This window comes from Amblyraja radiata, chromosome 4 (genome assembly GCF_010909765.2).
Source record: "Amblyraja radiata isolate CabotCenter1 chromosome 4, sAmbRad1.1.pri, whole genome shotgun sequence".
Classification (NCBI taxonomy): Eukaryota; Metazoa; Chordata; class Chondrichthyes; order Rajiformes; family Rajidae; genus Amblyraja; species Amblyraja radiata.
The window spans coordinates 72,457,348-72,601,526 of NC_045959.1; the positions used below are offsets into that span (position 1 = coordinate 72,457,348).

General features: G+C 43.2%; 1 protein-coding gene across 1 annotated transcript; it reads right to left on the reverse strand.

Annotated features, from left to right (window-relative positions):
* Nucleotides 1-5,966: 5,966 nt before the first annotated feature.
* Nucleotides 5,967-100,640, reverse strand: atp6v1h (ATPase H+ transporting V1 subunit H). Its single transcript, XM_033019726.1, has 14 exons — nucleotides 100,494-100,640; nucleotides 92,071-92,197; nucleotides 87,800-87,899; nucleotides 79,876-79,965; nucleotides 63,162-63,275; nucleotides 48,839-48,943; nucleotides 39,886-39,933; nucleotides 33,093-33,190; nucleotides 30,884-31,076; nucleotides 26,853-27,031; nucleotides 24,849-24,974; nucleotides 24,342-24,443; nucleotides 17,005-17,118; nucleotides 5,967-6,429 (listed from the first exon to the last, which is right to left on the reverse strand). The coding sequence occupies exons 2-14, from the start codon at nucleotides 92,172-92,174 to the stop codon at nucleotides 6,369-6,371; spliced, it is 1,434 nt and encodes a 477-aa protein (XP_032875617.1). The 5' UTR covers nucleotides 92,175-92,197; nucleotides 100,494-100,640; the 3' UTR covers nucleotides 5,967-6,368.
* Between the last annotated feature and the right edge of the window lie 43,539 nt (nucleotides 100,641-144,179).

Below are 144,179 nucleotides of genomic sequence, written 5' to 3' on the forward strand. Positions count from 1 at the left end.
CTGCTGAAAGGATTCAATTGAAATTACTCTGCCAGATCTTGCATTTGAGACAAATAGCTATTTCAATGGAATGCCAAATGTAAAAAAAGCTTTGTTCAACCTAAATGTACATGGGCAGAAAAACTCTTAACAAACATGCAGAGAAAGCGTTTGGAAAATAAACCTGTGGAAATTTGTGCCACGGTGGAATGTACTTTATATGAGTTAAGAACAATTAATTGCATGATATAGTTTTATCAGGGGAAATATCTCTGATGGGCTTATTTCACTCATTGAATTTTAACAATGTCATGTGAGAATTACCTTCACACCATCTAATCATCTGGCATCAGGCTTGTCAAAGGCATGTTGAAATAGAAAATAATACAAGAATCTTGGGTGTGCAACATCAATTAGCAAATTTTTATTTAGGGTATTAAACTACTCCACATGACACCAAAGAGTGTATGCTACTAGAACTTCTCATGAAAAGATGCCTCTAAATGCAGTTAAATGTTTGTAGTGTTATAGTCAGTGCAGAATAGATACACTATTATTATAAATGTCATTTTAACAGAGTTTCTAAAGAGAGAACTTTTTACGTCCACAAATATGTTTGAGTTTTAATTCTTCCTAACAAAATGAATACAGAAAATGGAAATTGGATCTGTTATTGCTGCTTGTTGTCAGAAATGATGTCTCATCAAATGACAAACAAATCAGGAGTCTGTGCAGCCATTCTCTGGTTCTAATGAGCCACAAACATGACCAAGTATAGAGTTTCATTTCGATTTTGAATCAGATTGTACTCCACTATTTGCAGCAAAAATCTTCAACATCATAGAGTCATATAGCACAGAAATAGGCCCTTCGGCCCAACTTGTCAATGCCAACCAAGATGCTCCATCACCGTTAGTTGCTCCTGCCCACATTTGATCCGTAACCCTCTAAACCTTTCAAATGTCCAAATGTATTTTAAATGTTGTTCAATGTGAATTCTGTGACATGAGGAAGTATCAAAATGAAATTACTAAGCTTCTAACTCAACAAAATCTCTCTTCTACCTTACCTCCAAGGGGAATTCCTGTTTTTGACGGCGATCCTTTGCAGTATGAAGCTTTCATTGTAGCATTTGATGAAGGGGTGGAATGTAAAATTATTGATGAGAGAGATCTGAAAGAGTGGACAGAGTCTCCAGTTTCAATTTGCTGGGCACCCACATCTCAGCAGATCTCAGGTGGTCAACTAACACAAACTCTCTGGTAAAGAAGGCACAACAACGGATTTACTTCCAAAGATCACTCAGGAAAGTCAACTTGCCACAACAGCTGCTGGTGTCATTCTACCGGTGCTCCATAGAGAGTGTCCTGACACTTGACATCCTGGTGTGGTATGGCAACAGTTCTGCGGCTGACAAGAAGGCTCTGCAGAGAGTCATCAACACACCCAGAAGATCACCAATACACATCCGCCTGCCCTGGAAGAGATCTATAGCTCTCGTTGCCTGTGAAAGGCATCACGCATACTAAAGGACTCATCTCACCCCGCACATCACTTGTTTGCCCTTCTGCCCACAGGCCCATCAAATCACACACCACAAGATTAACAAACAGTTCCTACCCCAAGGCCGTCACCACTCTGAACTCTGCACTGAATACACACCCCCCATAGCTATAACACTATACTGTGGAATATTGCACATTCTGACGACGACGTTTTTCTTGCCGTTTTTCATTATCGTTATTTATTTATCTGATACGTTGGAGCTCTGCTCGGGCAGTGCGCCTTAAATTTCATTGTATGTATTTACAATGATAATTTTTAAGTGTATTATTATTATTATTATGAGATCGCTTACACTTTCTGGAGCAATACAAAAGCGGATATTCAAAGCAGCTTGTTCACAGTTGTAGACATTTGTCATCAGTCACAGGCTATCAAAGGGCAAGATATTTGCTTAAAGAACATTTTGGTAATGAACAGAAGATTGCAAATGCATACATGAAGAAGGCCTTTGCTTGGTCAGTTATCAAGGCAGAAGATGAGAAGGCATTGCATGAGTTTTCAATGTTTCTTGAAGGTAGTTGCAACTCGATGGAAAATCTCAACCTTATGGAAGAAATGAATGTTGTTACTAATATGATGACTATATCATTCTAAAACTGCCCCGTCATGTTTAGATTAAAGTGGAGGGATAGAGCAGGTCAGATAAGTGAAAGCCATAGTTGTGAAGCCAAGTTTCCTGAACCGGTGAATTTCATGGAGAGGGAATTATGCATGATGTCAGATCCACTTCATGGAAGCATTCAGGATCCTAAACTAATTGCAATTGTCAAAGGTTCTACTTTTACAAAAACAAGAGGAAGACTAGGACCAAAATAAAGCAGTTTTGTTACTGCTGTAATGCCTGTAGAAACAGCAGTGAAAGGAATTACAACAACAGGTGGAATGAAAAGAAATGCATCTGCCAAAATCATTCAAGGTTATTGTTTGTTCTGTGATAAAGTTGGGCACACAATAAGGTGGTGTCGAAAGATCAAGCCGTATGGATATAAAGAAAAGATGGACTTCTTAAAGGAGAAGGGAATCTGCTTTGGATGTTTGAAGAAAGGACACATGGTCAAATACTGCAAGAGTTGTATGACTTGTGCAAACAAGATCATCCAGAATAACTTCACATTGAACAGAAGAATACAGAGACAAGGCCAGAGCATACAGAACAGAAGGAGGCCAACTGCGAGTGATGCTGTTACCTCGCCTCAGATAAGTGCGCATATTGGGGCCCGTGTAGAAACCTGTATTTTCTCAATTTTACAGTACAGATAAGGAGATATGCAGTGTTACAAACATATGCATTTTTGGATCATGGAAGTTCGGCTACCTTTTGCACAGAAAGCTTGATGGGAAGGCTGGATTTTGCAGGACAAAAGACTAAGATTCTCTTGAGTACCATAAATGAAGAGGAATGCTGTGATAGTGATCATATCACAGGTTTGGAAATATCTATTCTGGATAAAGACGACTTTTATACAACTATCTGATGTGTTTACACATAAGACAATGCCTGTTTCTCATATAAACATATCCAAGCAGGAAGACCTGAGACAATGGCTTTACTTGAAGAATATCAAGATTCCTAAAATAGATTCTGGCATCAACATACTCATCGGAACAAATGCTTTGAAGGTATTGGAACCCAGAGAGTTTGTTAACAGTCAACGGGACAGACCATTGGCTGTGAGGACCGTACTCGGATGGGTTATCTATGGTCCCTAGAGAAGGAACAACAAAAGCACGGATAAGAATAACTAACCTGCTGCTGCTGTCAATCGAATATCTACTGTAAATTTAGAGGAGCTACTAATCAAGTAATACAATCACGACTTCAATGAACGAACCAGCAAGGACTCAGAAGAAATGTCCAGAGAAGAAGTAAAGTTCTTGGATATTATGAAGCACTCATTAAAGATGATAGACGAACACTATTGTCTAGACTTACCTTTCAAACAAGAAAGTGTTAGTCTGCCGAATAACCGTTGCATTGCCGATCAGCGCATCAGAACCTGAAACACAGGTTTCGCAAGAATACGAAATTTCATGAGGATAATACATCTTTTCTAAAATAAATTATTATCAATGATTAAGCTGAAATGGTACCAGTGGACCAGCTGAATCAAAGTGATGGAGAGCTTTGGTATATCCTACACCATGCAGTATATCACTCAAGGAAAGGAACCTTGAGGGTGGTCTTTGACTGTGGAGCAGTCTTCAAGGGAACATCACTTAACTGCCAACTGCTACAGGGTCCAGACCTTACCAACTCACTCATTGGAGTTCTCATCAGATTCAGATAAGAACCGATTGCTTTGATGGCTGATATTAAAGCAATGCTTCATCATCAAAGTATCAGAAAAACATGTTGACTATTTACGATTCCTATGGTGGCCTGATGGTGATGCACAACAAGATCTTGTTGAATACCGGATGAAGGTACATCTCTATGGAGCTGTGTCATCACCAAGTTGTGCAAACTTTGCATTAAGGAAGACCACCAAGGACAATGAAGATCACTTTCCAGTAGAAATGACAAATACAGTAAAGAACAACTTCTATGTGGATGATTGTTTGAAATCCATGTCTTCGGAACAGGTAGCTGATGTACATGGTGTTAAAAGAAGTAGTCATTTGTACATGCTAGATCCGGTACTGGAGGAAGGACTTCTGAATAGACTGGCGATGCCTGAAATGGCTAAGCATCCTATTATTCTTTTGAAGGACTTTTACATTTCTACACCACTGTAACGACATATCCATGAACAGAGTGCACATGGAGGAAGAAATTTTATTCTGTCGCAACTTCGAAAAATACATTGGATTATCAAGGCTAACTCCGCTGCAAGAAGAGTCATAACAGATTGTGTAGATGACAGCGTGGTAAAGTTGGAGAACAGAAAATGGCAGTTACCTCTGGAGAGGATTCTACCTGATATGCCTCCATTTACAGATGTAGGAATAGATTACTTTGGTCAAGAGAGGACAAAGTCTTGTAAAAAGGTATGGTGTAATCTTCACTTGCATGGAAAGCAGAGGAGTACATCTTGAAGTTGCATCTACACTTCACACTACTGCATTCAGGCATTACAAAGATTCATCTGTCGACGAGGTTAAGTTTCATCATTAAGATCAGATAATGGCACAAATTTTTTCGGAGCGGAGAGTTGAAAGAAGCATTTAGAGGCTTAAATCAGGATAAGATCTAAAATGCTATGCTTCAGCAAGAGATAAGATGGAATTTTAATCTCCCAGCAGAATCAACAATTAATCCACATGTTTCGTAATGTGCTGCGCTCTGTTCTTAAACAACAAGTTCTGGACAATGAAGAATTGCAAACTTTATTTTGTGAAGTTGAAACGATTTTAAATAATCGACCCATTACCAGGAGTTCTGACGATCCAAGGGACTTGGAAGCACTAACACCGAACCATCTTCTTCTGTTGAAGACCAATCCAATGGTGGTTGATTCAACTGCACCGAGGTTCCTGGCTAATAGGCAGAATACTGAAGATAATATCAGACGCTAAAGGCTTTGTGCGTATTGTACCACTTCAGACTAAAAACAACTAAGAACAGCAAGGCCGTTCGTAGGGGAGGGGGGGGGGGGGGGGGATGAGTGCGGTCGCACCCCCCTTTTTTTCCAGATCGGTTTCCTCCCACACTCCAAAGACGTACAGGTGTGTAGGTTAATTTGCTTGGTAAATGTAAAAATTGTCCCTAGTGGGTGGAGGATGCAGGGATCGCTGGTCAGCACGGAACTGGTGGGCCGAAGGGCGCAGAAGTCTGTGTGAAGTGTAGATGCAACTACAAGATGTACTGCTCTGCTTTCCTTGCAAGTGAAGACTACACCATACTTTTTCACGTTGTATCTCGAAACTAAACTAAACTGTCCCAGTAGACCCAACGTCTCTGCCTGCTCCTACCTCACTTATCTAATCTACCTTGATTTCATCAGCTTCACCGTGTTCAGTCCCTTCCCACATACATCCAAGACATCTCACACACCGTTCAACTCTTCAATAACTTTCAATTTCTAGGCCCCCGTTGTATCATCTTTGCCATGGATGTAGCCACTCTGAAGAACAGCCCAGATGCGAAACGCCGCCCATCCATGTTCTCCAGAGATGCTGCCTGAAGCGCAGAGTTACTCTAGCACTGTGTCTTTACAACAACTTTCTAATGGGGGCCCTTATGCGGAGAGAGAGTGGGGTGGAGAGGGAGGAGAGAGAGGGGGGGGGGGGGGAGAGATAATTCATCTTCCTGGTTGGTTATAAAATAAAATAATACATGATGCTTTCGATAGTAGTTATCCAGTTTATTTTTAATGCGCATGTGATTAACCAGCTTGAAATGGTTTATAGGGTTTTAAAGATTTACTCATAGAACCGCAAGATTATGTTGTCAAGCTAATGATATCAAGTCCACAGAGGAAAACGATGAATAATTTATTATATTGGAATTTATGATAATCATAAAGATACAGACAGCACTGACCTTTGATATACGGCTGATAATCTGCTTATATGGTGCAGTTACTTTTTACTGAAACGTTGCAAAATCATAACAATGAACTAACTCAAGCAACAAATCTTCAGGTTCCTCAAATCACTTACATTCCTGCCAAATACAGTAACATGTTTTATTTAATCAGGATCTACATACTTTTTTCTAAATAAATTACACTTCTAATAAATGTAGCATGTTGATGTATGAAAACAGCATTATCCATTAATATATTATATGCTTAGTTCAACATATCCAGAGAAACAATTTCTTATAGCCTAAACTACCAAAGAAAGCACACTTTCAGCACACTGCAAAGCCATGCTAACATTCAGCTTCTTGTGGTGACAGTTGGGGGTTGTTCTGACTGAAGTTGTTTTCCAAGATACTCCCTGAAAATAATGGAACAAGATTACTATGTTTTAAAAGAACAAACGGTGTTTGTTAAAATGCAAGCCCTTCTATTGCATACCAAAGTGCATTGCTCATTTCCTTCAAAGTACAAGCTAAAAGTAATGAATATTACAAAAATGTAAGTTTGAGAAAACCACCTGCGTCAACACAGATTTGTGGCATTACAACAGTCCCACATGGACTGTCACACTCCATAAGTCTTATTGTTATCTCTCAAAGATTACAAAAACAATTCAACACAATGTGGCAAGTCAGGAAAAAAAGTAATGATTTTCATTTTCTCACAAGTTCTGCAAATCTGGAACCAAAATTAAAACCCGATTTTTAGAGTATATAATAGCTGTAATAAAAAGGTGTGAGAATTGATTTAGGGACAACAATATAATTGTTATTAACAACTGTGCAGCACAGAGGAAGTGAATATATACCCTCCAGTGACTATATCCATTTTAATTGATCATGGAAAAATCTATAGACAATTTAAACACAGAAACTATAAAGTTAAAGGTTTTGCAAAAGTACAAGTGTAACTTCAATGATCTCTGCACAATCATATCATTATTGCTTTAGAAGCTGTGTAGATCAGGATTAAGTAGGTAGCCCTAATTAAATTTCATAAATTATATTTTAAGGCAAGAATTAAATGTTATACCCAAAATGCTAACTGATTTAATATTCTACAATAAAACATAATTCAAAAATTCACATAACGTAGAACAGTGTAGCACAGGAACAAACCCTTCAGCCCATGATGTTTGTGATTCAAGATTCAAGATTCAAGAGTTTATTGTCATGTGTCCCTGATAGGACAATGAAATTCTTGCTTTGCTTCAGCACAACAGAACATAGTAGGCATGACTACAAAACAGATCAGTGTGTCCATATACCATTATATAAATATATACACACATGAATAAATAAACTGATAAAGTGCAAAAAACAGATAATGGGCTATTCATGTCCAGAGTTATGTCCGAGCCAAGTTTAATAGCCTTATGGCTATGGGGAAGTAGCTATTCCTGAACCTGGTCGTTGCTTCAGGCTCCTGTACCTTCTACCTGAAGGTAGCAGGGAGATGAGTGTGTGGCCAGGATGGTGTGGGTCCTTGATGATACTGCCAGCCTTTTTGAGGCAGCGACTGCGATAGATCCCCTCGATGGAAGGGAGGTCAGAGCCGATGATGGCTGGGCAGTGTTTATTACCTTTTGTAGTCTTTTCCTCTCCAGGGCGCTCAAGTTGCCGAACCAAGCCACGATGCAACCGGTCAGCATGCTCTCTACTGTGCACCTGTAGAAGTTAGAGAGTCCTCCTTGACAAACCGACTCTCCGTAATCTTCTCAGGAAGTAGAGGCTTTCTTAATAATTGCATCAGTGTTCTCGGACCAGGAAAGATCTTCAGAGATGTGCACGCCCAGGAATTTGAAGCTCTTGACCCTTTCAACCATCAACCCGTTGATATAAACGGGACTGTGGGTCCCCATCCTACTCCTTCCAAAGTCCACAATCAGTTCCTTGGTTTTGCTGGTGTTGAGGGCCAGGTTATTGTGCTGGCACCATATGGACAGTCGCTCAATCTCTCTTCTATACTCTGACTCGTCCCCATCAGTGATACGTCCCAAAACAGTGGTGTCGTCAGCGAACTTGATGATGGAGTTCGCACTATGACCGTCTACGCAGTCATGAGTATAGAGTGAGTACAGCAGAGGGCTGAGCACGCAGCCTTGAGGTGCTCCCGTGCTGATTGTTATCGAGTCTGACACATTTCCACCAATACGAACAGACTGTGGTCTGTGAATGAGGAAGTCAAGGATCCAATTGCAGAGGGATGCGCAGAGACCCAGTTCTGCGAGTTTGGTAACCAGTTTGGAGGGGATGATTGTATTAACTGGCGAGCTGTAATCAATGAATAACGGCCTGACATATGAGTTTTTGAGCGGAGTGGAGGGCCAGCGAGATCGCATCCACCGTTGATCTGTTGTGGCAGTAAGTGAACTGCAGTGGGTCCAGGTTTTTGTCGAGGTAGGAGTTTATTTGCGCCATGATCAACCTCTCAAAGCACTTCTATTTCTGCCAACTATTTTTGTCAATTTGAACTCTGCACATGGTCCAAATCGCACAATTTCTGACCTGCTTATGTCCAAATGTTTCTTAATTGTTGCTATTATATCTGCATTTGCCACTTCTCCTGACAGCTTCCCCTCTCGTCCTAAAACTTTGCCCTCTAGTATTTGAGAAATTCCACTTGGGAAAAGACTGATCCTTCTACCCTTTCTTTGCTTCTATAGTTTCATATACTTCTGCCTTAACCTCAGCGGCTCAAAAGAAAACATTCCAAGTTTGCTCAACCTCTGCTTATAGCTAAATAGACACAAAATGCTGGAGTAACTCAGCGTGTTAGTCAGTATCTCTGGCCTGCAGAAGGGTTGCGACCCAAAGCTTGACCTACACTTAAAATAGTATTTAAATAATGAATTTTAAACAGTTTTTGCAGGACTGTCGTCAAACAGTTTGCATGTTACAGTTTTGGACAAATCTTGCTCATAACTGTTACTAATGGCAGAACATCAAGAATCTGCCACAAATAGAGATTAAAGTTTGAGAAATAAATGGAATTAGAATGACAACAAAATGAATGGGTGAACCTAATGCCAAATTAAACAGGTGAAGGGCGGTGGAATTCGGAATGGAAAATTAAACCAATTTTCTAATAAAATAATTAGTCCACCTTCAAGAGATCCAGCATTGTACCAGTGCCTAAGAATGCCTCTCCAGCCTGCTTGAATGACTACCGACCAGTGATCCACACCTCGGTAGTCATGAAATGCTTCAGAAGCTGATCAAGAACTACATCTGCGCCTTCCTCCCTCGCACCATGGACCCGCTTCAGTTCGCATACCATCCAAACAGATCCACGGATGATGCGGCCTCCCAGGTTCTGATGCGGCCTACCACTCTCTCTCACCTTTAGAGCCAGAAGGGGGGGCTTTGTGAGGATGCTGTTCATTGATTTCAGTTCACCTTTCAACACCATAGTCCCCACCAGACTGGCTGAGAAGCTGCTGGAACTGGGACTGAACACTCCCCTGTGTGCCTGGGTCCTTAACTTTCTCACTGCCAGGCCCCAGGTGGTCAAGATGGGGAGACATACCTCCAACCCCCTCACCCTGAACACAGGATCCCCCAGGGTTGCGTCCTCAGCCCCCTACTACTCCCTGTACACATGACTGTGTGGCCAGGTTCAGCTCCAAATCCATCATCAAGTTTGATGACACTGTGGTGGTGGGCCTGATCTCCGATAATGACGAGAAGGCCGACCTGGAGGAGGTGGCTGACCTGGCAAGGATTACTGGTCTTAATGACTACATGCAAGGATTACTGGTCTTAATGACTGCAGGCCTGTCGCACTGACCTCTGTAGTCATGAAGACCCTTGAAAGGCTTGTGCTGGCCAAGCTGAAAAATATCTGCAGTTTGCATATCGGGCCAATAGATCTGTGGATGACGCAGTCAACCTGGGCCTGCAATTCATCCTCCAGCACCTAGACCGCTAGGGGACCAATGCGAGGATTTTGTTTGTTGATTTTAGCTCTGCGTTCAACACCATTGTGTCAGAGCTACTACACTCCAAACTTTCCGAGTTGACTGTGCCTGAACCCCTCTGTTGGTGGATCACCAGCTTTCTGACAGACAGGAAGCAGCATGCGAGGCTGGGAAAGCACATCTTGGACCCACAAACCCTCCGCATAGGAGCACCGCAAGGCTGCATGCTCTCCCCTCTCCTCTACTCTCTCTATACCAATGACTGCACCTCCACTGACTCCTCTGTCAAGCTTCTCAAGTTGGCGGACGACACAACCCTGATTGGACTATTCCAGGATTGGGAGGAATCTGCCTACAGACAGGAAGTTACACAGCTGGTGTCCTGGTGCCATCGCAACAACCTGGAGCTCAGTGCTCTTAAGACAGTGGAATTGATTGTAGACTTTAGGAGAGCTCCCCCTCCCCTCACCGCACTCACCATCAACAACACCACAGTCACATCTGTGGAGTTTTTTAAGTTTCTGGGAACCATCATCTCAAAGGACCATAAGTGGGGGGCTACCATCGACTCCACAGTCAAAAAGTCCCAACAGAGGATGTACTTCCTGCGGCAGCTGAGGAAGCACAGTCTACCAGGCAATGATGGTCCAATTCTATGCGGCCATCGTAGTCTGTCCTCACCTTCTCCATCATGGTCTGGTTTGGCTCAGCCACCAAGCATGATACCCGGAGGCTACAGCGAATCGTCCGATCAGCTGAGAACGTTATTGGCTGCAACCTTCCCTCCATTGACAAACTGTACACTGCAAGGGCCAGGAAGCGTGCGGGTAAGATCATCTCTGACCCCTCACCCTGGCCACAAACTCTTTGAATCACTTCCCTCTGGAAGGCGGCTCCGGACTGTCAAATCTGCCACAGCCAGACATGAAAACACCTTTTTTCCACGAGTAGTAGTTCTACTCAATAACCAAAAATCTGTAGCCTCCGTTTGCTCTGGTATTTCATTGAATTCACATGCTTAATCAATAATGTTTTATTATTAATGTTTAATGATTTATGTATCATTCTTAACCGTTGTCGTTGGCGGCGCGACTCACCCGTTGCAGCGGCCCCTACAGCCTGTCTGTCTTTTTTTTTATTTTTTGTCTAGTTAAATGTAGTGTTGGTGTTTTTTAATACTAGTTTTAAATGTGTATATGTGGGGGGCGGGGGGGGGGGAGGGGGAAACCGTTTAAAATCTCTTCCCTGTCCGGGAGACCCGACCTTTTCCCTGTCGGGTCTCCGTTGTCATTGGGGCCTAGCACCGTGGAGCGGCCTCCAACCTGAACGACCCGGGGGCGCGGGAGACTGCGGAGCTGCGGACTACTCACCATCGTGGGGCTGGCCGGCCTCGGAGCGTGGGGAGCGGTGGTGACTCGCTGCTGCGACTCGACTCCTGGGGCTCGGAGGCTCCAGCACCACAGCCGCAGCCGCAGGTCCGGTGGACTGTCGGGACATCGGGAGCTCGCGGGTCCGGGGGGAGAGAGAGACCACTTCCCGGAGCTCCCGCAACGCGACTTCTCCAGCCCGTGTCGCGGGGTTGGAACGACCTGGAGCGGGGTCGTACATCGCCCAGCACGGCTTCATGGCCGTGGGACATTCCAGCGCCCGCCGGGGGCTCAAACTTTGTGACATTTAGACCGTGAGCGGGGCCGTAAATCGCCCCGCACGGCCTAAAATGGCCGTGGGACTTATCATCGCCCGCTTGGGGCTTGGACATCGGGAGAGACATGGAGAACAGGGGAGAGAAAAGACTTTGCCTTCCATCACAGTGGGTCCACTGTGATGGATGTTTGTGTGAATTAAATTGTGTGTATGTCTAGGAAATTGTCTTTGTTTGTATGGCTGTGGAAACAGAATTTCGTTTGAGCCTCACTGAGGCTCAAATGACAATAAATTGTATTGTATTGTTGTATTGTATTGTATTGTATTAACTGTCACTGTATGTCATGTTGTCACTTGAGGGCGGAGTAGCAAGGCAAATTCCTTGTATGTGAATACTTGGCCAATAAACTTATTCATTCATTCATTCTGGTGTCAGAACAACAGCCTTCTCTTGAATGTCACTAAAACTAAGGAGCTGATTGTGGACTTTAGAAGGGCACAACAACCAAGGGCGTACACGTCACTGGGGATAAATGGGACTACTGTGGATAGGATGAGAGCTTTAAATACCTGGGAGTCCACATTGCAGAGGATCTGACATGGACAACACACACTGCCGCACTGGTGAGAAAGGCAAGGCAGCGCCTTGACCACCTCAGGCAGCTGAGGAAATTCAGAGTCTCTCTGAGGATCCTGCAGTCCTTCTACGCTGGTGCTGTAGAAAGCATCCTGTCCGGTAACATCTCGATCTGGTTTGGGAACAGCTCTGCCCAGGACAGGAAGGCTCTGCAGAGAGTAGTGCGTTCGGCCGAACGCACCATGGGAACTACATTCACCCCCCTGCAGGACCTATACACCAGGAGGTGCAGATCCAGAGCCAGCAAGATAATGAAGGACCCCTACCACCCCAGCAACACACTGTTCCAGCTGCTATGGTCAGGCAAACGCCTCCGCTGTCACGCTGCAAAAACAGAGAGGATGAGACAGAGTTGTTTCCCACAGGCAATCAGGACTGTAAACTCTAATCTCACCAGGGACTAATTTACTGTTGTGTTTAAAAAAAATATGTAAATACTGGTTCTGTTCTGTTCTGTTGTTTTGCACAATCCCGCAGGTATTGCCACTTTCATTTCACTGTACATCTTGTAAGTACATGTGACAAATAAAGTTGACTTGACTTGACTTGGAAAATACTCCACAGTTATAATTGTTTACAGTCTGACGACAGCTAGACATGATGTTAAGATTAATGGCATTGTTAATTTCAAGATGCAAATTTCTGTGACAGATGTAATGGATAATTAATGTGCAAATACAATAACTTCATGAAAAGCACAGATGGTTAAGAATGTGATGCGATGTAGCGATCTGCAAATCATGGGGGGATTACTCAACAAAGTGGTGGCCTGTTTGCACGTTAATTATTGCTTGCCTAAAATCTGGTGGTTAATTCTGTTAAATTCTTAATTCACAACATTTGGCGAAACTCAAATCTATAACAACAATATTTGCCAGATCAACAATGATGAAATGAAGTACAGGCAAGTGATAGAGAACTTCGAGTCATGGTGTCAGTACAATAACCTAGCCCTTAAGGCAAAAAAAGAGTTGGTTGGTGACTTAAAGAAGCAAGGGAGAAAACCATGTCCACATCGATGGAAATGCTGTTGCGATTATCGACCCCCTACTCTTAACTCTAGCTTATTTGGTTATTCCATTCTGGTTCTTGAGTATTTTCTTGTACTATTTGGATTGCATTACATTCTTGCACCATTCTGCTATTCTGCATTTGCTGTATTTATTGTTCTATGTATTATTACAGTACGTATAATTCTACTCTGAATTTCATGTGAACAATAATTTGATTGCATTCTGGTGCATATGACAAACTAATCCGAATCATATATTGTTGGAAATATAACTCATTCAAGAGGAAAATCTCACATCAGAAATTAAAATGTAAAAATTAAGCAGTCAAGACTGAAGTAATTTTCCAAAGGCATCTAAGCATTTTCAATCTAGGCCTCAAATTCTGATAGTCTCCAATAAAATAACTACTTTTAAGATTGATATGGATTACGATGAATATGCCAAAATGGGGATATTCCAGCAGAGAATCAATGTTGGAATAACAGAGACTTAAAGCCCAAATTTTCTGAATTCACACACCTAAAGAGATTTTTTTTTTTTTTGTCAGGAAATCATTTGTAATATTACTTGGGTTTTGACCAGCTCTGAAGACAACATTGTACATAAAAAGAGTGAATTATTTCCAATGTGCCATTATTATCTGCAAAGTAAACTTTTCTTGTTTCAATACAAATCTGAATCAGAAAAAATAGTAAAAGATGTTGATTGATGGCAGTCTTAAATAATTAATTTTAATTGTTAAACTCAATTTAAAATCATGAACGTAATTTTTATACCACATATTACAGTACATAAATTAAACTATTTCTGTGTTATAAATATGATTTCCTGCACCACTGCCCTCATCTCTTCTAATGAATAGAATCAGAAAAGAGCTCCTCTAGTCCCCACCTCCCATCTCAACAATGTACACATTCAACAGATCTTTCTCCTACCCTCTCCTTTCAACATTTTTTTTTTTATTAACATTTTTATTAGAAGCAGTGTACAGTAGTATAAACCGCGGCATATGACAAAATACATTTATTGTACCTTCCATTTTTAATTTAACAAAGAAGAAATAGAAAAAAAGAGAAAGAGCAAGAAAGAGAGAAAGTGAAAGAAATAGTGAATGTGTAAACCCCTAAACTATCAAATAGTGTAGTCAAGGAGTGAATAAGTAAAAACCTAAAAAAGAATAAGAAGACAAAAACGAAAAATAATAGTAATAAAAGAAGAAAAAAAAAGGGACCATAACGTGTTGATATACCTGCTTCATTTCTCACCACACCCACCCTGTCCGTGAATCGGTTTAATTCCAAAATTGTGTTGCACGTGTTGCATCTATGGAGCGAAGGAAATAGGCAACGTTTTGGGTCGAATCCCTTCTTCTGAAGAAGGTCTGAAGAAGGGTTTGACCCGAAACGTTACCTATTTCCTTCGCTCCATAGATGCTGCCCCACCCGCTGAGTTTCTCCAGCATTTTTTTTATCTACCTTCGATTTTCCAGCATCTGCAGTTCCTTCTTAAACAGTTGTGTTAATTGGCCTGATTTAACAACAAATTCACTTTGTTTGGCCTATATTTGTAATTAAATATATTGCTGAACAGCCACCTTCTGACTTCATGTTATGAATAGTTCTCAGAAATGGAACCCTGCTTTAATTGGGAAGGACCTATATTTGGAGGCACAGAGGTAATCAAATTCAGAGAATATTAAAACACACTGGATGGAAAAAGGAATAATGCAATTGTTTTTGAATAATTCAGAAATGTTAGCTGGATGTTTAAGAATGGCACATTGCACATTTATAAAAACTTTATAAAAATGTACGACCCCTGGAGTGGGGTCGTACATCGCCCAGCACGGCATCATGGCCGTGGGACATTCCAGCGCCCGCCAGGGGCTCAAACTTTGTGACATTTAGACCGTGAGCGGGGCCGTAAATCGCCCCGCACGGCCTAAAATGGCCGTGGGACTTATCATCGCCTGCCTGGGGCTTGGACATCGGGAGAGACATGGAGAACAGGGGAGAGAAAAGACTTTGCCTTCCATCACAGTGGGTCCACTGTGATGGATGTTTGTGTGAATTAAATTGTGTGTATGTCTAGGAAATTGTCTTTGTTTGTATGGCTGTGGAAACAGAATTTCGTTTGAGCCTCACTGAGGCTCAAATGACAATAAATTGTATTGTATTGTTGTATTGTATTGTATTAACTGTCACTGTATGTCATGTTGTCACTTGAGGGCGGAGTAGCAAGGCAAATTCCTTGTATGTGAATACTTGGCCAATAAACTTATTCATTCATTCATTCTGGTGTCAGAACAACAGCCTTCTCTTGAATGTCACTAAAACTAAGGAGCTGATTGTGGACTTTAGAAGGGCACAACAACCAAGGGCGTACACGTCACTGGGGATAAATGGGACTACTGTGGATAGGATGAGCAGCTTTAAATACCTGGGAGTCCACATCGCAGAGGATCTGACATGGACAACACACACTGCCGCACTGGTGAGAAAGGCAAGGCAGCGCCTTGACCACCTCAGGCAGCTGAGGAAATTCAGAGTCTCTCTGAGGATCCTGCAGTCCTTCTACGCTGGTGCTGTAGAGACTAAAGGTCTCTACACCTTTCTTTATTGTATTTTATTTTGGGTCATGTTAAAAAATGTTAGTGGAGGTCTTCTGTGTGGGGGGTGGGGGTGGGGAAGGGGGAAACTTTATTCTTGGTCCCCTACCTGGTCGGAGAGGCAGCATCCCTCCGTGCTGTTTCTTCGCTCCGTCCTCGCGGCCTACCACCGAAAAAGGAGCGGCGTTTTTCTGTCGGGACCGGCTGGGACTACAGCTTCGGCGGCGGTGGCGCAGCGCTGGGATACCAACACGGAGCAGGCGATGCCTATCGGGTCGCCGTGCGGTAAGCTCCGGAGCGCTTTGGCCGCCGACTTCCAACATCGCGGAGCTGCGGCTGCGGGCGTCCGGCCGCGGGCGGCGCTGGATTTGGAGCGCCGCAGAGCCAGGGATCAAGTTCGCTGGGGTCGGAGCTCCAGCCGGCGCGGCCTGAGGACTACGAGTGCCGCGGTCTCCGGGAAGCGGACAGCCGCTCCAGACTTTTCCAAGCCGCTGAGGAATGTTTCACCCGACGCCGATGTTCCATCTTTACGGCAAGAGGGCCCTGAAAATCATCGGACTGGCTGCACGGCCACAGATGGGCCCTGACCTCGGGTGTTTCACAGAGGAAGAGGACTTAACTTTCTGGTGCCTTTCCCCCACAGTGGAAATGTTTTGATTCTGCTGTGGGGGGATGTTTGTGTTGAACTCTATAATATGTTGTGTCCATTTTTATTCTTTTTTTTTTAAAACCTTTTTCTATGGTTTGCAATGGAACTTATTATTTAAATTATGTGAAGCACTTTGGGGTCAATGCAAGTTGACTTAAAATGTGCTATATAAATAAAGTTTACTTACTTACTTACTTACTTACTTACTTACTTACTATAAAAAAAAACCTTCATCTAGCTTCTTAATCATTTAACAAAAATCCAAGATATGTTCCTCTGTATCATAAGAGAAGCATGCTGTTATACCGAAGATTAAATGTGCAAAGTGCATTTTTTCCATCATCATTGGAATCTCATCACAAAACTATCAAGATCTATTGCAAATTATGTATTTTTAGCATAGGTTTTTCAAATGGAGCACACAACATGTACCAACTGTAATAACACAGAGATAAATACATACCAGTTGTGGACCATCAGTTTCTGTACTGCCAAAAGTGCATTGTACCGAACTTGCTGATCTTCATGATGCATATGGTTCATTACAAGTTGTTTGCCTCCAAGCTGTTCAATTACACTGGGTGGGAAAATACACATTCACAATGAAAACAGAAGGTTTGCAGGTAGACAAAAATGCTGGAGAAACTCAGCGGGTGAGGCAGCATCTATGGAGCGAAGGAAATGGGTAACGTTTCAGGTCGAAACCTTTCTACAGACTGAAGAAGGGTTTCAACCCGAAACGTTGCCTATTTATTTCGCTCCATAAATGCTGCCTCACCCGCTAAGTTTCTCCAGCATTTTTGTCTACCTTCGATTTTCCAGCATCTGCAGTTCCTTCTTAAACAGAAGGTTTGCAATTTATTTTTGAAAACTTGACTTAATTACTTGTTGCAATTATACTCAAGATTGACAAGTAGAATAAAAACTGAAAGAACAGTACTATAATGCTGCTCAGGAAGCCAAGGAACATCTAATCAACAAGTTATTTTGCAGTATAATCGCTGGATTATAAACAAACACAACATCCAAATGTTACACAATGAACGATGTAAATGTTAAATTAATCTGCTTTGATCATGTTGGCTGTGAGCAAAGACTCCTGACCCGGGGAATTGTAGAGCTGTTGTTCTTTAAGAAAGTGCCAGGTGACACTATTTGGAGTAAGAGCTTTGGTTTAATATCTCATTCAAAGGACAACACTTCTAATAATCCAACACTAACACCATGAACTATAATTATCTCATTCTGAATTAAGCTTGAAGTTGCAAGTTACTGACCCACAAATCAGAGGTCTACAATTGAGGTAAAATGACACTGGAGAGCACAAGTGAATGGAAACAAAATACTATCCCTAAAGGTATGGATAAACAAATCAAATCTTGACAAGTTATCACAGAAACATACAAAATAGGTGCAGGAGTAGGCCATTCGGCCCTTCGAGCCTGCACCGCCATTCAATATGATCATGGCTGATCATCTAACTCAGTATCCTGTACCTGCTTTCTGTCCATAAACCCTGATCCCTTTAGCCACAAGGGCCACATCTAACTCCCTCTTAAATATAGCCAATGAACTGGCCTCAACTACCTTCTGTGGCAGAGAATTCCAGAGATTCACCACTCTGTGTAAAAAATGTTTTTCTCATCTCAGTCCTAAAAGATTTCCCCTTTATCCTTAAACTGTGACCCCTTGTTCTGGACTTCCCCAACATCGGGAACAATCTTCCTGCATCTAGCCTGTCCAACCCCTTAAGAATTTTGTAAGTTTCTATAAGATCTATAAGATCCCCCCCCAATCTTCTAAATTCTAGCGAGTACAAGCCGAGTCTATCCAGTCTTTCTTCATATGAAAGTCCTGACATCCCAGGAATCAGTCTGGTGAACCTTCTCTGTACTCCCTCTATGGCAAGAATGTCCTTCCTCAGATTAGGAGGCCAAAACTGTACGCCAGGTGTGGTCTCACCAAGACCCTGTACAACTGCAGTGGAACCTCCCTGCTCCTATACTCAAATCCTTTTGCTATGAATGCTAACATACCATTCGCTTTCTTCACTGCCTGCTGCACCTGCATGCCTACTTTCAATGACTGGTGTAGAATGACACCCAGGTCTCGTTGCATCTCCCCTTTACCTAATCGGCCACCATTCAGGTATTAGTCTACTTTCCTGTTTTTGCCACCAAAGTGGATAACCTCACATTTATCCACATTATCCACCTTGTCCCATTATTTTCTCTCTTATTTTATACACATATTTATAAACACCTGAAATCCACTATGTTATTCTGCTTGGGTACTTATGCTGCTTTCAGTTTTGTCCTGACATTACTTTTTCTTGTTATTATTAATTACTAGACCAAGTGCAGACCTGTTGGGACTGTTTCCCCAACGCGCGTCTGCGGGGGGGGGGGGGGGGGGGGGGGGGGGGAGAGCTGCGGCGTCACACTCAGATTCAGATTCAGATTCAATTTTAATTGTCATTGTCAGTGTACAGTACAGAGACAACGAAATGCATTTAGCATCTCCCTGGAAGAGCGACATAGCAAATGATTTAAATAAATAATAATAAGTGATAATAATGTCCGGGGGGTGGGGGGGTGATTGGCAGTCACCGAGGTACGTTGTTGAGTAGAGTGACAGCCGCCGGGAAGAAGCTGTTCCTGGACCTGCTGGTTCGGCAACGGAGAGACCTGTAGCGCCTCCCGGATGGTAGGAGGGTAAACAGTCCATGGTTGGGGTGAGAGCAGTCCTTGGCGATGCTGAGCGCCCTCCGCAGACAACGCTTGCTTTGGACAGACTCAATGGAGGGGAGCGAGGAACCGGTGATGCGTTGGGCAATTTTCACCACCCTCTGCAATGCCTTCCGGTCGGAGACAGAGCAGTTGCCATACCATACTGTGATGCAGTTGGTAAGGATGCTCTCGATGGTGCAGCGGTAGAAGTTCACCAGGATCTGAGGAGACAGATGGACCTTCTTCAGTCTCCTCAGGAAGAAGAGACGCTGGTGAGCCTTCTTGATCAGAGTTGAGGTATTGTGGGTCCAAGAGAGGTCATCGGAGATGTTGACTCCCAGGAACCTGAAGCTAGAAACACGTTCCACCTCCGTCCCGTTAATGTGGATGGGGGTGTGCGTGCCGCCCCTGGACTTCCTGAAGTCTACAATGAGCTCCTTGGTCTTCTTGGAGTTAAGGGCCAGGTTGTTGTCAGCGCACCATGCTGCTAAGTGCTGGACCTCCTCCCTGTAGGCCGACTCATCGTTGTTGCTGATGAGGCCAATCACCGTTGTATCATCTGCATACTTGATGATGGTGTTAGTACCATGTACAGGTGTGCAGTCATAGGTGAAGAGGGAGTATTGTGTGTCACACTAAGAGGGGTGAGGAGAGATGGAGAGGGGAGAGAGGGGGGAAAGGGAGGAGGAGAGAGGGGTGGGGGATGGGGGGGGGAGGGGGAAAAGAGGGTGGGGGGGACGGGGGGAGGGGGGAGAGAGGGTGGGGGAGGGGGAGAGAGGGGAGAGGGGGAGGGGAGGATGGAAGGGAGGGAGGAGGGAGAGGGGGAAGAGTGTGGAGGGAGGGGTAGGGGGGAAGAGTGTGGAGGGAGGGGGAGAGCGGAGAGATGGGGAAGAGTGGGGAGGGAGGGGGGAGAGAGAGGGATTGGAGACGGAGATGGGGAGTGTTGGGGGATGGGGGTAGAGGAGTGGAAGAGTGTGGAGCAGTGGGGGAGAGGGAAGTGGGATGGGGGTGGGAGGAGGAGGGGGAGGAGAGGGAGAGGGGTGAGGAGAGGGAGATGGACAGGGGGGAGGAGAGAGGGGTGGGGGAGGGGAAAAGAAAGGGGGAGAGAGGTGTGGGGGAGGGGGGCAGGAGGGAGATGGGGTAGGGGAGAGGGGGGGTAGAGTGTGGAAGGAGGGGAAAGAGTGGGGAGGGAGAGTGGGAGGGGGAGAGGTAGGGGCAGTCCATCTATTCCCCATTCCCTATCACCCCCAATCCTCTTTCTCTATTCCCACACACGTGATCACGCGCTTCGACACAGGCTGCGGGGGGGGGGGGGGGGGGGGGGGGGCTGGGGCTAGTGCAAAGGCATATGTAAATGAGATCCATTCCGATTGGACATCTGTGAGGGATGGCATTATGACATCACACAATGGAACGTGCTGCGACATCAGGCGGAGGGGGCGGGGCTGGGGCTGGAGCAAAGGCATATGTAAATGAATCCATTCCGATTGGACATCTGTGAGCATTGGGCATTGTGACATCACACGATGGAACGTTCACCAACATTCTATGGGTGAGAGCTGTTTTTTTTAACATTTTGAAAGAATTTTGGGGGGGCGGGGAAGGATTTTATTAAAAATGTGTACATAAACACGACAAAATTTAATGAGGAGTGGATTTGAGAAAGTAAAAGTGAAATCTCTACCGAAATGGAAAAAATCTGTGAGAATTCTGGAGTTGTTTTGGCGTAGCCAGGAATCAAAGGCCGAATCTGGCACCCACAAACACAGAAACACACACACACACACAGTTTTAATATATAGATAGATAGACATGTTTATGCCTGTCTTTAATACACAACTTTAGTTTCCTCATTACATATTTATAAAGTATTTTTCTTTTAATATTCTCTGCAAGCAGTTTTGATCTATTTGTACATTTTAATTATTTTGTTGCCTTTCATTGCTTTCCAATTATGCATCATCAATGGCAGTGGTGGAAGGTGTCGGGTGGCTGTGAAAGGTCTGTAAGATCACCTCCTATGCCCTCGGTAAGCACCCTACAGTTTTGTGGTCAGTTATAGAAGTGGGACATAGTGAACTTGGCGCATGGAATTGGAGGGGTGACTGCAGGAGGTTACAAAATGCACGGATGCACCTCGTGGTGTTAGTGGTGGCAGCCGCTGATGACTCGACAGCAGCCCGGTCTGTGAGCAGATGGTGCACAGAATGTAACATGAAAGGTCATGAAAGGATACAACAGCATTCCACTGGGCCAGACCAACCCCTACTTTATCAATCCAGTGCCACTAGGACACCGGGTATTAACAGTGAAAAATTAAGTAATTGCATATCTCCTTACATCAAGATCAGACTTTCACCCTTGAATATTGGAAGATGGCACCAGAACGTGGCAACATTTTACATGCTGTCCCAGAAGAGAGCTTATCACTGTATCAATATATATTAAACTAAAACTATGCTGGATGCATATTGTCCCTGCATAAATGCAAGCTCTTGAGTTTAGTTTAGTGTTACCACTTACATTTTTAAATCCCAGACATTTAATTGAACAAGCAAATCCATCAAATAACCTGCTGGTTTTACATCATTTCAAGTACTTTCTTAAATGTTTTCAAACTTTTATCTTTATGTTCATCTATTAACAATACTGCCAACTTTAATGTGATAATTTGACCTCATCCTAACAAAGTTTGCGTTAGATAAATTAAAGAGTCTAGAGTCCATGACTCCAATTTAAAATCTTTATTTGGTAATCTTCCCTAGCTCTTCCTAATCTTAAAAAAACTGATCACTATTAGCCTGGATATTACCTTATGATAAAAATATTAGCCAATTCCAGTTTGTAATTTACTATTACATCCAGAATTGCCTGTTTTCATCACTTCCCAAAGCCCATTTTAGAAATCTATATTCTGAATTGATCTAAACGATCCATCTGGAGACAAAAGGAACTGCAGATACTGTTTTACAAAAATATACACTGTGCTGCAGTAACTCAATGGAACAGGCAGCGACCCTAGAGAACACGGACAGGTGATGTTTTGGATCACCTTCCACGGACTTATAGATCCATTTGTTTTTACTATTTTAGACATTTTATTTCTCCCATTTTGTTATGCTATTCTCTGATCTCTAAGCATACATATCCCACTACTTCCAATACTATGAGTAGATATGTAAGCAACTCCTAACAGTCATTACCTAATTAAAAATTAAGATTGTTTAACTGTCATATGTACCAGGATCATATGATAAGGTTCCACATGGTAGGCTGCTCTGGAAGGTTAGATTTGGAGAGCTGAATAGAGAAATGGCTTTGTGGAAGTAAGCAGAGTGCTGGTGAAAGGTTGAGACTGGAGGACTGTGACTAGTGATGTGCTTCAGCAATTAGTTCTAGGCCCATTGCTGTCTTTGGTTTATATCAACAATTTGGATGAAAATGTACAAGGCATGATTCGTAAGTTTGCAGATTACACTTAAGTGGGTGGTATCGTAGATAGCAAAGATGGCTACCTAAAATTAGAGCAGGATTTTGATCAGCTGGGCAAGTGGGCTGAGGAACGTTCAATGGAAATTAATGCAGATAAGCGTGAATTGTGGCATTCTTGGGAAGTCAACCCAGAGCAGGACCTTCACAGTGAATGGCAGTACCTTGGGAAGTGTTATAGAGCAGAGGGATCTCAGAGCCCAGATACATAGCTCCTTGAAGGTTATGTCACAGGTAGATATGGTGGTCAAAAGGCTTTCAGTACATTGGCCTTAATCAGTCAAGATGTTGAATCTAGAAATTGGGACGTTGTTACAGTTGTACAAGATGATGGTGAGGCCACATATGTAGTATCATGTTTAGTTCTGGTCACTCTGCTATTGGAAGGATGTCATTAAACTAGAAAGGATGCAACAAGGTTTACATAGATTTTGCCAGGACTTGAGGGCCTGAGGTTTTTGGAGAGGTTGGGCAGGCTAAGACTTTATTCATTGGAGCGCAGGAGGCTCAGGAGTGATCTTATCGAAGTGCATAAGATCATGAGGGTAATAGATAGGGTGAATGAACAGACCATATTACCAAGAGTAGAGGCATCGAGAACCAGAGCACATAGGTTTAAGGTGCGATGGGAAAGATTTAAATGAAGCCAGAGAGGCAACCTTTTCCACACTGAGAGTGGTGAATATATGAAATGAGCTGCCAGAGGAGGTAGTTGAGGCAGGTACTAAAACAGAATTTTAAAAGACATTTGGACAAGTACATGGTTAGTGAAAGTTTAAGAGGGATATGGATGAAATGAGCGACCAGCATAGATGGGGCATCTTGGTTGAATTGAGCCAAAAGGCCAATTTCCATGCAGTATAGCTCCAAGACTCTTCAACAGAACAATGAAATTCTTGTTTGCTGCAACTGTACTAAATCAGCCACACCAAAACCCTTTTCTATAGTTGCCAAATAGAATTCGACTTTCGACATGGATGATTTACTTAACAAAACAAGCCCAACATAATATTGGGGAAGGATCTCATATTTCCACTGCCTTCTGCGTGAAAAAGTGACATCACTTCCAAACAGAATATGGAATGCATTTGGTGAATGCAGCGATCAGCTATCAAATTCATAAATTATTGATAAAATAAATTACTTTTCAAAATAAACTCATTTTTATCGTAAATATAGGGATAGACAGAGTTGACGTGGATAAGCTTTTTCCATTGAGAGTAGGGAAGATTCAAACAAGAGGACATGATTTGAGAATTAAGGGACAGAAGTTTAGGGGTAACATGAGGGGCAACTTCTTTACTCAGAGAGTGGTAGCTGTGTGGAATGAGCTTCCAGTGGAAGTGGTGGAGGCAGGTCCGATTTTATCATTTAAAAATAAATTGGATAGGTATATGGACGGGAAAGGAATGGAGGGTTATGGTCTGAGTGCAGGTAGATGGGACTAGGTGAGAGTAAGTGTTCGGCACGGACTAGAAGGGCCAAGATGGCCTGTTTCCGTGCTGTAATTGTTATATGATTATAAATATCTAAAAATTGATGATTATATTTTCTATAATTTTTTAATCATACGATTTCTTACCGTTTTCCTCGAGGATAATGACGCACATATTCACCCACATCATGTGCAGCGACAGCCAAGACTTGAGGGTCATCAGAGACTTCCAAAAGCCTTGTTAAAATCCTTCACAAGTGAAAATTACAACGCAATATCAGCATGTATTTTTTTCACATTATAATCAATAATTGAGTTACATAAATCCTTCGCAACTTACTCTCTAATGACCTACACAAATTCTAGATATTTGAAGCAACAGTTGAGGATCAATGCTAACTTAAAACAATCAAATGAGTTGACCATATTATCTGCTTTAGATATTGAGCACTTATGCACTGTGGTGTCAATGAATATCCAATTGCACAGAGCAGATAATTAACTTGCCATTTCATTGAATTGGCAATGACATTATGCAAAATGTCATCATTTTTTTTATTTTATGCAACGCATCTGGAATACCAACATGCAGAACTTAGGCTTGAATGCCAATGCATTGTGCCGTAACTACAAAAGTATTGAAATTAAATTTACTTCAGCAATTCATAATTTTTTTCATTCAATCTTGCAGCGTTTTCGCGCCAGAATTTTTCTGATTTGTGAACAGGGCTCCATTCCAGACGTCCTGACTTCAGTTCAGAGCTGTATTCATCAAAGGAACTGAAAGCACAGAATTCAGAGTTGGGGTTGGAAGAGAAGGAGAGGACAAGGGAAAATAAAATCAATGCTACATCGATACAAAACAACAAATGCTCTGAAAGTCAGTGAGCAAAAATTTACAGGCCATTGTAGTAGATCATTTGGCCACTTGCACCAAATGTTTGCATTTATGTTCCACATGTGTTTTCATCTGCACTTCCTAAACTAACTTTCATCAGAGTATCTCCTTCCCCTTTACATTTGTCTCAGCTTCCCTTAGTTGCATTCACTACAATAATTCTTTGAGCAACATGCGTCATATTCTCACTTGTCTAGATCACGTTGTATCGTTTATGGTCATTTTATATTTGCTACTTCTATCATGCGGGATGCTTGCTGCAAATTTGTAATTCCATCTTACTTTCACAAAACAAAAATGAAGCAGCCCTTGCCTTCATATAGCAAGACCTGTACACCATTTAAACATTACTCAATAAATGGAAATAAACCTTTATGCCATACCATACCAGGTAATGATCAGGCCTAACTACAAACACCATTCAATGGTATTATATTGACACATTTCTCATTACCACTAACCAGAAAGTTTACTAAATAATACAGAGAGATACTATAGCTACAAGAGCAAGCCAAAAGTTGGGTATCCTGCATTTCACTCCTTCATGTTGCAGCTGCTTCAAAATTTGGTCAGGCCATATTTGGATTAGTCTGTGCAGTTCTGATTGCTGCAATATAGGAAAGATGTGGAGCCTTTGAAGATGGCGTAGAAGAGAATTACCAGAATGCTGCCTGGAATCAAACATACATGACAGAATGAGAGGATGGACAAATTTGGAGTATTTTTCCTTGAGAGTCAGAGACTGAGAAGTGACCCGATGGAAATATATCAAATTACGAGACATAGATAGGAGGAATGAAGAAATGGATGCACATGACAATTACGTCTCCGATTTAAGCTATCTTTACCAAAAGCTGCTGCATTACACCACACCTTCAGTCAGTTAAATACAATACAATACAATTTATTTGTCACTTGAACCTCATTGAGGCTCAAATGAAATGTTGTTTCTGCAGTCATACACACAAGAAAAAAAGACCCAAGACACAACACAATTTACACAGACATCCATCACAGCGCATCTCCTCCTCGCTGTGATGGAAGGGAAAAAAACTTATCTCTCCTCTGCACTCCCCATTCCCCTCCCGATGTCAGAGTCAAAGCCCCCGGCGGGCGATGGCAATTGTCCCGCGGCCATTAACGCCGCGCCGGGCGATGCAAGGCCGCGCTCCGGGTCTTGTTGTTGGAGCCCCCGGCGGGCGCTAGCAAAGTCCCGCAGCCGTTGAAGCCGCGCCCAGCGATGTCAGGCCTCGCTCCAGGTACTCCTCGACCTCGCGACTCGGGCGGGACAAGTCGCCGTTGCGGAAGCCCCGAAAAGCGGTCTCCCAGCAGGGACCCGCGGGCTCCCGGTGTCACTGTCCACCGGACCTGCGGTTGGAGCCTCCGAATCTCCGAGGGTCGGGTCGCAGCAGCGCGCCACCACCGCTTCACCCGCTCCAGACTCGGCCAGCTCCGCGATGGTGGGTAAGTCCGCAGCTCCGCGACTGGAGCCCCAGGTCGTTCCTGCTGGAGCCCGCTCCACGTTGCAGCCCCAACGACAACGGAGATCCGACAGGGAAAAGGTCAGGTTCTCCGTGCAGGGGAAAGATTTTAAAAGTTTCCCCCCACCCCCCGCCCCCCACACACACATACCCCATTAAAAAAAAAAAAAAACTACATTAAAACGGGACAAAAAATAACAAAAAGACAGACGGACTGCAGAGGCCGCTGCGACGTGAGTCGCGCCGCCCACCGGAATACTAAATACTAACACAACTAACCTAAGATCTTGGACACTTTCTCCAAGCTTTTCCAAAAGAAATTTGATGTCATCAGCAATGTCTTCATCATCATATTTCTGCTGTTCAAGGTTTTCCAGCTGTTTAAGAACTTTGCACTGAATCATTGCAAGTGCATATTCCTGATGAGTTTCCCTTTCTGCAGATTTCTCCAGAAGATTCTGTTAAAATAACCAAAAGTTCTTTATATTTAAAAAGAATACTTATGAAAACTTAATAGCACACATTTTTTGTTATTGAAATTCCTGGCATTTATCAACGCTCAATTGAAAAACAAAGCATGTGCAGATATACATAAACAATTCCAAGAACAAAATGCTAATTTTCACCCTGTGGTTATAGGGAGAAATGATCATTACACACAGATAACACTGGAGGTCAAGATTGAACCAGGCTGCAGGAGCTGTGAGGTTCAATCCTTTCTCAAAATCTCAGGATGTCAACACCATTTGTGGGTCAGCTGTTAAATGAACAATTCTTTTGAGGCTTACAGTAATAAGTGCCCTTTCTACCACCTACCAAAATACAGCCAGCATTACATCCCCCAACACAGAGAGTTACTGCTGAGGCTTAACTGGAACAACGGTGCAACTAGAGATCAATCATAACTGCAGCCTGACCACTTTCGTCATCATTGACCTGGATAGTCTTGATCTCCAACAATCCACATAGGAACTTTCCAAGGAAGATAGAAGGTTCCTTAAATTAAATCACTGTTACACCTCTGAAAGGAGCACGTGAATTAGCAAAAAATGGTCATAAATAACCTCCAATAACAAGGGATATCCTTTCTTACTCAGATCTGAGGGGCAGTTTGCTCCTCTTCAATTTATACTGGGCTGTTTGCTTCCGTCGAATGAACTCAATTATCTCTTTGGCAAGCCACACGCTGCCACAAGCTGCTCCTATCCAAAAAGTCTCATAATTGCAGACATAGAAACATAGAAAATAGGTGCAGGAGTAGGCCATTCGGCCCTTTGAGCCTGCACCGCCATTCAATATGATCATGGCTGATCATCGAACTCAGTATCCTGTACCTGCCTTCTCTCCATACCCCCTGATCCCTTTAGCCACAAGGGCCACATCTAACTCCCTCTTAAATATAGCCAATGAACTGGCCTCAACTTCCTTCTGTGACAGAGAATTTCACAGATTCACCACTCTGTGTGAAAAATGATTTTCTCATCTCGGTCCTAAAAGACTTCCCCCTTATCCTTAAACTGGGACCCCTTGTTCTGGACCTCCCCAACATCGGGAACAATCTTCCTGCATCTAGCCTGACCAACCCCTTAAGAATTTCATACATCGGTGAGACCAAGCGGAGGCTTGGCGATCGGTTTGCCGAACACCTCTGCTCGGTCCGCAATAACCAACCTGACCTCCCGGTGGCTCAGCACTTCAACTCCCCCTCCCATTCCCCATCCGACCCCTCTGTCCTGGGTCTCCTCCATGCCCAGAGCGAGCAACACCGGAAATTGAAGGAACAGCACCTCATATTCCACTTGGGGAGTCTGCATCCTGCGGGCATGAACATTGAATTTTCCCAGTTAGCCCTTGCTGTCTCCTCCCCTTCCTCAGCCCTCGGGCTGTCTCCTCCCATCCCTCAGGCTCCTCCTCCTTTTTCCTTTCTTCTCCCCGCCCCCCCCCCCCCACCCCCCATCAGTCTGAAGAAGGGTTTTGGCCCGAAACGTTTCCTATTTCCTTCGCTTTATGCTGCTGCACCCGCTGAGTTTCTCCAGCATTTTTGTGTACCTTCGATTTTCCAGCATCTGCAGTTCCTTCTTTAACCCTTAAGAATTTTGTAAATTTCTATAAGATCCCCCCTCAATCTTCTAAATTCTAGCGAGTACAAGCCGAGAACATGAATATTCCCTTAATGGTACACTCACAGCCCCCTCCTCTCCCAAGGTAAGAATTCAAATTCCAACATTGGAATGGAATACTTTATTGCCCAATGTGACAAGGCACAGTGAAATTCTTTGCTTGCGTTACCAAGGTATGCAGATAGAAAACATTGTGGCAGTTTCCAAATAATTATCAGTGTGGGGAATATTCATATGATGGGGCAGTTTGAAATCAAGAAGGAGATGGTGTTGAGGCTCTTGGAGCATAAACGTGGATAAATCCCCAGGGACTGATGGGGTTCATCTAAGGTTATTGAGGAAAGCAAAAAAGGAGATTGCAAGAGCCTGACAAAGATCTTGGTATTTTCTCTAGCCACAGGAGAAGTCCCAGAGAACAGTAGCCAGGGTTGTCTTGTATGATCATATAAAGCATGAATATTGATTTCTCTATCTTCAAGTAGCCCTTGCATCCCCACTTTCTCCGTGCCTGCCCCACCCTCGTCGTCGTCCTGGTGAGTTTCATTGTCTGTGTAGTAGCCATTTAGCTTAACTCAGTATGTTATAATTATAATCAGTTACCTTTAATTTTATCTGCCTGTAATTACGTGGGCGGGATTTATACGTAGCCTGGGGCGTGGTTCGTGGCTAGGATTCTGGTGCAGACTCCCAAGTAATTAGTTTAGTTTGATGAAGATCAGGGGAGAGACATCGTTTTTGACCATGCATGAGCATGACCACTGGTATGATTGAAATGTACTTATACAAGAAGAAGTTTTGTACTTCAATAAAGAAACTATTAATCAAGAGACTGTTTCTGGAATATTCATCTTTCGACGGCATTAACTCGTTTTCACCAGCCCACAATGGACCGTTTCTTTGATCGTCACTTTATTGCATGTTGTTCAAATCTTTGTTCTGTATCTCTCTATACCACCGTCTAAATCTCTAATTTCCCTTTACCCTAACTCTCAGTCTGAAGAAGGGTCTCGACCCGAAACGTCACCTATTCTTTTCTCCAGAGATGCTGCCTGACCTAAAAACCTCTAGCCATTTATGAAATAGATATAAAAATAGGTGGAAGGGCAGGTAGTGTAGGGAAAGCAGGGACTCTACAGTAGGACTTGGACAGGTTGGGAAAGTGGGCAGAGAAGTGGCAGATGGAATATAATGTAGTAAAGTGTGGAGTCATGCATTTTGGTAGTTGGAATAAAAGCATAGACTATTTTCTAAATGGAGAGAGAATCCAGAAATCCAGAATTCAGAAAGGGACTTGGGAGTGCTAGTGCAGGATTCTCAAAAGGTTAATCTGCAAGTCGAATCGGAAGTAAAGAAAGCAATCTCAATGCTAGCATTTATTTCAAGAGGGCTTGTATAGAAAAACAGGAGTGTAATGCTGAGGCTCTATAAGGCATTGGTAATATTTGGAATATTGTGAACAATTTTGGGCACCATATCCAAGGAAGGATGTGCTGGCTTTGGAGAGGGTCCAGAGGAAGTTTACAAGAATGATCCCAGGAATGAGTAGGTTAACCTATGATGAGCGTTTGCCGGCATTGGGCCTGTACTCGCTGGAGTTTAGAAGAATGAGGGGGGACCTCACTGAAACATACAGAATAGTGAAAGGCTTGGATAGAATGGAGGTGGAGAGGATATTTCCACAAGTGGGAGAGTCTAGGACTAGAGGTCATAGCTTCAGAATTAAAGGACGTTCTTTTAGGAAGATGAGGGGAAATTTCTTTAGTCAGATGGTGGAATCTGTGGAATTCTTTGCCACAGAAGCCAAGTCCGTGGATATTTTTAAGCCAGAGATAGATACTTGATTAGTACAGGTGTCAGAAGTTATGGGGAGAAGGCAGGACAATGGGGTTTGGAAGGAGAGATAGATCAGCCATGATTGAATGGCAGAGTAGACTTGATGGGCCGAATGGCCTAATTCTTTCCTGTCACATGACCTTATGACCTATTTGTGTCCATCTTCCAGCAGAGTTCAAAACCTTACTGATCCTTAAATTCATAAATTTAGCCTCCATGCAGGTTACAATTATTTAAAGGGTCTTAATGAAGGCAGAATAATTTTGAAGCCAACATGATACCAAGTAGATATAGTGGTAATACTTGTTTTGAGCTTTTATTTTGCAAGCAGTCCAAGCAACACATGAACATACGTACCCTAAATGTTGCCAGGATGATCCTGGTTACTTTCTCTTTCACAGACTCTTGAAGAATATCGGACAAAGCTGGGACAATGTTCAGTCTGCGTAGATGTTCACATAATTGTGGACTAAAGGCCAATAACCAGAAGGAGAATATCATCTGATACTGTAACTGGAAGCCACATTTATTGTTTATAACAGCTATAATGCTGAAGGGAAAAACAGAATTTAAATAAAAATTAGCATTTTTGTTGCTTACAATTGTATGTTTAAACTAAAATTAATCAAAATAGCAACCAAAAATCTTTCCTTGAAATTAAAAAAAATTAAAAAATTACATCAACAAAGAAAAATCACGGTTGTGTGTTCCATTGAAAACATTATGATTCACAATGGTCAATGGTAAACCCATTTCATTTCTCCAGATATTTTGGCAACTAAACTTTGGTTGTGCAGAATTTTTGTATTGTTAGGCAAGAAGCAATGTTAGTCTGCCGATACCAAACAATTACCAACTTTATCAAGTTACCGTTGTGGAATTTTCTTCTAAAAGAGATATCTATTCTTTTGGGGATAGATTGCTAAAAAAGTTTAAAAGTATTACTTTTGCCAAATATACATTAACCTGCAAACATTGCATTTTCAACTATAAGAGCAAGATACTGTAATGATTAGAAATAATAAATAATAAATAAAACCAGAATCTTTGGAGAGAACTGGCCCAAATCCTGATTATTATACCTCCTGACCAAATACTTCAGTTTCATTTTCTCTTCCAGTCACTTTCACCCAGCCACCTTCTTTCTGAGTTCCTCATTTGAAAACATTCATCCATGCTCAGCCTTCCCAGTGCTTAATATTCCAAGGTCCTTCTTAAAACCAATAATCAGTACAAATAAAATAAGTTGATACCAACCAGTGCTAGTGTTTTCATTTTGCATTTTCGCACATACTTAATGATAAAAAGATCTGTATTTGGTTTGCCAAAGGGTTGGTAAATGTAGGCAATAAATGTAAAATAATGCAGGATATAAAAGGTTAAATTGTGAAAAGCTAGAACTAATGCCAATCAAATGTGTCCCAGAAGAACATGACCAGATTTTCCAAGTTTTTAAAAGAAAAATCACACAAAAATGTTTTAAAATGTTTGTTAACCAATGTACTAGATTAGGTGACAGAAGTATAACTACAACTGTACAAAGTCTGTCTAGATTAAATCTGAAGTACTGCAAACTGCTTTGTGCATCAAACCTCCAGGATATAAACACTTGTTGCTGTGGGAACATGTAACGGTTAGAATTAAATCGATCTCTTTGCAGGAGATATAATTGCTTTTTAATTTAAGTATGTCGGTTCATGTTGCACTTATTCTGCCGAGAGAACTGGTTTTGTTTTTCTTTTAGAAGATAAAAGTGAATGGTCTGCATCCTAAATTGACCAGAATGAACTCCAAGAATTAAATTACAAAAATAATACAATAAAAAGGTTCTCGAGAAATTTAAAAGGTTAGATTTAATTTTAAATCCAAGACTGTTAGACCATTATCTAAAGCATTAAGGGATTTGGAAAAAAAAAACCCCCCAGATCAGGTTATAGATCAAAAAAAGACAAAATGTTGAATTTAGCAAGCCTGCCAGTAATTTAGCAAGCCTGCAGAACTTTGATAAGTGACGTCTTGTGTCAGCACTGTTCTTCATTCTGATCGTGGGCGTGGGGAGGAAGGGGAAAATAAAGCTGGAAGAAGAGGGGCAGGACAAAACCTGCCAAATGATAGTTGTGAAGGGTTTTGACAGCCAGATGGTCGGACAATGCCAGAGATGAAAAGACAGAAGGTATAAGACAAAAAGGATTGAGGAGTTGCGAATTGTGAGTGAGAGGAAGGAATATAGGTGGAAGTGGTGATGGAGGGGAAAAATAGGGGATAGGTGCGAGTCCGGGTGGGGTTGGTGTGTTTGAAGTTACGTATAATTGGAAACCAGCTTGATATTTTTAAATCAGCACCTGCAGTTCCAAGTTCCTAGGTCATAGATCAAGTATGATTTCACAAAAAAGAACAAGACAGGCGTCAAGATTTATAGGTTTAATTCCTGTAGTTATGTAACCGTATGAACATCCAGAGTAATGTATTTTCTTGAAATATTGACTACCATGGAATTTAAAAGCCAGCATAAAAATGGAGGTTTGACCAATTGTATAGAACAAATGTATGCTCCTAAAATTCTTACCAGTTCACCCCATCAGCCTCTACCCAAGCAAAACGGTATTCGTTAACTCTTAGCATCAGCTGTAGACAACCTGCCACACACTGCACATATTGGGAACTCTGAAATGAAAAACAATTAAAATGAACATTCCAAATTATGGAATGAACAACATCTCCATTGCTATTTTTGGAAAAAAAACGATATCAACTGCCCAGCTTCTAAAGCAGCAAAAAAAAATCAACACAACAGCACAATTTTTTTTTAAACGTATGTTCAATTTTTAAAATAATTTTCAATATTCCAGCTGAAAAAAAAAATCTACAATGAATCAGAATGAATCATGAAATAGCTTGTCTTCATTCCAGGGCATCAGCTGTACAGGTTGTGGCATTTCTGTGACAAATATACAGTTTGTATAATTTATTATGTGGGTTCAGCACCACCAAGAATTCCCATAAAGGGCTCCATGTGCTTTACAGAGGAATATACTCTCAAGCAGAAAAGATAACCAACCGCATGATCCAGAACCAGCAGCAAGAGCTATTGATCTGCATATTGGATTCTCATCTTACAAATTTTTGAAAAATTAATGTTTGCAGCCAAGATCAACTGTAAATTAAAATTGCATCAATTTATTTAAAATGTATAAATAAGCTTGAAATGGAATCAGAGAGATTTTCCCATTTTGATCACCGCTTTCACTCTGCATGCATTCAGTATTCACTATCTTCTATTTCACTCAAATACATAATAGATACATTTTAGGGAAAAGGATAACCCATTACTCAACCAGGTCCAATGAGGGCTGATTCATAATTAAGTCAGTTAGGCTTCCTCTGCACAGTATGAGTAAAATCAATATTAATTACATACATGGTGTAAAATGCTAGAACATTTCAATCTCCAGCCATAAAGTTGTTTTGATGATGGTCTTCATCTAAACCCAGTAAAAAAAAAAAAAATGCCCATATAGCCGTTCAGTTTAACCAATATGGCCTGCAATTTATGAACACACGCCGCTATTTGACTCTTGCTACATTGGAAGCAAACCACACCAACCTCAATTTTCACATACACAATTAAATAGATTCATATATTTATGTGACACCGTGCTTTTCCATTGGATTTGCTTACTGTAGACTTCATCAAGACAATACAAATAAAATTAATGATTCAATAAGGATGTAAATTTATGAACTACTCACTGAAAAATATGAAATACTATGCCTTGTTAAATGAGAAGGGACAGAGTTTTAAATAGCACTGTAAAGCACAATTACTGTCCCTCGCTGCTGAACATACAGCTATAATTGTGACTTTTCATTCATAGAAACATAGAAAATAGGTGCAGGAGTAGGCCATTCGGCCCTTCGAGCCTGCACCGCCATTCAATATGATCATGGCTGATCATCCAACTCAGTATCCTGTACCTGCCTTCTCTCCATACTAGAATCAGGGGGATCCCTTTAGCCACAAGGGCCACATCTAACTCCCTCTTAAATATAGCCAATGAACTGGCCTCAACTACCTTCTGTGGCAGAGAATTCCAGAGATTCACCACTCTCTGTGTGAAAAATGTTTTTCTCATCTCGGTCCTAAAAGATTTCTCCCTTATCCCCTCAATTAGTTCAAATTTTCAGATTTTAAAACAATACTTTAAGAAGTTTATCACTTTATTTTCTCCTCCAATCTCTATTGCTTTGGTATTTTGTGCTCTGTAAATATAAAATATTAGAATTATTTACTTTCTGACCATATTTGCCAGTTGTCCGATGTAATGCTTGCCACCCAGCCATTGGAGGACACACATTTGTTGTTGAATATTATGGTTCCCTAATCACTGACACAAGATTGCAACTTTAGTAGTTAAGGAGAAAATTCATGACAATCAAAATTTCCTTTGCAACTTCAATTCCAGGAGCAAATACAATCACCTCCATTCTCAGTTGTGAATGATATTTTACATAGTCCTGTACCAAAAATGTATTGTACTGGAGGTACTAGAATATTGTTGTGCCTCAAATACCTGCTGGTTTGCTGTGTGGGCCTGGTGTTAACATTTCTATCCCATTAGTTTTATTGAAAATAAGTTGTTTTTAAGAAAAGTTGTCGTCAACTCACCATTCAGAACCACAAACTAGTTACATATGCTTGCTTTACACAAAACGGTTGTCATATTTATCAACTCAGCAGACATTTATTCAAATTCATTAATTGCATACATAGCATTTTGAGACAGCGTCAGATGTTAAATATGGGCAGCAATCCTTCACCGAGACCCTTGGAGTGAAATTTGCATAAATTTAAAATTAATCGGCACTGTATTACCTTCAGCAGCATTAATCACTTACTTCACCACAAGACTATACTGCTCCAGTCCATTCCAAAGTAAAAGTACAAAAATGAATGCAATCTGCATTGTGAATAGAAAGGCAAAAGTCGCCGCAATGCAGAGGCATGGCATAGAGCTCCAGGATGGATTTAATAGATGATATTTCTATTTCCCATTCACAATGGAATGCTTCAACCCATAAGATGCAACATCACACTCACCCAACCTTTCATTAATTCATCAGCTGCTGAAATCCTTATCTACATTACTGTTATTCCAGTTCTGACCATCTTTTTAAACCAACATTCCACAATTCATCTGCCAACAACTGCACTTCAAAACCTTTTCCCATCTCCAGCTCACAGAAACCCACTCACCCATGGTTTCTGACCTGCTTTTGCTCCATTTGGTCATCCTTCCATTTTAAAGCACTTGTTCATATTTAACTCCCACCCCCCTTCCCCAGTAACTTCAGTTCCTTTACTAAAGTCAAAGGCTAGCTTTGCCAATAGTGACCTCCGCTCAAGAACGAATACATTTCAAGACGAGCTCAAGAAGAGATGCATTTATGATGTTCTCTGGGAAATGTCTATACCATGAACAATTGGATACAAATTTGTTTTTGTCCAACTAGAAACAGAGGATGGTTATCAGAACACAGTGGCACAGCTCGTGGTGCTGCTGCCTCAGAAACCCAGGCGCAATCCTGGCCTCGAGTCCTGTGTATGTGGAGTTTGCACATTTCCCTGTGACCACGTGGGTTTCCACCTCATGCTCCAGTTTCCTCTTAAAATCTGTGGCAAACATCAAAAATGACAAAATAACCATTTTAGATTTACATTTCCATACTGTAGATGTTGAAGGTCATTAGGGATATGCTGCTGAACATCCTAAGCCTTCTAAGGAAGCAGAGGCATTGGTGTGCTTTCTTGGCCACAGTGCAGGGCTGTGAATGCAGCTCAATCCATTGCAACAATCAACCTCCCTGCCAATTATTCTATGAACACTTCGCATTGGCCTCGTAAAGCAGCCAACATAATCAACACCACTTACATCAGTCATTCACTCTTCTCCCTCTCCCTTCCAGCAGAAGATATAAAAGCATGAATAATAATAATAATAATAATACATTTTATTTATGGGCGCCTTTCAAGAGTCTCAAGGACACCTTACAAAAATTTAGCAAGTAGAGGAAAAACATGTATGCGGAATGAAATAAATAGTAGAGACATGACTAGTACACAAATTAAAGACAGAATTCAATTCAAAACACAATATGAGGCAATTCAAGCACAGATGAAAAGGGAGGGGGACGTGGGGCTAAGGATAGGCAGAGGTGAAGAGATGGGTCTTGAGGCGGGACTGGAAGATGGTGAGGGACACGGAATTGCGGATCCGTTGGGGGTGGGAGTTCCAGAGCCTGGGAGCTGCCCTGGAGAAGGCTCTGTCCCCAAAACTGCGGAGGTTGGATTTGTGGATGAAGAGGAGACCGGCTGATGTGGATCTGAGGGACCGTGAGGGTTGGTAGGGAGAGAGGAGGTCAGTGAGATATGGGGGGGGCCAGATGGTGGAGGGCTTTGTAGGCTGAGGACCAGGATTTTGTAGGTGATCCGGTGGGAGATGGGAAGCCAGTGAAGTTGTTTGAGGACTGGAGTGATGTGATGCCAGGATTTGGTGTGGGTGATGAGTCGGGCGGCTGCGTTCTGGACCAGTTGGAGTCGGTTGATGTAGGTGGAGCTGATGCCAAGGAGAAGTGAGTTGCAGTCGTCCAGTCGGGAGATGAAGGCATGGATGAGTCTTTCAGCAGCGGGAGGTGTGAGAGAGGGCCTGATTTTGGCGATGTTGCGGCGGTGAAAGGAGGTTTTAATGACATGGCGGCTGTGAGGCTCAAGGGAGAGGGTGGAATCAAAGATCACGCCAAGGATTAAATGAATGCATGTACCACCAGATTCTGAAGCAGTTTCTGCCCCACTCATATCAGACTACTGAATGGATCCCTCATAAACCAAGAATGTAGTCCCAATCCTCCCACTGCGGCCTTTCGTGAGAGGTCCGTTCAGTAGTAGGTGAGTGATAGAAGCTGTAGGGAGTTAATGAGAAAGTGGGGAGAACAAAATAATTAAATAAATGTAGCATGAGTATAATTGAGCGGCATGGTAACGCAGCGGTAGAGTTGCGCTCTTGAGCCCCGGGTTCGATCCCGACTACGGGTGCTGTCTGGATGGAGTTTGTGCTTTCTTCCCCGGACTGCGTGGGTTTTCTCCGAGATCTTTGGTTGCCTCCACACTTCAAAGACGTACAGGATTGTAGGTTAATTAACTTGGTATAAGTGTCAATTGTCCCTAGTCACTGGTCGGCGTGGACTCGGTGGGCCGAAGGGCCTGTTTCCGCACTGTATCTTTAAACTAAACTAAATCAATCAACATTTACACTAAACATAGAAACATAGAACATTAGTGCAGGAGGAGACCATTCAACCCTTCGAGCCAGCACTGCTACTCATTGTGATCATGGCTGATCATCCACAATAAGTAACCCGTGCCTGCCCCGAGAGCGCTATTTAACTCTCTTTTAAATTCATCCAGTGAATTGGCCTTCTGTGGGAGAGAATTCCACAAATTCACAACTCTCTAGGTAAAGATAGACACAAAATGGTGAAGTAACTCAGCGAGTCAGGCAGCCTCTAGAGAAAAGGAATAGGCGACGTTTCTGGTCAAGACCCTTCTTCAGACTGAGAGTCAATATATACGTTTATATAATTGGATCCTCGACTTCCTCACCCACAGACCACAGTCTGTTCGAATTGGCAGAAACACTTCATCCTCAGTGATAATTGGTAAGGGAGCACCTCAAAGCTGCATGCTCAGCCCCCTGCTCTACTCACTCTATACTCATGACTGTGTAGCCTGACATAGTGCGAACACCATCATCAAGTTCGCCGAAGACACCATGGTTGTCAGACGAATCACAGATGGGGATGGGGATGAGTCAGTGTATAGAAGTGAGATCGACTGCCTGACCAAATGGTGCCAGCACAACAACCTGGCTCTCAACATTAGTACGACCAAGGAACTGATTGTGGATTTTTGTAGGGGAAGGATGGGGACTCACAAACCTGTTCACATCAACGGGACGATGGTGGCGAGAGTCAATAACTTCAAATTCCTGGGTGTGCATATCTCCGAAGATCTTTCCTGGACCCAGCACACCGATGCAATTATGAAGAAGGCACATCAGCGATTCTACTTCCTGAGAAGATTACGGAGATTCAGCATGTCGAAGAGGATTCTCCTAAACTTCTACAGGTGCACGGTAGAGAGCATTCTGACTAGTTGCATCCTGGCCTGGTTCGGCAGCTTGAACGTCCAGGAGCGAAAAAGACGACAAAAAGTTGTGACCACTGCCCAGTCCATCACCGGCTTTGACCTCCCCACCGTCGAAGGGATCTATCATAGTCGCTGCTTCAAAAACGCAGCCAATATCATCAAAGACCCACACCATCCTGCCCACACACTCATTTCACCATTGCCACCAGGAATAAGGTACAGGAGCCTGAAAACTGTAATGTCCAGCTTCTTCCCTATAGCCATCAGGCCATTAAACACAACAACGAATAAGCACTGAGCTCTGAACTGCAAAATACTATATTATTATTGCACTATATTTGAAATTTATTGAACTTTTTCTTTTTATTCTCTTCCCCCGTTATGTACATATTCACATATTCTGTTGTGCTGCAGCAAGTAAGAATTTCATTGTCCCATCCGGGACATATGACAATAAAACACGCTTGACTCTTCTACATTTCTACTTTTCCAGTCTGAAAAGTCCTGACCTGAAATATCACCTGTCTATTCCCTCCACAAATGCTGGCCTGTCCTGCTGAGTTCCTCCAGCACTTTGTGCTTTGTGTATGAACAGCATAATTGGGATGCAAGTACTTGGTGGGCTGAAGGCCTGTTTCCAAACTATCACTTTATGACTGCTATGAAAATAACGAGTGATTTCAGGAGAGAATTCAAGGATTATAAAATAAATAACACATTTGATGGAATAAAGAACGTTTGATAGATGCAAACATTTAGAACTGAATGAACACAAAAATTCTAAGAGTTGTGGAACTGTGGGATGTGCATATTAGCAGGAATTAGAATTTAAGCACAATGATGAAACTTTCAAAGTCATGATATTCAAACACTGGGATCCAAGTGGACCAAAATGAATTGTTTCCGATTAAAATCTGCATTTCAGGCTTTTTTAAGGTTTACATAACTCAAAGAAAACATTATGTGAAACTCAAAAAGTACTTGATTTATTATTGAATTTATAAATCCTAAATGAGATTCCAATCCAATCCATTAACTAAAGGTATCCATATAAAAAAGGTGCCCAGGAATATATGCAATACTCAGCATGGTGCTAAAATACCAGCAAGCTATACATATGCAACTTTCCATTCCCAATTTTTGCACTTCTTCTTACCTCACTGGCAGAAACAGTTCCTGGTTCAGACCCTACAGCACGCAACTTCTAACAAGAAAATAAAAATGACATGTTTTGTATAAATTGGAATCCAACAGAAAATGCATTAAGACTTCAACTGAAAGATGATAAATCCCAATTTTAAAATAAATGAATATATACTGCATTATTGCAGAGATAATCATAGGCTATTTTAATTCATAAGAGTTATAAAATAAAACTTTTGCACCATGCAATAGTCAATGAAATAAATTAATTTAAAAAAGCCACACTGGAGCAAGGGAATTTATCAGTGAGTACAACAGATCCACTTGTGGACATTGTCTAAATAGGAAATAATGCATGGAAGTTACAAATGTAATTAGTTAAAGTGGAAATTCTATCCTGAAATGTCAGAACAAGCATTACATTCAAGTCATGAGGCAAAAAAAAAAAAAAATCACACAAAATCTTGTTGAAATAGGAAAAACTTTGAAACTCAGTAAAACATTGTTATAATTTTAGCACTGAGCGATTATACAATCATTATCTTACCACTATAATAGTTGCACACTGCTGTTTCAAACTGTTACGGTCAATAAACTGTGACTATACTTAATCTAATTGACTGTGAAAACCTCCTTGGAAATGCATGTCTGGGAAAATGGAACTATGCAGAACAATACAAAGCTATCCTAAAACTAAAGAGGGTTAGAAAAAAGATTTCAACAGGAAATAAATGTACACCAAGGATCTTTAAGGAACATTTTGAAACTTCAACTTCAACAAGGATGAATACTTGTAATTATGCGATTTTACAAAATAATGTGAGACCAAAAACTCCAAGGACAAGGCAACCTTCATGAAAATGAATCATTCACTCGGCAAACATGGTGCACAATGACAAAAAATGAAACTTGTACCTGTCGCAATGCTTTCATCATGGTAATCCTGTATACCACCTGTAAGTGACTTGCCACGTCAACTCAAAGGTTCGTTATGGTCAAAGTGCTATCTACTACCAACTTGGTTCTTTCTATAGCCTAGAATCCTTGCTTTCACAATGTCTCTCATTGCTGTAAGGAAGCAACTCTACCGCTGCCCCACTGTGCTGCCCTGTTTGAATTCTGTTTGGCCAGCATGGGTTAGCTATCACTTCAATAACCTCGCTTAGCTGGACAAATTCACGGTCAGCTCATGTTCAAGGCCTTTCCAACCTTATCTCAGCACATTTAATAAGTCTCAAGTCCCACTCTAGAAAGGATTTACATACACCTTACCCAGGGCCGGATTTACGTATAAGCTTGACAAGCTTAAGCTTAGGGCATCGAGATCCACGGTGGCCTCGCAGAGCCGGATTTACCACTAGGCTTCAGGGGCTGAAGCTTAGGGCCTCAAAATCTAGGGAGCCTCCGGCCAAGGCAGGACACCTGCCGTTCAACTCTGGGCGGGGCCCCCCTCTCTATCTCTCTCTCTGTCACTCTCTGTCTCCGCCCGCCATCCGTATCCATGTCCGGCTCTCCGCTCGCTCCTCATCCGCCAGCATGGCAGGCTGCCTTGCACATGTGCGCAACCACGGCCAGCACATCACCGGCCGCCCTGCGCATGCGCACTGCCACGGCAACTGGTCGGCACTGGGCACTTTCTCCCTCGCTTTGAATAGTGGGAGATCTGGCCGCCATTGCTGTCCGATCGCCGCCTCGCCGCAACCGCTGAAAACCAACGCAGAATTACTCCCTGACCCTGGATCTGGAGTAACTCCCTGGAGTAACTCTTGCTTCTGGTTTCCTGGTCCTCCATAAATATTCTAAATGGAATTTAAACTGGAGGTGGTGGAGGGCTGAACAATAACAGACTATTGCATTTTATCTGTTTATTTATTGTGTATAGATATGGTCTATGGTTTATAAACACACTGAACTTTTATCTCCTGTTCTGTATTATGTTTACATATTCTGTTGTGCTGCAGCAAGCAAGAATTTCATTGTCCTATCTGGGACACATGACAATAAAACTCTCTTGACTCTTGACTTGGACTTAAGCAAAAAAGCGTTCTTGGGGAAAAAAGAGCCACCTTAAATTTAGTTGCGTCTGGTTGGGTAACTATGGTAGGGTGATGACTATATCCCGAAAACTGACCAAATTGAGTTATTAGATTTAATAGGTTTGGAATACTAGTTTCTAATTTTGTAATATATATTAGTATATCATCTGCATATAAGGAGATTTTATTCCTTGTGTCTCTAGTATTGTATCCAAATATTCCTGGATGGTTTCTAACGCTTTCTGCTAGGGGTTCGATTGCAAGAGCAAATAATAGTGGGGAGGGTGATGACTATTCCATGCTTTAATTGTGCGGGGGAACTCCATGGAGCAGCCAGCAACTCTGGATAGAAGAAATTGGGTGACGTTTCGGTTAGAGACCCTTCTTTAGACTCCCTCTGGTTTTAGTGTTTTTAGTTTAATTTAAAGATACAGCGTGGAAACAGGCCCTTGGTTCTTGGTCCTCCAAAATATTCCAAATGGAATTTAAACTGGAGGTGGTGAAGGGAGGGCTTAAGCCAGAAAGGGTTATTGGGAAGAAAGAGCTACTTTAAATTTAGTTGCATCCAACTAACTATAGTTGGGTGGAGATTATTCCATGCTTTAATTGTGCGGGGGAAGAACGAATTGCTGTATACATCTGTCTTTCTAGCTGGGATCACAAATTGGATCGAATGCCCTCGTCTGCTCCTAATTGGTTTGGGTTTTGGTGTAGGTCTTGTAGTCTATGTCGAGCTGACCATTTAACATTTTGTAAAAACAGGTCAAACGGTGAGCTTCACGTCTGTCTTGGAGAGGGTTCCACCCCAGAGAATTCAGAAGTTTGGTAACACTCGCTTCTCTCTCATAGGTGTTAGTAACAAATCGAGCTGCCTGTCTTTGGACACGTTCGATGGAAGAAATGTTTTTCTTTGTGTATGGGTCCCACGCTGCAACTGCGTAGTCCAAATGAGGTCTAATGAGGGTGAAGTATAGCTTCTCCTTGACAGAAGTTGAACAATGATGAAAGTTGCGCCTCAGAAAGTTTAGGACACCTGTTGCTTTCACCGTTACATGATGAGTCTGACCATTCCAAAGCAGATCATTCTGCAATTTGATGCCAAGATACTTGGTTTGTTTGGATTCTTCAAGGGTAGCACCAAGTATATTGTAAGATGTTTCACCTGGATTCCTCTTTCTGGTGCCACGCATAGTTTCACATTTGGAAGGGTTGAACTGCATGCCCCATTGTTGTGACCACTCAACCATAGTATCGAGATCCTTTTGGAGATCATCTTCATCATCAGCTGACTTAATTGGACGGTACAGCAAACAACCATCAGCGAAAAGTCTGGTCCTACTTGCGGCTTTTTCATGGATGTCATTTATGTAAAGCAAAAATAGGTGTGGGCCAAGTACTGTGCCCTGAGGTGTACTGGACCTTCGGCCCACCGAGTCCACGCCGACCACCGATCACCTGTACACTAGTTCTATCCCACACATTAGCGGAGTAAGTCAAGAGTCAAGAGTGTTTTACTCTCTCACGTCCCACTTAGAACAATGAAATCCTTACTTCAGCACAACAGACTATGTAAACATAGTACTCTGTAAACAATGTTATAAACGAGAAAACAAAACGGTGTATATTTATATATGAATATATAACTATATATATATATATGTGTGTGTGTGTATAATATATATACCCACACACACACACACACAATTTCCCTCCTAGTATTAATAAAGTTCTATCGCGTGTGTAGGAAGGAACTGCAGATGCTGGTTTAAACTGAAGATAGACACAAAAAGCTAGAGTAACTCAACAGGTCAGACAGAATCATTGGACAAAAGGAAAATATTATGTTTTGGGTTGGGTCTGAAATAGGTTTTTGCACACCTTTCGAATGTGGAAGGAAACAAGAGCACCCGGAGAAAACCCACGCGATCAAAGGGAAAAGGAGCAAACTCCATACAGATAGCACCCATATTCAGGATCAATTCCGGGTCTCTGGCACTTTTAGGCAGCAACTTTATGGCCAATGTACTGCCCCATAGTCTTGAACTTAATTAAAACATACAGTAGCTGTAAAGGGGGACATAGCGTTACTTGGAGATTTAAAACTGAAAATGGATATTTTCATTTTTTTAGTAACCAAAGTTATCAACGTATAATTTTTTGTGTGTTGGAAAACAAAATATAGTGGCACAGCTGGTAGACTTGCTGCCTCACACGCCAGAGATCTGTGTTCGATCCTGTCCTCGGGCACTGTGTTGAATTTGCACATTCTCCCTGCAAGCGTGTGGGTTTCCTCCCACATCGCAAAGACGCATTGGCTTCATAGGTTAACTTGTCTCTGTAAAATTGCCCCTAATGTATAGGGAGTGGGTGAGGAAAGTGGGATAACAGAACTTGTGTGAATGGGTAGACAAAAATGCTGGAGAAACTCAGCGGGTGAGGCAGCATCTATGGAGCGAAGGAAATAGGCGACGTTTCGGGTCGAGACCCTTCTTCAGACTGATGTGAGGGTGGGGGGGACGGGAAGAAGAAAGGAAGAGGCGGAGACAGTGGGCTGAGGGAGAGTTGGCAAGGGGAGGAGAAAGCAGCGATTACCTGAAATTGAAGAAGTCAATGTTCATACCGCTGGGGTGTAAACTGCTCAAGCGAAATATGAGGTGCTGCTCCTCCAATTTACGGTGGGCCTCACTCTGGCCATGGAAGTGGATCAAGGACAGAAAGGTCGGATTCGGAATGGGAGGGGGAGTTGAAGTGCTGAGCCACTGGGAGATCAGGTTGGTTATTGCGGACCAAGCGGAAGTGTTGGGCGAAGCGATCGCCAAGCCTACACCTGGTCTCACCGATGTAGAGCAGCTGACACCTCGAGCAGTGGATGCAATAGATGAGGTTGGAGGAGGTGCAGGTGAACCTTTGCCGCACCTGGAAAGACTGCTTGAGTCCTTGAATGGAGTCAAGGGAGGAGGTAAAGCGACAAGTGTAGCATTTCCTGCAGTTGCAAGGGAAAGTGCCAGGAGAGGGGGTGGTTCGGGTGGGAAGGGACGAATTGACCAGGGAGTTACGGAAAGCCTGCGGAAAGCCAACAGGGGAGGAGATGGGAAGATGTGGCCAGTGGTTAGATCCCATTGGTAGACAAAAAAGCTGGAGAAAATCAGCGGGTAAGGCAGCATCTATGGAGCGAAGGAATAGACGACGTTTCGGGTCGAGACCCTTCTTCAGATTGATGTCGGGGAGAAGGGGGGGGGGGGGGGGTGGACACGAAAAAGAAAGGAAGAGGCGGAGAAAGTAGGCTGCGGGAGAGCTTGGAATGGGAGGGGAAGGAGGGAGAAAGGAGGGAGAAAACAAGGAATATCTGAAATTAGAGAAGCCAATGTTCATACCGCTGGGATGTAAACTACCCAAGCAAATATGAGGTGCTGCTCCTCCAATATGCGGTGGGCCTCACTCTGGCCATGGAGGAGGCCCAGGACAGAAAGGTCGGTTTCGGAATGGGAAGGGGAGTTGAAGTGTTGAGCCACCGGGAGATCAGGTTGGTTATTGCGAACTGAGTGGAGGTGTTGTGCGAAGCGATCGCCAAGCCTGCGTTTGGCCTCACCGAGGTTGATCATACACTGAATAATCCAACCACATTTTTGTTTGGAAGTGGAAAGAAATAATAGAAATTGCATTAATTGCAATGTGTAAAAAGAGTTGAGATACTGTATTATAATTTTGCTGCATGTCATTGTGGTATATATTATGTCTTGATTGGTGAATATGTTTAGTTTGTGACTTTATTTGAAGCAGAAATAATATGTGAATGCTTCATTGAGCATAATTCCGACTGGTAACTACGCATTTCGTCTGAGCACATTATCGCACGCGTCATGGAAGCCGTCTTAAATGGGCACCTAAACTGTCATTTGGCAACTTAAAAAGCTGCCAAGGTTGCCCGGCTGACAACAGAGAAAACACAACGCACTGTAGTCTCTAAAAAACTCTCCAGTAATTTTCCTTGCCCTCCATTTCAGAATAATAGTGTTTTAAGCCAATAACTCGACACTAGCCCTGGCAGTAAATAAATAAATAAATAAAAAGCGCGGCTTTCCAGCCCCTTATCTCATTGGCCACGCTTGGCTGCAAATCGGTGGTCAATCTGGTGGACCATCTTCCTCTAGTCGTGGGGGTGGGGGATTGGGAGGGGCCTCACAAGTGGAACAGCTTAGGGCCTCTCTTCATCTAAATCCGGCCCTGACCTTACCCATAGATTTAGCAGGTGACAACATTTTCAAAGTTATAATGTTTGTAAAAACATCTGACACTTAAATTTAAAAAAATATATTCACAAATCATACTATGGAAAGACTACAAAAAATTAATTAAAAATACTAAATATCATAAAGCACACAAATTAATTAACCAAAAAGCAAAAGACTGCAGATGCTGGAAATTTGAAATTAAAAAAAGGCCGACTGACATGCTATTATAGTTTCAGTGGGGAGAAGATGGTGAAGACATGTTAATCAGTGATGGCGTTAAAATAAATGAATTGGGAACAAAGGGGGGAGGAAAATGACTGGTTGAGAGAAAGAAACACTGTATTTGCTGACAAAAGATTGAAGAGGAAACTATTATTTTTCAAAAAGATCACTAGAAGCAGAAGACCTGAAAGCAGAAAACCATTCACCCTGTGTAGAAAAGATATGTCAAAAAAATTAGTAATGCAGGAAAGAGTAGATTATAGTAGGAGATAATTTATCTTCACGTGCTATTTAACAAAACATTTGCTGATAACCCCATTAGCATTTGCTGTCTGCCAGGTAGTTTCAAACTCCTATTTCCATATTTTACGAACGAACAGATCCCTGCTCCACTTCTGAAAAGCCTGGCTCTAATTTGTAATCTGCAACCAGTGGAAATAATTTCTCTCTCAGCTACCTTATCAGATCCTCTTAAAACCTGATCAGTAAACAAAATAATTTTCTAATCCTCCATTCGAGGAAGCAGAGCCCTAGGCAGCATCTCTAGACCCAAAATGTAAATCTTTCCTTCTCTCCAGAGATGCTGCCTAACCCACTGAGTTACTCCAGCATTTTGTGTCTAACCCCATTTTCATAATCTCTCCACACAAATAACCTTTGGTCTACTCTGGTCAATTATCTCCAAGATGAATGTATTTTTTCTTAAACAAAGGCAAACTTAACTACTCACAGTAGTAGACTATGATTAACCAAGGGTTGTGAAGTTGTGCATCACTTCTACTTCCTCGTTTTTCTATCTTTAGATACAAGGCTTGTATGCCATCCCCATTCAAATTTTTATATTTTACCTATATTTTAATTATAGTCACCCATAATTGTTTGGACCTCTGCTGTTATAGCCTTTGGCTGCAAATGAAGCACTTTGTTCCATGCTTTTAAGACGAAAGTAGCTATTACATCTTTATCAAAATTAATTCCCATCGATAGGTCAATCTACTCTGTGTGATGCTATTCAATTTAGATATTTAACTTTGATTATTGCCTTGTTTGGCTAGTAAAATGTTTCGACCTCACAAACTCTTGCACATTAATTACAATCTGCCAATTAAACTACTTGCTCATCATACCATTCTGTCTTCTCTGTGCAGCCACTTTCTGAACCAGTTTAATAATTGTGTTCAGCTTTAGCTATTAATCTAAAGCTTTAATGCTTTAGCTAATAATAATGCTTTCTACAAGTTCATACAAAGTTAATCCATAAACATCCCTTTTTTAAAAAAAAATGAAATTAGATTTGCAAGGCATGACTTAGCCTTTACATCTGCGCATTAAGTAAATCCTTGACAATGGATTAGACCAATTAATTTTCCAAATATAAGCTTTCATATTAGATACTGCAAATTTAACATTTATCCAACAATTGTCCTACGTTTTTGTCTTGCATTTTGAATAAATCAGTTTTCTAGAATCAACAATTTCAGAAAAATCTTAAATGAAGCACTTTTGTTGACTAGTTTTTTAAGATCTCAGAATGCAAGCCATTGGCTTAATCAGCCTTCAAACCTGAATAACAATTCACTAATGATCATATTTAATTCCTCTCCAATATTACTCAGTATTAATGGGATTGGTGACAGTATTTTCTACAATAAGACAAATCCTTTCTTCCCCTAACAATTTGCCCAGCCTCATTCTCTAAAGGGACAATGTTCATTTGGACTTCTCTTTTGTATACTTAAAGAAACTTTTCTTGTCCATTTTTATATTCCTTGCCAGTTTGTCTTCAATATATTTTCTTTCACAATGCCATTTATTCCATTTCTTTGCTCTATTCTGAATTTATCACAATCTTTAGATCTATTTCTAACTTTTGTCTCCTTTTCGTGATTTCTCCTTCAATTTCCTTAACTTTCTGCCATGATTGGTTGATCTCTCCCTTACAATCTATCTGCTTTACTGAGATTAATTTTTGGAAGGCTTGCTGAATTACCACTCCTTTCCTGCTAGTCTATTGGACCTGACCAGTTTAACCAACCATATCCCCAATCTACTGCAATTTCCTTTACTCAAGTTAAACATGGTCATTTCTGACCTCCAAATATAACATTTTACCATACTCCGGAATATTACGAATCTATTACTGTCAAAGACAGAACAAGATAAGCTTAATGAAATATGAAATTATCCTACAATGGTTAAGAATGTTATACTCTGCAGAATCTGTATAAGCCTTATGCTTAGGCAACAACATTTCGTTCAGACCGAAAGGTCTGAATGACAAAAATAAAATTCAATTCAATGCCATCTAATTCTCTGATTGTATCAGTAGTATCTTATAGCAGCGTTGTCACTCGGTCCACTTACTTAAGCATCTTTAAATTCTGAGTATAATTACACTGGCCTTTCTGCTGCTCACATCATAGATATTATTCCGAAAATGGTTTAATTGAAATGCAGATTTTTAAAAAAAGGTTACCTGGGAACTCAACTGAGTTTTAATCCAATTGAAATAATAGTTCAGATCACTTCCTTCCATCAATTCACGGCCCCAAGCAGCCAGCTTTGCTATAATTCTTGCTGCCTGTAGATATTAAAAAACAAAATTTCTCTAAAGATATTTGGAATCTCTGCAAATTGTATACTATTTAGTAATTGAAATAGATTAAAATAAATGAATACAAAAAATGTCAGTATCAACATTTGCACAGATAAAAGATAAATGGACGTCCATTCATACTAATAATTGTTTTTGTTCAAATAGGCTGATATAACCCCTATTGTAATTATATTGATACATTTCAATCAACACAGCACCACCAATAGCAGGAAGAAATCTGAAAGCACTTAAAAAATTAAAATATTCACACAGAATTTGCCTCAAAGCAACATTGCCTTAATTAATTTTTTTGAACTACATGAGGAATTTGATCAGAAATGACAAATGCAATATTTCAAGAAAATGTAAAATTACTTCTCTTCCAAAGTTCTTTCTAAGCAACATTCCAGCCTTATATTAAGCTTGCACCTTTTTGGATATTCAGAAATGAGTTAACTCCAACTTTCGACACTAACAAAAGGTCCATTGGATATATTCTGAGACTAACACAAGCAAATGATTTTAAATTTGATGTGAACAAATGTAATATTAAGATGTCCTACATTTCAAAGTTACAATCTTTCAAAAAAAATTTATCCGAGAAATAATAAATGAAAGAAGAAATTGCACACAAATTCACAATACAAAAATGTTTAAACAAAAGTAAATGAAGAAAAATAAAAGCTTTCTCGAATGAATGGAAAAAAACAGTCATTTGTCACAAAACAATTCAACTATTTAACAACGTGAATTATCTTCAAACTACATAGCAGTGCTTCAATGCTTTTGTTTGGAAAATAAATAAGTTAAGCTCTAACTTTTCTAACAGTGGTCACCATATTGAAAATATATTTGTTATTCAGGCAACACAGCAATGGTTTAAAAAAAAGCCACATTTTAGAAACACAATTGATGTATAAACTTGACATTGAAGCAGTGCCATCTTTCACATCAGGTTTCAAGTGAAAAGATTGGGAGGAAAAAAAAGACGGAAGTGCAGTTGACCAAGTGCAATCACTACCCTGGCAGCGGTGGCCCGACTCGCTGATGCGGCGTTCCAGCTTTCGGCAGCGGCCCGGAGCTGAGACTGCGGGACTCGGAGCTGTGGCAGCGGGACTCGGAGCTGATGCAGCGGCCCGGAGCTGGGGCTGCGGGACTCGGAGCTGATGCAGCGGCCCGGAGCTGGGGCTGCGGGGCTCGGAGCTGCGGGGCTCAGAGCTGGGGCAGCGGGACTCGGAGCTGTTGCAGCGGGACTCGGAGCTGATGCAGCGGCCCGGAGCTGAGGCTGCGGGACTCGGAGCTGGGGCAGCGGGACTCGGAGCTGTTGCAGCGGGGCTCGGAGCTGATGCAGAGGGGCTCGGAGCTGTGGCTGCGGGACTCGGAGCTGTTGCAGCGGGACTCGGAGCTGAGGCTGCGGGACTCGGAGCTGTGGCTGCGTGACTCGGAGCTGATGCAGCGGGACTCGGAACGGAGACGGCGTTCCGACTTTCGGCAGTGGCGACATCACCACGGAGGTCCGCTGGACTGGAGAGCGGCATCTTCGGCCTGGATCGATCGCCTCAGCGCAGAGGGAGAACAAGGAGGGAAGAGACAGAGACTAAGACTTTTGCCTCCATCACAGTGAGGAGGTGCTTGGTGAACTCACTGTGGTGGATGTTAATTTGTGTTTATTGTATGTTTTGTTATTTATTGTTACTGTGTATGACTGCAGGCAACGTAATTTCGTTCAGACCGAAAGGTCTGAATGACAATAAAGGAATCAAATTCAAATTCAATGCCTTCCAGGCACTAGTCATCCTGACTTTGCTCCTCTCATCTTAAAGCAATGCCCTCCCATCCTGGGATAAACAATTCTGACAAGTCTACCCTATCCATGCTTCTTATTATTTTATATACCTGTACTTCTATCAGGTCGCTCCATAATCTCTGGTATTCCAGAGAAAAGCAATAAGGGCTGCAGCTAGCGATGTGCCCAAAGGTCCCTGACAAGCAATATCATGGGACAGCTAATAATCCGGAGTGGGTTGTAACTTTTGTACTGCAATATTGTAAATACAATCCCAAAGCTTAACCCCCCCCCCCCCCCCCCCCCTTAGTCTAGTTCAGTAAAAAACACTGGTTCAAGCACTGGACCAACTAAACTTTATTTTTGTAACAAACAGCAAATTCCCCTATACGATACCTAAACCAACGCGGGTTCGATCATTGCCTCTGCTTGGCCAACAATTGCATACCCAGACAATCTCTCACCCCACTGGCCAATAAATGAGCTCCCATCCACATATTATGTCAGAGTCCTCTATGGGTGCATCCCTCAAGTCCTCTCTTACAGATGTTTCCTCCTCTATGACAAATAGACAGTCATGTCCTGCTTCAGATTGCTCTTCTGGGGGTGAAACAAGAAGCTGGGTTAATCAATGTACAATGACTGAATTTAAGTTTTGGGTTGTTCAAAAGATAGATCTCATACTGATTTTGGCGGGCCATTGTTAAGTGCTGGGTTTGAAGCTGCCCCAACAATGCCTATAATGAATGTGAGCTGTATAATGCAATCTCATGCTGGAGGGTCAAATTAGCAGTTGATTGTAAACATTGGCTATATTTAAGAGGGAGGTAGATGTGGCCCTTGTGGCTAGAGGGATCAGGGGGTATGGAGAGAAGGCAGGTAGGGGATACTGAGTTGGATGATCAGCCATGATCATATTGAATGGCGGTGCAGGCTCGAAGGGCCGAATGGCCTACTCCTGCACCTATTTTCTATGTTTCTATTATATATTGCAGTTAAAATTTGAGGGCAAAGTGGATGTCCCCTGGCTACCAGATCTAATTTAGAGGAGTAATAAGCGACTGGTCTATGTCTATCCCCATGTTTTTGAGTCAGAACCGAAGTTGCACATTCAGATAAAATGGTGCAATAGAGCTGGAAAGGTCGATCGTATAATGGTCTTCCCAACGCCGGGGTTTGCATCGGTGATCTTTTTAAGTTTTCAAAGGCCTCTTGTGCTTTCTTTGTTAATTTAAATTCACCCTCCTTGCTGGTATAGGCTGTTAGCTCCTTGGTTTCCAGAGCTGTGTTAGGGATCCAAGGTCTACAATAATTGACCATGCCAAGCCATTGCCTCATTTGTTTTGCTTCTTTTGGAATTGGGAATTCACAGATGGGTTCAAGTCTGCTTTTCTTGATACTGCTTTTGGTTGCCGAAATTATAATCCCTAAAAATTTTACTTTCTCCTGGGCCATCAGTACTTTTGACTGGGAGACTACATATCCTAAATCAGCTAGATGGTTTAGTAGTTGTGCAGTATCTTTTCGATTACTGGATTTGTTTTTGCTGGCCACTAATAAATCATCGACATACTGCATTAATGTTGAATTCATTTTGAATTTTAAAGTACTTAATTGGTCTTGTAGACACCTGGAAAATAAAGTAGGCAAATTGATAAACCCTTGAGGCAATCTGGTCCAGGTGTATTGTTGGCCCCTATATGTGAAAGCAAACCAATATTGGCTGTCTTCGTGAAGAGGCAGAGAAAAAAATGCATGTTGCAAGTCGACTATTGAAAAGATTTTTGCTTCAGCCGGTATTTGGGCTAGGATATGGGCAGGGTTTGGCACAAGGGCATGGAGCGGTTCCACAACACAAGTTGATTTCTCTCAGATCTTGCACAAGTCTATATTGGCCCTCCTTTCCTGGTTTTGGAATGGCAAGAATAGGGGTGTTACAAATCGATTGGCACTTCACCAGTATTCCGTTCCAGCAAACCCCAAATTAATTTGTCAATGCTGCCAATGGCCTATAATTTTAGTGGATATTGTTGTATTGAAGTAAGTGTTACCCCTTTCTGGAGTGCGACTTGGATGGGACTGATGTTCACGCATCCTACCTGAGCTATGTCCTCCGCCCACACTTGAGGGTCCACATACTCGCATACCTCACTCCCTAGATGATGATGTAAGCGGGTAACAACTGTCTTTGGGGCCTGATAAAATTCAACAACTTATTGATTAGACAAATTTTGCTTGTGGTAATTATTGGGGTCTGCCATGGTGATTGCCTTTCATACCATCGTTCCTAGGTATTTGGCTCTTGCTGGGTAGTTCACCTTTAGAGTAATGTGAGGAGCAACTCCTGCAGTTCTTTTCCATAATTGTGCTGGTACTTTGGTATATTTGGCAGCTCCCTCTTTTCCCTCAACTAGTGCCAACACTTCCACCTCCCAATCCTGTCCTTCATGTGGTTTAAAGAAGGCTCCCAGCTCTTCATTCCTCCCACTCCCTTTTTTGGTCATATCTAGGATTCTGGCTGTCAATCGGCTTTTGATTAGTGTTCGCAAGGGCCATTAAAACATCTTCTTCTCTTGCACTATTGTCCGCTTTATATTTGCTAGAACTTCGTGCGGCGGATGTCCTAGAATTGTTAGGAACCTGGTGTGTTCGCTTGGGGTAATTATCTGCTGGATCACAGCCCATAAATCTCGGGATTCTGTGTGATATACACGCATTGTAGTTCTTAGGTGATTTTCTACGATCGGGTATTTGACAAAATGGCCATCATCTCGTTGGGCTTCCATGGCGTATAGACTCTTATTGCATGGGGATTATTTGCACTCACTGCATTGGCCGGATCAAAAGAAGGATTAGGCATTTCCCTAACAGGGAACCGTCTACAGGTTGTTTGTTTAAATTTTGTACTTTCTGCCATATCAAGATCTATGTCAGTTTCTTTGTTGTCTCATCCCCAGATGTATCTTCCCCCTCACATGGGGGTTCACGGTACTTTCTAAATGACTTCTCTTCTCTCGCTACTCGTTCAACTCGTCTAGGTTTAAGCTCGCAAGAATACCCTGGTTTCTATATCCTTCCTCTACCTTCTTTGTCCGTAACTACTTGAGTTTTCTTTTTCATTTGGCTTCTGGTACTGTGAAATCTCGGACTATCTATTATTAATGGAGCGGTCGGGTTTAAAGAATCCTGTACTACAGAATTTGATTGTCTATTCCGTTCACAAGCTACACATCGTGCATCTGAAGCTCGGGGATCGCAAGAGGAGTAAGGTGGTGGCCGTAGATTTCTATTTCTAATGGCCCTGCCCCACGATGCGAGTTCATTCAAGAGCTCTCCCGAGTTTTTAAAAAAAATCAAACTCGTGGTAAGCACGGAGAATGAACGTAGCGGGTACGTCGGAGCTCGGGGACGTCTCTTAGCGGCTCGTAACGCTAACGGCAGGTACTCGGGAAGACTCGCTAATGGCAGGTAAGCTCGGGAAGACTCGTGAAGATTTTTCAACATGTGAAAAATGACCACGAGAGCCTCGAGTACCGACGAGCGGTCATTACCGTAAATCTCCTAGTTCGAATCAGGGCAAACTCGGGAGAACTCTTTGAATGAACTCGTACAGTGGGACAGGGCTTTAACACTTTCCCAAGCTACACATCGCGGGGATGGGGAGAGAGAGCAGTGTTGCGGGGTATGGATGAGACCCTGGTGCGAGCCTCATCTATGGTGGCGGAGGGGAATCCCCGTTCCCTGAAGAACAAGGACATTTCCGATGCCCTGGTGTGGAAAATGTCGGAAATGTCCTTGTTCTTCAGGGAACGGGCATTCCCCTCCGCCACCATAGATGAGGCTCGCACCAGGGTCTCATCCATACCCCGCAACACTGCTCTCTCTCCCCATCCCCGCACTCGCAACAAGGGCAGAGTCCCCCTAGTCCTCACCTTTCACCCCACCAGCCGGCAAATACAACAAATAATCCTCCGCCATTTCCGCCACCTCCAACGTGACCCCACCACTCGCCACACCTTCCCATCTCCCCCTATGTCTGCCTTCCGCAAAGACCGCTCCCTCCGCAACTCCCTTGTCAATTCTTCCCTTCCCTCCCGTACCACCCCCTCCCCGGGCACTTTCCGTTGCAACCGCAAGAAATGCAACACCAGTCCCTTCACCTACCCCCCTCGACTCCATTCAAGGATCCAAGCAGTCGTTCCAGGTGCGACAAAGGTTCACCTGTATCTCCTCCAACCTCATCTACTGCATCCGCTGCTCTAGATGTCAGCTGATTTACATCGGGGAGACTAAGCGGAGGTTGGGCGATCGTTTCGCCGAACACCTCCGCTCAGTCCGCAATAACCTACCTGAACTCCCGGTGGCTCAGCACTTCAACTCCCCCTCCCATTCCCAATCCGACCTCTCTGTCCTGGGTCTCCTCCATTGCCAGAGTGAGCAACACCGGAAATTGGAGGAACAGCACCTCATATTCCGCCTGGGTTGCTTGCGTCCGGATGGCATGAACGTTGAATTCTCCCAGTTTTGCTAGCCCTTGCTGTCTCCTCCCCTTCCTTAACCCTCGAGCTGTCTCCTCCCATCCCCCCGCCCTCGGGCTCCTCCTCCTCCCTTTTTCCTTCCTTCTCCCCCCCACCCCCCATCAGTCTGAAGAAGGGTTTCGGCCCGAAACGTCGCCTATTTCCTTCGCTCCATAGATGCTGCTGCACCCGCTGAGTTTCTCCAGCATTTTTGTGTACTTCCGTTCATCAAATTCATTTACCTTAGAACATGGCACTACATTGGCAAAGAGGCAGATAGAACAGGGGATTGGCCTACTTCCAGCTGAGGCTCAAACAACCTTCACCACGTTTGTATGGGACAACAATGATTTCGGGGAAGAAACAATCAGTGGAAAGGGAACCACACACAATACGAATGGCATTCTTCTTCAGTGGAGCCCATCTACCACCTGTGAATCAACCCAGTCATCGCAGCCTGTGCCCAGTGCAAGAGATAGACGACGATTTGTCCAGCCGCCATCTCCTAACATCAAGAAATATCTTGGGAGCAAAAAAATTGGACCAAAAGCTTACGGCAATAAGGTTGATCTTGTGGACAGACATTATCGATCAGTCCAAAGTTCTGCAAGAATACTTGACCTGGCTCTTCGTGTGATGAAATTGGTGGATTCATCTGAGAGGATCTTCCCTGGATGGACAGGCTGCAACACTCTTCTACAGAATGATATTCCAGGAATGTGTAACATCAGCTATCTACCAATTATAGATGCCAGTCCAACTGAGTATGACACTGTCTTCACCGTTCTTGAGAAGTCTCTTGAAATTGCCCATGCCTTGAAGCAAGAACAGGTGGTTGTAGTGATTGATCAAGCCGTATACTCTAAAGCACAGCAGATCAGATGGAGTAATGAGAGATTTTCTGATCGGATAGTTTTCCGTCTTGGTGCCTTTCACACTTCTTTAACCATGTTAGCTTGTATCGGTAAACGATTCAGAGATGCAGGTCTTGAGAACTTGATGATAGAAGCAGGGATCGTGGCACTGGGATCTTTGAATGGCGCAATGAACGGGCATCACTACAATCGAAGTGTCCGCATGCACAAGTGTGTGGTGGAAGCAATGGAACGCGTCCGCTGGCAGAGCTTCCTTGAATCCCTTACAGAAGAGGATAAACACCAAGCACAAACATTGATGAGCAAACTGAATGCATCCTTTCCAAAAGAGGCTTTCACAGAACTTGTATCGTCAGATGAATTTCAGAAGATGACTACAATGTATGATGAGTTTGTCAACAGTCGGGTGAATAATCCAACATTCAATGTATGGTCTTCTTACATTGAGATGGTAGAAGTGATGCTACTGTTCCTCAGAGCAACCAGAGAAGGGAAGTGGGACTTGCATCTCTCAGCGATGAGGTCATTTATTCCATGGTTGTTTGCCTACGATCACATGAACTATGCCCGTTACCTGCCAGCCTATTGGCTTGAGATGTGTGACCTCCCATCATCTCATCCTGCTGTCCACCAAGAGTTCATGAAAGGTCATTTTGCTGTACAGAGGCAGGCTGATCAAGTAGCATGTGATCAAGCCATAGAGCAGACCTGCAACCGAGAAACAAAAACAAAAGGAGGCATAGTGGGATTCTCAACTCGCAAAGGAGCTGTCTCAAGATGGATTTTGTCACAGCCCGAAAGAGCCGCTATTTCCAGGAGATGGCAGGAAAAGACCAGATGACAAGGGGTCGCAAGGACTTGCAGCAGTCATGAATAAAGAGGGATGAAGAGGATGTCTGCAAGGTTATATCTGTCCTTGAGTCTACCATTAATCCCTTTGAGGACATCCAAGACCAATTGGTCCACATAGCATCTGGATGTGTTGCTTCCAAGGATGTAACTGAGGCTTACATCATTGCGTGGGAGAAGGGAGATGCAGCTTTCATCACATACTGCAAACATCGTCTCCAGGGCAGTGAAGATATGTTCAAGCCGCTAAAGAAGGAGAAAACAAAGACTTTCCAGTCAATGAATAAGTCAACTCAGTCTAAAATCAAAGGAAAGGAAGTGGAAAGGCTGACAGAATGTTCCACAGACAAGTGATCATTGCTAATGTACGGAAGCTTGATGTCCGTAACATGCTGACATACAACTTGGGCCCTCTTCCTCTCTCACTTGCACATCCAGATGGATCACTTAACAATACAACAAAATCATCCTTGCTGCACTACATTGAATCGCAAGTACAACCATCTCCCCAAGTTGACATTCTGCCAGGGACCATCTGGATTGTAGACGGCATGGCTATGGTGCAAGAACTGTCCTTGAGAAGTATTCCTTCAACATTTGGCAAGCTAGCTGATCACCTTCTGAAACAACTGGTTGAGTTGGCCCTCGGTGTCCATAGTAATGTTATCCACTTTGTTGTTGATACTTACAGGAAAGATAGCATCAAGAATGCTGAGAGAGGGAGACGCTCCGTTGCTGGAAGCTTAATCACCAAAATATACAGTGGAGACCAGCAAGTACCTCACCAATGGAAAACATTTCTTGCATGTGGTGACAACAAATCAGAGCTTATCAGGTTCCTTTTTCAGACTTGGCAGAACAAACCATCTGCATGCCTGAAGAATGCGTGTTTGTTGCTCATGATGGGGAGTGTCACGAGTTGACAGATGACAATGGGCAAATGAGTGCTCGCTTGGTACCAGAGTGCAACCATGATGGAGTGCAACCATGAAGAAGCAGACGCTTGTCTTTTCCTTCATTGTCAGTATGCTGCTAGTCATCAACCATCAACTTCAACAGATCCAGCTAGATACCCAATCCTAATCAGGAGTCCTGACACAGATGTGTTTGTGATTGGAGTCGCTGTGTCACAACATATTGGAGCAGACTTATTATTGCACACTGGAAAAGGCAACAATAGAAGGAGTATGAGTCTATCAAAGATTAGCTCATATCTGGGACCAGTTGTCACCAAAGCTTTGATATCTTTGCACTGTTTCACAGGCTGCGATTCAGTTAGCTCATTTCATGGAAAATCCAAATCCAATGCCTTCAAGTTGCTTGCAAGTGACACAGCTACCCAGGCCACCTTTCATGAAATGGGAAGCTCATTCACAGTCAGTGATGAATTGGTGAAAGGTGTAGAGAAATTTGTTTGCAAGTTATATGGGCAGGGCTGTGTGAAAGTAGATGAAGCTAGATACAACCTGTTCCTTATGTTAACAAAATCAGAGGCTCGTCTTCCACCCACCGCAGACTCACTCAGAAAGCATGTCCTGAGAGCAAATTACCAGGCTGCTATACATTTAAAATGTCTGGAACAGTTTCCACAAATTCCCAGTCCAAAGGGACATGGGTGGAAAATTGTAGGTGGTGAATTGGACATTGACTGGGGTGATCTGCCTCCAGCCCGAAACACCTTGCTAGAATTAACATACTGTTCGTGCAAGAAAACAAACTGTGAGAAATCAAGTGCAGGGAAAGGAAGATGCTCATGTTAACGGCATGGTGTGCCATGTACAGATTTATGTAAGTGTGTTGACTGCAGAAACTCTATTACTGCAAAAGACTTTGAATCAGATGAAGAATATTCAGATGAAGATCAGATGTAATGTAGACAAAATAAATTGTGGAAAAAAATGATTATATAAAGTTTTATTTTAATGTGGATCGTTTCACTGTTTATTTGGTCAAATTATTTAAACAATGAGTGAATTACTTATGATAATGGCGTGCTGGTGAATGACTGCGACAATCCACCCACCGATCCACACATACGCACATCCTCACACACATCCATCCATACGCACACTTCCATGCATGCAAACACACACATACATACACACATAAATCCGTTCACACACATCCACACATCCATTCACACAGACATACATGTACACATCCAAACATACATGCACACATACATCCATCCACACGTACATACACACTTACATCCACAGATACACGTTTGAAAGGACACACAGACACACACACAAACTAGAGATAAACAATGCAACACTTTTAGGGCTCTTTTAGGTTAAAGGTAATAGCCCTCATTTGCAAAGGCACCATTGGGGGGGGTCTATAACATAAATATAAGCTCATTGTAGCTTAAAATGAATATTCATCGAGTAAACATCAGAGCATTCGATTCTTGGCCAGGATATGACATTTACATCAGAAATAAGACAGGTCACTTACAGGTCTGGCACTGCCCCAGTCCCACTATGGCCGTCACCCCCACGCTCCACACTTTGGCAGTCAGCGGGGTTCATTAAATGGGGAAACCTAGAGGATCTGTCCTAACCCATTAATTAGGCTGGTTCAGGAGCAGGACCTCTGCGACAGTGTCATTAAAAAAACACTCACAATTATATTCATCATATTATTTCTATATAATATAATTATACTTAATTATATATGATTACATTCATATTTACAGGTTACATATATATATATATATATATATATATATATATATATATTGGTATAATAATATATAGTTTAAATGGACTGCAACACGGAAATAGGCTGCCCATGGTGTGATATGGGCATTGGCCACTAGATGGCGCTTATTTTCCCGGTCTCATTTTCTAATTAGTTTAATTAATTAATGTGCAACTTTCGGCAATGACGAGTTATGACATCCTTCTCAATTATAATTCATCCAAATCTGTGGAAAATGTCATGTAGTTTGGTGACTTGGGTCACGAAATCCTATTTCTAGACACATTTTTGATGCTCGGCCCACAGCCTATGTGCACACTTTAAATTGTCCAGCACCTCAATGTGAGATTCTGAATATTAGTAAATTTGAATCGAAGATTTTCAACTCGCTCTGCTCTAATTATTTTTTGGTGTGTAGATTCGACGTACGAAAATTCGAATTCAAAATTTGCTCGGATATGAAATTCTCAAATTAATTAGAATATTTTCGTCCAATCTATACTCTAATCACTGAGTGCCCAATACGAGACTCCTTTCCCGTCCTTTCAGAGATCTAGATATCTCACAGAGGCGTGAACTTTAATCGACATAGGCTCACCCTATCAAAAAGGCTTCCTCCTTTCCACCTGCTTGGCACCGGGTGCGTAATCTCTTCATGCTGGCAGTCGATGCGCTTCCAATCTGCTCCCCCAGCAACGACGCAGTACTTTGCCTCTTAGCACTGTTACACCCAGTTCGTCTTTCAATATCCAGTCAATTGGATACCCGATCTGGACAGGGCCTTGAATCTCTAGTTTTTTTTTTAAATGAAATAGTTTTCTTAGCAGCAGCTGCAGCTACTGACTAAGGTTAAGTATTATGGGCCTTTAACCAAAAGGAGAGGACTTGAACCCAACCCTAGAAAGGGGCCTCTAACCCCAAAGGCACGAGTGCCCCCAGTGCTTGCTAGACTCTGTTCTATGGTCTCATTGGGACCCTTTCCCAAGCTCGCGGATGATCGATCTACTCAGACTAGCGAAGTGGGGAAAACCGATGCGAAAACCGCAACGTGGCGCCGATTTCTTCACTCGCGATCTGGAACAGCTCAACATACTTAAACGCAAATTTGTGTTTGGGGGGGGGTCTGTTGAGATTCTGGACGAGCCCCCGATGTAAATATGTTCCTAATGCTTACCCTTCCTTAGTGTAGTTCAGTAAAAAAACACTGACTCAAACACTGGACCAACTAAACTTTATTTTTAGAACGAACAACAAATTCCCCTATACGATACCTAAACCACCGCCGGTTCGATCCTTGTCTCTGCCTGGCCAAGCCCTTTAGCCTCATACAAGCAGACACTGCCCAAAAGGTCATGCAGTCCCAAGCTCCCTTCCAGAGGATCGACACCCAAAATGGGACTACCTTTTATAGATCCACGAACCTTGAGGGCCGAACTACATAGGGGTGGTCCCCTTACAATCCAATCAAACATATCAATTACATCAATACATTATTGACAGTTCCCTAATCCAATTACAGAGTCTAAAACAATGTTTCTTACAGAAGCTTCTGGAAGGAAGCTAGTTCACTGAATAATGCAACATTTACCCTGGAACTCAAAACAATTCTGCTAGGGCTTATCACTTTGGCCAATCAACAAACAGCAGGGTAACTGTCTTGCAACATTATTTACATTATTTACAATCCCTTTGCAGCAATCCAATCATATCAATGCATTTAAGTTTGTTTGCAGAGTTTTTATAGATGTTATCAATTAAGGGTAAACGAGGAGAACACCTGGATCTATCACCATCCTGCATATCAATCTGAGGCTCAGACTGATCAGCGCCATCCACAGCCTGTAATTTTCCACTGACAAAGGTTAAGCAATTCTGACAAATGCAGGGATTCTCCATTTTATTGTACCTTTAATTTGGTCTATATTAACAATATCAGTATTCAGTCCTCCCTAGCTTAGACACACCCTATTTACACACAGCTACGGACAAACCTGAGAGACTGTCAGTATTAGTTTAGTTTAGAGATACAGCATGGAAACAGGCCCTTCGGCCCACTGGGTCAGCGCCAACCAGCGATTCCCGCATACACTAGGAACAATTATTACATTTACCAAGCCAATTAACCTACATACCTGTACGTCTCTGGAGTGTGGGTGGAAACCGAAGATCTTGGAGAAAACCTACGCAGGTCATGGAGAGAACGTACACTCCGTACAGACAGCACCCGTAGTCTGGATCGGAACCGGGTATCCGTGCGCTGCGTTCGCTGTAAGGCAGAAACTCTACCGCTGTGGACATCTTCTGCCACTTGGAAACTCAGCTGTTGGGTGCATTTCCAAACCTGGGAATGAACTATAGACTTCTGGGCTCGATTGTCTTAAGTGGGACAAACCCCCCCCCCCCCCCACCCCTCCAACCCCTGAGGAACAAGTACAGAATTTCCTCAAACTGTTTAGAGTAGCAGGTCGTCTTTCCAAAATTATTCTCATAATACACAGCATTTATGGAAATAGTAGACTTAACAATCTGACATACGAGTCACAAACCCATTCTGTCTTGGTTGTTCTTTCCTGACCTACTAGATATTTCCAACATTCTGCTTTCACTTCCAAACTAGAGGTTGAATTTGTCTGTTGGCAAAGTACCGAACAATATTTGTTAATTTGCAATGTCTATTTTTAATCCACTATTGTGCAGTCAGTAAAATTGAAGGCATCTATGTATCATTTGATTTACAAATCTAATACTGGTGGAGCAGCTGGATTCCATCATTCCCCTGTGGATAGGACTTTATATTAATTGACTGGCTAATTCACTAATTCCGTTTCTATTCTCTTAGAGAAGATTTTTTTCTGACACCATTGGCTAAAATTAAAACTCAGATGCACCAGGATAATTTATCTGCAATGTTTATTGATTCAATTTTTATGTTGTCCATGGCAATAATAATATTTTTTTTCTAAAAAAGAGCCTGAGGGAAATATGAGCAATTTTCACATCTACCTGCAGAAGATATGAACAGGTAGAAGGTGGGTTTTCTATCACTGACTCAAATTAAAAGCTGCAAATGAACAACTCTTACGCTCAGCGCAAGTCTGCACTGCACATAAAAGCACCATACAGCACCAACAAACTTTTAAAAAGTCATGAACATGTTTAGTACATAATATAAATATCATTCAAGCACTACGAAGTTTCTCGTTTGTGTCGAATGTTCAAGTGAAAATTGAGATCTTGCAAAAAGTTCATCTGACACAACACAACGAGTTAAATAGCTCAATCTAAGCAAATACCTGTGGCAGAAGATCAACAAGCAATTTCCAAAACCTTTATGTGACAAATCTTTGCATACCTTGGGTATGCAAAACAAAGAATTTCACCGTGACTTGTCACATGTGACAATAAAGTAATAATTCATATCATTTTGGGAACAACTTTTTCTCAGCAGTTACAGTAGAATTCTTACTCACCATATGAACAGTAAATAGATCCTGTCGATTCAACATTGGTAAGAAGTATGACCAAGCAGTGTTCTTAGTTTTTTTGGCATAATCAAAAAAAATGTTGACTCGTTGGTGGTTTTCCTGTTTAAAGTGAACACCATACCATCAATGTCACGAACAGTTAGTTTTAAAGACAAAATGAATATATTTGATAGACAGATTTATTACATTTTGAATATATTCAATATTTTCTGTTGAATCCATTGAATTGATAGAAAGATAATCACATTCAACACAGCTGAAAAAGTTAGTTTGCTGTATATATACAGTGCCCATAATGTTTGGGAAAAAGACCCATCATTTATGTATTTGCCTCTGTACTCCACAATTTGAGATTTGTGATAGAAAAAAGTCACGTGGTTAAAAAGCACATTGTCAGATTTTATTAAAGGCCATTTTTATATATTTTGGTTTCACCATGTAGAAATTACAGCTGTGTTTATACATAGTTCTCCCCTTTCAGGGCACCATAATGTGTGTGAGACATGGTTTTACAGGCGTTTGTAATTGCTCAGGTATGTTTAATTGCCTCCTTAATGCAAGAGCTCTCAACACCTAGTCTTTCCTCCAGTCTTTCATTTGGCAACTTTTATTGCTGTTTATCAACACGAGGTCCAAAGTTGTGCCAATGAAAGTCAAAGAGTCATTATGAGACTGAGAAACAAGAATAAAACTGTTAAGAGACCTCAGCCAAACCTTAGGCTTACTAAAATCAAGTGTTTGGAACATCATTAAGAAGAAAGAGAGCACTGGTGAGCTTACTAATCGCAAAGGGACTGGCAGGCCAAGGAAGACCTCCACAGCTGATGACAGAAGAATTCTCTCTATAATAAATAAAAATCCCCAAACACCTGTCGAACAGATCAGAAACACTTCGGGAGTCAGGTGTGGATTTGTCAATGACCACTGTCCGCAGAAGACTTCACAAACAGAAATACAGGGGCTACACTGCACGATGCAAACCACTGGTTAGCTGCAAAAATAGATGGCCCGGTTACAGTTTGCCAAGTACTTAAAATAGCAACCACAGTTCTGGAAAAAGATCTTGTGGACAGATGAGACAAACATTAACTTATATCAGAGTGATGGCAAGAGCAAAGTATGGAGGACAGAAGGAACTGCCCAAGATCCAAAGCATACCACCTTATCTGTGAAACTTGGTGGTGGGAGTGTTATGTGGGCATGTATGGCTGTTGATCGTATTGGCTCACTTATCTTCAATGATGATACAACTGCTGATGGTAGTACAGGTGCACAACCTTTTATCCGAAATTCCGGAAACCGAAAAGCTCCGAAAATCGGACATTTTCGGTCCTGGAAAAAAGGGAGGGTATATTGCCCGGGAGAGTAGGAATCCCTAGACCTAGTACAGTGAGCGTCCACCGAGGGTCGCCCGGAGAGGTTCCGCGGTCACCTCTCCGGGTGACCCTCCGTGGACGCTCACTGAACTAGGTCTAGGGATTCACAAAAATGCTGGAGAAACTCCGCGGGTGCAGCAGCATCTATGGAGCGAAGGAAATAGGTAACGCTTCGGGCCGAAACCCTTCCTCAGACTGCCCTATCAGTCCCCCCTATCAGTCTGAGGAAAGGTTTCGGCAAAGGGTGGGGAGAGAAGGGAAAAGAGAGAGGAGGGATCTGCCGGACATGCTGTGTGTGTGTGTGTGTGTGTATGTGTGTGTGTGTGTGTGTGTGTGTGTGTGTGTGTGTTTGTTTGGCGGAGTCTGAGGGGAGAAGGAGAGAAGAAGGGAAGGGAGGGAAAGGTCCGGGCGTGAGCTGAGTCCGAGGTTTGTAAACGTTGTTGCAACCCCCGGCCCGGCCCTCCGAGTATTGTTCACCGTGTCTTCCTGGAGAGAGGGGGGAGGGCGGGAGCCGGGGCTGTGTGCGTGAAGCACAGCGACTAGAGGGACGGGAGAGCTGCTCCGGGAGCGTGAGGGCACCTCCCCCATTCCCCCTCACACCCCCCTCCCCATCTACCCCTTTCTTCTCCCTCTACGCTCTCTCTCGGCCCGCAGCGATCTGCCGGACATGCTGTGTGTGTGTGTGTGTGTGTGTGTTTGTTTGGCGGAGTCTGAGGGGAGAAACGGCGGCACTAAGAGCGAGCGAACGCACGGACAGAACGGACAAAAGCAACGATCATAGGTCGGAATAGGTGACCAAAGATCTTTGTAGGTGACATTTCGGGTCGAGACCCCTCTTCTGACTGACTCAGGGGAAAGAGGAGCAAGAGCTATGGACGGTACTAAGGACAAGTGAATGGAAGATATGCCGATATCTCCCGTTTCCCTTGACTATCAGTCTGAAGAAGGGTCTCGACCCGAAATGTCTACCAACGCCGCTCTTTGAACGTTGCTTTCGTCCGTCTGTCCACGCTTTCGCTCGCTCTTGGTGCCGGCGCTTCTCCCCTCATGGCAACTATTGAAAAAGTCGACCCGAAATATCACCTATTTCCTCCTATTATCACGTATTCCTCATCAGAGATGCAGCCTGATCCGCTGATTTACTCCAGCCCTTTGTGTCTGTCTTCGGTTTAATCAGCATCTGCAGTATGTGCCGTTTAAAAAGTACAAGGCATGTGCCGTTTAAAAAGGAAGTGATAAAAAACATTTAAAACATTTAACAACACCTAAACTGTTCCCCCGCAACGCTGCGAGAGGCATAACTGAAGTTGGGTTACTGAAATGACGGAGGTTACGCTCCGGTGCGGACTACGCGTCAGTTCATTGTATTTCGCAGGAGTGGACCATCTTGCGCGCTATAAGATCTTTGCTCCAATTGATTTGATTACTCTAGCGCGGGGCCCCCTTAGGCGCGGGGCCCAATTGGGAGAAATAGGTCCTATCGGCTAAAGGCCGGCCCTGACCAGGTAACTGCCGGGATCGAGGCGCAAACTCGCGACCTTGCGGCCACGAGCCGAGCACTCTACCACTGAGCCACATGTTAAAATCTACGCTAAAAACCTTCCGTTCGGAAAACCGAAAAATCCCGAAATCCGAGAAGTGTCTGGTCCCAAGGCTTTCGGATAAAAGGTTGTGCACCTGTAGCATAATGAATTTTAAAGTGTATAGACACATCCTATCTGCTCAAGTTCAAACAAATGCCTCAATACTCATTGGCCGGCAGTTCATTCTACAGCAAGACAATGATCCCAAACATACTGCTAAAGCAACAGAGGAGTTTTTGTCCCAAACATTATGGAGGGCATTGTATTTTCCAAATTCCTTGTGTAAGTTGCTATGAAGCTTCACCATGGCACCTGAACTCATTTTCTCTCCCATAGGTAAATATCAAACATCTAAACCAACAAGGCAATTCCAAAATCACCCCAGTAGGTCACGTTTTAAAGCATGGTTGAAACGAGTTCAGTTCAGTTTTGGTCATCCTGCTATAGAAAAGATGCCATTAAGCTGGGTAGAGAGCAGAGAAGATATACGAGGATATTGCCAGGACCCGGGGCCCGAGCTATAGGGAGAGGTTGGGCAGGCACTGAGTTTATTCTTTGGAACAAACAAGGCTGAGTGGTGATTTTATAGAGGTATACAAAACAATGAAGAGAATAAACAGGGTAAATGTGCAGAATTCTTTACACAGAGTAGGTAAATGAAACAAACATAGGACATGCGTTTAAGGTGAGAAGGTTAAGATTTAATAGAAACTTGCTGGGAAACTGGGTGATGGGTATATGGAATGAGCTGCCAAAGGAGGTAGTTGAACCAGCTTAGATGGGGTATCTGGGTTGACATAGACAAGTTGAACCAAAGGGCTCATTTCTCCACTGACAAATGGTAGTAATGTACTTTTCCCACAGAATGATGGACAAGATAATTAAATTCATTTGGCAAAACATCAGTTTAAAAAAAATTCAAAATGGCAGTGAGAGAGAAAAGTTATGTAGCAAATGGAGCAACCAAATCTAGTGGATATAACAGCTTGTGATGGGCAGGGATCTTAAGAGGGCTGTTAGGTTTAACAGCATTAACTTTAATGCATGGGTTCTTGCAGGCAAAACTAGAGCTGAGAGCATGGGATTATGACATTGTTGTAATCACGGAGAAATGTGGTTGAGGGCAGGCTCCTGGGTACACTGCTTTTAGGCACGAAATGGTACCAAAAGGGGAGGAGGAGAGGATTACAGCAGTACTCTGGCATGATATCCTCAGTTCAGTTTGACACATGTACCAAGGTACAGTGAAAAGCTTTTGTTGCGTGCTAACCCGTCAGCAGCAAAGCAATACATGATTACAATCGATCCATTTATAGTGTATAGATACATGATAAGGGAATAATGTTTAGTGCAAGCTAAAGCCAGCAAAATCCGATCATGGATAGTCCGAGGGTCATCAAAGTGGTAGATAATAGTTCAGCATTGCTCTCTGGTTGTGGTAGGATGAATCAATTGCCTGATAACAGCAGGGAAGATACTGTCCCCGAATCTGGCGGGTATGCGTTTTCACACTTCTATACATTTCTTGTCCTTGATTATGCTACTGGCCTTGCGGATGCAGGCCGAGGTATAAATGGAGTCAATAGAAAGGAGGTTGATTTTTGTGATAGTCTGAGTTGCTTCCACAATTTGCTGCAATTTGTTGCAGTCTTGGATGGAGCTGTTCCCAAACCAAGTTGTGATGCATCCTGATAAAATACATTCTATGGTGAACATGTAGAAGTTGGTGAGAGTTGTAGGGGACATGCCAAACTTCCCGGATGGATACGTCAGGCAGAAGAGCCTGTATCTTTGCTATCTGGCACCAAACTCTACATTTTAAAAAATGTGAAGCATTAAAGTTAAATTTAACTTTCTAATGTTATTCTTCAGACCAATTCATCATGTACAATACTAAGAAGTTGTGCAAAAAGATTATGCTGAATTTTCACAGGAGGTTAACTATAGGCAATACTAGACCAAGTGCAGACCTGTTGGGTCTGTTCCCCCAACGTGCGGTTGTGGGGGGGGGGGGGGGGGGGGGGGGAGGCGGCACGCAGCGTCACACACACTAAATATCCCCCCCCCCCGCACTCACGCTAATTACCCCCTTGATATTATATTAATATTATTAATTTGCTCCTTTTACCCCATAACCACCCTATCTACTGACGCATAGCCCCCAACTTGCAGTCACATCTAAAGATGGGGGGGGGGGGGGGGGTAGAGAGTGAGGGCAGAGAGAGAAGTGGCAGAGGCAGAGAGAGAGACAGAGACACAGAGAGAGGGGCAAGAGGGATAAGGGGGTGGAGAGGAGGATAAGAGGGAGGGTGGGTGAGGGGGGAAAGGTGGGGGAGGAGGGGAGGAGAGAGAGAGGGTGAGAGTGAGGGGGAGAGAGAGGGGGTGCTGAGAGGGGGTGCTGAGAGGGGGGTGTGGAGGGGAGGGGGTTTAGGGGAGGGAGGGAGGGAGGGTGGGGGAGGGGATGGAGGGGAGGAGCGGAGAGAGGGGGGAGGAGGGGAGAGAGGGGGGGGGGGGAGAGAGGGGGGAGAGGAGGAGGGGGGAGAGAGAGGGAAGAGAGGGGGAAAGAGGGGGAAAGAGAGAGGGTGCTGTGAGAGAGGAGGGGGAGAGGTGGGGAGAGGGAGGGGGGGGCCCCCATAGGGCGGGGTGGGGGAGGGGAGGGGCAGGGGAAATGGTGGGGGAAGCGATGGAGGGGGGGGAGGAAAAGAGGGAGGGGGAGGGGGGAGGAGGGGGAGGGAGGGAGGGGGGGAGGAAGGCGGGGGCGGGGAGAGGGAGGGGGGAGACGGAGAGGCGGGAGGAGGCGGGAGAGGAGAGGGGGGAGGAGAGGGTGGGAGAGGAGAGGGGGGAGAGGAGAGGGGGGCGAGAGGAGGAGAGGGGGGAGACGAGGAGGGGAGAGGAGAGCGGGAGAGAGGAGAGGGGGGGGAGAGAGGAGGGGGGGAGAGGAGAGGGGGGAGAGCGACGAGGGGGGGAGGAGAGGGGGAGAGGAGGGGGGGGAGAGGAGAGGGGGGAGAGGAGAGGGGGGAGGGAGAGGAGGAGAGGGGGGGGAGAGGAGAGGGGGGGAGAGGAGAGGGGGAGAGGGGAGAGGAGGAGGGGGGGAGAGGAGAGGGGGGGAGGAGGGAGGGAGGGGGAGGGGAGGGAGGGGAGGAGGGGAGAGGAGAGGGGGGGGGAGGGGGAGAGAGGGGAGGGGGGGGAGAGGGAGAGGGAGGGGGCGAGGGAGAGGGGGGAGAGAGGGGGGTAGGGGAGGGAGGGGGGGGGGGAGGGGGGGGGGGGGAGAGAGGGAGGGGGGAGGGGAGAGAGAGGGGGGAGGGAGGGGGAGAGGGGGGAGAGAGAGAGGGGGAGAGAGAGGGGGGAGGGAGGAGAGGAGGAGGGGGAGAGAGAGGGGGAGAGAGAGGGAGGGAGGAGAGGGGAGGGGGAGAGGGGGGGGAGGGGGAGGAGAGGGAGGGGGAGGGGAGAGGGGGGAGGGAGAAAGGGGGGAGGGTAGGGGTGTGTGGAGGGGAGGGGGTTAGGGGAGGAATGGTGGGGGAGGGGATGGAGGGGGGGAGAGAAAAAGAAGGGAGAGAGAGAGGGGAGAGGAGGGGGGGAGAGGAGAGGGGGGGAGAGGAGAGGAGAGGGGGGGGGAGAGGAGAGGGGGGGAGAGGAGAGGGGGGGGAAGAGGAGAGGGGGGGGAAGAGGAGAGGGGTGGAGAGAGGAGAGGGGTGGGAGAGGAGAGGGGGGGGAGAGGAGAGGGGGGGAGAGGAGAGGAGAGGGGGGGAGAGGCGAGTGGGGGAGAGGAGAGGGGGGGAGAGGAGAGGGGGGAGAGGAGAGGAGAAGAATGGTGGGGGAGGGGATGGAGGGCAGAGGGGGGGAGAAAAAGAGGGGAGAGAGAAGGGGGGGAGGAGAGGAGAGGGGGAGAGGAGAGGGGGAGAGGAGAGGGGGGGAGAGGAGAGGGGGGGGAGAGAGGGGGGGAGGAGAGGGGGAGAGGAGGGGGGAGAGAGGAGAGGGGGGGAGAGGAGAGGGGGGGAGAGGAGAGGGGGGGAGAGGAGAGGGGGGGAGAGGAGAGGGGGGGAGAGGAGAGGGGGAGGAGGAGAGGGGGAGGAGGAGAGGGGGAGGAGGAGAGGGGGAGGAGGAGAGGGGGAGGAGGAGAGGGGGAGGAGGAGAGGGGGTGGAGGAGAGGGGGGAGAGGAGAGGGGGGGGAAGAGGAGAGGGGGGGGGAAGAAGAAAGGGGGGGGAAGAAGAAAGGGGGGAGAGGAAAGGGGGAGGGAACCTAAAAAACATTTTAGAGCCAAAAAAGACACATTCTGCAAGCATTGTAGAACCGAAAGAGACACTTTTTGCAAACATTTTAGAACCAATAAACACTTTTTGCAAACATTTTAGAACCTATAGACACATTCTGCAAGCGTTTTAGAACCACTAAGGACATTTGAGTAGACATGTGTTCAGTGTTATTCACAGCTCAGAGAAACGTGACCCTCTGCCTTCCTCCAGCTTGCAGACACTGATTGAGGCACACCACTTCCTGGGTTTATAGTCCCTCCCTCCTGCCGCCAGCAGGGGCAGCAGAGAGAATGGGGAATTTTGTAAAATCATTAATATCTCTGTCATTTTTCATCAACGGGAAAAATCCTCGGCACACATACGGCGGAGGGGGGCTCTGAGCGAGGCGGCCAAAAATGACGGCCGTAGGTGGCGGCGTTCTCTCGGAAATCGCAGCACAGATGGCCAAAACCGGTCAAGAACAGACTTTTAGTAATATAGATAGATAGATTACCAATGCCAAATGGCACAACTGCTAAGTCCAGGCAAGATTGCAAGTGCCATTGTTGATGCATTTGATTTAAAAATCCAACGTAAACATTTTTAGCCATTCACTCCATTTTCATGTCAGAATATTCACAATATCTTCCAATGCCAGGTTTTACTCAAAGTATCTGTAACCACCTTCGTATAAGTTATTGAAAAACTATTTTCCCTAGGAGCCTTATGAAATCCTGCGAGTGTCTTTATCAAAATCAAAAACAGCAGGTGATAGACATAGGCCTAATGGAAATTCAGTTGAAGAAGTCAAAATCTATACCTGAAACACAGGAATAGGAATTGGAATAGAAAATAGAGGCCACAAAGATTCCAACCCGATTCCATAGATCCACAGGGCAACAACCATGTGTTCGGTCAAACCCCCTTATATGTCACACTAACTATCATTAACCGGAACAACCTTGACTGTGAAATAAATAAAAGTGGTAGAGAGGTAGTGCATCTCTGTCGAGCCTTGGGCCTGTACATAGTTAATGGTAGGCTCAGAGGGGACTCGCTGGGAAGGTTTACATATTCCTCAGCTCTTGGGTCTAGCGTGGTAGACTACGCAATTACTGGCATAGACCCCTGCACTATCAGTGCATTCACTGTTAGGCAGCAGTCCCCTCTTTCAGACCATAGTTAAAGCAACGTGTACCTAAAATTTCCTGTGCAAACTAAAGACGTAAAAAAGGAACCCAGTAAGCTCTATAAACTAAATCAGACTTACAGATGGGCTTCAGATAGTGGAGATAAATTCATCATGGCCCTGAACTCACCTGATCTCACAAATAAAATACTGAAATCCAAGCCAAACCTATATGAGACTACTAGAGATGGTGTAAACATGGCTATAAATGACATTAATATGATCTTTCACAAGGCAGCTATCAAGGCACCTTGTGAAACAGAAGAGAAAAATTATCAAAAAACACAACCATGAAAAATGGTTCGACCATGAGTGTAAAAGTGTCAGAAAAGATCTGAGGAAAATATCGAACCAAAAACACCGCTAACCAAACAATCCAGATTTATGTATTAGATATAATGAAACTCTTAAAAGGTATAAACACACTATTAGGAACAAAAGACAAAATTACACTCATAAAAGACTTGAAGAAATTGAAAATTCCATAAATCAAAACCAATTTTGGGATATGTGGAATAACCTGAGCACAACAAAACTACAAACATTACCAATTCAAGACGGTGATATCTGGAGAGCACATTTCAAAAATCTATATAAAGACATCCCAATAAATAAAATAAACGCAAATTATTCTCATATCAAAGAAAAACTCCAAACACTAGAAACAATAATTAAAGATTATTAAAGCCCTCTTGATTTCCCAATTACTTTGGAAGAATTGACCATAAAACTAAAATCTCTTCACTCAAAGAAAGCCTGTGGTCCAGACAGCATTAAAAATGAAATGCTCAAGTACAGCACTCCGGACATAGTGCTTAGGCTGTTCAACATCATACTCCGTTCAGGTTATTTCCCTGATATTTGGTGTCAAGGGCTTATTTCACCCATTTATAAGAGTGGAAACAAATTAGACCCAAATAATTATCGTGGCATCTGTGTCAGTAGCTGCCTAGGGAAGTTATTCTGCAGTATCATAAATAACAGAATGCAGGATTTCCTTAACAAATACAACATTCTCAGTAAAAAACAAATTGGCTTCCTCGCAAAACCACGTACCGCTGACCACATTTAACCCTCCAGACTCTCATTGAAAAACATGTACACCAAGCAAAAAATGGGAAAATATTTGCCTGTTTTATTGACTTTGAGAAAGCATTGACAGAATGGATGGGTTGAGGCAGGTGAATTAGTACGTGTTGGTTGGAGTAGGTAAAATTGTGAGGGGAGAGCACGGGGGATGTCAGTGATGTTGAATGGGGGGGTTCAGTACGGGATGGATGGGGTAGACAAAAATGCTGGAGAAACTAAGCAGGTGAGGCAGCATCTATGGAGCGAAGGAAATAGGCAACGTTTTGGGTCGAGACCCTTCTTCAGACTGTTCCCCCCATTCTTCTTGAATGGGAGGATCAGTACAGGATGGATGGGGGGGGGGGGGGGAGATCAGCGCAGGATGAATGGTGGGGGGGGGGTCAATACAGTGTGGATCGGAGGGTCTGTGCAGGATGAATGGGGGATCACTACAGAGATGAATGAGGGGAAGGTGCAGGGTAAATGGAGGGTGGGTCTGTACGGGATGAATGCGTGGATTAGTACAGGATGGATGAGGGATCAGTACAGGATGGATGGAGAAGTGCAGGATGGATGGGAAGGGGGTAAGTACAGAGTGAATTGGGGAACCAGTGCAGGATGGATTGGGGGGGTGGGGGGGGTGGCAGGAGAATCAATGCGAGGTGGATAGGGTGATCAGCACAGGATGAATAGATTGGGGGGGGAGATGGGGAGGGGAGCACAGGGGATGTCAGTGAGGACTGAATAGAGGCGGGAATGAGGATCAATGCTGGATGTAGAGGAGGGGTCCCAGGATAAAGGGGGGGGGGGGGGGTGGTGGCGTACAAGAGAGAGAGAGAAGGGGGACGAGGTGGGGAGGAAGGAAGGTCAGCGCTCCTCGGACAACATGGCCCGCTGCCTTGGCCGTTGGGAACTCCTCGCCACCGCCTCCCTCTTCCGCCAGCCAACAACAAGGTGCGGGGCCGAGCGGTGCAGCTCAAAGATCCAATAGCTATAGGATCGATGGTGCAGCTGCTTCAGAAGTGTCGGAGCGAATGACGGGTCCCGCACAGCGACAGCGGCTCCACTCCTCCTTCTCCTCCCTGATAGCGGCCGCTGCTTGCAAACCTGCTAACGGCGCACTTTCAAAACAAACCCTCCCGCACGCCGAGGCCTCCCCCTCCCTCCCTCCTCCCGGCCTCGGCGTGCGGGTTTTTTTTTTAAAAGAGCCGTTAGCGGATTTGCAAGCAGCGGCCGTTATCAGGGCGGGCGGGGTGCGGGAGGAGGAGATGGAGCCGCTGTCGCTGTTCGGGTCCCGTCATTCGCTGCGACCCTTCGTCACCCCGCATCTAGTATCTTTCCCACGCAATACAGCCGTCACTGCCGACACAAAATGTCACGTTCCTTTTCTCCAGAGATGCTGCCTGACCCGCGGAGTTACTCGTTTTTTGTGTCTATCTTCGGTACAAACCAGTATCTGGTTGCCAAGACGGGCAAAATTACTCGGTGTTTAGGTTGCCCGCCGGCGCTTTGAGTGGTAAATGTCACCCGGGCAACCGTTAATGTAGAGCCCTACAGTTCCTGTTCTGTGGGGGACAGCAGAACCAAGTCATCCGCATAAAACAGGGATTTTACCTTTCCGTCCAGAAGACAGAGGCCTGGCGCTGTGCTCTGGTCCAACTTTACTGCCAAATCGTTGCTATATACATTAGAAACATAGAAACATAGAAAATAGGTGCAGGAGTAGGCCATTCGGCCCTTCGAGCCTGCACCGCCATTCAATATGATCATGGCTGATCATCCAACTCAGTATCCTGTACCTGCCTTCTCTCCATACACCCTGCCCCTTTAGCCACAAGGGCCACATCTAACTCCCTCTTAAATATAGCGAATGAACTGGCCTCAACTACCTTCTGCGGGAGAGAATTCCAGAGATTCACCACTCTCTGTGCGAAAAAAGTTTTCCTCATCTCGGTCCTAAAAGATTTCCCCTTTATCCTTAAACTGTGACCCCTTGTTCTGGAACAGTGTCGGGCTTAAACAGTGTCGGACTCAGATTGCAGCCTTGCCGGACGCCTCTTCTCTGGGTGAAGAGATCAGTGCACTTGTCCCCAATTTTACCGCCACATTTATTATTCAGATACATTGATTTGATAAGGTCATATATCTTTCCTCCTATACCACAACAGAGGAGTTTGTAATAGCCCTTCGTGCCAAATAGAGTCAAATGCTTTCTCAAAGTCAATAAAACAGGCAAATATTTTCCCATTTTTTGCTTGGTGTACATGTTTTTCAATGAGAGTGTGGAGGGTATCAATGTGGTCAGTGGTACGGTGTTTTGGGAGGAAGCCAATTTGGTTTTTACTGAGAATGTTGTATTTGTTAAGGAAATCCTGCATTCTGTTTTTATGGTAAATTCTTCCAAAGTAATTGGAAAATCAAGAGGGTTTTGATAATCTTTAATTATTGTTTCTAGTGTTTGGAGTTTTTCTTTGATATGAGAATAATTTAAGTTTATTTTATTTATTGGGATGTCTTTATATAGATTTTTGAAATGTGCTCTCCAGGTATCACCGTCTTGAATTGGTAATGTTTGTAGTTTTGTTGTGCTCAGGTTATTCCACATATCGCAAAATTGGGTTTGATTTATGGAATTTTCAATTTTTTCAAGTCGTGTATGAGTGTAATTTTGTGTTTTGTTCCTAATATTGTGTTTATACCTTTTAAGAGTTTCATTATATCTAATACGCAAGTCTGAATTGTTTGGTTGACGGTGTTTTTGGTTCGATATTTTCCTCAGATCTTTTCTGACACTTTTACACTCATGGTCGAACCATTTTTCATGGTTGTGTTTTTTGATAATTTTTCTCTTCTGTTTCACAAGGTCAGCTTTGATAGCTGCCTTGTGAAAGATCATATTAATGTCATTTATAGCCATGTTTACACCATCTCTAGTAGTCTCATCTTGAATTTCAATATTTTATTTGTGAGATCAGGTGAATTCAGGTCCATGATGAATTTATCTCCACTATCTGAAGCCCATCTGTAAGTCTGATTTAGTTTATAGAGCTTACTGGGTTCCTTTTTTACGTCTTTAGTTTGCACAGGAAATTTTAGGTACACGTTGCTTTAACTATGGTCTTAACATTGCTCCCGATGTTGGGGAAGTCCAGGACAAGGGGTCACAGCTTAAGGATAAGGGGGAAATCCTTTAAAACCGAGATGAGAAGAACTTTTTTCACACAGAGAGTGGTGAATCTCTGGAACTCCTTGCCACAGAGGGTAGTCGAGACCAGTTCATTGGCTATATTTAAGAGGGAGTTAGATGTGGCCCTTGTGGCTAAGGGGATCAGAGGGTATGGAGAGAAGGCAGGTACGGGATACTGAGTTGGATGATCAGCCATGATCATATTGAATGGCGGTGCAGGCTCGAAGGGCCGAATGGCCTACTCCTGCACCTAATTTCTATGTTTCTATGTTTCTATGAAAGAGGGGACTGCTGCCTAACAGTGAATGCACTGATAGTGCAGGGGTCTATGTCAGTAATTGCGTAGTCTACCACGCTAGACCCAAGAGCTGAGGAATATGTAAACCTTCCCAGCGAGTCCCCTCTGAGCCTACCATTAACTATGTACAGGCCCAAGGCTCTACAGAGATGCCCTACCTCTCTACCACTTTTATTTATTTCACAGCCAAGGTTGTTTCGGTTAATGATAGTTGGTGTGAGATACAAGGGGGTTTGACTAAACACATGGTTGCCCTGTGGGTCTATGGAATCGGGTTCACATCCGATCCTTGCATTCAGGTCTCCACATAGTAGCACATTTCCGTGGGCCTGGAAATGATTTATTTCCATGTGGAAAGTTTCAAATATATCCTCTTCAAAATATGGCGATTCTATTGGGGGTATGTAGGCGGCACATAGATATATATCTTTTCCAATTATTCCTGTTTTTTTAATCTTGTTTCAACCATATATGTGATTTCCCCTGTTTTATTGATGTCTAGTTCTTCTTTGTACCACACCAAGACCCCCCCCCGGAGGTTCTGCCCTTATGTATATCAGTAGTTTTTACTGAGGGCACCTTGACTTCATGGTACCCTGAGGGGCAGTGAATGAACGTATCCTTTCGGTACTATGTTTCTGTTAAAATCATTATATCAGTCTCTTCTATAGACTTTAGGAACTCAGGGTTCCCAGTCTTCATCCCGAAGGTTGAAGAGTAGAGACCCTGGATATTCCAGCAGCCTATATGAAATGAACTCATTTATTTTGTATTTATATTCTTTTTTTTTTAAATTAAATAAAACCTATTTTTTGTGGGACAGGTGCGAAAACACTATTTTTTTCTATAATTGGGGAATGTTATTGGGATAACATTCCCCAATTCTCTCTCTCTCTCTCTCTCTCTCTCTCTCTCTCTCTCTCTCTCTCTCTCTCTCTCTCTGTCTCTCTCTGTCTCTCTCTCTCTCTCTGTTTGTCTGTCTCTCTCTGTTTGTCTGTCTCTCTCTCTCTGTCTCTCTCTCTCTCTGTCAATTCAATTTCAATTTAAAAACTTTATTGACATGATAAAAAAACATTGTTATATTGCCAAAGTATAGAACATGACATACATATTTGAAATGCATAGGTATAAATACAAGTATACAATGCATGGATTGATATGTCCCTGTACATTAACTAGCAATAGGCCGATAGCCCTTTACTGATTGCTACATGTTCTTGCAGCTGTAAGCAGTACAACACAATAGCAAGTCTAGCCTCTCTCTCTCTCTCTCCCTCTCCCCCCTCTCTCTTCCCCCCTCTCTCCCTCCCCCCCCCTTTATCCTGGGACCCCTCCTCTCAATCCCACACTGATCCCCATTCCCGCCTCTATTCAGTCCTCACTGACATCTCCTGTGCTCCCCTCCCCATCTAACCCCTCTCCCATCTATTCATCCTGCACTGATCTCCCTATCAACCTCACATTGATTCTCCTGCCACCTCCCATCCCCCATCCATCCTGTAGTGACCCACCCATTCATCCTGTAGTGATCCCCCCCCATTCATCCTGCACATACCCTCCGATCCAGACATCCCCCATTCATCCTGTACTGATCCTCCCATTCAAGAAGAATGGGGGAATCAGTCTGAAGAAGGGTCTCGACCCGAAACCTTGCCTATTTCCTTCGCTCCATAGATGCTGCCTCACCTGCTGAGTTTCTCCAGCATTGTTGTCTACCCCATTCATCCTGTACTGATCCCCCCCATTCATCCTGTACTGATCCCTCCCATCCATCCTGCACAGATCCCCCCCGTCTATACCGTACTGATCCCCCCCATTCAACCCCACTGACATCCCCCGCGCTCTCCCCTCACAATTTCATCTACTCCAACCAACACGCACTAATTCCCCAGCCTCAATCCATCCATTCCGCACCGATTGCCTTCTCAAACCACCCCCCCAGGTTTATCCAGATTTTACTTTTACAGTCGGTCATATACAGCACAAATTTGGTCAGGAGATATTTCTGTTAAAATTTTAACATTAATTCTGAAGTGGGAATGATGGAAACAGCGTTTATCAATAAAAAAAATTTAAATCTGGTTCATACAAATTGGGTATCTTCATTGCTGTTCATAACACATACATCTAATCTGAATGTCTGGTAATGTGGCGTTTTGACACCTTTAAACATATTACCAAAAGACCATTTGCTGCAGTTATGTCCTTTGACCATCTCTTGTCAGTTAGTGTGATGTTTAACCTGTCAGATGGGTATAGTCGGTTTTAACAACTATTATCATAAAATGTAGTTTTGATATTTTCTTGCAACCTGTATATTTTGTTGTGGATAAATTATGTGGGAAGCGAGAGTGTTTCTGTACCAATCGCAATAATGACCCATGCTATGGCCATGTCATGATCATTTTTGGTCCTTCACAGAGAGCATGCTTGCATCAATCTGTGGTGTGCATGGTTAAGCATATATGTTACCATGGTTCAGGATTTATTGACACAGGTTGATCATACGCTGAGTAATCCGACCACATTTTTGTTTGGAAGTGGAAAGAAATAATAGAAATTGCATTAATTGCTACGTGTAAAAAGAGTTGAGATACTGTTTATAATTTTGCTGCATGTCATTGTGGTATATATCATGTCTTGATTGGTGAATATGTTTAGTTTGTGACTTTATTTGAAGCAGAAATAATATGTGAATGCTTCATTGAGCATAATTCCGACTGGCAACTACGCACTTCGTCCGAGCTCATTATCGCACGCGTCATGCAAGCCGTCTTAAATGACCAAATAAACTGTCATTTGGCAACCTAAAAAAAAAGTTAAGTGAGAGCCCTGTTCAATATAAAAGATTCCTCTGAATCTTTACTTTCCTATTTAGTACTTTTAAAACACATTTCAACAGGTACATGGATAGGAAAGGTTTAGTGGGATATGGCCCAAACATGGACAGGTGGGACATCTTGATCAACATGGGCAAGTTGGCCCAAAGGGCCCGTTTCCATGTTTTATGACTCTAATTCAGTATGTCTTCAGACACAATTTATCTCCAATGGTTTTCGGACAATGAAAAAAGATTATCAGTTCAGGAAAGAAAGATTGAGCAGAAATAGTGCTAAAATGTGCAATTGTTGAAGGTCCAAATGCAACCACTTAATCATACAGGAATAAGATGCTATAATGGGTTGGTCTGGGGTTAGAAAAAATATTTTTGATTAAAATAGCCACTAATTGGAGAAACAAAACTAATCCCTGCTTTCAAAGGAATGACTGGATGACTGAAAATAGGCAAAACAACTCAGTATACTCTTAATCAACATAAGGGGGAAAAAATCAAAGTGTTGAGCTGAATGAAATGGAGCTACAAATGAAGTTGCAAAAATACATCCTTAGAAAGGTTTGAAAAAATTGCAATTTTGTTGCTAAATTAATTGGGAATAAAGGTATTTGAAAACAGTAAAATCCTGGATCAGAGTCCCATTTTATAAATTATGAAATATAATTTAATGCAGGCATTTATTCTGAATTTACCATCCAATAACCTTCCTGAATTAAAGCTGAAGATCTTACGTCAGATCACAGAATTAAAAAGGTTTCCAAAGTGAATTTCTGGTTTTAACAATTTTACCAAATTTTGTACTCTTTTACATTCAATGCAAATGCTCATCGCTTACATTGGTATTCATCAAATTCATGCCGCAGAAACAAAGACATGATTTAAAATAGATTCAATTTATGCAAAAAATTATCTTGCAATTGTATACGTACCTGCAACATGTCATCAATCAGTGTCAAGATGTACTGCACAGTTTGCTCCTTGGAAATATGTGTCATTAAATTTAAAAAGGTTTTGGCACACTAAAAAATAAAAAGACTTTTAAAGCATAAAGTACAAAAAAAGTTTCAAAAATGAAATTGAAATTGCACATTTGCAAACGTTTCAAAATATACAATGCATTAATAATGACAGCATACCACCCAAAACACTTGTCCTAATGACTTTAATGGACAATGTTATATACCAACTCTGATCAAGTTCTGATCATGTTGTTTCCCCCCCAAATATTTACACAGAGAGACGAAAATCTGTTGAAGAAACAAAAATCAAATACTGATCAGATATATCCAAGGAAACTATGGAAAGCTAGAGATAAAATTGACAGTGCCCTGGCTGAGATTTATGAATCGCCATTAAATACAGGTGAGGTACCGGAAGATTAGAGGGTGGCAAATGTTGTGCCTCTAAACAAAAGGGGTGCAGGGAAAAGGCTGGGGCTTTTTGGAAAGTTACTGGAGAGATATACATGCACTTTGATGGATTAGAGATAGTTAGCATGGTTTTGCATGTGGGAGGTCAGGTCTTACGAATCGAGTTTCTTGAAGGTTGATGAGGGCAGAGCTGTAGACATTGTATAGATGGATTTTAACAAGGCATTCGGCAAGGTTCCTCATGGTAGCTCTGGAAGGTTTGAGTGCAAGGGATCCAAGGGGAGAAAGCTGAATGGATAGAAAATTGGCTTCATGAAAGGAAGCAGAGGGCGATGGTGGAAGGTGTTTTGGACTGGAGGCTTGTAACTAGTGGTGTGCCTCAGGGTGTGGTGCAGGTGTTCCATTGCTGTTTGTCATCTATATCAATGATTTGAATGAGAACGTACATGGCATGATTGGCAAATTTGCAGATGACACTTAAGTGGGAACGGGAACTAATGATAAAAATTACGACGGTTAAATGGGAAAAATACCTGATATATATTCACAAATGTTCAATTAATGTAAGACATAATGTAATTCAATTTAAAATTGTACATAGATTATATTAGTCAAAAACAAGATTGAACATTTTTTATCCAAATATATCCGCCACTTGTGATAAATGTATAGCCCAAAAGGCAACTATAACACACTCCTTAGTTTCCTGCATAAAACTTTATAGATTTTGGAATGATATTTTTGAAATATTTACAAAATTGTTCAAGACAAGAATGGAACCTAATACTGAAATGATTATATTTGGCGTAATGGAAGATGGGAATAAATTGAACACATCTCAAAATCTATTCCTTAACTATGGTTTAATAATAGCAAAAAAAATTAATTCTTAAATTTTGGAAGGGTACATCAATACCAACGCATAAAATGTGGATTGCAAGTATGTTGGACACCGCTCATCTTGAGGAAATGCGATTCCTCCTAATGGATAAATCAGACCAATTCATAACGAGTTGGTCTCCATTCGTCGTTTTTTTTGGAATCATATGGTGCAACACAATTGTAAAAATATAACTGTTTCAGGACTGGACGAGGGTTGGTCAAGATTATAAATAATGATCTCCTTTTCTTTTTTCTTTTATTTTATTTTCTCTATTTTCTCTCTCAACTTTCTTCATTTACTTGTTTTCTTTTTTCACACACTATATATTTCACATCTTTCTATCCTTTACTATCTAACTTCTTTTTCTTATTCTAATCTTTTTTCAATGTAACAAAAAAAAAAAAGAAGTTGTACATAAAATGTATTATGAAAATATATATTAGGCACTTTGGTGCCATATGACTGTACTTACTTCTAATAAAATAAAATATTTTTTTTTTTAAAAGTGGGCGTTTTTGTACATAGTGAAGATGGTTGTCAAAATTTACAGGAGGATCTTGATTGATTGGGCAGGTAGGCCGAGGAATGGTTGATGGAATGTAATACTGATAAATGCAAAGGTTCATAAGTTGAGAATCTAAAGTATTGAACGAAAAAGAGAGATTTTCCAACCATGCTTTACAATTCCCTGACAAATATAATATAAAGAAACAATTCATACGTTCATAAGTTCCAGGAGCAGAATACGGCCATTCGGCCCATCTGGTCTACTCTGCCATTCAATCATGGCTGATCTCTTTCCCTCTCAACTCCATTCTCCTGCCTTTGCCCCGAAATCCCTGACATTTAGTTGCATTTGGGAAAAGTCTAACATGGGCACGACCTACACAGTAAATCAAAATGCTTCACAAAGGGAACTCACATAGGGATAGCAATTGAAGATACTGGAGAATGGGAAGAAACCAAAGGTCGGGATCTCTCTTTACAAACCTGGTGCACTAATCCAGGTACGCTGGCCTCATTGCTGATAGTAATAAGTTTCTCCCCATAACCTCAGGGAGTTCATGCAATACAACTGTCCAACATCATTCTTCTCTGTCTTAATTGACAATTTTTGCCTTAAGTGCATTTAGAAAGTATTCAGACCTTCACTTTTTCCATTTTAACCCGTTACCTTAATCTAAAATGGATTAAATTCGTTTTTATTATCATCAACCTACACACAATAAAAACGCGAAAACAGGCGTTTAGAAATTTTTGCAAAGTAATTAAAATGAAATAACTGAAATATCACATTTACATAAGTATTCAGACCCTTTACTCAGTACTTTGTTTGACAGCGATTACAGCCTCAAGTCTTCTTGGGTATGACGCTACAAGCTTGGCACAGCTGTATTTGGGTAATTTCTCCCATTCTTCTCTGCAGATCCTCTCAAGCTCTGTCAGGTTGGATGGGGAGCATCGATGCACAGCTATTTTCAGGTCCCTCCAGAGATGTTCAATCAGGTTCAAGACCGGGCTCTGGCTAGGCCACTCAAGGACATTCACAGACTTGTCACAAAGCAACTCCTGTGATGTCTTGCTGTGTACTTAAAGGGCCTTTTCACGGGGCGAGTTGACGCAAGATGTCACCAGAGTGAAGAGGTCGTGGTCCAGCACGAGTCTCGCACGATATAACGGCAGTAGATAAAGAGTTCCCACGGTACTCGGCATTTATGTTATTCGTGCGAGTGACTTGGCCGTTTCCCGAGCTGTCGCGTTAAATCTTGAATGAACATCGTGAACTACACGTGACACAAATGATGTAACTTTTTTTTTCACACACTATATATATCCTCCCTTGGTTGAATCGGCTCAAATGTCTTCTGTATTATGGCAAGAAAGTAAATTGCAACGTAGCCATCAAAATGTTTGCAACTGGATTTTAAATGAATGGGAAACTTTTAAATGGAGGAAAATAGTTTTTATAAATTAATAACTTTTGTATGGCGATCATTTAAATGTCTAAACTATGGCTTATCCCAGGCGCTATTCATAAAGACGAAGCTTGCACATATGCATATAAAAATCTTACATGTGCACACATTTGCCAGTCAACTTTTCAATTCGTGAATTCGTTTTACTTTTATAACGGGAGTGCCTTTATTAATCTATCCAGTAGTAACCACAGATGCTGTGATTCCAGTACTTGCTTTGATTTGTAATGCTTCAAACCTAACTTACTGGCCGAATTGCACTTTATGATCTTCCAAGGTGGTGAAAGGCGCCACGTAAATGCAAGTTCATTGGCAGTATATGGGCAGAGAGACCCATTGGCAGGAATGTGCAAGTTTACTCGGAGCTTGCATTAAAAACGTGGACGTGAATGCAAAAACGATGTGAAGGAAGGACATGACCTTTTACAGAGAGGGTGTTTACTGCTGCCTCGCAGATGATCCATCCCTGCACCGTGATCTGCTCCGATCAGACTAGGGGGGTAGGGAGGTGGCAATAGGGCCTCTGTCTCCAAATGGGACAGAGCAGCAAGAAAGTGCCTGACCTGCAGAGTCACAAGGAGGAAGAGCAGGGCGCAACAGCACAAGCAGTGCAACCAGAGGCATCTCCTGCCGCTGCTGCCGCTGCTGCTGCTGCTGCTGTTGTTGTTGTTGTTGTTGTTGCCGCGGCGCCGCTGCTGCTGCTGCCCCCGCGCCCACGGCTCCTCCATCTCGCTACAGTAACAAAGGGGGCATGGTCCCGCCCACCTCGCCCGCTCCCATTGGCCCGCCCGCTCCCTCCCCGACCCCTCCCTTTGTGACGTCGTCGCCGCCTGCCTGCGAATGGTCGCCTCCGCTGTCAATCAACCGTTCCCCCCCCCCCCTTCTCCCCACGTGACCCTTTCGGTGGATCACCCACCCTCTGAGCTCCTTCTGGCTTGCTAGATGGGTCCCTATTTGCTCAGCCGCTTGCACGCCAAGCCCACATCTGGCAAGCGTGCCAGGCATGCACAGGGGTCGGAAGAGCAAGACAGTTATCTGCATTAATTGAGAATTCTAACCATATTTGTGCAAAGTCATGAAGTAATTGGGCACGGAAGCAAGCCCTTCGGCCCAACTTGCCCACGCCAACTAGGGTTGACAACTTTCTCACTCCTAAATAAGGGTCAAAGGGTCAAAATAAGGGACAAATTTGCCGACGGCAATTCGTTGACCGAGCCGGTGGGCCAGCTGAGGAGTTTTGGCCCGGGCACCGGAGAATATTCGGCACCCCATCCAACTCATGAACCGATGATCGGCCATGAGAAGGAGGGCTGGAGGTGTCGGCGGTAAGCGAAAGTCTAAAGGTCGAACAGCTGGCCAGGCTGCCGAACCTTGCTCACCCTCTCCCTGCTCCAAGGAGCCCACAGGCAGTGTTATCTGTGGCATCTCCTGTTGCCTCTCCACCTGTCTCTCTTGCTGCGTCTCCTCCTCATTCTCCTGCATGGCAAAAACATCTCTGACCCGCTTTACCCCCTTCCTTTGAGATTTTCTGGGAGCCATCTCTGCAAGTGTTCCTGTTAAAAAGATTATCCAACAATGACAATTAGGTGGGACGTCCTCGAAGGACACATGTTCCCATGTGTCCTTTTGAGACCACCTTTTTTAGTCACCCTCTGTCCCCTCTGTCCAGCTTCCGGGTTTACCGTTCGCAGGAGTTCCCACGCGCTATATCTCTAAAATCTGAAGTTATGTAATGTCTAAAGGAACTGCAGACGCTGGTTAATGCTGGTTAATATGCACAGAAGGACACAAAATGTTGGTGTAACTCAGCAGGTAAGTCAGATCTGGGAAGAAAAGCATAAAAAGCTGGAGTAAGTCAGCGGGTCAGGCATCATCTCTGGAGAAAAAGAATAGGTGACGATTCGAATCGGAGCCCTTCTTCAGACATCCTAATCGGAATTGAGTCTGAAGATGTGTCTTGTCCCGAAACATCAGCTTTTTTTCTCCAGAGATGCTGCTTGACTCGCTGAGTTACTCCAGCTTTTTGTGTCTGTCTTCGGTTTAAACCAGCATGTGCAGTTCACTCCTTACACGGGTCTCTGCACAACATTGATTGGTAGCGTTCCGGACCCCTGGACCCGAGGACTCCGACCTGTATCTCTCAAAGAAGTACATGTGAAAAATATCTCACGGACCATAAAAATGCGTAACCTTTCAGTAAAGTCCCTTTTAAAGTCCCTTTTAAAGATTATAGTTATTTTCTTGAATCTCATTAACATAACTCATGAATAAGTTGATGTCCATATGCGGATGTAAATCTTTATTTTTATTTATTTTTTAAATTCAATCCCACTGAAGATAATATGTAATCACCTTCTGTCCCCTCTGTCCAGCTTCCGGGTTCACCGTTCGCAGGAGTTCCCACGGTACCCGCAAGAGTTATTACGGATATCGCACGGATATCGCACTGGCCACTACGTTCATATAATGTTGCAATACTCAACCACAAGTGTACAAGTCACTCTTGGAGAAATTCAAATTTTCTTTAATTTTCTCCCGAGTGACCAAGTTACACGATGACCTGCCGTTAGCGCTACGGTGGTCCACGGTGGTCCACGAATGCCGCACTGTTATCGCACGAGGTTCCCACGATGTTGAACTCTGGTTAACTCTTGCGTCAAGTCGCCCCGTGTAAAGGTGCCATTAGGGTCGTTGTCCTGTTGGAAGGTGAACCTCTGGCCCAGTCCGAGGTCCAGAATGCTCTGGAGCAGGTTTTCATAAAGGATCTCTCTGTACTTTGCTCCGTTCATCTTTCCCTCGATCCTGACTAGTCTCCCAGTTCCTGCCGCTGAAAAACATCCCCACAGCATGATGCTGCCATCACCATGCTTCACCGTAGGTATGGTATAGGCCAGGTGATGAGCGGTGACTGGTTTCCTCCAGACATGACGCTTGGTATTCAGGCCAAAGAGTTCAATCTTGGTTTCATCAGACCAGAGCACCAGAGAAACCAACCTATTGACAAACTCCAAGCTTGTTGTCATGTGCCTTTTACTGAGGTTGGGAGAACCTTCCGGAAGGACAACTATATCTGCGGTACTCAACCAATTACCCACAGGGGAACTCTGGAGCTCTGTCAGAGTGACCATCGGGTTCTTGGTCAACTCCCTGACCAAGGTCCTACTCCCTCGATTGCTCAGTTTGCCGGGCGGCCAGCTCTATGAAGTGTCTTGGTGGTTCCAAAGTCCTTCCATTTAAGAATGACAGTCCTCTGTGCTTTTCGGGACCTGCAATGCTGCAGAAATTGATTTATACCCTTCCCCAAATCTGTGTCTCGACACAATCCTGTCTCTGAGGTCTACGGACAATTCCTTCATCTTCATGGCTTGGTTTTTGCTTTGACATGCAGTGTCAACTGTGGGGCCTTATATAGACAGATGTGTGTCCTTCCAAATCATGCTCAATCAATTTAATTTACCACTGGTGGACTCCAATCAAGTTGTAGAAACATCTCAAGGATAATCAATGGAAACAGGATGAACCTAAGCTCAATTTTGAGTGTCAAAGCAAAGGGTCTGAATACTTATGTAAATGGAATATTTCAGTTATTTATTTTTAATTACTTTGCAAAAATTTCTAACCTGTTTTTGCTTCTTCATTCTGGGGTATTTTTGTGAGATTGATGATAAAAAAAATGTTTTAACCCATTTTTAAATAAGGCCGTAACGTTACAAAATGTTGAAAAAATGAAAGGGTCTGAATACTTTCTGAATGCACCGTATTTACAATCTTCCTGTCAGGGATCTTTTTCTTTAAGGATACAGCGTGAAAACAGCCCCTTCGGCCCATCGAGTCCACACCGACCAGCGATCCCTGCATATTAATACTATCCTACATTAGGGACATTTTTTTTACATTTACCAAGCCAATCAACCTACATACCTGTACGTCTTTGGAGTGTGGGAGGAAACCAAAGATCTCGGACAAAACCCACGCAGGTCACGGGGAGAACGTACAAACTCCGTACAGACAAACACCTGTAGTCGGATCAAACCCGGGTCTCCAGTGCTGCATTTGCTGTAAGGCAGCAACTCTACCGTGCCACCGTCCTCATCTGTAGACTGCAACAACTTTCGACATGGATTATTTCTATCAACAATATCACTACCTTTTGCAAATGGTCACCAGACACAATACGTTCCCGAGATCACTTCCACTCAAATACCTTCCATTGTCACTAATTTAACTAAAAAGCCCTCCTTTCTATTAATTTCAGATTTGTTTACTGCCCTGCTACTCTTTCAAACAGCAACATCCCACCCTCATTGGCGATTCAGGGTCTGTAGATTTGGTAGTACTGATGCTTACTAAATGTAGAAACAAAAAGGTAAAGATGTCAACAAAACATCCTTTATTGAAGGCAATTAACACAACTAGCAGCAATGGCTGGTACAACAATATATTTAAAGTCTACTTATATTGTACATGCTGTTCTTAAAAGGCACATTATCATTTTTATTTCAATAATATGGAATAAAAATACAAAAATGCATCCCATCCATCAACATGGACTTTTTTTTTACCATAATAATTTTCCAAGTTATAATAACAACGAGAAAATAAATGCACAAAGTGCAGATTTTACCTGATGGCCCTCATTATCCAGTATCCGCTGTTTATCTTCTGAACGAGCAGCTTCAAACTTTTTAATGAACTCACAATCTTCATTGGAAATCATCTGCCCCCTGAGAAGAGCACAATTATTGGCAGATATATGAATGAATGAATAAGTTTGTTGACCAAGTATTCACATACAAGACATTTGCCTTGGTGCTCCGCCCGCAAGTGATAATATGACATAGTGATAGTTAGGAATTACACATAAAACATTAAACATTAATAATAAAACATTATCGGTTAAACATGTGAATTAAATAAAATACCAGAGCGAAAGGAGGCTACAGATTTTTGGTTATTGAGTAGAGCTACTACTCTGGAAAAAAGCTGTTTGTATGTCTGGCTGTGGCAGCTTTGGCAGTCCGGAGTCGCCTTCCAGAGAGAAGCGATTCAAAGAGTTTGTGGCCAGGGTGAGAGGGGTCAGAGATGACCTTAGTCGCTCGCTTCCTGGCCCTTGCCGTGTACAGTTCGCCAATGGAGGGAAGGTTGCAGCCAATAACCTTCTCAGCTGATCGAACGATTCACTGCAGCCTCCGGATGTCGTGCTTGGTGGCCGAGCCAAACCAGACCATGAGAAGATGAGGACAGACTCTACGATGGCTGTATAGAATTGGACCATCATTGCCTTCGGCAGATTGCGCTTTCTTAGCTGCCGCAGGAAGTACATCCTCTATTGTGCTTTTTTGACTGTGGAGTCGATGGTAGCCCCCCATTTAAGGTCCTTGGAGATGATGGTTCCCAGGAACTTAAAATACTCCACAGATGTGACTGTGGTGTTGTTGATGGCGAGTGTGGTGAGGGAAGGGGGAGCTCTCCTAAAGTCTACTATCAATTCCACTGTCTTAAGAGCATTGAACTCCAGGTTGTTGCGATGGCACCAGGACACCAGCTGTGTCACTTCCTGTTTCAATATACATTGAAATGCCAATTGCTATGCTGAAAAGGATATTGAGAGTTCAAATGTGAACAAAATTTATATTTTAGATTGATGGAAAAACCAAACGAAAAAAGAGATTGATACAGGTTAATGGCTAGGATCTAGGTTTTCTAGCAGGATGGTGAGAAGGAGGCAAGGTGCAGTGGGGAAGGGCAAGAGAGAGGACAAATAATGGTATTTCCAAAACATTCTTGACATTTCATACATCATCCTGAACAAATTTAGTTTTGTCGCATCAACGCGAAATTAAAAAAAGTCAGTAGTCCAATATATTCCCCGCCACATAGAAATAGAAAACTCACAAAAACATATTGTGCTAGCTTGAACATCGCACAGAACCCCCACCCCCTTTCCTCTCAATACAGGGAAAATTATATTAACAAACATAATTTGTTGATTTAGATTTTTTAATCTTAAAAATGTTTGGGGTACATTTTACAAATGTTATAATTGCTATTGTCTTAGATTTGGATGTTTCTGATTATTTTTAAAGTGTGTTAATAACCTGGTTGGGCTAGGGAGCATGATGGGTGTGGGTTATGAGAAATTGGGATTATCATATAATTGGGATGTCGGCTATCGAATAGATTCCAGCACTTGACCACTGTAATTTTGGTTGAATTTTGGCATTTAATTTGAGAGCACTATCCTTGCAAACAATGTCTGGCTACAAATCATCACAATGATAATAATGTCAAATTGGTACTTGAAGCAGGAGATGCTCAACCTTTTTCTTCCAATAGTATAACATCCCCAAGTACACTTCCAAGATCTAGTGACGAAAGATTAATCCTCAAAAGTTGAAACACAGTGCATTGTTTTTTTAATGAATCATCAAAAATCATAAACTCAAGCAGGTTATGTGTACAACTTGGGACTACAAAGAATTTCTCATAACAGAAAATACCACCAAACGTAAGAAAACATGAACTTAAGGTGCGGCACGGTGGCGCAGTGGTAGAGTTGCTGCTTTACAGTGCCAGAGACCCAGGTTCGATCCTGACTACGGGTACTGTCTGTACGGAGTTTGTATGTTCTCCCCTTGACCTACATGGGTTTTCTCCAGGTATTCCAGTTTCCTCCCACACTCCAATGACATACAGATTTGGCTTAGTTAGCTTCAATAAAATGGTAAATTGTCCCCAGTGTGTAGGATAGTGTTGGTGTGTGGGGATCATAGGTCGCCGCAGACTCGGTAGGCCAAAAAGCCCGTTTCCCGCACAGTATCTCCAAGCTCTAAACGCTACCTGTGTAATAAAAATTTAAGGTTAAGCAGTATTTGTGAAGAGAGAAAGAATTAATGTTTCAAGTTGAAGACTCAGATCAAAGATGCTTAACCTGCTGAGATTTTTCAGTGATTCCTGGTTTTCTTAACTTTCTAGCACCTGCATTTTTTTTCATTTTTTAGAAAAGTGCAATAGCTGACAGTGATGTATTTATTCAAGCTATGCCATTCAAAAACTATACAAAATCAAAAACCATCGAAATGTCATTCTTGTAGTTTTTGCAGATGAGATCCACAAATACCCAAACAAATGCTAATGTCACATCAGCAATGTCTACTTTACAAACATATTTATATCAATAATTGCAATTATTCTTCTTCAATATAACTACCGTATTTCCCGGAAATGAAGACGCTATTTTTTACCTAAAAATAAGGCACGAAAATTTGCCTGCGTCTTCGAGGCCGAAGGTTAGATTGTTAGCCAAGAAAGATAGACTAGGCTACCCCATGTCAGTTGGGGGTGCTGCGAGTCGGCTGCCCTGCCAGCAGTGAGTTCATTATTTCGACTTTTTTTGGTATGTCCGAGTGTTTGTGCTTTTTTGTCTCTCGGTGTGTCTTTTGTGGGGGGTGGTGGGGGGAAAAGGGGAAACCGTTTTTTAGTCACTTCCTCATGGAGAGGCAGCTTTTTCCATGTAGCTTCTCCACCTCCCCTCTTACGGCCTAACAGCTTGGATTGGTGCGACCAGGGATGAACAAAGGAGGATTGACTGAATGTTATTGCCTTCCACCACAGTGACGAATGTTGATTCCACTGTGGTGGGTGTTCATGTTATATTTTATTGTGTATTGTGCTTTTTTTGATTGTGTGGCAACATGGTAAATCAAATTCCACTGCACCTTAATTGGTGCATGTGGCAATAAACGTGAAATTGAACTTGAACTCAGTACAGAAATATCAAGAAACTTGTTGCAGTACCGAGGGATAGCCAAGTCTATCTGTCATTGCTGGCAGCTGATGGGAAGCGGCTGTAAAGTGGGAAGTGGCTGTAAAAGGACAGCGCCGCGGGGGGGGGGGGGGGGAATAAAGAGTTCCTTTCACAGCGTTGGCAAAACGTTGAGAAGGAGGGGGTCAGGGATCATCCCAGCAATTCACTCACAGCTGCTGCGGCGCGGAGCCACCACATTGTGGCCGGGGAGGGAAGTAGCTCGGGTGGCAGCGAGCGGCCGTTGACCGTGAGGAGACCAGCTCGAGCGCAAAGATCATAGAGCAGAGCGGGTCAGCGGGTGATGAATAACAGGATGGCAGGTGGTGGAGCTTACTGCTGTGTCAGCACGTTTAAGGGACCAATTGAGGTTACTCGCGCTGAAACAGGAGTAAACTTCACCGCCTGTTGTTCTGTCATCCATTGCCCGGTGACCTGGTTCGCCCTATGATCTTTGCTCTTGAAAGACACGGACCGGGCAGTGAATGCCATGTAGTGTCGCGCAGCACGTGAGGCAGTCGGAATTTAAAGATTTGCGGAATGCAGCTGACATGAGCAAGGCTGGAAAGCGGCAGGGGCAGCCACAATGCGGTGGCTCCGCGCCCGGAGCACCGCGGCAGCGGTGAGTGAGTGCTGGCATGATCCTCGAGCCCCTGCTTCTCAACGCTCCTGCCTCTGCTGACCCGGGCCAGACTCCCCACACGCTGCGAAAGGAACTCTCCCCCCAATTAGTCCCTTGAACTAGTATTGCCATTCAATAAGATCACAACTGATTCAACATGTCCCGGTGTGCTCCTGTTTTCCCGACCATCTCTCCACCTGTCGTCACCCTCCACCCCCTACCCATTCAGAATGGAGGAGATCTGGAACCCTTGGGCAAATTGAATTGAATTGAATTAGTCAAATTGAAGATTGCAGTTGCTAGAAAAATTGAAGGTAGACAAAAATGCTGGAGAAACTCACACGGACAGGCAACTCCCCCCCCCCCCATTCCTTCGCTCCATAGATGTTGCCTCACCCACTGAGTTTCTCCAGCATTTTTGCCTACCTACAACAGTACATGTGATCACAATTAAATAAAGAATGCTCACTGTAGATAAGATTGCCAGTTGACTTTATTTGCCCGAACTTCAGCAGCTTTTGCAGCAATTATATTTGTAGGAACTGCAGCATCCACAGCACCTCTGATATCCATCTTCTTCAGCTACTGATTGTTGCCTAAAGATAAAAAGATATTTGCTGAGAGTATTCACAATCTTAACAACCAGCAGGGCATCCAGCCACAGTCTCTCTAATGTCTCCATCCTAAAACTTTAAAAGAAACATTACAAATAGTGAAAAATATCTCCTTTTCAAAAATGTTCATACTTTGTCCTATTTGCAAGGAAGAGCATCATACATAATGCATGAATGGTGCTAGTGTAAATTACATCAAATATATTAAAACAACACACGATACAATTAAAAATCTTAACAATTCTTCATAAGTACATAGGGTATGTATACTACATAATATGACGCATACAGTGCCCTCCATAATATTTGGGGCAACTCCAAGAATTGATCATTTTTTAGCTTTGAAAAACTCCTTTGTTGCTCTCTCAGTATGTTTGGAATCATTGTCTTGCTGTAGAATGAACCGCCGGCCAATGAGTTTTGAGGCTTTTGTTTGATTCTCAGGGCACATGTTTCAATGTTTGTTCTTATTTGCTTCCTCTAGAGCTTTCTTTCTTACACAACGTATTGGATACTGTATTATTGGGTTAGGGAAATGTCTATTATGTATGGGGTTAATCGATATCTGTAATTGGATTGTTAAGAGACCACCCCCATTTGGTTCGGCCCCTCGAAGTCCCGGGACCTATAAAAGTCCGCTACCACGAGGTCCAGCGTCGATCAAAGATCATAGAGGAGCAAGATAGACCACTCCTCGAAAAACGCGTAGTATGACGCGTGTGATTGTCGACGCCATTTTTTGAGGCATTTTATTGGGCTTCCCCCCACACTGTCATGGCGTCCTTATCTAAATCTTCACATCACTGCTCTGCTATCAATTGTTCTAATCGTAAATCTAAACGACCCGACCTGTCAATCTTTAGGTTCCCCAATAAAAAAGAAAGGTGAGAAAATATTATTATTATTTTCAGTCGATATTCTGTCGTGAAAATGTTATTTTCTGTTCTCCCATCAACGGCCATTGGGAAACTAGGTTTGTCGGTACATTAGAAAGTTATTAGACTTATTTTTAATAGATCTTTACTTACCATAATAATAAAGACAATTTTAACACTTCTGTACGTTTTTGGTTTTGTTCTTGTAGGGGATTGGTCTCCAAAATATGGCCCGCGGGACACATTGGGTGCAATGGTGGGCCGGGGGGTTCGGCGGCGGCCGCAATCAAAGATAGGAGAGGAGATCTGCTCTATAATCTTTGGTCGGAATGGGACGGCTGCGCGTTATAATGTGTTATCGTTCCACTCCCTCTCCCCCTTCTCCCTCTCCCCCCTTTTCCCCTTCTCCCTCACCCCCTTCTTCCTCTCCCCCCATCTCCCTCTCCCCCTTCTCCCTCTTCTCTCGATCTCTCTCTCCCCTCTCTTCTCTCTTCTCTCGATCTCTCTCTCTCTCCCTCTCTTCTCTCTCCCTCTCTTCTCCCTTCCCTCTCTCCCTCCCTTACCTCTTCGTGAGAGTTGGCAGCTCTGCTATGCCTTGGGTCCAAAAGAGGATAGAAAGAAAATACTTAATGGTCTTTGTAAGAAGATTTTAATAAGCTCTTCTACATTTAAGGTAAATTGACATATTAGAGGCAAAAAGCATCTTCAACATACAGGTCTCTCCACACAACTGAAAACAATTGCATTTAAGTGACATATCATCCATTGTTCAGGCATGTAGTTATGATCATCTTTTTTCTTATTAGTTAATCCTAAATGATATCTCCTGTAATTTCAGATGTCAACAGTGGGTCCAGAATATTCGTCGACAAGATCTCCTGCACCGAACTGCAGAGTATTTGTCAAATAACTGCTGTCTTATGTACATTGTGTGAAATTGTGATTTGTTAACTGCACAAAACTAATGCAAACGGCGATATATTTATTATTGTATCTACGTTGGACATTTTGCTCTTTGGTGTCAGAACGCGGGGTGGGAGATTGCAACCTTCACATGGTCCGCCCTGTTTCGACAAATCCAATCAACCTGGTGTGCAGTCAAATAAGATCAAATAGAACAAGTTGTCCTACAACTTTAGGCTGTGCACGCCATACGCAAGAAGAAGAAGAAGTGTCAGAACGCAGTCTGAAGAAGGCTTCCGACCTGCAACGTCACCTATTCCTTTTCTCTAGAGATGCTGCCTGACCCACTGAGTTACTCCAGCATTTTGTGTCTATCTCGGTTTAGATTGGGCTCGTGGGTGGAGATTGCGGTTGGTCTGGTGATCTAGAACGAGGGCCAAAGTCTCAGAATATGGGTCATGATATTTAGTAATGAGACAAGGAGCAGTTTCTTCACTCAAGGGCTGGGAATCTTGGAATTCTTTATCGCGTGAGATGGTGGAAGTCGAGTCCTTGATATTTTTTTTTTTTCAAATACGAAAAGGATGAAGGATAATGGAGAGAATGTGGGAATAAGGTGTTGAGTTGCAGGATCAACAATAATCTTACTGATGGTGGTTTGAACTTAGATGGCTTATCCTTGCTTCTATTTCTTACAGAGATACAGCGCGGAAACAGGCCCTTTGGCCCACCGCGTCCGCATTGACCAGCGATCCCCGCACACTAACACCATCCTACACACACTAGGGACAATTTACACTTATACCAAGCCTACAAACCTGTATGTCTTTGGAGTGTGGGAAGAAACCGAAGATCTCGGAGAACACCCATTCAGTCACGGGGAGAATGTACGAACTCTGTACAGACAGCACCCACTGTAAGGCAGCAACTTTACCGCTGCACCACCATGCCGCCCTTAATCCACTAGGGCACTAGGTTACAATAAACTTCCTACATATTCCAGGAATGCATCTCATAAAAATGGGAGAGGTTTAAATGCATTGTAAAATCTGCTCTCAGTTTCCTAGATCGGTATTGCTCTAATGGCCTCTTTGTATCATTTTCTTTGATTTAAACCATCCATTGTTCTGCATTTAGATTTTATTTTTTCCCCTGTGGATCACAAGGCACTGTTTGTTTCAGGGGTGACTCTAATCTCCAGCGTAATTTGACAAGACAGCCAAGAGGGCAAACACAGGCAGTTCAGATCTGCTGCCTGTATCGCATGAGAGAACAAGAATGAGACCAACTTGTTTTTTGCAGATCATCAACCCCTGACTGATGTTATCAATGCCGATGGTGACTCAAGGAGACTCAACCAGGTGGTGGTTTACAAAGGTCCATGCCCATTGTTCCTCATGGCATACCACCAGCCTCAACAGATCACCTAGTCATAGAGTCTCACAGCGTAGAAGCAGGCCCTTCAGCTCAACTTGCCCACGCTGGCCAACATGTCCCATCTACACTAGTCCCACATGCCTGCATTTGGCCCATACCCCTCTAAACCTGTCCTAACCATCAAATAACCTAAAAGAACTGTCATATGAGGAAAGATTTAAAAGACTAGGCTTGTATTCACTGGAGTTTAGAAGGATGAGGGGGATCTTATCATATTGTTTACAGTGTACTATGTTTACAGATTCTGTTGTGCTGCTGAAAGTAAGAATTTAATTGTTCTATCTGGGACAAGCTAGATGCAGGAAATTGTTCTACATGACAATAAAACACTCTTGTTAGATGCAAGGGGATCTTATAGAAACATATAAATGAATAAAAAGACTGAACAAGCTAGATACAGGAAAAATGTTCCCAATGTTGGGCGAGTCCAGAACCCGGGGCCACACTTAGAACAAAGGGGAGGCCATTTAAGACAGGTGAGAAAAAACTTTTCACCCAGAGTTGTGAATTTGTGGAATTCCCTGCCACAGAGGGCAGTGGAGGCCAAATCACTGGGTGGATTTAAGAGAGAGTTAGATAGATCTCTAGGGGCTAGTGGAATCAAGGGATATGGGGAGAAGGCAGGCACGGGTTATCGATTACGGCTGATCAGCCATGATCACAATGAATGGCGGTGCTGGCTCGAAGGGCCAAATGGCCTCCTCCTGCACCTATTTTCTATGTTTCTAGAACACTCATCCAGCAATCCTCGAGCCCACCAGCTCATCCCGTAGTCAATTCATCAGCTTTTCCATAAGAACTTCCATCAGTTCTTCCAAAAGAATGACAATCATACAATCTCGATTACCCTCAGCTCATCAAGCAGCCCCTTAATTCACCCAGAAGTCTGAACTATTGAATGCTCACTGCATCTCTTTCCATGTCGGCAAGTTAATATCCAGCTGCATGAACCATGGGAAAAGGGAATAAATAGATGCATGTGGTGCAGTGATTTGTGCAGCACTATAGGCCTGGAGACCAAGAGGAGTTCACCATTGAACGGAGTTTGAACGGGGGGCTTGAGGCCCCCGACCGAGGAAGAACAAAAGGAAGGGACTTGAACTTTATTTCGCCTTCCATCACAGTGAGGATTGTGTAGGAGTCACTGGTGAATGTCCGTATTAAAATGTGTTTTTGAGTGCTGTTGCTTTTAATTGTATGACTGACCTGGCCAATGAAATTCCTCGTATGTTGCAAAACATACTTGGCAAATAAAATCTGATTATGATTCTGAAAAGCCTTTCCCTTCCATACTCTTTCCTCTCTTTGATCTTTTTGCAGTTGACTGCCTTTCTGTACTTGTTGCAAGAGATTGTCGCGGCATCCAGCATCCTCGGAGAATGTAGAATTAAAGGCAGAGGCAATGCCAGTTTTAAAGATGGTTATTTGCCTCAAGATTGGATTATTGTATCTCCAGAACCCCCCCAGAGGCTCTGGGAGACACAAAGTTCAAGAGGGAACACAAAAAGCCTAATTAGGAAGAATATTAAGAGTAAGATTTTCAATTAAAATACTGTAATTGATGGAACCTTGCCTTTAATTTGGTTCTTGGATGAAACCCTGATGGGTCTCACATTGTCTCTTTAAATTTACTCTCCTTTTCACACTTGCATTAAAACACACAGCCACCGCCATTCACAGTGATACTGCCCGGCAGTCTCATAATTACAGTCAACACAGCCACCTTGACAGCCACACAAAATGATGTAAATAAAAATTGTTTTCCTTGTTTAAGAAGTTCAATTTAGAATTATTTGAAATTGTGGGGGTTGGTACAAAATACTTCTGACCCACAAATGTGTTGCTATGAGACATTCACATTTAAAAAATCCATGTCTCAAAAAAAGCAAGAAGGTGCCCATGTTATTTGACCAACTTATCAGATGAATTTAAATATGTAGGTATGTATGCATTAGTTTTGCTCCTAATTCCCTTTTCCAAATCATTAATATATATGGTAAACAGTTGCGGCCCCAACACCAAGCCTTGCGGCAAAAAAATCCAGAAGATTAGTCAAACATGATTTCCCTTTCATAAATCCATGTTGACTTGGACTAATTCTTTTACTGCTATCCAAATGCCCCATTATTACATCTTTAATAATTGACTCCAGCATCTTTCACACCACCAAAGTCGGGCTAACTGGTCTGTAATTCCCTGTTTTCTCTCACGCTCCTTTCTTGAAAAGTAGGATAGCATTAGCTACCCTCCAATCCACAGGAACTGATCGTAAATCTATTGATCGTTGGAAAATGATCATATGTATAAATATATATGTATGTGTATATATGCATGTATGTGTATATATGCATGTATATGTATATGTGTGTATATATGTATGTATATATATGTTTATATGTGTGTATGTATGCATATAAATGTATCCATATGTATGTGCATATGTATGTATACGTGTGTATGTATGTGTATATATGTATGTGTATATATATGTATGTGTATAAATATATATATATGCATATATTTATTATTACTATATAATTATATATATAATTGCCTTTATGGTTTATGTATATCATCTTACAAGACAAATGAATTAATAGTGATTATTTAAATCAAAGTTGCTTCTGATCCATGAGAATAAACTTTATTATCTCTAACTTGCCTCTCACACACAGACACACATTCATATAAATATATAAAATATAGATACGTTAAATTTAATTTTGTGCAGTGTGTGTTAAAGCAATACAAGGGAAACTGCACAATACAATGCAAGGGAAACTACGCAAAGGAGGGGGCTGTTCCCGCTACAAGATACTCGAGGATCTTTGCTTTGGATCAAAGATTATAGAGGAGCTTTATAATCTTTGCTTTGGATCTCAGTCGCGTGTCGCATTAAGAAATGGCGGCCGTGACGTTCCGTCACGTACTACACGTCAGTCCATTGGATTTCGGAGGAGTGGTCTATCTTGCTCCTCTATGATCTTTGGCGTCGATCTTCTGGGAGAGTGCTTGGGACTGCGTGACCTTCTGGAGTGTCTCTGTTTGAGCGAGGCCTAGCGGGCTTGAATAGGTAGATACGAGGATTGAGCCCACAGTGGTTAGGTACAGTGGTGGGAACTGTAATTCTGTTTTGTTAAAATAAAGATTAGTTGATCAAGTACTTGATTCAGTGGTTTTTGACTGAAACTAGACTGGCGGGAAGCTTAAGGGCCTGTCCCACTTTCACGACCTAATTCACAACCTTTTTTACTCGTGGACATTTTTCATCATGCTAGAAAAAACGCCCCAACCTACTTGATGCCACAAGTACCTACAATTAGCATCACGGCCTGCCACGACCTACCTACGACCTCGTGACGACCATGCTGCGAGTATGAGTCAAGGGCAAACTCGGCAGAGGTTGTGAATTAGGTCATGAAAGTGGGAAAGGCCCTTTAGAACAAGCAATTTACACGAACAGTGCCTTCATTCCAGCCATGAGTGATGTTGCATCCATTACAAATTAATGAACTTCTTAATGTCTTAATTCACTTAAATAGCAGCTGCCCATCACACATGTCAAAGATACTGCTCCATATCTCAGAAATACAACACGTAACTGTCATTATATTTATGCACATAACCACATTTGAATTTCTAACCCATGCCTTGGTTTTAATAAAGTACTTTCAACACAATGATCCACTTTATAAATAGAATGTAAAGCTTTAATTTCTATTGCCAAAGTTTGGAATTCTGGCAGAAATGTTGGCACAAACTGCTAGATTTTTGTTCACAAGTTGAGAATGATCTTTAGACTTCTGATCCCACTGATTCACAGGACACACCAGACCTTTCCCTCCCCCAGTTATTGCAATTCTCCCAAATTATGTTTTATTTCCTAGCTCCTTGTGGAAAGGGAGTATCTCCTCTAACTCCCATGGCAAAACAAACTTGGACACTAATCCTCTTTTACCACCAGGTACAAATTGCAAATGTTCACTGAAAGTCGTTTTTTCCCCCTCTGGTAAACTGATCTAATTAGTCTGATTGTTTAGGTATTAACAATCTTGATCAGGTAAAACAACACAGAAATATAATTTCACCAAATATAAACAATGTACACACTGAACTAAAAGGGACAAACTAAAACTTCACATCTAATGAAGTAGTTCTAAAGTGCAGTCACTTTCTTAAAGTATTGAATGCAATTCATTGCAAATCAGCTTGGTCATAGGCGAGTGTTAACCAAATCAAAAATGTAATGATGGATGTGCAAAGATGAAAACTACACCTTGGTTGACTAACAGTTATGAGCTTCGGGACGGCATTGTTGTCAAAACAGACAGGAGACGAGCCGCATCAACAGAGAGCGGGTCAGGACAGGTTGCGATGCCCAGCTCGGAGCTGACATGAGAACTGTGTAGGATGAAGAGTAGAACTTGTTCAAAGTTTCGCTTGGGCAGCTTACAACCCAGCAGTATGATGATCGATTTCGCTAACTTCAAGTAACCCTTACTCTCCCGCTCTCTCCATCCCTTCCCCCTTCCCCCATCCTAGTTATCCGACGTTTCACTGTCCTGATTAAATGTTATGTTGCATGCTCGTTGTCATCTTCCACTCAGCTAACAATGAACCATTCTACATTTCCGCGAACATGTTTTGTTTTGATCTGTCGTTTACACACCTTATCCTTCCATATCTCCCTCATCCCCCTACTCTCAGTCTGAAGAAGGGTCTCGACCTGAAACGATTCGTCACCTATTCCTTCTCCAGAGATGCTGCCGGTCCCGCTGAGTTACGACAGGATTTTGTGTCTATCATCTGACAGGAGAACTGCTCGATGCTTGCTGCATCGCTCCAGTAACGTGGGAGTTGGAGCAGCCGGTGCCTGACTCAGTGACAGCGGGCGGCGCGGACACAGACAGCGGCCGAGGCCTTGCTCCCAGCTGTGAGGCGGCGGCGGAGGCGGCCTCTGGCTCAGGACCCGGCCTGGGCCCAGACCTCGGCCTCGCGCCGCCCGCTGCCGTTACACGTCGCGGCGCGCGCGGCGGTTCGAAAACAGAAGGCTCGCGACTCACCTCGGAACGAATGCAGCTGCGTCACCTTGGAACCCTCGGTGGAGCGCGCGGCAGGATCATGTGAGCTGTCACGTGATCCGGCGGCTCCTGGATCAGCGGGACCGCGCCAGATAGTCGAGCCTGGTCTGGCGCGGGCTGGTTCACAACCTCCCGTCAACTGGCTGCTGCACCCATCATTATACAAACACATAATGCATCCTTAATAAGGATGAGGGTATAGTTATTTAAGAATATTCGATTTACTTGTACTATGGTGGTAGGTTTTGTTTTTGAATTATTTAGTATTGTAAATACTATAAATCTATTTTTTGGTTTAAAAACAAAACAGTGCAGCGCTCCTTCCTCGCTGTCACCCCTCTCTAGCAATGTTACAACATTTTCAGATTCTGCAATTTATCCCATCAGATAAAACATAAAAATAAGTTTAATTTGACACCTAATTCACTTTCATATCTTCAGTATTAAAAAAGTTATGGCCATTTTCATACTCGGAAATTAGCATCTTGTTCCCTATTGCTTTTCCATTGACTTAACACAAAAGCTGTGATCGTGGACAGTCAAAAGCCCATAACTTTATTAAAAATTAAGAGAACTGAATGACATTTTCAGTTATTATAGATTGAAGCATTCTGAAACAAATATGAAACAATCTTACTTGGATGACCTGAAATTAAAACATATAAATAGTTAGTTACCTAATTGTAGCTAATTTCAAAATTCAATTACTAGGATCTAAACATCTATCCATTTCTTAAGAAAAGATTAACATTTTTAAATAGCCTAAGTGTTCAAATAACATTCACACAATAATTCACAATATAACATGATTTTTAAATCTCATTGTCATGAATTTATAGGCCAAATGGAAGGAATGTTTAATTCCTGTAAATTAATGGCCATTTTAATCATCTTGCGAGCGGGATTTTGTGGAACGCGATCGATTGGAACGTTGCGGTTGCGGTGAATTTAAACCCCATATCGGCAGGAAAAACACTGCCGGTTCGTATGGGGCCTAAATCATCTTTTCGCAACGTTAAATTTGGATTAAGGTAATCCTAATATAATGATGTAGTCTTAATGACTACAGGCCCGTCGCACTGACCTCTGTAGTCATGAAGACCCTCGAAAGGCTTCTGCTGGCCAAGCTGAAAAATATCACAATCTCCCTGCTCGACTCTCTGCAGTTTGCATATTGGGCCAATAGATCTGTGGATGATGCAGTCAACCTGGGCCTGCACTTCATCCTACAGCACCTAGACCGCCAGGGGACCTATGCGAGGATCCTGTTTGTTGATTTTAGCTCTGCATTCAACACCATTGTGCCAGAGCTACTACATTCCAAACTTTCCGAGTTGACTGTGCCTGAACCTCTCTGTCAGTGGATCACCAACTTTCTGACAGACAGGAAGCAGCATGTGAGGCTGGGAAAGTTAATCTCGGACCCGCAAACACTCAGCATAGGAGCACCGCAAGGCTGCATACTCTCTCCTCTCCTCTACACCAACGACTGCACCTCCCTGACAAGCTTCTCAAGTTTGCAGACGACACAACCTTGATTGGACTAATCCAGGATGGGAAGGAATCTGCCTACAGACAGGAAGTGTTACAGCTGGCGTCCTGGTGCCGTAGCAACAACCTAGAGCTCAATGCGCTTAAGACAGTGGAATTGATTGTAGACTTCAGGAGAGCTCCCCCTCCTCTCACCCTACTCACCATCAACAACACCACAGTGACATCTGTGGAGTCTTTTAAGTTCCTGGGAACCATCATCTCCAAGGACCTTAAGTGGGGGGCTACCATCGACTCCACAGTCAAAAAGGCACAACAGAGAATGTACTTCCTGCGGCAGCTGAGGAAGCACAATCTGCCACAGGCAATGATGGTCCAATTCTACATAGCCATCGTAGAGTCTGTTCTCACCTTCTCCATCATGGTCTGGTTTGGCTCAGCCACCAAGCACGACACCTGGAGCGAATCGTCCGATCAGCAGAGAAGTTTATTGGTTGCAAACTTCCCTCCATTGATGAACAATACATTGCAAGGGCCAGGAAGCGAGCGGGCAAGATCATCTCTGACCCCTCTCACCCTGGCCACAAACTCTTTGAATCACTTCCCTCTGGAAGGCGACTCCGGACTGTTAAAGCTGCCACAGCCAGACATAAAAACAGTTTTTATCCACGAGTAGTTGCTCTACTCAACAGCCAAAAATCTATAGCCTCCCTTTGATCTGGTATTTTGTTGGTTCACATGCTTGATCAATGGTGTTTTATCATTAAAGTTTTATTATTATTAATGTTTAGTGTTTTCTGAGTCATTCGTAACTGTCACTGTATGTCATGTTGTTACTTGTGGGCGGAGCACCAAGGCAAATTCCTTGTATGTGAATACTTGGCCAATAAACTTACTTACTTACTTACTAAGAAGCACGTTTATATGTAAAATAAACGGCTTACCTTTAGCTGTCCTGTACGGGAAATCCGTCCCGTTGTTGGCGTTGACGGCATTAGAAGCGGATTTTTATTTTACTCCAGCGCTGAAATTGTCCCGCGGTTTAAAAAAAAATTCACAGAACGGCAGTCAGAACAATTCTTTAGCATTAGCTAGCAGCCCGAGAAAATAAAACTCCAGCAGGCAGGAGAAACCCCCCCCCCCCCCCTCAAAGGCGCAAAAGTCGTGCACACGGCCAGTGGCAGAACTGCAGCGCCGCTGAAGGTAAGTTTTGTAGCGTACCTACTCTCTGCTCCCTGGATTGCTCTGGGATTTATTGGCTGCTGTGGTGCAGAGATGAAGGAGGTTTGTTTGCTGTCTTGAGAGCCATGGTTAAAATTCAATTATCAACTTTTAAATTTCTCTGAAATTCTTTATCATCGACCTTGAGCATAAACCTTTCAAAGAGACAGTGATGTCGATGGACGTCACTGAAATATTTACTGCCTCTGTTGACAGGATATCCCAGATGAATTGCCAGCTGAAATGAAAGTCACCAAGAAGAAGAACAAAAATTATAGAAACACGCATGTCACTCTGTCAATGCATAGTCGACTTTCAATCGTTCTAAAACCCATGTGGATCACATAATACTAAAATACATCACATGCTGGGGGTGGTGGTGGATGACAATGAACATGCTTCTCTGGTTCTAACAGAATAGTACAGCCCAGCTGTCTAGGCGCGAAAGACAATTCTAGTTTATCTCAATATCTGTATTGGAATATGCTTAATCAATCATATGGTTTAAAGCAGCAGAGTTTAGTTTAGTTTAGAGATACAGCATGGAAACAGGCCCTTCGGCCCACCGGCTCCACACCGACCAGCGATCCCCGCATATTGAAACCATCCTACACACACTAGGGATAATTTTTACATTTACCAAGCCAATTAACCTACAAACCTGTAAGTCTTTGGAGTGTGGGAGGAAGCCGAAAATCTCGGAGAAAACCCACGCAGGTCACGGGGAGAACGTACAAACTCCATACAGACAGCACCCGTAGTCGGGATCGAACCCAGGTCTCCGGCGCTGCATTCGCTGGAAGGCAGCAACTCTACCGCTGCGCCACTGCCGAGATAAGGTAATTTTCACCCACAAAATATATTTTGTTTGCAAAACATATAGCTATAAATTATGGGATTCTGCATTGCCTTCATTCTTTGTACAAAGCATATTATAATTGCATGCAAAACTCTCAAACATCACATTGATAAGTTTGACAAATTATATGTCTAGCCCTTCTGTGTCTTGTGATGAAAGGACCTTATGATATGGACTTTACCCATAGTCGAGTCAAGTCAAGGCAAGTTTTGGGTTTATTGTCATATGTACAAGTATGGTGAGGTACAGATACAATGAAAATCTTATTTGCAGAAGCATCGTAGCTGGAGCATTGATTGTAGAAAGAGAATTATTTTGTGTGTGGAGGAATTGGTTGTAGATGAATCATGTACCCATGATCGGGTTAATGTATGAGGAGCATTTGAAGGCTCTGGGCCTGTACTCGCTGGAGTTTAGAAGAATGAGAGGAGATCTCATTCAAACCTAGTGGATAATGAAAGGCCTAGATTGAGTGAATGTGAAAAGGTAATGTGAAAGTCTAGAACCAGAGGGCACAGCCTCAGAATAAAAGGGTATTCCTTTAGCATTGAGGCAATGATTAATTGTTTTAGCCGAGGGGGATGAATCTGTGGAATTCATTGCCACAGATGACTATGGAGACCAAGTCATCGGGTATTTTTAAAGCAGGGATTGATAGGTTCCTGATGAGGAAGGGTGTCAAAGGTTAATGGGAGAAGTCAGGAGAATGGGTAGAAAGGAACTGCAAATGGTGGTTTATACTGAAGATAGACAAAAAGTGCTGGAGTAACTCAGCAGGTCAGACAGCAAATTTGGATAAAAATATGGGTGACGTTTCAGATCAGGAAAACGGAAAGTAGGGGTTTGGGTAGATGTGAAGAGATGGAGGCGAGAAAAGACCAGGAACAATTAAAGCCCGCCACAAATGACCTCAGGCAGGGCAGTGCCTCAGGAAGGGGTGATCTGGAGGGAAGCATGTCAATCATTTGCAACTCCACCTCCACCTACCTCTGAAGGAATATTTCACTTTTTGAAATATTTTTGAAACACAGTGATGTAGCTGTTGATGTTCAAGAATAATAAGAATTATGAGTCACATTTCTGAAATCAGTAAGTCTGTGATTATGATAGAATCATCACTCACAGGCTGGTGTGCATGGCCCCATCGGACGCCAAACATCCTTTGCACCACCTCGCCCAGGACTCACAGCAACTGGGACCTCAATGCCTGTCATCTCGTCGCCCCTTCTCCCGTCACGCAGCGACCCTCTGTGGCTCCTGTTTCAACACACTAGGAGCATGGAGAACCAGCTGGGAACAAACTTCACGACCTCCGCAATTCACTGTTGCACCGAACACCACAGCCCCACCCGGCTCGGACGACCCCGCAAAGAGTGGGTCGCCCTGAACCGACTCCGTACAGGGGTCGGCCGGTTCAACGCCAACATGCATAGCTGGGGGCTGCATCCATCAGCAGCCTGCATGTGTGGAGCAGACCAGCAAATAGCGCAGCACGTCAATTTCGACTGCGCTGTCCTCCGCCCCCCTGGTGGAGGGGTAGACCTCACGGCTCTCGACAACAGCACATTGAACTGGCTACAGTGCCTGGAGGGCATTACATAACCTCTGCTGCCTCAAACGCAAGAAGAAGAAGGCACTTCCTAAAACTATAACTCATTATGTGTTAGTCATTATGACCTTTACATAATTATTTGGGAAACAGCCATTCAATAGTATTTTAGCTTTTACAAAAAGTGGTTAGTATCTCTTTGGAAAAACGGGGAGAATACTAGTGAGAAGAAAATGGATAGGAGTGGAAAGCTAGGAGGTGATTAGTGCCACTGTGCCTCAAAATGGAGGGAATAGGCAGGAAGAATGGGAATAAATGGTGTAATTTGTAAAAAGGGTAGCTTTCTTTGCTGTAGGTTGTCAAATTTCCTCACATATAGCAAGTGTTAGCATTATAGTTGACCTCGCAGAATAATTAATCCGGTTCATATCATAACATGGACTGACATTTCAGAACATATTATAAAATAGACTGACATTTCAGAACATATTATAAAATAGACTGACATTTCAGAATGCAGAACTGTTTCACTGTCTTCTTGAATGTGGAAGTAATCTACAGTGCTGAATCTCAGGTTTCATTGTTCAAGCCTTCTGTCAGTATTCCACAAGCATTTTATTTATTGCTCCTGCTGCATTGGAAACTGTTGTTTAGATGTAGTTCCACTTGGAAAAGTCCTGAGAAAGATGACAGTAAGTGAAATTTGAGTCCAGCAAGTAAGATGGGACTGGAACCGAAGTATGAAAGGAAAAAAAAGAGCCAGCATATTGTCAGATATAATTGTAAAAGTATTGCTGGAGAAGTTAATAGCAAGAGGCAGAATGGAGTGATGTTGTGGTGTAATGTCTGAGGTTGTGGGAGAGGACGGGACAATTTTAGTGCCCAGAAGATCAATCAAGTAAAAGAGAGAATAACAAAACGATAATGGGTTTGACTGAAAGGGGCCTGTGATAAACAGGACTTAAATGCAATGGACAGCATTGATCATATTTAATCCACCTTATCACATCCCAAATCTCCCTCATTCTACTTTTTCTTCAACCTTACAACATCCTGTTGGTTCAACATACCCATCCTATCTGCCCTCTCCTTCCCATGGCCATAACCTTTTGTCTTCCTCATTTCTAATTACACAATACATTCAACTTCTGCCAACACAGCCATAACGTTCAGAAGAGGAAGCAAACAGACAATCATTGCACCTATCATTTTCATCCATCAGCTCAGGTTCTGGCAGTTCATGGACGCAAGAGGGTAGCTTAAAGGCAGGTTCTGCATATGGTGCATTATTAAGTATGAGAGAACAGTACCCAGGTCAAGATGAAAGTGTAAATAGTGGGTCAGTTCTGCAGGGGGTGAACTCATACAACCGTTCTATCTCAAAGGACAGAGAATGAATAATTTGAGGGTCAGCCTGTAACAAGGATGCACATAGAGAAAGACTGTGCAAGTTGTCAAAGATGATGGACAAATCCAGTACCACTTGGCACATAGTCAGGAACCCATCCATTCCAATGTTGAATTGGCAGCCATTTCAAAAGCTTTAAAATAAAAACATTTAATTTAATGATTTTTTTGTCATTTTCCTTTTCAGTTCTTTCCAAATATTACTAGTCATCAGACACATTTCAAAACAATAAACTGGTCTTTTGAGAGCACAAGCTAAAGGAATTTTCAGATTGTATCTCCATAATACATACATAGGTGGTGGTGGTGACACACACTTCCTGTAAAATATTGGTCCCATCGAAAACTCCTCACCCTATGAAGGTTTGAAGACCCTTATATTCTCAATGAAGTCAGGAGTCTACAGGCAATTGTTACAAATGATTTGGACGTGAGAAAGGAATAACATTCAACCTGGAAGACTGCAACCATAAGGCAACTGCACTACTGGAAGCACCAGTATAATGGTAAAAAAGAAAGCTTTGGCTCCCAAAGAATTCATATCTGTTGCCAGCAGTAATCACATTCGTCCCATTCACCCTTTTCTTATTTTCCTATCCCATTTAACTTTTTCTTTCCCATCAATGCTAATCAATTCCCTTTGAATCTTTTTGCCATTAACTTATACAAAGGGGTAGTTTTCAGAAGGCACCTAAGCTACCAGCATATGGTGGGTATGTGGGGGGAAACTGGAGCAAACAGATGAAACAATATGGTGACAAAGAGAACATGCAATCTCCACACAGACAGTACCTGAGGTTAGGATGGAGCTTAGGTTTCTGGAGCGCTAAGGCAACAGCATTAACTTGTCTCATCATGGACACTGACAGAACTCATAATGTTTTGCTTATTTAAATATTTTTAACTTGCAGTTTACTTAAACACTGGATGCATTCCATCATAGTTTATTCCCTTTTTTTTACTCAGCAAAGTCAGGAGTTAACCACTTCCTCTTGAAATAACTCTTTTTTTGTAGTTACTTGTGCAATAATGATGTGGTAATATGTGGAGGCTGAATAATTCATATTGGACAATTATTTTGTGCTGAAGAAAAGCAGTCCTATATTTCTGTCACCCTAGTTTGTAGTATTATTTTAGTTATTATTCTACAATTGATGACATTTCTATTGATATCACATAAATTGACAACTTGATAAATGGTCAAGAGTTTACCAATGCAATAACTGATGGGTAAATCACACATACTCACAGATCTGGTATAACAATATTTATTGAGTAACATATACAACACACTGCAGCATGTTACTCCTACCATGCAGCAGTACTGACTGGCAGCACGTCAGGTTGCGATAATATGAATGCTGTGGTAGTAGGCGGGGCTTATAATAATAAAGCACTACATTGGTTATCAAGTAACAACCACTAATAACCTTTCAATGTCTCCATGATCATAAAGTACCAGGAAATGGAAATTTCAATTACAAGGCACAAAACTAAACTTCTCTAATACTAACGAGAATGTGAATAATGTTCTGAATAACTAAACACTTTCATTTTGAAACTCCAGTTAAGCAATTGTGGATGTTAAGCAATTAAGCAATGTATGAGGTTGGAATTGCAAATTGGAAGCACCGATCAAATGAAATTTTACAAGAATATTATAAAACTTTGCTACGTTATTACATAAGAGAAGAAAGTTCAACTATAGCAATCATGAACAATGGGGCTTGACATATTTACAGCTAACGATTATAAATGAAGATTGGCATAAAATCAGCTGCCAATTCAAAGATAACATAATTTCAAATTATATTGACAAGTGGCAGTATGTAGATGAGAAAGGATCCAAACAGGGATCCATGTTGAATACTGGGGTTGATAGTGCAGGAGAAGAGAGAAAACCAGAGGACGTAAGTTTAAGGTGATGGGGGAAAGATTTAATAGGAACCTAAGGTGTAACTTTTTCACGGAAAGAGTAGTAGGTGTATGGAACGAGCTGCTGGAGGAGGTAGTTGAGACAGGGACTATTGCAATGTTTAAGAGACATTTATACAGGTTTAGAGGGATATAGGCTAAACGCAGGCAGGTGGGACTACCGCAGTGACATGTTGGCCGGTGTGGGCAAGTTGGGCCGAAGGGCCTGTTTTCACGCTGTAAGACTCCATGACTATGACTTTAAAAGTCATTGCTAGAATGCTTGGCTTTGCTTGAATAAGTAAAGAGGACTCAAACAATGATAGTTTACAGGAAGGATGTGGAGGCTTTGGAGAGGGTGCAGGAGAGGATTACCAGAATATTAGTTATAAGGAGACGTTGGAAAAACTTGAATTGTTTTCTCTGGAACTTCAGAGGGTGTGGGAAGATCTGATAGAAGTACATAAAAATATGAGAGGCATAGATAGGATAGGCAGTCAGATCTTTTTTCCCAGAGTGGAAATGTTAAAGAGTATAAAGGATATATTTAAAGTGAAATGGGAAAAACTTAAAGAAGATGTACAGGGCAAGTTTCTTTTAAACAGAGAGTGGTGGCTGCCTGGAACACAGGGCCAGGATTGGTGATGGAGGAAGTTACTATTGTGCCTTTGAGAGGCTTTTAGACAGGAATATCGAAATGCAGGGAAGGGAGGAATGTAGATCACATGCAGACAGAGCAGATTAGTTTAATGTGGCATCATACTCCGCATGGACATTGTGGGTCAAATGAATGGGCCTGCACTGTACTCTTCTATGTTCTATATAGTTTCATAGACTCAAAAATGGAAGTGTTATTAGATTGATTAGTAGGACTGGATGTTACAATCCATATGGTTTTTCACTACAATTGATATTTGGTATTCTTGGGGATGACCACTAGGTGATTTTGCTACCAATCAGACACATCTTCAGTTGTGTACCTCAACGTCACTGGATGTTTCGGCCTTTTATCACAAGACTCCCTCAGTCGAGGCAGGCCCACCGCAGGGAGATCAGACCTGGGTGTGTGTCTTATGGTTAGCCTCTAGATCATGTGGCAGCCCAGATAAGGATCGTGTTATCAATTGAGGTTAAGGAGAGATTTATACTATGATATACAATTATGTTATTTATATTACGATCACAGTCACAAAACAAGGTATTACTATTTGTAGCAGTTTGATGTCAAAGGGTAGAAATATGATTATAGTTGGCATTGACAAAAAGGCCCATAAGTTTTCACGAAGAGTGTTCATGAGCATTTTTTTGAATATTAAGGAATTCACATACAAGTTGACAAAAGCTACACAAAACAGGAAACTAAGAAGAAAATGTTGGTGTAAAAGTTAAATTTAAAGAGTTTTACACCAATGGTGGCAAGTTTCATACCTGAGATTAACTTGGAGAAGATGGGGCAATGGAAGGCATTAATTCAACACCAAAAGTTAGACACAGGATGGGAACCGGAATGAGAGGAACCTTAGCTGAGTTAGCAAACTCAGCTAAGGTTCCTCTCATTCCGGTTCCCTTCCTGTGAATGGTTCCAGCCTTGTATGTGAAAACAAATCTGGTATTCATTTTCAACTCATTTTAGAGGGAAGAAATATGGGTTTTAAGGAGGAGAATACTGATATGGAAGAAGAATCTGCAGTTACCTTTAGTTTAGTTTAATGTAGCGCAGAAACAGGCCCTTTGGCCCAATGACTCCATGCTGACCGGAAATCCCCGCACACTAACACTGTCCTACCCACACTAGGGATAATTTCCAATTTTACCAAGCCAATTAGCCAACAAAACTGTACTTTTTTGGAGTGTGAGAGGAAACCAGAGCTCTTGGACAAAACCCACATAGGTCACAGGGAGAATTTACAAATGCCGTACAGACAGCACCCAGTCAGGATCGAACCCAGGTCTCTGGCGCTATAAGACAGCAACTCTACCAATGCGCCACCATGCTGCACCATTTTACTAAGATTATTTTGGACAGGACTAATTTTGGTAGGTGGAATTTAATGTTGTCTGGGCAGGTGTGTTAATAGATGCCTAAACTACACCTGCTAAGTATGCTCACAATCGTGCTGTTTGGATTCGAGAGCAGGAAGATGAGTTCCATAGGAATGATTAGTTTGGATGATTTAGTTTAGTTTAGAGATACAGCACGGAAACAGGCCCTTCGGCTCATCGAGTCCATGCCGACCAGCGATCCCCGCACACTAACACTATCCTACACACACTAGGCACAATTTATATTTATAGCAAGCCAATTAACCTACAAACCTGTACGTTTTTGGAGTTTAGGAGAAAACCGAAGATCTCGGAGAAAGCCCACGCAGGTCACTGGAAAAACGTCCAAACTCCGTACAGACAGCACCCATAGTCAGGATCGAACCCGGGTCTCCAGTGCTGCAAGCGCTGTAAGGCAGCAGCTCTACTGCTTGTTGAGGCTGAGCCGGGAGTACGGATATCAGAGGGTAATGTTCAAATAAATCATAAACAGTAATGGTGGCATGATGAATGAAAATTCAAAGCCTAGTCACGGGGTTTGAATATTTGTTTAGAAGGATTTCCCTAGCAGCGAATACAAAAGGAAAAATACAAATATCCTTGACAGTGATGAAGACCTTTGAAAGAGGTGATTAATCCAGTATTGTTTTTAATGGTTTGGAGAATTTATGTGAGGCCATAAATGGAGAGTACAAGAGGCAATGGGCTCAGAGGAGAGAGTGTAATGCGAACTGAGATGAATATTGGAATCTTCAAACCTGTGATGTTGAATGAGTGAGAGATTGAGTGAAGGAATAAGAGAGAATGGTTCGATGACAGAAATCAACACAACATTCGACAGACAATTGGGAATAAGTATTGCAAAGATCAGACAAAATCTGGACAAAGAGCACTAGAAGAGCAGAAGGATTGTCAAGTATGCCTGTCTGAAAGATCCAGAACCTGTAACGTAAGGTTTACTCATGATTGGAAAGTTAAATTGCAATCTTTATAAAGATTTCAATATGGACAGTCAGATTAGCTGAGTGAACATTGGCACAAAGGTAACTGAGGAAGGTTATGTTGATGAAAGAAAGAGACAAAATGCTGGAGTAGATCTGACCATTCAGTGGTGCTGCTTCTTCCTGCATACAGGCAGCAACTGAAGAAAGCACCCCCAGAGGTGAGGACTGTACAGAGCTGTTTGGGGGAGGCAGAGGAACAATGGTCAAGGACTCGGCAACGGACCTGAATGAATACATCACAGTCGTTACAGACTTCATAAGGAAATGTGTGGAGGACTGTGTTCCAACAAAAACCTTCCGAGTGTTTCCTAACCAGAAGCCTTGGATTCGCATTCTTCTGAAGACCAGATCCCGGGCATTCCGGTCTGGCAATGCAGAGGTGTATAAGAAGTCCAGATATGATCTTGGTCATCAAAAAGGCCAAAGGCGACTTCTGCTCTCAGCTGAAGGATGAGACGGATGTCGGCAACTGTGGCAGGGCTTGAATGCCATCACCTCCTACAAGGCAAAATCAGGAGGCAGCACAAACGACAGCGAAGCATCATGCTCAATGCGTTCTATGCACTGTTCGATAGGGAGAACACTGATGTGCCTTCCCAAGCCCCCATTTGCCCTGACGGTATTACAGTCACAGTCACAGAGGCTGATGTCAGAAGATCCTTCAGGGGGATGAACCCTCGGAAAGCACCCGGACCTGATGGTATACCCGGTCGAGTTCTCAAGACCAATTGGCAGGTGTTTTTGCAGATATTTTCAACCTCTCACTTCTGAGGTGTCCACCTGCTTTAAGAGTATCAATAATACCGGTGCCCAAGAAGAGCAAGGTGACGTGCATCAATGACTATCGACCAGTGGCACTAACGTCTGTGGTGATGAAGTGCTTTGAGAGGTTGGTTAAGGTGCATATCAACTCCTACCTCGACAAGAACCTTGACCCACTACAGTTCGCATACTGCCACAACAGGACAACAGAGGATGCAATTTCACTGGCTCTCCACTCCACATTGGACGACTTGGACAATAAAAACACGTCAGTCTGTTGTTTATAGTCTACAGCTCGGCGTATAATATCATCATCCTTTCCAAGCTGGTTACCAAGCTCACGGAACTGGGCCTCTGCGCATCCTTCTGCAATTGGATCCTCGACCTCCTCATCTACAGACCACAGTCTGTTCGAATTGGCGGAAACACTTCATCCTCAGTAACAATTAGTACGGGAGCACCTCAAGGCTGCATGCTCAGCCCCCTGCTTTACTCGCTCTATACCCATGACTGCGTAGCCAGACATAATGCGAACTCCATCATCAAGTTCGCCGATGACACCACTGTTGGTGGATGAATCACAGTTGGGGACGAGTCAGAGTATAGAAGTGAGATCGACCGACTGACCAAATGGTGCCAGCACAACAACCTGGCTCTCAACATCAGTAAGACCAAGGAACTGATTGTGGACTTTGGTAGGGGAAGGATGAGGACCCACAGTCCTGTTCACATCAATGGGACGATGGTGGAGAGGGTCAATAACTTCAAATTCCTGGGCGTGCATATATCCGAAGATCTTCCCTGGACCCAGCACACCGATGCAATTATAAAGAAGGCACATTAGTGACTGTATTTCCTGAGATTACGGAGATTCGGCATGTCGAAAAGGATTCTCCTAAACTTCTACAGGTGCACGGTAGAGAACATTCAGATTGGTTGCATAGTGGCCTGGTTTGACAACTTGAATGTCCAGGAACGAAAAAGACTACAAAAAGTTGTGACCACTGCCCAGTCCATCACCGGCTTTGACCTCCACACCGTCGAAGGGTTCTATCGTAGTCGCTGCCTCAAAAAGGCAGCCAAAATCATCAAAGACCCACACCATCCTGGCCACACACTCATTTCACCATTGCCATCAGAAGGTATAGGAGCCTGAAAACTGTAACGTCCAGGTTCAGGAACAGCTTCTTCCCTACAGACATCAGGCTAATAAACACAACAACGAATAAGCTTTGAGCTCTGAACTGCAAAATATTATATTATTATTGCACTATATTTGTTATTTATTGAACTTTTTTTTTTTTCCCTTCCCCCTGTTATGTACTATGTTTACATATTCACATATTCTGCTGTGCTGCAGCAAGTAAGAATGTCATTGTCCCATCCAGGACATATGACAATAAAACACTCTTGACTCTTGAACTCAGTGGGTCAGGCACCATCTCTGGATAACATGGATAGGTGATGTTTCAGATTGGGACCCTTATATAACAATTATAACAATTACAGCACGGAAACAGAATCCTCCTTCAGAATTGTAACTACGTTTTTAATTTCCTACGGTCATATTGATGTTCCCAAAATAAAGCATTTTAATTTTACCCTTAATAAGTAAAATATGTTAAATGTTGAGGCATGTTAATATTTAGACAGAAAAAATCCCAGAAGATTCTGGATTAAGTTACCACCAAAGAGCCACGTAATTGGTTAGATTATGAAGGCAAAAATATCTAAACAATGGCTTATTTTCCGCAATTGTGCTCCTCACCTAATTGAAAGCAAAGATTCAACTTTCACTCTTGCATCTTGAGCTTATAGCTGTCAGCTCATCAGTACCGCATGACTGGATGCACCAGACTGCAAATGAGCAACTGAACCAAGGCACAGCTGTCAGTTTGAGTGTTTATGAAGGACACCTTGGAACTACCTGAAGTGCAGGGGAGGCTAGATGCCTGATATTCATCCCATTGTTAGCATCTACTTCTGAAAAGCAGCAGATTATGCAGTGCACAAATTAGGTACCATTATTTGCAATGTTAAAGGCCTGTCGCACTTAAGGGCCTGTCCCACTTGGCGATTTTGCCGGCGTCATATCAGTGTCGCTAAGTGTCGCATCGTACATCGTCACGCGCGTATTTTTCAGTGACATGATACGTCAGTCAATGATGCCGCAGTCGCCGAGAAAATCGCCAAGTGGGACGTGGTCGTGAGGAGTTCCCGCATTCTGGGAACTTGTCGTGGCCTCATTATGGTCGCTGTGAATTTTTCAACATTAGTGGCGACCACCATGGAGAGTCGCGAGAATTCTCGTGCCGTAGGTGGGTCGCCAGGAGGTCCTAGTGGGTTGCCAGGAGGTCGAAGGCTCTTGTAGGTTGTACCCGGTGCTGACCGGTGAATTTCATTGGCTCATTGGGGGAAAAAAACGTAAGCAGTAATTTTCAGAACCAAGGCTAACTGACCGGTAATATTAATGTCCGCCGAGCTTCACAGCCGTGTATCTCTGGCTTCTTAAAAATTGTCTCCACTCCTTCTTCCCCCCCCTCCCTCTTTTAAAGGACTTATATGACCTCTCCCGTATACTGTGCTTTCACAGTCTTAATTACAAATCCAACCTTCCTGTTCATCGCGTTGTGTGTCTATCACATTGGCTTTGCACCGTGTGTTTTTCACTCGGACAGCGCTCCCCATGCTTGCCCTGTCCCCCTGCCCTGTCCCCATAACAGGCTGGTGAAGGAAGTGATGTGTCAGTCGCCGGCAGTCGCCTGAAAAATTGCCTAAGTGGGACAGGCCCATATACAATGTGCTTGCATCTCACAGTGCTCATTGAAATAAAGCCAGGCTTTGAGCCCATTTAGGATACAATGGAGAGGCAAAAAACATTTTAACAACTATACAGGAGTGAACTGAAAGCATTGAAATAAACCAGTGTGGTTATGTGGAAGGCATGGGGGAGAGTGAATGGGCAGATCTGTGGGACATAGGAAATACATTTATGTTTAATCTGAGCCTGAAAAAGCTATTTCTCTTCTAAGCAGCATGAAGCAGCCCCCCAAAGACCACCAAGTAGACTGTACCATGTCTAACACCAATAAGTGAATTCAGGACAGAGCTCATTCTGACCATTTGCATCACAACATTATATTTCATGCCTGCAGTGGTCAGCACATCACAAATAATTAATTGCAAGCAAACTTAGATCTATAATAGTCAGGAGTTTAGGTTGCCATATTTTAGGCTCCAAACAAAAGGTCAGCTGAAGGAATGAGATGAGAAGGTGTAACATATTCAGCCCAACCATTTTGGAGATTGCAGTACAATAAAACAGGAAATCTGCTATCCCCATTGCTTCGAGTTCCATTCCCCACAACGGTGACATGGTAGTGTAGTGGTAGAGCTACTGGCTTACAGCGTCAGAGACCCGCATTCAATCCTGTCTATGGGTGCTGTCTGTACGGAGTTTGTACGTTTTCCCAGACCTGCGTGGGTTTTTGCCGACATCTTCGGTTTCCTCCCACACTACAAAGACATACAGATGTGTAGGTTAATTGGCTTGGTATAATTGTATACATTTTAAAATGGTCCTTAGTGTGTGTAGGGTAGTGCTAATGTCACTGCGGGGATCACTGGTCAGTGTGGACTCAGTGGGCCGAAGGGCCTGTTTCCACGCAGTATCTCTAAACTAGAATCAAGTTAAGTTTATTATCATATGCACAAGTCAAGTGAGGTTTAGGTACAATGAAAATCCTGCATGATGCTGCGTCACAGGTGCATAGACTCAGATAACACACAGAAACATGAATGAATTAAACATAAATTATACAAAACAGTGAAAAGACACAAGAACCATACAAAAGCATGACAGTAGCGCAAAACACAATTACATAAATAAATCCATGTTAGTGCAAAGGATCGTGTGTAGGGGTTTATAACTGAGGTAGTGTCAAAGTTGAGCAGGAGTTTTCAAGAACCTGATGGTTGTGGGAAATTAACTTTCTGAACCTGGTGGTGTGGGCTCCCAGGATGATCTGAATAGAGAAGGACCCGACGGGCTGCTGCAAGGAAGGACCCGACAGGCCGCTACGTGCAGGAGGAAGCTCTGAAGCTGCCCAGCTTGTCCTCGGAGACCAGAGAGTCGAGGAGGAGGTAGCTATAGAATCTTTGGAGGTAGCTGTTGGCGACGATGGAAGCAAGGAGTGGGCTGCTGGGAGTGGGACCGGGGTATTACTTCCAATGCCTTCAAGGTCAGCTGCAGGAGGCACCCCTGGGACACAAAGGTGGTCGGGTGAGGAGTGAAAAATTAGTTTGCGTGCCGAGCCAGTCGTGAATGATGGAGGAGACCCCACGGCAGCCTACGTACATTGAACATGCGGACCGGACTTAGGACCTTTTTAATATTGTAAATGGCATGAAAATATGCCGACTTGTGCATGTGTGAACAATGCAGAAAAAAATTAACTGTGCAGTGTTAAGTGACAATAACGAACCATTGGGACTTCAGGCTTCTCTACTTCCTGCCCAATGGTAGGAGGTATGACCCGATTGATGTGGGTCTTATGATTGATGCTGCCTCACGTGGATGTTTTCATGGTGGAATGATGGTGAGCATGTCAGTGTCATGTCCATTTGTCACAAAACCGTTTTAAACATCTGATCTCATATTGCTAATACGTAAGCAATACGTAATACGCAAGCAATATACCAATAAACAGATGTACAAGCAAGTGAGTGTGCTCCCTCATAGACAATATACATTTTATTCCAATTCAATTTTCATTATTGAAAGTTTAAAATTGAATTTTAACTAAATTTGTCAGAACACAACAAACAATATGATAATTGGTGGAATAACAATCATAATGTTTTGCTTTGTGTAATAAAAGTTAAAATATCTAGACATTTGAAAAGTAAGCTAATCTGTTTCAAATCTTAAACATTTGAAAAGGAAGCCAATCTGTTTCAAACATGCCAATTTGCATATTTCACTGAGTCAGGATGTAAAACATGGAACCAATCTTCTTGCAAAATGCAAATTGGTGTCCTAAAAATAATATTAAGACAGTGCACTTCAGATTTAACCCATCTTCCAAAATCAACTGTGAATGACGAGATAAGCAAGTCTCAGGAAACAGAGCAGCTTGAAGGGAGGTGAGGACTTATGAACAATGGTGCATCCTCCAGGACTATCAAACTTATCTAAAATACAAAGTGCAGGAGTAATTCAGCAGGTCAGGCAGCATCTGTGGATGGAACGGATAGGTGACCATTCTGATCAGGGTCCTGTTACAGGCAGAATGCATCCAGATTAACCCGATCCAAGTAGCTCCCCAGAAAATTTAACACTGCCCTCCATATGACAGTACCCGCTGAAGCAGCAGGCCAGACTGCAATTTAAGTATTGTACCACCATCAATCCGGCATCCTTTCTCGCCAAACCACCGGAGGAACAAACTGAGCCAGGGCACGACTGCCTATTTGTGATTAAAGAAGATTCCTCTGTACGGGAAGATTTGACAGATATTCCCATGACAAACCCCGACTTAACTCTGTATGTAGATGAGAGTGCATCAATTGGATCTCTAGGTGAAAGACTCTCAGGATACATAATTATAGATCAGGATGGCAATAATGTGGCGGCGGCCTTTGAGACACCATTCTCTACCAAACAAGCGGAACTGTTTGCCCTGATAAGAGCCTTCATCTTGGGGAACGACTTGGGAATCAACAGTTTATATTGACTTCAGATTTGCTTTTGGAGTGATCTGTGACTTTGGTCAGTTGGACCAAATAGGGGATTCTTGACTTCAGCAGGAACACAGACATCCCACCAGAAATTGATATCAGACCTGTTACAAGCCCTTATGTTGCCAAACAAATTGCCAATAAGCTAAGGAAGTGTCCCAAGGGCACAGGGTGGTGGTGGTACCTAAAATGATGAGGCAGACTAAAGTCATAGACAAAGACAAGTCTCCCTCGGAAAAACTAGGGTTATCCCGGCAGGCCAAACATGTATGTCAGATGAACTCGCGATGTGAGTTATTGAATATATACACTTTGCAACTCACTGTGGAGCTCAAGCAACTGGTGATACGCTTTTAGATACATGTGGCATCCAAAGTTGCAGACTCTGGCACAAGAGATTAGTAGTCGTTGTCTGACCTGTCAGCAATATAACCCCGGGAAGGGTATAACCTGCAGAAAAGGGAGAACCTCCTTACCCATGAGTCCCTTTGAGACCTTCCAGATGGACTACATTGAGTTGGAAAGATGTCAGTTTTATAAATATGTATTAGTTATTGTAGATATCTTTAGTAAATAGATTGAAGCTTATCCTACTGTGGACAACAAAGCTTCTACGGTTGTTAAAGTACTTATGAAAGAAATTATATCCAGGTATGGAATCCTAACTGGGCTGAGTTCGGATAATGGCCCTCATTTTGTGGGAAAGGTGACCAAAGAATTCTGTGTTCAGATGGGCATCCAACAGTAATTACATTGTGCCTATCAGCCATAGGCTGCTGGACTCGTTGAACGAGCCAATCAAACATTGAAAAATAAACTTGCCAAATTACAGATTGAAACAGGGACCAATTGGCTTTAACTACTCCCTGTGGCGCTATTCCAGATGTGTAGCACCCCAGCAGGGAAGGCTCGGTTGAGTCCAGCAGAGATTGTATATGGCCGTCCACTAAGAACCTGATGGAACCAGAATACTACAACGGCTGTTCACTTTCATCACATGACAATGGAAATGACTAACTATATTTTATCATTAACCAGGGCATTGAAAGATGTACACTCTAACCACCGTCTAAAATTGAACCTGGTACTTATGTAATGATCAAGAATTGGATAAGGAAGAGACTGGACATTTGGTGGGAAGGGCATTACCAGTCCTTCTAACAACCCCTACCGCAGCTAAGGTGGAGGGGAGGGACGCGTGAGTTCACCTTCGCCACTATAACAATGTCAGTATGGTGCCTAAGACATAAAACGCTAACCTTTTCTTTTAAGAAATCCCTTTCTAGGATAAATCACGATGGACCTACCATTGTTGTTCACCTATCTTGGGACATTGATAGCCATCGGGTCTGCGAAAAACAGAGTATGCCGATATAATCTATCACCTATGTGAAGGAGATGCACTGCAATGTGATGGCGATAGCAAGGACGGAGAATCATAATTATGGAGTATTGCCATGTTACCATGCTCCTTGTAAATTTGATTATGCATGTCAAAAGGAGGGAGTAAAAGTACCTGTGCCTATTTAGATGAAGGGATTACAAGTAACATTAGCAGATTTGGAGATGAGAAAGCTGGGTGGCAATGTGAACTGTGAGGAGGATGCTATGAGAATGTAGGGGGACTGGGGATAGGTTGGGTGAATGGGCAGATGCATGGCAGATACAGTATAATGTAGATAAATGTGAGGTTATTCACTTTGGTGGCAAGAACAGGAAGGCAAATTATTATCTGAATGGTGTCAGATTAGGAAAAGGGGAGGAGCAACGAGACCTGGGTGTGCTTGTACATCAGTTACTGAAAGTAAGCATGCAGGTACAGCAGCCAGTAAAGAAAGCTAGTGGATGTTGGCCTTAATTGTGAGAGGATTTGAGTTTAGGAGCAATGAGGTCCTTCTGCAGTTTTACAGGGCCCTAGTGAGACCACACCTGGAGTACTGTGTGCAGTTTTGGAGAGCTGGACTTGTATACTATGGAGTTTGGAAGGATGAGAGGATATCTTATTGAAACATTTCGGATTGTTAAGGGTTTGGACACACTAGAAGCAGGAACGGGGTACTGATTGTGGATGATTAGCTATGATAACATTGAATGGCGGTGCAAATAAAAGAACAGTTGGATAACATGAAGGAAGCAAGTGACTGGGGTAATTGGGGCTTCGGAAGCTGGTCAGACTGGCTAATCAACATGGCTATGTACCTAGCTATTGCAATTATTTGTATTTTTGTAGGATTAGCAGTTGTAAAATGTGTATTGGGGAGAATGCAGGCAGCACTGGAAGGCAAAGGTGCTCCGAGAATGTTATTGGTGAGACGGGATGAAGTATCTGATAAAGCAAAGACTGAGTCTATTGATAAGGTGCAGGAAGACTTTGAATGACTGGGAAGGATAGATATAGGTAGGAACATGGTGAGTTATCATGGAATGATGAAAGGGAGGAATGAGAATATATGGAATTGGGGATACTTTAGGACTAAGGTTTACATATTCTGAGTTAAGTTGGTTCAAGTATTCTGTGCTAAGTTTCAATTTCTTTATTTCGACATCATTTGGTTAAGTTTCATTATCCTTGCTGTGACATAGTTTTTCCTGGAAAACGTGATGTTTATGTGATGTTCAATGCTATTGTAATTGGCTAAAATATATTATGCTGTGCATGATTGTAATTTGGTGGAAAGATTGTCCCCACCTATACAACCATGCAAAACTGTAGTTATTGGTCTAGAATCTCCATCCTTTGTAAATTACCTCCCAGTGTATCAACCATATATATATATGCTAATCCCTTTGTTTGAGCACGTGTATTTTTCCGTGATCCACTCGGAGAGCTTCCCAGGACCGTACAGAGAAACCTAGTCACCATGGTGAAATAAAGGATGATTTAAAGTATTCTAGTCGGTGTTTTCACTGAACGGACTAAGGGATATAAATACCAGAATTATCAATGTTACCCTCAAGTATTAGATTCAAGATTCAAGATAGATTTAATTGTCACATGTGCCAGATGGCACAGTGAAATGAAATTCCCATACAGCCATACAATAAAAATAAAGAACACAACACACTATAGAATTTGACATAAAACATCCCCACACAGCAGAATCAAAGTTTCCCACTGTGTGGGAAGGCACCAAAGTCAGTTAAGAGTGTGTAATTGTCATGTGCCCAGGACCGGAACATTAACCGGTACATTAAATGCAAAACCAAAACAAATAAATGCACAATAAATTGTCAGACATACTATGTAAGCCATAACCCTAACTCTAAAAGTGCAATCCAAACAATACACACCACAACTGTATACAAAGTTCAATGCTGAAGAGGCCTTTTGATTGAAGAGCTAGATGCTAGATAGGAATAAGCTTTTCTTGAAACAAATAATAACAGTTCTCAGGCTTCTATAACTTCTTCCCAATGGCACCATTCAGATGAAAGCGTGGCCAGGGTAGTGTGGGTCTTTAATGACATTAACTGCCTTCTTGAGGAAGTGCTTCATGTAGATCCCTTTGATGTTAGGGAGGTTAATTCCCTTGATAGACGAAGGAATGTCCATCATCTTGTCCAACTTGCCTTTCCTTGTATGTTTCTTTGAGTTTTATTCATGCTTTGTTTTTATTTCAGACTTCTAGGACATGATATATCATTTAAATTTTGGCTATAAATATGAATAGGTGATATCATTGGCAAAACTAATTATGTGCTGTTATCAGTCAAGTGAACCATTCTATCAACAATTAAAGATCAGTCCTGAGCTACTATCTACCACATTGGAGACCCCCAGACTATCTTCAATCGACCTTTCCGAGACTTTATCTTGCACTAAACTTTATTCCTTTTATCATGTATCTGTACACTGGATTGCTCGATTGTAATCAGGTATTGTCTTTCCGCTGACTCGTTAGCACGCAACAAATCTTTTCACTCTACCTCGGTACACATGATAATAAACTAAACTAAATTTATATCAAATGGTAGGAACATCAGAAATCATTTTGATAGCATGTGTATTTTGGATGCTCAGCATATCAATACAATGTGGAACTAAATAACCAGATTTTTCTTTTTGCAGAGGTGTCAGCTTGCGATATCAACAAGTTAATATCACTTGATTCTCATGATCACATAGTTGAGTTCAATGATTTAACTAATGTCTAACCTTAAATTCCTATAGTTAAAAGTGTACCGTTAACAGGAGGAACTTTCCTCTTCCCACTTCTTTCACCAATCCTAATTAAGGAGATCAGCAACCATTTCAGATAATTTGTTGGTTAATTTCTAATGGTTGTTGCTATGATTTCATAAGGGTTTGTTATGAAGAATATTACGCTGCCCCAGGAAGTCCAGGAACAAGTAGATGTCTGAGTGCTTTGTATTAATATCAAGACTTCTGCATGAGCCTGATGCTCACAGCTATGAATGTGTTTTTAAGAATTATTGATAATATTGGGACAAAGAGCAAAGAAAATGAAGAATGGGACAAGGTGCCAGAAGACTGAGGAGTATGTTGGTTCTCAGAAGTTCAGAGACCAATTATCCTACCTAGCTCTCAATAACACTTTCTAGGGCCATTCACGCTGAATGGGCCACCTTCTGGAGCAATGACCATAATCTCATAACCTTTCAAGGCCTACGTTGTTACGGGTAATGATTATGTCTCTACATATTTGTGTTGTGTTCTTTCTAAATTGGAACTCGACGTAGTTTTAACATCTCCCATTTCACATAATCCATTTAAAATCTCCCATTAACCATTTAATCATCAGTTACTAGATTAGTGAAGTCACTAATGCTCAATATTTCCAACAAGTTGAGCACATTTCAGAAAACAACACAGACAGAATAGGTTGTGCAGGAAGGAACCACAGATGCTGGTTTATACCAAGGATAGACACAAAATGCTGGAGAACTTAGCAGGTCAGCCAACATCTCTGGAGAAAAGGAATTGGTGACATTTCGGGTTGTGGCAGGGCCTCTGAGAGGAATTTTATCAGTGGATACAAAGTTATTATTGGGCCCCCTTCCCTTCTCTAGTCATCCTGTTTTTATCCACTACGGTTTTATGCCTTGAGCTGTAGCCTGTAAGGCCCAAAAGGCTATGGAAGATGAGAGAGGGGTGGAATAGAGCGCTCTGTTAATTTTCTGCATTTGAGGTCTTATGCTCCTATACTCTCCATGATAAATATAAATAAATACTAAATAAAATAAAAGGTTCAGAGAGAAGAAAGCACATTTGTTTTGAACGTCTTTGTTTTTATGCTACAATACAGATAAGGAGAAAGAATTCCCATCGAAACATCCTTTTATATTTCAATGCAGATCAGATCATCACAAGACATAATTATTAGTAAAATGTAAAAAAAGGTAGATAGGCTTTGTATTTACTTTAAATAAAGAGCTTTCCTGGCCTCTTTTGTGAAAATTTTCAAATCACAGCATGAACATTTATTGTTCTGGCAATTCAATACTTAGCCTGGCCAAATCCACAAGACGTTCCTAGTACATTGTACAGCTTACATCATTCTTAATCAGCTTGAGTTTGCTAAATGACCTCGCTGCAGAAGCTACTGTTGCTGGAATTGTTAATAGTATTCTTAAGCTACAAACATTTGGAAACAGGTCACCAAGTCTGTACTTTGTTAACACGTTCAACAGATCTAATGGCTTTAACTGTGCATTTAGAGATTTCAACCTCCCATGAACTCACACACTCATTCACCCACCCACTCACCCACACACTCACACCCACTCACTCTCACACAAACCCACCCACTCACTCACTCATTCATTCACCCACTCACACACACACTCACACCCACTCACAACCACTCACACACCCACACCCACCCACTCACACACACCCACGCACACAGCCACTGTCACCGACCTTCACTGTCTTCAGAAATCCACCCACACCCACCCACTCACACACACCCACGCACACTTACCCACACACACCCACTCACACAGACCCACACACACCAACACCCACACCCGCCCACTAACACACACCCACACTCACCCACTCACACACACCCTGCCACACATACCCACACCCACCCACAGCCATTCACACACCCATGCACACACACCCACCCACATCTACTCACACACACCCACTCACCCACCTACTCCAGACCGGTCTGACCACCGACACTCCTCAACTCCACTGCCCGCAGACACGGAGCTCCACCGCTGGACCGCGGCGTCGCCTGCCTGACCACCACCATGATGCCGAGATGACCACCACGAGGAGCAGCAACAACATCCACCCCTCTCCGTCCCTCACCGCCTTCCCGGCGAAACCCAGGCCCGGACCACCGAAACTGCCGCCCGCGGCTGCCGACTCTCACCACCTCCCCGGGTGGGGCCAGCACTGTTGTCGACTATCACCACCTCCCCGGGCGGAGTCACCGCAGCCACTGTCACCGACCATCACTGTCTTCAGAAAGCCACCATGCTGCTGCCCATATCTCTACTCCAGCCCCCCCATGGGCTTCCACCAGCGACTCCGCCGACCCTCGCCTCCCCACCGGCCACCAGCGGGCCAGAGCCGTCACCAGCACGTGGTCTGACTCTTCTGTGTCCTAGTGCTCTCCCCCCACCTCACCCCTCTACAGGGAAAACCCATCAGTAGTGATGGGTATTTCCATTCGCCCTCTTTTAATCAAGTTACCCTGACCACACACCTGCTAGTTAAAATTCCCCGCTTTATTATGGATCATAATTTCTACGAATTACGATATATAAAACTACGTAGGTTCACACAAAATGTGAATGCTAGTGTTCACAAAATATATGCAAAGATTTTCTGAGATTTCAGGAAATTCCTGGCCCCTCCCTCCTCCTTTGGCTCCCGGGCCCCCTTTTGGACCCTGGGCCCGGGTACGATGTAATCCCTGCACCCCCCTCTCATAGGCCCTGAGTTGTGGCATTGTAAGTTTAGGATAGTTCCCTGTGAGGCAGGGTACATTTGATTCAATGCATGCCACTCTGTGATAAGGTTGGATTTGTCATTACAATAACAAAGAGGAAGAAGTTGGAACTTTATTGCTTTCCATCACAGTGAGGAATGTGGAATCCACTGTGGTGGATGTTTATGGTAACCTTTATGTGGTTGTGTGTTTTGTTGCTTTTTCACTTAGTAGGGCTGTATAGTCTCAAATTTCACTGTACCTTAACTGGTACATGTGACAATAAACTGACCTTGAAACCTTGAAGTGCAGTGACAGCATCCTTAAAGCCCTGTCCCACTGTATGAGTTCATTCAAAGAGTTCTCCCGAGTTTGCCCTGATTCGAACTCGGAGATTTACGGTAATGGCCTGCTCGTCGGTACTCGGGGCTCTCGTGGACATTTTTCAACATGTTGAAAAATCTTCACGAGTCTTCCCGAGCTTACCTGCCGTTAGCGAGTCTTCCCAAGTACCTGCCGTTAGCGTTACGAGCCGCTAAGAGACGTCCACGAGCTCTGACGTACTCGCTACGTTCATTCTCCGTGCTTACTCGAGAACCGCTCTCTGAAACCTTGGTCAGATATGGCCATCTGCCAGGAACTTTTTTCTCAATTTTCCTTGCTTTGTATAAGCTCTGTGCATTTATTCCGTCATGCTGCACTCCACGAAGGATGCAGGCCAATTAACCCGATGTCTGTGCAGAAACCTGCTATCAAGATAAAGTCCTTCAACACCTGGAAGACTTGGCAATCATTGTAGACTTTTGCAACTTTAAAAAAACTCTAAGAGCACCATACTTTTGTAAAACCATAGCAACAGCAATAGTAATTAATCAATAACCAGTCTCAAGTATTCAGTGACCACTTTTGAAGGCAGGGAAGGCAAGCAGTGTTTTTAGTGTTTTGAATCCTTTCTTAGCTGTGTCAACTCAGAAGAAAGTGTTTGTTTGATCATTGCAGCTAATTTGGCAGCACTAGTGACAAATCAATATTGATTGCCAATTGATGACATAATCTGCCAATTCTGCATACTTCCAGCTCTCATTAAGGCAAACAAACCTGTGCCCTTAACAATAAAATGCTGGTGCGACAACAAATGTGTTTGCATGCATAGGTTTCAATATAAGAACGAGCAATGTTCAAGAAAAATGGTGAAACGGTGACATTTTACAATCACCAGTTACATGTTATTCAGCCTTTCCTATGCCATTTATCATTTATTTTATTTTAAAAAGCGTCTTATTCCCTTTTAAATGATGTTGTTCATGATTTAACAAACATAGTCATAGAGTGATACAGTGTGAAAACAGGTCCTTTGGCCCAACTTGCCCAATCTGGCCAACATGTCCCAGCTACATTAGTCCCACATGCTGCGCTTGGTCCATATCCCTCCAAACCTGCACTATCCATGTTCCTGTCTAACTGTTTCTTAAACGTTGGGATAGACCCAGCCTCAACTACCTCATATGGCAGCTTGTTCCACACACCCACCACCCATTGTGTGAAAAAGTTACCCCTCAGATTCCTATTAAATATTTTCCCCTTCACCTTGAACCAATGTCCTCTGGGATAGTGGTAAAGGAATCCATATTCTACCACCTGTCTGTATGAAAATAATCTTCCAACTTTTCATTCTATGAATCTATAGTTTAAATGTTGTGTCTCAATAGACAATAAGTGCAGATGTAGGCCATTCGGCCCTTCGAGCCAGCACTGCCATTCACTGTGATCATGACTGATCATCCACAATTAGTATGCCGTTCCTGCCTTCTACCCATAACCCTTGACTCCTCTATCCTTAAGAGCTCTATCCAACTCTCTCTTGAACGCATCCAGAGAAACTGCCTCCATTGGCTTCTGAGGCAGAGAACTCCACAGATTCCTTTTCACTTTTCAGAGTCAATTCCTTTTGACTGTGCCTGAACCCCTCTGTCGGTGGAGCAACAACTTCCTGACAGACAGGAAGCAGCATGCGAGGCTGAGAAAGCACATCTTGGACCCTCAGACCCTCAGCATAGGAACACCGCAAGGTTGCATACTCTTCCTCTCCTCTCCTCTCTGTACACCAATGACTGCATCGCCACTGACTCTTCTGTAAAGCTTTTCAAGTTTGCTGACGACACAACCCTGATGAGGAGGAATCTGCCTACAGACAGGAAGTGACATAGCTGGCGTCCTGGTGCCATCACAACAACCTGGAGCTCAATTCTCTTCGGACAGTGGAATAGATTGTAGACTTTAGGAGAGCTCCCCCTCCCCTCACTGCACTCGCCATCAACAACACCACAGTCACATCTGTGGAGTCTTTTAAGTTCCTGGGAACCATCATCTCCAAGGACCTTAAATGGGGGGGGCACCATCGACTCCAGTCAAAAAGGCACAACAGAGAATGTACTTCCTGCGGCAGCTGAGGAAACACAATCTGCCACAGGCAATGATGGTCCAATTCTATACGGGCATCGTAGAGTCTGTCCTCACTTTCTCCATCATGGTCTGGTTTGGCTCAGCCACCAAGCACGATATCCGGAGGCTGCAGCGAATCGTCCGATCAGCTGAGAAGGTTATTGGCTGCAACCTTCCCTCCATTGATGAACTGTACATTGCAAGGGCCATGGAGGGAGCGGGTAAGATCATCTGGCCCCTCTCACCCTGGCCACAAACTCTTTGAATCACTTCCCTCTGGAAGGCGACTCCGGACCGTCAAAGCTGCCACAGCCAGACATAAAAACATTTATTTTCCACACGTAGTAGCTCTACTCAATAACAAAAAAATCTGTAGCCTCCTTTTGTTGTGGTATTTTATTTAATTCACATGTTTAATCGGTAAGGTTTTATTATTAACTAGACCAAGTGGGACCCGTTGGGTCCCATCCCCTCAACAAGCGGTTTTGGTGGGGGGGACGGCCTGTGACATCACACATACTAACCATCCCACACACACTAACCAACTCCCCCCTTGATATTATATTAACATTATAATTAATATTAATTAATATTTAATTAAGAGAGAGACAGAAGGAACTACTGATGCTGGTTTACCAAAAAAGACACACGGTGTTGTAATTCAGTGGGTCAGCCAGCCTCTCTGGAAGAATCAGAATCAGAATCAGAATCACACTTTATTCGCCAAGTATATTTTGCCACATACGAGGAATTTCATGGGCCAGGTCAGTCATACAATTAAAAGCAACAGGTCACTCAAAAACACATTTTAACATGAACATCCACCACAGTGCCTGCTACACATTCCTCACTGTGATGAAAGGCGAAATAAAGTTCAAGTCTCTGCCATGGATAAGTGACATTTTGGATCAAGACCCTTCTTCAGATTTATTTAGTTAGTTAGATTTAAAACCCACAGATGCCTGAGAGGGATTTGAACACCTCTCTCTGATTCCCTGCACGTTCAAGCACATAATTTACTGATCAGGAACATTGACCTGTGGGGTAAATCTGACAATTCCAATTTGGAAAATATCCAATGTTGAAATGTTGCAGTAAGCTAGTGGCTTTGGCACAAAGTGACCATGGGGCACTTGGAATCATCAGCATCAAAGATGGATGGTGCTGCAAGGTTTGCAGAATAAGAGATCAGTTCCCCATCTGCTTGCTTCCATTCACATTCTGGAACCTGGTCTATGGTTCTCTTCAAACTGATTTTCCGTTGTTTTTTATAATCATGATACAAATCCAAATTGAAGTCTGCAGACTGTTCATCTAAATATATTAAACCTGTGAACTAATATAAACCTGTTGTCTAACAACAGTCACGTTCTGGGACCTTTTCAAATGTAGTGTTGATGTCAAATGTATTATAATGGAGCAGGTCAATGAATTAACTCCCTTTCCCATTCCAAAATTGACCTTTTAGAGAGGGAGAGGGTGAGGGGGGTAGTGAGGGAGGGTAGAGGGAGGGGGATAGAGAGGAAGCGGGGCAGTGAGGGAAGGGGTGAGTGGGGAAGTGGGGGAGGGGGTAGAGAGGGAGGTGCGGGGGGTATAAAGGGAGGGGGAGAGGGAGGTGAGGGGGACAGAGAGGGAGAGTAGTGGTAGGGGGAGGGGGTAGAGAGGGAGCGGGCAGAGAGGGAGGGGGTTAGAGAGAGGGAGGGGGTTAGAGAGAGGGAGATACAGTCTGGGAGGGGGGTAGAGTGGGGGAAAGGGAGGGGAGAGGTAGGGGGTAGAGAGTGGGGAGGGAGGGTAGAGAGGCTGTGGGTAGAGGGGGATGGAGGGTAGAGAAGGAGGGGGCGTGATTGGGAGTGTAGGCATTTGAACAACTCTCCCTACCCCCTCATCTCCCTCAATTTCCCCCTTCTTCCCTCCTCAACTCCCCAGGATTTATTTCCCCTCCTCCACTCCCCCAATCCCTCCCTCGCCTCTTTGAGTGGAGCCGATGGAGCTGGGCATAACGAGTCTGAGCAGAGCAGGGCCAAACGGGTCCCAACGATGCCGAGCGGAGCCAAGCGGGTTGGAGTGCTGGAGTTCCCCTCGTAGGGGGGTAGAGGGGGATGGGGTAAAGAGGGAGAGGGAGGGGATGGGGGTAGAGATGGAGAGGGGCAGAGATGGTGGTTAGAGAGAGGGAGGTAGAGTCGGGAGGGAGGGTAGAGATGGAGAGGGCGAGGGATCCCAGCAAGGCCAAGCTGGTTGGAGTATCCCCCGCGCCCGGAGTGTGCGAGTGGATTGTGACGTCAATCCGAAATTTTCTTCAAAATGGGTGAGATTGAAACTGTTTTCAAAAGATTGGCAATTTGGGAAATATATGTTGAAATGCGACGGGAATATATTTATCGCGTCCGCGGAAAAAATGTCAGCAGCATGTGTTAAAATGGGAAGGCTGTGGCCTAGCGTTTGGAAGAAGATAGGAATGAATGAGATTGACAAAAAGCTGACACAATCTTGGCCCACACAGACACAAGAACAAAGGGAAGAGTTTTAGTATAATATAGATAGATGTTTAATATTTTATGTGTCATTCCTAACTGTCACTGTAAGTCATGTTGTCACGTGCGGGCGGAGCTCCAAGGCAAATTTCTTGCATGTGAATACTTGGTCAATAAACTGATTTACAAACCCAGGAAATAAATCTTTAACAGACTGCAAGGCATTTGTTAACTTGGAAACAGCAAGTTAACTTGGAAACAGCAAATTTTAATTTCCATACTAGGCTAAGTGGGACCCAGTCACACGGGAGGCCTGGTCCCCCAACGCAATGTTCCACCACTCACCCTTAGCCCCTAATTGCGCAGGTGCGGCTCATTTCCCCTCATTCCCAAGCACTCCCTCTCCCTCCTCTTCATGTGTGGGAGGGGGGAGGAAAGTGGGATGTGTGACGGGGAGGTGTGGGGTGAGAGGGGAGGAGGGGTGTGTGTGGATGAGGATGTATAGAAGAGGGGGGAGAGGGTGGTGTGGGGAAGGGTGTGTGTGTGTGTGTGGGGGGGATTGGGGTTGAGGGGTGTGCAGGCGGAGGGTTTGTGGGAGGGAAGGGTTGTGGGGACGGCAGGGGATGTGGGGGCGGGGGGTTGTGAGGGTGGGGGGGTTGAGGGGGCAGGGGGGTTGTGGGGGCAGGGGGGTTGTAGTGTGGGTGTGGGTGTTTGTGGTGGCGGGGTGCTGTGGGCTGCGGGGTGTGTGGACGGTGGGGTGTGTGGACGGTGGGGTGTGTGGGCGGGGCAGGTGGGTGTGTTGGGGGGTATTTGGGGGAGGTGTGGGTGGGTGGGTGTGTGTGTGGAGGGCTGTGTGTGGGGGAGGATGTGTGGGGGAGGATGTGTGGGTGGGAGGGTTATGTGTGTGGGTGGGGGGTGTGTGTGTGGGGGGGTTGTGGGGCAAGAGGTGTGCGGGCGGAGGGGTTGGGGGAGAAGTTGCGGGGGAGGTTGTGGGGGGGTATTTTGTGGGGATGGGGTTTTGGGGGCAGGGGTTGTAGGGCGGGTGTGAGTGTTTGTGGTGGCGGGGGTGTGTGTGGGATGCGGGGTGTGTGGGTGGGGTATGGCAGGGGGGGGTGTGGATGGCAGGGTGTGTGGGCTGGTGTGCGGGAGGGCGGTTGTGTGGGGGGGTGTGTGTGGGGTTGTGTGTGTGTGGGGGGGGTGTGGGGGATGGTGTGTGGGATGGGGGTGTGTGGGGGAGGGTGTGTGTATGGGAGAGGGGTGTGTGTGGGCTGGGTGTGTATGTGGGGGGGTTGTGGGGGAAGGGGTGTGCGGGCGGAGGGGTTGTTGGGGGAGAGGTTGTGGAGCGGAGGGGTTGTGGGGGTGGGTGTTATGGGGGGGTGTTATGGGGGCGGGGGTTGTTGCGGAGGGGGTTTGTGGGGGATGTTTTGTGGGGGTTGGGTTGTGGGGGCGGGGGGGTTGTGGGGGGGGTTGTTGTGGGTGGGTTGTTGTGTGGGCGGAGGAAAGATGTGGGGGCGGGGGGTTGTGGGGGTGGGTTGGGTTGTTGGGGAGGGGGGTGTGGGGGAGGGGGGTTGTGGGATAGGTTGGAGTTGTGGGGGAGGGGGGTTTGTGTGGGGAGAGGGGTTGTGGGTGGATGTAGGGGTGGGGGTGTGTGGGGGCAGGGGGTGTGGGTGGCAGGGTGTGCGTGGTGGGGGCAAGTATGTGGGGGGGTGGGTGTGTGTGGTGGGGTGGGTGTGTGTGGGGGGGTTGGGGGGTGTGGGCGGCGGGGTGCATGTGGAGGTTTTTGTGTGGGTGGGGTGAGTTTGTGTGGGCGGGGGCACTTGTGGGGCGGAGGGGTGTGTGGGCGGGGGGGCAGTTGTGGGGGAAGAGGGCTCGGAGAAAAGCCGGGGGAAGAGCCATGGGGGAGAGGGGGGCATCACCAGGGAGGGGAGATGCCAGCGAGGGGGACCAGAGGGGTAATGGCTGGAATTGGCGGTGCGATGGGGCTCACAGTGGGTGCTGGTCGCTCTCCACCAGGATCAGAGTCTCCGTTTTCCATTTGGCGACATCTCCGACTCTGGGCTGGGCTGGGCTGGGTCGGGTCTCCGACGCTGGGCTGCTGCATGGGGCTGGACAGCCGCTTGGAGCGGGGTTGGGCTGGGTTGCTTCGGGACCCTCCGAAAGTCCGGTTGGAATCCTCCACTGGCCATCCTCAGCTCCTGTAAAGACGCGATGGCGCAGGAAAGGGCGGACCGTCCCTGGGAGTGACAGTGGAAGAAACTAATCCGCACGGCGTTGGAAGGCAGGAGAAGAGATCTATCTGCGCATGTGCGTTTTTTAAGATTTTTAAACCTCACTAACTTTTTGTAAGAATAGTTTTGATTTAAATCTAAATAGTAATTTTGATTTAAACATGATTTTCATGCGTTTCCATAGCATTTTGAAAATTACTATTGAATGTAATGTGAGAATTTGGAAGTAAATGAGGTGGTTAATCCACCTCATGGAAAGATGGGTCTTTATCGTGCCCACTGCCTTGGACTGGATGGAAAACCCACAATTAAGGTGATAATCATACTTCTGGTTACCTGGGTGATCTCTATCAGTGGATTTCATCAATTACAGAAGGAGCAAAGTCCTTTAAAGAAAAAAGTTGTTGATGGAATTCTTTAGAGACACAAGAGACTGGAGAAGCTGGAACCTTGAATAAAAAACAAACTGCTGGTGGACGTAATGGACTGAAGAAGGATCCTGACCCAAAATGTCACCTGTCCATTCCATCCACAGATGCACTATGTGTTTTGCGATGGAATTGTTTAGTTGCCTGGAGGCTGAAAAAATAGGTATCCAACAGTGATAGTCACTTTTCTGTGTAACAGGGTAGGATTCTAGCTAGTAGATTCCCATTGATTTCATTTTTGCAAATGTATCTTGATCAACCAAATATTAGCCTGATGTCAAGGTGGTTACTTTCATTCCATTTCATGAATTAAATTCTTCTGTCACATTTAAATTAATACTGTAATTTGTTTGCCAAATGGTTTTGCTGAAAACCAAACTGAACACCAATGAGCAGATCCATGTTGAGGTGTAGGTCATAAGGGATAAGAATAGAATTAGGAAATTTGGCCCATCAAGTCTACTGCACCCTTCAATCATGGCTGATCTATCTCTCCCCTGGCTTTGCCCCTTAACCTCGGACACCTGTACTAATCAAGAATCTATCTATCTCTGCCTTAAAAATATCCACTGACTTGGCCTCCACAGCCTTCTGTGGCAAATAATTCTATAGATTCACCACTTGTAGCTTGATGAATCTGTTGAAACCACCTTTTACATTTGACTGTAGATTCATGAGATGGTATTAGCAAGACGGAGTGGTCCTGTTTCTTTTGTAGCCTTGATATATGTGTGTGACTTTGGATAGTTGCAGGTTTTGTACTTCTGGTGGACCAGCACCATTGAAACCATTGCTATTATGGATATACTGTTTCTTAGCATCACAGCAAGAATATTGTTGAGGCCCATAGCACTTTCAGCATCCAATGCACTTATCTATTCATTCATACCCAGTAGAAGCTGAGGCGGCGGCGACCCGACTTCGGAGGTTCGGCCGCGGGCCAGTGGACGACATCGTCGGGAGCTCGCAGGTCACAGGTTGGTGACCTGTTTTTCCGGAGCTCCCGCAACAACAGCTTCGTCCGCTGGACTGGAGGGTGGCTGCTTCGGCAGCTTTGACCACCCCGGGCCGCGGAGTTTGAACCGGCCCGTTTGCGGAGCACGGTTGAGCCGCGAGACTTACTTACCATCACCCGGTGGGGTCACAACATCGGAGGCCTGGATCGCCTCAGCGCAGAGGGAGAGCAAGGAGGGAAGAGACAAAGACTTTAAGACTTTTGCCTTCCATCACAGTGAGGAGGTGTCTGGTGAACTCACTGTGGTGGATGTTAAATTTGTGTTTATTGTGTGTTTTGATGTTTTATTATATGTATGACTGCAAGGCAACAACATTTTGTTAATGACAATAAAGGATACTTTGACTTTGAGTAAGTCAACTTGGCTAAAAGAAAGTTGGGGCCTAATGAAGATGTCAAAATACTTCATCGCCTGAAGATGCTGTACATACAGCAGCCTTTATTGTACACGCTTGATGAATTCATATTTCCATGAAGCCTCTTTCTTTTTCCCATTGCCTGTTTGATTGTACTCCACCACTCGTAATCGGATGTGGAAAGACTGTAGAGATTTATTCTAAGCAACTGACGTAGGATCGCTTAGCTCTCTCTGAAGCATGATACTTCTGTTCTTGATCATAAATATAATCCCAGGTTGTAGTTTATGGATCAGCACTTCATTTTTAATCATGTGTGAAGTTATTGACATGCTATATTACACTTCTCACTGACACAGGATTGTTCCTTGCTTGAAGGCCATCATAGAATGAGATTAAACACAAAATGCAGGAGATAAGGGCCTGTCCCACTAACACGACTTTTCAGCGACTGCCTTCGACCTTCAAGCTCGAGGGCACTCGCCTGAAAAACCTCGACCGTCAACGATGAAACCGTGAGCCGGATCGGCCGTCTGCGCACACACACACACACACACGGTGGAGAAGGAGTGGAGACACTTTTAGGAAGCCAGACAACTTTTAATAAAGTTTAGCGGGCATTTAACATTACCCGGCGGTTTACTTACCTTTTTTTTCTCAACGAGCTTTACCTTCGACTAACCTCGATTACCTTTGATTGCCTTCGATTACCTACGAATAACACGCCGACCTACTACTACCTACCTCAGCTAAACCTACGAGTAAAAAAATATTGATTTTTTCCATGGCGACCTTTTTAAACTCGCGGGCATATTTAAGCATGTTGAAAAATACGCCGCGACCTAGCTGAGGCCTCGAGTACGTGGGGACTACTCTCGAGCATGAAGGAGAGTTACAAAGACCTCCTATGACCTCGCGTCGACCAAGCTGCGAATATGAGTCGAGGGCAACCTCTTCTAAACTCGCCAATTAGGTCACCGCAGTGGGACAGGGTCTCCTCATCGGGGCGATCAAGCCCCTGCATCTGGGGGGAATCGCAGCTCCCCCGCGCCGCGTGATCTACCTCGGGTTGGGGCACGGTTTTGAGCTGCCAGACTTGTTTGGAGCCTGTTCTCCTTCCCATGGTGATAGTGCCATATAAATGGAGTCCTAAGAAGATGGAACATTCATTCTCCTAGGTCACTGTTGTTAATACAAATGTGGACAGACATAGGTGCTGCAGATAGATCGATGAGGATGAAGTCAAATAGGTTCCTCTCTTGCATTATTTCTCTTACCGGATTTGGTAACTATATCCTTCAGGACCTGGTCAGTTCCTTCATCTCTCTCAGACCAGATCTTTGGACAAACTAATATAGAATGTGGGTTATTTGGTTTGCTAAATTGGGAGGAAGCTTGCCATAGATAGACACATATCACACTAATTTAATTAACACGCATTCCCTCAATAGTGCTGAAGGATTATGAATGGACAGACCATCTGTTCTTGGGATTCTAATAACTGCTAATACTAAAGCTATTCATTAGTCTAGTGGAGCACTGCTCTCAAAAAAGGGATTAATTGTTTTCTTACTATTTAAATGCTGCAGAAGAGAATTGAATGCGAAATTGGCTTATGAACACTTGAATTCAGATGAAGGAATGTTGTGTATTTTTTATTCGTCTCCACAACGGAGATATAAAAATTATAGATAATCTGTAAACTCAAATACCATGTAGGATAAGACCCGTTATTATTGACAGTAGATAATCCTTCGTTATCACTTCAATAATAAACAGGTTATGGACATAGATGAACCTCTTGCAAGAAATAGAAAATACAGACAGCTATTTACAAATGAAAATTAATGTCCATGTGCAAGATAAATAAATATATTCTCATCAATCGAAAGAAGATTATATCTGGAGTCCAGATTTCCAACTTCCTTCAATGCAGAGAAGCTTTTTCACTGAGTTCAGAGCTCAGCACTATGCAGAAGGTTGCCAAGCAACAGGAATCATCCAAATTGGAAACGAGCAGAAAAATGAAGAGCTGCGACTACTTAAGGTAAATGTTTTGCAAGACCTTGATGTGCGATGTTGCCTGCTAGTAAGAACTAAATGATAAGACATTTGATAATATACTGTTTTTGACATTGCTGTGCAGACAATTCTATTTGAAACCATTAAATACTACTTGCTGGTCACTTTCTGTTCAAACAAATCAAAATACAGTTGTAAATTTATCAGGCGAAGGAAACCATTATAAGTGGTTTAGCAGGGATGATTATATTCTATTGCTCTGGCTGCTGCTTTGAGTCATGCTTTACTTACTTCAATAATATTAACAAAGTTGCTAATTTTAAATGGTGAAATGGTGATAGAAAGTACCACTGTCAGCACAGTTGAAGCTGATTAGGGAAGTCATTTGTCCGCTGTTAGTGGTGGAGAAGGGGATGTGTGAATAGGCCGACTGTCAGCATCTTTCGGAGAGGGTGGGTGAGTGGGAGAAGGGAGTTCAGTGTGGGAGACCTGCCATCTGTGGCTGGGAGCACGGAGTGGGCACGAGATGTCCTGTGACTGGACTGGATTATTGGGTGTGTTTGGGTAGTGAGCTTGGATTGGGGGCGGTGGGGGGGGGAGGGTAGTTAGAGAGAAGTTGTGATCCGTGGTGTGTGAGGGAGAGGGGACTAATTTTTCTCAGTAGAAAAATAAAGTAATCTTGTAGAGGTGTACAAAATCATGAGGGGAATAGATCAGGTAAGCGCATAGAGTCTCTTGCCCAGAGTATGGGAATCAAGATCCAGAGGACATAACTTTAAGGTGAGTGAGGGGAGAAAGATTTAATATGAACCTGAGGGGTAACTTTTTTACACCAAGGGTGGTGGGTGTATTGAATGAGCTGCCAGAGGTGGTAGGTGAAGGAGGTACTATCGCAACATTTAAGAAATATTTATACATGGATGTGATAGGTTTAGACGGATATGGACCAAACAAGGGCAGGTTTTGACTAGTGTAGATGGGGCATGTTGGTCAGTGTGGGCACGTTGTGCCGAAGAGTCTGTTTGCATGCTGTGTGACTCCATGACTCTATAACTGTTGCTTAACTCTGGTAACCCAGGTTCAGTCCTCATTTCCAATGCTGTTCATGTGGAAATTGCACATTCTCCTTGTCATCAGTGGCGCCGCGAGCGGCAACCTCGCCAGCAGTGTGTCCGCTATTTCAACTTTTGTATAGCAAATTGTACAGTGACCATCTCTGCACCCAAAAGAGATGATGATCCATGATACTGCAATAATGTACTAGATGTACAAATTGAATTCCAAATAAGGACTGCTGGCTTTATAACGTCTTTATTTTCTATAAATTTAAGATGGCAGATCCAGATCCAGGGGGGGAATAAACAGTCTGCATCTTGATTTTCCACAATAATAACTTTAGTTGCATATGTTCAATGAGAGATAATTTTGTTCCAGATCTCAAATTATTGGGTAATGATTTGTTGATTCGGTAAGGACGAATTTCCATGACGCAAATGGCCGGAACATCAGGGTTGTCTTTATCTGTTGACTTCAAAGCCCATTATTTCTGTGGCAGTGGACTGGGAAAAGTTTTATTCTATTTACTCCTGAACCAGATGGTAAATTGGTAAACTGCATATGAAAATATTTTGAGTGGGAGTACTAAAGTGGTTGTACATGGGGAACCAAGGTACCTGCCTTTTATAAACTTATATTTGTTGTTATGTGCAACAGACAATTTTTTGCTGATTACATCTGCTATTTGTTCCATTTTGGGCAGATATTTTACCGGCACTGCTTCTCAGATACGAATGTTTTGGATTATGATAAGATGATTAAGCTTCTTGGAATTCCTTGCACTATATATATAATGCCCTATTATTATCATAATCCTGCTAATTGCATTTGTACAACCTTACACACAGCATCCTTGATAATATTTCTCGTTAGGACTACAACATTTTTACATTAATATTTAATGATTGTTTTCATTTCTAGACATTTGTCCATGTAATAATGCTGCTTGATATACTGGAGCCAGGATTTTCTGTGGGTTTGTTTGTGTCACAGTATTAATATTCTGTTGTACTTTAGGATGCTTTTTTCATACACTAATAATTTTGCTGGGGTAAAAATACATCTTCACATTGGTCCTGACCTGAGAGGGGGAGTGGGAGTACTAAAGTGGTTGTACATGGGGAACCAAGGTGCCTGCCTTTTATAAAGCTGAGCTAATGCTCATTATATTTATTTCAAAGGAAGGACCAGCAGGAGGTGGCTACGATTCGCTGCACCTAATAATTTTCAAAGCTCTGAACATTTAACTATTTTTACAATATCCAAAGACTTGCTAATCATTAAAATTATTATTTTTAAACCTGTGAATGTTTGCCCATTCCTTTATGGGGAAATGTCTGGGAACAGTGTTTTATCAGCGTTGATATTTAATGAATAACGTTGCAGTGTATCAAAAGGTTTAACATAGCAATGTAAAAGTCAGAGCAAACTTAGCTAAAAAAAGATTAAGTTAGCGGTGGTCCATTTTTAAAGAGGACAGATAAAGATTTGGCCTTCATAAATCAGAATCAAAGATTGACAGGCAAATCTGTAAATGAACAATGGGAAGCATTGAGAAGCAAAAACAATCTGCCCGAGGAACTCAGCAGGTTAATCGGCATCTGTGGAGAGAGAGGGATAGTTGATATATCGGTCCAAGACCCTGCATCAGGACTGAGACTGTACAGGAGAGATACCCAGTGTAAAGAGGTTAGAGGGAGGGGTGAGATAAGAGCTGGCAGGCAGTATGTGGAATCAGGCAAGGATCAGATGAAGCCAGGTCAGGAGAAAATGGGGGAATGTGGAGTCGGAGGCTGGAAAGAGATACATGAAGACAACAAAAGATTTTAGATTCGGGAATCTGATAAGTAGGGAAGGTGAGCCAAATAAGGAAAGGTTATTGGGAAGAAGTGGTTGAGGGAGTGAATGGAAGGCCAGTGGGCTAATTATATGGATGATGGATTGGTGGATCCAGGTTGGGTAGGGAAAATAAATGTGTTGGAAAGGGGTTGAGTATTTGAGGGAGGGGGGGGGGGGGGAATTGGAAAGAAGGGGTGTTGAAAGAACACGATAGACCAGAAGGATTGAGAAATGAATGCATATGCTACAGGTTACCTGAAATTGGAAAATTCCATGTTCTTACCTAGCCAGGTGAAATATGGAGTCTGGTTCTTCTAGTTTGCTTAGGCCTCACCATAACAGGTAGAGAGCTAAGGCCAGGTAGGGCAGTGTGAAAAAGGGAAGGGGAGTTGAAGTGGCATGTGATTGGCATCTCAAGATGACCATTGTGGACAGAGTGCAGGTGCTTGGCGTTGCCAATTATTGGTTATGCCAATGTAGAGGAGGCCACGTTTGGAGCACTAATGCATTTAAGGGATGGGAATCTGCTATGAATGTAATAAATTACAAAGCAGGTTTTGAAGGCCAAATTGCATACTGCTGATACAATTTTCTGTACTTCAATCTCAGGCAAATAGCTGTAGGTAAGCTTTGAATTCTTAAATATGCATAGAATCATAAAGCCTGGGAAACAGGCCCTTTGGCCCAGCAAGTCTGCGCTAACCAACGATCACCCTGTACATTTACATTATCCTACACAATAGGGACAATTTACAATTTTACCAAAGCCAATTAACCTCCAAACCTGTACATCTTTGGAATTTGGGAGGAAACCGGAGCACCTAGAGGGAGAACATACAAACTCTGTACAGACCTGTAGTCAGGATCGAACCCTGGTCTCTGGCACTGTAAGGCAGCAGCTCTACCTCTATGCTAATGTGCTGTGCCTGTGCTACCTACACCAATCCAATTTTCCAGCACCCATCTCATAACATTTTATACCATGATGTTTCAAGTGCTTATTTAAATACCACTTCAGTGTTGCCTTTACCATATCCTTGGTAGGGTGTACAAGATTTCAACCATTTTTTCTAAAGAAAACACTTCTGCAATCATTTACGTTAAACTTGTTCCCTCTGGTTTGACATCTCTGCTATGAAAAAGGGTTTCTCATTATTTATCCTACCTTTGCCCCTTTGGGATGTTCTTTAGTTTACTTTAGAGTTACAGCCTGGAATGGGCCCCTCGGCTCACCATGTCCACACATACCATCGATCACCCGTTCACACTTCTTCTATGCTATCCCACTTTCTCTTCCATTCTGCACACATTAGAAATTTACATTGGGCAATTAACCTACAAAACAACAGTTCTTTGGGATGTTGGAGGAAACATGAATACCCAGAGAAAATCCATGCAGTCACAGAGAGAACATGCAAACTCCACACAGACAGCACCACCGGTCAGGATCGAACCCAAATCTCTAGCGCTGTGAGGCAGCAGCTGTGCCACTGTCCCACCTACTCACCAGCTCCACTCCCCCTGAGCCTCTCCAACTTGAAAGAAACCTAATCTATTCCCTGCAGTCACACCTTATAGATGAAACACTCCATCTAAGGCCACATCCGGTTAAATCTCCTGTGCACTTTCACCAGCGTGATCACATTCTTTATGCTGGTAATGCTTAATTATATTACTATTTTCTAAGTCTTGGTACCACATCTTTTTTTTTTTAAAGATTCCTGCATTATTCCAATAATTAATATCAAGCTAACAAGTCGAATATTCCCAGTGTTGTCTCTCCCACCTTCTTAAATAGTGGGTTTTTACAACTGTTCCTATACAATCTGCAGGAACCATTCCACTTTGTATGGAATTTCTGAAGCTATATCTAAAACATCCATTGTCACCCGTCATTTCAAACTCTGGAACGAAGATCATTAGGTCCTTAGAATTTATCAATTTTCAGGCACATTAACTTCTATGGAGTCACAAATACTAAATTCTTGTGCTTCATTTGTTCTAGAAACCTCCAGTGTATTTTGCTTTTTCATTCAATGAGCACAGGGTGTAAAATATTTGTGTAATTCCTCTGCCATTTCCATATTCCCATTATAAATTCTGCACAGTGGAATCTAAATGATGTAAAATTACTTTAAGCAAAATTAGCTTCAATTGAATTGACCTGAAATGATAAGTTATCATTTCTTTCAAAAGATTATTGGGACAAATTTGAATGTGTACTGCAACTTAATGTACCGTAATTTTGTCAGTGAAATTTCCCATGCATGACATTTATTAAATAAAAGTGTTTAAAAAAGCTTAAATTACTGACATTTAAAATACATTTTCTTAAATTACCACAATTAGAAATATAATCAAAAACTTGAGTCAGTGTTAATAGCAAGGCATAATCCATTTGCTTTTTTGAACAGAGAAGCTGGAATTGTTAAGCATTAATCCAAGTCAGAGATATTCATACAAACTGAACCCGGTGTAGAAACCAGTCTATTTTTGATCTTTCATTATTTCTTGATAATTCAGCAGGTCCTGATAATATTGCATCGCAGTGAGAAATTATCTGAGTAATAATTTCCTGTGACTCAATGTTCCACCTTGAAAATTCTGCAATATTATTAAATTAGATGCAAGGAGCCCCAGTCAGAATTTCTTAGATTGAATATTAACTGTGAACACTGCATAAACTACTCTTAAGTTTGTGATACCTCAGCAATCTCATTCAAAAAATAACTCAATATGGTGATAATAACCATTGTAGAAAAAAGAGTGGAGAGGGTTTTAAGGTGAGGGAGCACTTGTGCTTGAAAGTGGGTGGGGTGCGAACATGCTGAAACTGATAATGCACAAGAACTCAGTTCCAACTCCTTAACTTCCAATTTTACTCCAGTTCACTAGGTTGCAAATATACAAACTCCTTGTCAAAAGCAACGGCATCAGTCCATATTAATTGCTCAGTTAGAGATAAATTGGCACAGATTTATGTGTTTAATGTCTTTCACGTGCATCCTAAGCTCTTTGAGGTTCAAAATCACAATCGAGTCAAAATCGAGACAAGAGTACAGCAGGTACTCAGGAGATCAGTCATTTTCAGGGAAACACAGCACTCAATAAACGACACAGCCATTTTCTTACCTGTAAGAGGAAACTGCAGCAGGGAGGACTGGCTAAGTATTTCCATTCTATACTTTGGAGGCTTTAATTACTTGTTTGTGGATTGATTCATCTGATTAGGGTGGTGGGAGGAGGTTACAGCCAGCTGGAACAGGACTGCTGCCAGCTGGGTCTCGTAGATCCACTTTACAAAGTCACTGCTCCTGTCAATTTCTTTAGAAGCTTTCTGGAGATGTATCCTGAACCTCCCAGTTAATGGCTCACAATAATTAAGCAATGGCTTGTTTGCCAGAGCTGGCAATTATGTCAGTTTTGTCTGCAATTTGCAAAGGATGGAATAACCAAATAACCAAAATAACCAAAAAATATTTATTTTTTACATTTATTTTTGAATATAATTTACTGCAATATGATACACACGACACAGGATATTGTCCATAGGTTAGGACATTGTCCAATTCACCTCTACCCCATTGGACTTTGTCTCTGGAACTGGTGCATTACAATGCTGTGAACATTGTAACACCATTCTCATACTATACTCTAGACTTTGTACATTCCCCTTTGTTCTACCTATTGTACCTTGAGCTTGACTTGATTGTATTTATGTATAGCATTATCTGATTTGAATGGATAGCATGTAAAACAAAGCTTTTCATTGGACCATGATGCACATGGTAATAATAAACTTAAACCTAAGCCTGATGTTGATGTTCAATATTTAACAGTGTTACCAGGTAGCTGGGGAGTTCCCTTGCCCTAAGTCCCAACAAAACTGATCTCCATCAACTATTCCTTTTGTGAATTTGCAAGTAATGAGAGTACTATGTTTACAGCATACCATGTTTACATATATGTTGTGCTACTGCAAGTAAGGATTTCATTGTTCTGTCTTGGGACATATGATAATCAAACACCCTTGACGCTCGACTCTTCACTAATTGGAGGGCCACTTCTGGTTTCTCCCTCTTTCCACTCTCTTTCTGTGCATGAAGGGAAAGAATGACGTGTAAGGACACCACTTGGTAAAAGTAAGAATCGGAGAGATGTGGCATTGTTGAACAATAAAGTTAATTGTCCATGGGGATGAGGTTGTGACAATGGTAAGATAGGAGCAAAGTGTGGATATGAGAGGGGATGCAATGCCAAAGTGTAATATGCAGAGTAGGCTGATGGTCTTAGCAGGATTTCATGGGTAATGCTTACTCTTCCTGACAGGGTGCTTAATTTTACACTCAAGATTTGGAATCATAGAATTATAGAGCATGAAAACAGGTTCATCATGTCCATGATGCTTGTAACGTACACTAATCCCATTTTCTGTACGCCATTTGGCCTTCCATGCTTTAACAGTCTCTCATAATTTTACATACTTTTTTAGGTCTCCCACTAATCTTCAGCGTTGCTGAGAAAATAATCTACGTTTGTCCACCTTCTCCTTGTATCTAATGCCCCTAATCCCAGAGGCTTTCTGGTGAACCTCTTCTGCACCCTCTCCAAAGCCTCCACATCTTTCCTGCAATGGGGTGACCAGAAGTACACACAATACTCATGCACAGTTTATTTCAACAGTGTATTCATTCTAATAATCTCTTCAGAAATTGTAATTATTTCAATATTAAGGTGAGATAAACTAACTTCTGATGATTAAATGAAAAGGCTAACAAGATAAGAAAATATACTTTATTTTAAAGATTCTTCAGATCACTGAGCATTCCCATTAATTCATCAAAAATATTTTGCTATTCTGTTTAGTTGTTAGTCATGTAAGAACAGCAGAGGCAGAGGAGAGAGGTTGGA

Bases quoted from the DNA above. Each gene is read 5' to 3' on its own strand.
- atp6v1h (XM_033019726.1), bottom strand. From the start codon at position 92,174: ATGGATATCAGAGGTGCTGTGGATGCTGCAGTTCCTACAAATATAATT. The intron at 63,276-79,875 runs GTACGTATACAA...CACTTTAAACAG, and splicing joins TGATTGATGACATGTTGCAG to GAAAACCACCAACGAGTCAA. The intron at 17,119-24,341 runs GTAAGAAATCGT...TTTCCCACCCAG, and splicing joins CATTATCCTCGAGGAAAACG to TGTAATTGAACAGCTTGGAG.